At 40.8% G+C, this 143,077-nt stretch overlaps 6 protein-coding genes and 1 long non-coding RNA gene across 17 annotated transcripts; 3 read left to right on the forward strand and 4 right to left on the reverse strand.

Annotated features, from left to right (window-relative positions):
• Positions 1 to 2,131: 2,131 nt before the first annotated feature.
• Positions 2,132 to 13,741, reverse strand: pde9ac (phosphodiesterase 9ac). 2 transcript variants are annotated; one of them, XM_086164356.1, is made up of 20 exons: positions 13,607 to 13,741; positions 12,737 to 12,908; positions 11,391 to 11,461; positions 10,843 to 10,920; positions 10,403 to 10,446; positions 10,195 to 10,249; positions 9,908 to 9,978; positions 9,709 to 9,796; positions 9,537 to 9,618; positions 9,381 to 9,455; positions 9,160 to 9,246; positions 8,984 to 9,088; positions 8,731 to 8,813; positions 8,315 to 8,471; positions 8,108 to 8,221; positions 6,395 to 6,499; positions 6,139 to 6,267; positions 5,958 to 6,053; positions 3,596 to 3,678; positions 2,132 to 2,879 (listed from the first exon to the last, which is right to left on the reverse strand). In XM_086164356.1, exons 1-19 carry the CDS (start codon positions 13,681 to 13,683, stop codon positions 3,628 to 3,630), a joined length of 1,740 nt encoding a protein of 579 aa, XP_086020482.1. In that variant the 5' UTR covers positions 13,684 to 13,741; the 3' UTR covers positions 2,132 to 2,879; positions 3,596 to 3,627. The 2 variants fall into 2 exon arrangements, with proteins under 2 accessions (XP_086020482.1, XP_086020483.1); XM_086164357.1 differs by lacking the exon at positions 3,596 to 3,678.
• LOC147224394 (uncharacterized) lies at positions 11,177 to 18,972 on the forward strand. The gene is made up of 4 exons (XR_015107449.1): positions 11,177 to 11,305; positions 12,764 to 12,838; positions 17,474 to 17,539; positions 18,898 to 18,972. It is a non-coding gene; the product is annotated as an uncharacterized LOC147224394 (long non-coding RNA).
• On the reverse strand, positions 16,037 to 23,711 carry hepacama (hepatic and glial cell adhesion molecule a). Its single transcript, XM_086164359.1, has 7 exons — positions 23,465 to 23,711; positions 21,024 to 21,371; positions 20,578 to 20,859; positions 18,953 to 19,043; positions 17,442 to 17,509; positions 17,260 to 17,330; positions 16,037 to 16,874 (listed from the first exon to the last, which is right to left on the reverse strand). Exons 1-7 carry the CDS (start codon positions 23,559 to 23,561, stop codon positions 16,512 to 16,514), a joined length of 1,320 nt encoding a protein of 439 aa, XP_086020485.1. The 5' UTR covers positions 23,562 to 23,711; the 3' UTR covers positions 16,037 to 16,511.
• Positions 23,712 to 28,490: 4,779 nt separating this feature from the next.
• nrgnb (neurogranin (protein kinase C substrate, RC3) b) lies at positions 28,491 to 32,721 on the reverse strand. 4 transcript variants are annotated; one of them, XM_086164656.1, is made up of 3 exons: positions 32,145 to 32,721; positions 30,756 to 30,957; positions 28,491 to 29,497 (listed from the first exon to the last, which is right to left on the reverse strand). In XM_086164656.1, exons 1-3 carry the CDS (start codon positions 32,157 to 32,159, stop codon positions 29,442 to 29,444), a joined length of 273 nt encoding a protein of 90 aa, XP_086020782.1. In that variant the 5' UTR covers positions 32,160 to 32,721; the 3' UTR covers positions 28,491 to 29,441. The 4 variants fall into 4 exon arrangements, with proteins under 4 accessions (XP_086020782.1, XP_086020784.1, XP_086020780.1 ...); XM_086164658.1 differs by having other exon boundaries at positions 30,802 to 30,957; positions 32,145 to 32,698; XM_086164654.1 differs by having other exon boundaries at positions 30,756 to 30,960; positions 32,145 to 32,675.
• Positions 32,722 to 38,773: 6,052 nt separating this feature from the next.
• LOC147224397 (uncharacterized) lies at positions 38,774 to 42,072 on the reverse strand. 2 transcript variants are annotated; one of them, XM_086164694.1, is made up of 10 exons: positions 41,984 to 42,072; positions 41,571 to 41,873; positions 41,442 to 41,495; positions 41,218 to 41,253; positions 40,968 to 41,078; positions 40,835 to 40,856; positions 40,695 to 40,735; positions 40,570 to 40,620; positions 40,380 to 40,492; positions 38,774 to 39,045 (listed from the first exon to the last, which is right to left on the reverse strand). In XM_086164694.1, the coding sequence occupies exons 1-10, from the start codon at positions 42,030 to 42,032 to the stop codon at positions 38,917 to 38,919; spliced, it is 909 nt and encodes a 302-aa protein (XP_086020820.1). In that variant the 5' UTR covers positions 42,033 to 42,072; the 3' UTR covers positions 38,774 to 38,916. The 2 variants fall into 2 exon arrangements, with proteins under 2 accessions (XP_086020820.1, XP_086020819.1); XM_086164693.1 differs by having other exon boundaries at positions 40,968 to 41,081.
• Positions 42,073 to 44,734: 2,662 nt separating this feature from the next.
• LOC147224398 (uncharacterized) lies at positions 44,735 to 100,683 on the forward strand. The gene is made up of 98 exons (XM_086164993.1): positions 44,735 to 44,981; positions 45,075 to 45,176; positions 45,353 to 45,544; positions 45,771 to 45,881; positions 46,399 to 46,591; positions 46,723 to 46,859; positions 47,542 to 47,766; positions 48,703 to 48,844; positions 49,379 to 49,502; positions 49,890 to 50,081; positions 50,184 to 50,321; positions 50,451 to 50,633; positions 50,787 to 50,981; positions 51,142 to 51,290; positions 51,400 to 51,568; positions 51,916 to 52,050; positions 52,214 to 52,366; positions 52,982 to 53,183; positions 53,412 to 53,552; positions 54,230 to 54,415; positions 54,622 to 54,693; positions 54,794 to 54,920; positions 55,012 to 55,145; positions 55,500 to 55,697; positions 55,848 to 55,997; positions 56,376 to 56,555; positions 57,512 to 57,628; positions 58,213 to 58,362; positions 58,567 to 58,719; positions 58,968 to 59,183; positions 59,385 to 59,489; positions 60,977 to 61,121; positions 61,525 to 61,736; positions 62,076 to 62,288; positions 62,484 to 62,590; positions 63,047 to 63,200; positions 63,730 to 63,829; positions 63,994 to 64,157; positions 64,429 to 64,665; positions 64,806 to 64,993; positions 65,534 to 65,657; positions 65,969 to 66,119; positions 66,306 to 66,445; positions 66,607 to 66,753; positions 67,286 to 67,288; positions 69,629 to 69,748; positions 70,586 to 70,741; positions 71,808 to 71,924; positions 72,016 to 72,177; positions 72,305 to 72,523; positions 72,691 to 72,861; positions 73,152 to 73,286; positions 74,217 to 74,432; positions 75,232 to 75,410; positions 75,581 to 75,683; positions 75,771 to 75,929; positions 76,063 to 76,225; positions 76,811 to 76,914; positions 77,001 to 77,180; positions 77,265 to 77,480; positions 78,085 to 78,264; positions 78,398 to 78,589; positions 79,135 to 79,284; positions 79,381 to 79,484; positions 80,443 to 80,645; positions 80,828 to 81,048; positions 81,160 to 81,306; positions 81,483 to 81,647; positions 82,383 to 82,534; positions 82,717 to 82,885; positions 83,092 to 83,197; positions 83,706 to 83,842; positions 84,329 to 84,454; positions 86,354 to 86,533; positions 87,164 to 87,388; positions 87,484 to 87,610; positions 87,749 to 87,948; positions 88,064 to 88,276; positions 88,470 to 88,615; positions 89,057 to 89,184; positions 89,359 to 89,503; positions 90,175 to 90,307; positions 90,397 to 90,531; positions 90,613 to 90,739; positions 90,833 to 91,044; positions 91,127 to 91,289; positions 91,454 to 91,518; positions 93,323 to 93,483; positions 93,599 to 93,707; positions 95,017 to 95,201; positions 95,272 to 95,320; positions 95,427 to 95,573; positions 95,681 to 96,013; positions 96,131 to 96,317; positions 96,393 to 96,472; positions 97,818 to 97,864; positions 97,954 to 98,069; positions 98,915 to 100,683. The coding sequence occupies exons 1-98, from the start codon at positions 44,771 to 44,773 to the stop codon at positions 99,129 to 99,131; spliced, it is 15,249 nt and encodes a 5,082-aa protein (XP_086021119.1). The 5' UTR covers positions 44,735 to 44,770; the 3' UTR covers positions 99,132 to 100,683.
• Positions 100,684 to 107,963: 7,280 nt separating this feature from the next.
• scn3b (sodium channel, voltage-gated, type III, beta) lies at positions 107,964 to 118,365 on the forward strand. Of its 6 annotated transcripts, none has more exons than XM_086164409.1 (7): positions 107,964 to 107,983; positions 108,315 to 108,385; positions 112,108 to 112,283; positions 112,366 to 112,594; positions 115,577 to 115,715; positions 117,169 to 117,246; positions 117,833 to 118,365. In XM_086164409.1, exons 3-6 carry the CDS (start codon positions 112,173 to 112,175, stop codon positions 117,230 to 117,232), a joined length of 543 nt encoding a protein of 180 aa, XP_086020535.1. In that variant the 5' UTR covers positions 107,964 to 107,983; positions 108,315 to 108,385; positions 112,108 to 112,172; the 3' UTR covers positions 117,233 to 117,246; positions 117,833 to 118,365. The 6 variants fall into 6 exon arrangements, with proteins under 6 accessions (XP_086020535.1, XP_086020530.1, XP_086020532.1 ...); XM_086164408.1 differs by lacking the exons at positions 107,964 to 107,983; positions 108,315 to 108,385 and adding exons at positions 110,404 to 110,457; positions 110,598 to 110,651; XM_086164404.1 differs by lacking the exons at positions 107,964 to 107,983; positions 108,315 to 108,385 and adding an exon at positions 110,256 to 110,922.
• The last annotated feature ends 24,712 nt before the right edge of the window (positions 118,366 to 143,077 follow it).

Below are 143,077 nucleotides of genomic sequence, written 5' to 3' on the forward strand. Positions count from 1 at the left end.
AGGAATCATTGTCGGACCACCGCGGCTGCAATGCAAACTGGTATTATTCTTTATAACTTCAAGAAGGCATTGCGTTTCGGGTTCATCTTTCTTTTAAATCAATGACAAAACTGCTTTAAACAGAATCACGCCGTGTAGAATCTGACAAAAAGACTAAGATCGCTGTGTCTTTGCAACTTGATTATTATAATGCCCTTCTGTCCGGGTTGCCGGGTTGAGTCTCCAAGGCCTGCAAGCTTCTCACCTATAAAAGATTCAATGGCGTTGCATCTTTATTTATCTGATCTGGTGAAGTCATGAGTGCCCGGATGTGCGCCGGGCTCCCTGGATTCTATTTATTATTTTTTTTGTCCAGTTTAAAAAACATGCAATAGCATACTTGGGTGCTACCTGACAGAATAGGTAGAAGAAACAAATTGAATGCATGTCTTTGTTCATGTTTTCATTTTCTTTTGAGAACAATCCGCACCAAATCCCTAATTAAACACCCCTGCAAAAGATCCCACGCGTTCCTTTGCACGCAAAAGCGCAGTATCGTGCAACCTGGTGACAGAATAATGAAACACTTGCTTTAAGCCGGCATCAAGGCTTTTTTTTTTTTTTTTTTTGTAATAGATACAGTGTTCACTTTCATATCAACAAACAGGCGTATTGAACTCTCTCGGTGGTTTAACGAGAGAGTTCATTCAGCCTCAGGGCAAAGGGAATGACTTTTAGATATCAGTTCCTTTTTTTTTTTTTTTCCGGCTTTGCTTTCAGTTCAGACGGCCACAATTTAAAACTGAAAATTCAATATTTTTCAATGTAGAATGGAGGGCAAAAAAACATGTGAATCGATACATCGGATCTGAACGGCAAGATAACGTGCATCCAAGACGTTGTAAGCGGAAAAAATAATAAAAGCAGTACCTCGTCCTGCAATATATGCGGATGGCTCCCAAGCTGTGCAGAGTTAGTATCCCTTCGTGATAAAAGCGTGATGTTTAATCAGAATATTCCCAGTGGGGGCTAATATCATAATAAATGACACTCTCTCAAATGAAATATGCATTCTAACGGGAACCATCCCGTTCCGATCGCGGGACTTTTTCTCGTCTCCACCGCAATCAAAACATGTTGCCTGGTTTTCGTTTGTTTTTTGTTTTTATTGCTTTTGAGATCATCAACATACAAGTGGGATTGCAATAGCGTACACACAACAGACCAGATGTTTTTTTTTTTTTTTCTCTTAATCAAATAAACCGTCAGACCATTTAAATGCAAATATTAACTTGTGCTCTTAATCAAGGACTAGAGAAGTGAATTGTAAGTTTACTAACTATCCTATTTCGGAACGAGCAATCACAAATATGCAGTAATATCTTTGGTGATTCATACTGTGCGTATCTCTGTTTTCAAAATAATGTCATCCTTTATTAAAATGAGTGGTATTCTGTGTGTAGGTGTGACAGGTGAGACAAAGTTCACTTTGGAGAATTCAACATGTTGCCAAGTGTACAATAATAAAATACTGCAAATTGGCTCGAGGAAGCCCTCCTTGCGAGAACCCGTGGTGACAGGGTGGCGTCGCGTGCGCCAAGCTAAGCGGCGCCTTCCAAACGATGCAGAGCCGGATAAATGGTCATATTTCAACACACGCCGCCCTTTTCCCAACACTCGAGTCTCACAATTATACAAATCTCAAATCAGAATGACGACGGGCTGGGATTTCAATGCAAGACAACACAGTGCACTGTCGTGGAATTTCACAATGCAAGGGGGCGTTGAGTTTGCGTAGCTGATTTTCGATAGGGTTTTGTTTTATACGTGTTTATTTTAGAGACTAATTATTTGGGTGATGAACTAACATGTACAATGTATGGATGTATGAAAAAATGTCACTTGAGAGGGACCAAAATGGAACGGTAGACAGTCCAGCGCAATGGAGGGTGTGGAAAAGAACTGAAAAGACGTGTGCAAGAAGGTTAGAACGACAAGAATGGAAGGAAAGGTCTAGAAGACGGCGGCGAGGTCGGCCATGCTGTTTTGGTTCAGAGTAACTGAAGAAAAGACGGGAGACCGAGCTGGAGGTAGAAGAGGTGACGATGTTGAGGTTCTCTTGGTGTCAGGAGGACGGATTTGTATGTATGGAGGGAAAGAGGACATGAAGTTGAGAGAAGCGGATACAGAGGAGATAGTTAGTTAGATGGAGGCAAGTGATGTAAATAAAGCTTATTTGCAATTTTCCACCGTAACTTAAACGTCTATTTAAATAGCGCTTGTTCGAAGAAATTTGCGTCGTTTAGCATTTTCAATCGGCAGACGTGCAAAGCAAAGGTTTACATACATGCTGAGAGGTCAAAATGAATTGCAATGTATCGGTTTTTGATATTGCTCTTTGTCAGCAAACAAAATTCTGAAAAGAGGTGACCTTATTTCTTGGAGAACACCTGCTGTGCGTTATTGTAGAAAATATGTTGCTACAGTGAGGTGATTCATTTTCAACTACAAATACTTTGTTGGGGAAAAATGATGATAAATCAGCATCTATTTTGCAAGGTGTTCCACTACTGACCCGGTTTTGGAAAATCGTTGTCATCTTTGAAATGGAATGGAATGTGAATGGGCCGTCAAACTATTGCAAATAAAAAAGGCACAGGGGAGGGCAGAGAATAACATAAATATACATCGAGGTCACACCGAGTGCAAAACCCGGCGAGTCAAAGTTCAAGATTCGCCTCTGCCTCGACGACTGTGTCTAAGTTCAGCTTGGAGCCAGGTCGTCCCACACCCCTCCCCTTCCATCTGTCGTCCTTCTTAGCCAGGACAAAACGTCGTCACCCAGGTCCCAATCACGTTTTTTTAAAGTCTGGCTTGAATTTGATCATTAGCGAAGATCCCTGGTGAGGGGGGAAAAAAAGAAAAAAAAAGTCATTGAATTAGATGAATAGGAGAACACGAACTCAGTGAAAGACTACAAACTAAATTTTGACTCATTTTAACTCAATTTAACCCTAGAGAGATAACCTTAAATCAGCACAAATCAGGCCCGACCATTAAAAACCAAAACTGCCATCATCTACCCGGAAGGAAGATGACCAAAATCATGCCCAGAGCTGTGAGTATGGCTTTAAAAACGGAGTGGGAAAAGGGGTCATAATTTTAGATTTATGAGCAAAATTGGCTTTATCTCGACACTGTTAAAACAAACAAACAGGGGAAAAAAAACACACAACTTGAAGTTAGTAACAAAAGCACAATTTCATCACTTTGTTTTCAACCGTCACATTTATTTGCATTTTTGAGCGTTATTCTTATATCTGAAATATTTTTCCCTTCGTCGTTGCTTGCAGGATGTAAATGTCTAAACACACTTGCCGAGATTATTCTCATGCTGGGGTCAATACAGCCTGAGCTGGACAAGATGGGATTTTTTTTTTTTTTTTTTTAACTAAATGCATCTATATGAAAATTGCATCGTTTGAACTTGAATGCAAAATGATGAAAGTGCCGATGTGATTTGTGCAGATGGAAAATCGGTGAAGAGCGGAGCCAGAGGCAGAAAGAACTCATGACACTAAGACTAGAGCACAACCAATAAGTTGCTGTTACTTACACAGATACCACTGCACTCAACCACTGCAGAGCTTACTTCTTCTTCCCGCCTAATGACATATTTTCAGTTTTTTTCTTCTGTGCCTCATTGAACAAAAGACACACCTTTATGTTAGCAATTGGTTTAGTGGCCGTCTAAAAGCATGTGTGCACGTGTGACCCCACCCCCCCCCTCCCGCCCCTCCAACACAAACAGCATCCTATATGGTCTTGAAAGTATCGCCTTTGCAAGATCTCCCCCTGATTGCAAAGAACATGTTGTTGTTGTTGTTGTTATCATAGTTATTCCATTGTTTTATTAATTGTTTACCTCTCGTCGTGTTTATTTAGTGCCATTGAAGCTTGGTTTTGGTGCAATAAGAAATCAGATATTGCAACCATAAAGGAGTGTCCCTTTTTTCTATCTGATAGTGTCCCCTTTATATTGACGCGTTAAAACCCTTCACGATAATGTGGAGAGTACATATCTTAATATTGTCTGATATTGTAACATTATTGATTTTGAAGCATCTCCAACCCCTGCAACTCTGCCCTTTATCAGAAACTGGTGACACATTTGCTTTTGGAAGGTTAACTCCATCCGCCCTCGCCATTGGCTAGTGCCAACGCGAGATCTACTGTATTTCCCTCCCTAATATTTTCACAACCACTTAAAATCGGATAAAAAGTTTGAAGATGAAAGTGGGGATCAAAATGATTTCCTCCTAGTGTGTCGAAGTGTTGTTGAGCAAGACACTGAACCCCTAACTGCTCCCCTGGCACTGGCGTTAATGGTTCACCCATGCAGAAAACGAATTTCATCCCAATATATATATTTTTTAATAAAGGATAAATTATTATTATTATTATTAATTGTCACAGATATGAGAAATTAATGACTGTGGTGGAAAAAAATCTGATTATAAATAATGGACAATATGGTAAGCGTGTGAATCTAAAAGAAAAAAAAAGTTGTTTTGCAGGAAAATTATGATATTTAATGAAAGATTGTAACAGCATAAGCGGGAGTTCTGTTTATTTGAGAACGAGGATGTGAGACTTGCCTAACTCGGGGCGAACTTGGCCCCAAAGTCCTGTTTGTTTGATTAGTGCGTACACTGTGTACCGCAACGAGATCAACGGACCGTAAGGCATGGTGCAAGGGTCTCAAATGGCCCACTTTCCTCCACTGAACTAACAATGGTGTATAGCTTATCATGTATTCAAGATGGATGGTAAAAACACTATATGTGAACTTCCACCTCCTGTGCTGTCATGCGTATTATTTAGAGTGAACTTGGCTACAAAATGATAAAAAAAAAAAAAAAATCCTAGCTTGAAACATTCTTCTCATAAAACTACCAGTTCTTTGGTTTAGGATTTATATCTGAAAGCGGAAAACTTGAAATGGATAGTGTTTGGGATAAATCTTTCCCATAAATAATAAAAGTATTTACAAGACGGGATGATTTAATTTTTCAAATATCAGCCCTGAGCATGTGATTGCAGCCCGCTGGAAGGATGCATGGGATCAACTGAGGCTCCGGCACAATCGGTGGATGTTGACGGTAGTAAAAATAGAACGGCAGTAACGCGAGGTCTGCAGCGATAGGAGAAGCGACCCCTGCAACATCCAGCTGTATCGCGGCGAAAACCCCAAGAGAACCCGACACGGAAGTAGAGTTACCGCTAAGGGAATAACGTCGAGACAGGATTTATAGCTCTTTTAATGTAGCGTTCTCAAGGATCCTGAGGTTGTTCTCTTCAAGTGTGCGAGGAAGCTAAAGGGTGTGACCTACACCATTACTGGCTACCCTCTATAGATTTGTGACAGTCTCGCTGATGCGGTTAAAACCATAATTGACTTTAAAAACAAGGGATTCCATTGAAACTGTGAATTTATGTGTCTAATTTGCAGGGATGCAAAAATGCAGCTCCTCTCTAATCCCTCTCCCAATGCTACCAAACTTTGGAATGCACATTGCATGAGACTTCAGAGTGCTCAACTTAAATCTTATCTCCTGACAGTTTTGATAGATAGTCTGTGACGGTCCTGATTTGCTAACATGCTTGTTTTCCCCCTGTAAACTTCCAGAGTGCTATTGATTTTAAATGTTCTCCCTTCATATTTTTTCCACTATGTATTTCTGCAAAACCACTATATATCTTTGCATTGCAAAAAAAAAACTGCTCCGATGATAAGTGTTTTTATGACTTAACGCAGAAATCTGACCAAAGCTGCAGCTTTTCTGGCCCTGCCGTTACCGGTAAGCTATTTTTCTGATGCTCAGCTGGCGAGGCCTCTTTTGGAAAAAAAAAAAAATTAAAACAAAAATAAATGAGACATGCAATTCATTTCAAGTGATTAGATTCATAGATTCTACCTCTGTCATGGCGTCATCGATCTGCTTAAGCTCTTCGTAATGGTCTCGAGAGTCTCTCAGAGGCTGAACCATGATCTCCTCTATTTGAGGGAACAGCTGTCCAAAAACATGACGGGAAGGCATGGTGAATAAACCGGACGACCCCCTTCCGAGCGCGTCGGAGTCGAAAGATCGCCCCTACCTTCATGACGGTTTCAAACATCGGAATGAGGACAAACTTGATGAATCCTATCTGGGCGGTGGGTTTGGTTACTTTATCTCGGTCCATGAAGGGAGCCACGGGAAGTCCCTCAGACTTCTCCCTGTCGCTCTGTGAGTCGAAACATGGCAACGTGTCATTTGATGCGTTAATCGGTACTTATCTCTTATCGTGTCTGACTTCGCTAGCGCTATATCTGGGCTCCGAGGGCGCGGGTAAGGGCTTTGGGTACGGTCACCTGCATGAAGTACTCCTCTAACAGACAGTCCACCCACGGCTCGGCTACCTCGGTTGGCCTCACCTCGTTGGAAATATCGCAGCATTTGATCAGAACCATCTTCAGCTGAAAACACAAATGAAAATAATGAACACAAACATCGCATTACATGACACTACGGTCGCTTTTATGCAAAGCGACTTACAAAAAGTGCAATTCAGTCACCGAAGATCCGAAGTATCAGTAGTCCAAATAGCTATCTGAGAACCATCGACAAAGGAATATGAGGCCTTAGACCAGGGGTCGGCAACCCGCGGCTTTTTCATCTTTTCACTGTGGCTCCGAGTGGCTTGGGGAAAAAAAATTATAAATATTTAATTGAAGTGTATTTCATTTGTGTTAATTCCTTTTTTTAACTTTTTAACTTTTAAAATTATATTTATTATTTTTCGCCGCTCAAAAACACGTCACACTCGCGGAAGCCCAGCCGGTAAAGTCCCGATTTGCAGATGCTGTGCGCAGAAGTTCAGAAGCAGAAGTCCCATAAACCAGGTAAAATAAATATTTATGAAGATATTTTGCAAATATTTATTTTTTATTGTTTACTGACACAGTGATTTTTTTCGCAATTTATTTTTAAAATTCAGGTCAAGGCTCCGCTACACGCTCTGAAAGCCCAAAGCTCAAAATGAGTTCATTACATAAATAAAATCGAATTTTCTCCGTAATACTTTGTGAATTTCAGAAGCAACACACTACACACTTGTTTATACAAAGTGTAAAGGTGATAAAAAGCAATATATACATACAGTGGTACCTTTATTTTAGACGTCAAAAAGTAATTGCGGCTCCCAGTGTTTTCTTTTCCGAGGAAACCGGGTCCAAGTGGCTCTTTGGGTGTTAAGGGTTGCCGACCCCTGCCTCAGACGCAAGGACAGTGCCTTATAAATAAGTCTCCGCTGCTTTCAAATAATTTTGTTGCAGTTACTGAATTGACAGGCCGGTTTGTGTTTATAACGTTGATTTTCAGTTCATGAATCTAATGCTATTGTTGCATGATGTGTAAATGAGACATTTAGAGAAATCTGAGCTAAATGTTTGAAGTAGACAAACAGTACACTGAAACGTTAATAGAATTTGAACTGACAAGTCCTGATCTTGTACATTACACTGATTTTTTTTTTTTTTTTTTCATCATTTGCATTTGTTCTACAACAACAAAAAAAAACCTCATGACACAATAAGCCTGAAAAAATGCTCGTAGTCAGGACGGTTTACATTTTAAATCTGAAAGATGATGCGCAATCTAATCCCGATTTATGCATCCCTTTTTGAAGATTTGGTTTAATTTGTTTATGCCCGTTTACGTTCAGATTGATTCCTGATTTGCTTTATATTTGGGTTTGAAAGTGCCAGTCTATCGGCCCTTTGCTGATATTTGCTTTTCTTTCCTTTGGATTAACTCCACCCGTGGCTCCACCCTTTATGTCCTGGGTTGCCCAGCGTGCACACACACACACACACACACACACACACACATTGCAAGTATACTTTTTGTGACTCATGACTAAAGGGCAGATAATATCGACTCCCAGTTTCTAATTCCACTTATAATGATTGTGATTATATTTAATGGATAAAAGCCGCCTCTTGTTAAGGTTGAAATCTTGTTTTTATATTGAGAGAATAGCCGATCCCTTGTGAGTTTTCAACATGATCTTGTGATGGACCTACACACGTCACGTGCTCTTCGTTGGTGAAGTCAAAGTTGTCCACTTTTTGTTTAAAGGAGTCCAAGATCTCCCCGTGCCTGGCCATGTCGGTGGCCAAAATGAGGGTGATGATCGCCTGGAGGCACAGAACACACACTGATTCCTCGGGATTCGCTCCGAAACACAAGTTCACCGGAACGCGAGCGCCGTTATTTCACGGGCGTTTCACCTGTCGGATCTGTTTGAACGCCTCGGGATCCACATTGGCGAAGATATTGCACTCGGGAAGGGAGAGGATTTGGAAGGCCACCGCGCAGTGATGGTTCTCCAGGGGGGAGATGTCATTGTAGCGCACCGCTAGCTCTGTGCGGGCATTGATTTGGTACCTGATAGGTAAATGACAAGGATGATTAATTGAATCTGGCATGGATGGGTACCTTCTCACACGCCCAAACTCCCAGCCTTATCAGACGTTCAGCAAAATACGCTACGTTAGTCTGAATCAGCTTGTTTTCATACCTAAAATAGTTTCACACTCCAGTGACAACAGTGCTGTGCGGAGGATGTCAAAACAAACCGGGGTCAGCGGGCATTTTGTAATGCTCTGTCTGTTAACACTCCTACTGACGGAAGAGCGAGTCTTACGTGTTGTTGTAGCCGGGGTGGTCCAGGTCATGACACACTGCAGCTGTCATGAGAATGCCCATATCTGTGAGAGTCAGCTTCTCCTGGACAGCGGTGTTAAAAAAATGTGCTCGTCTTTCAAACAATTCAAAATGCCCACTTGAGATGTTGATGGTTACTTCAGGCGGCGGGCGATCGTATCGCGAAAAAAACATTCAACGGGAACACTATCCTCGTCGTGGGGCGTGCTCGGCACCCACCGGCAGCTCCTCACCTGCAGGTTGCAGAGGTGGATCATGCCGTACATCATCTGGCTAACGCAAAAGCAATGACGGAAGTTGTGAAAAGGATTGTTTCTGTAGTTCTCCTGAATGGCCAGCTGAAAGACAAAACAGTCTCGGTGATTTCATCTTTGAGTTCTGCCCGGGTCCCATATTTCCCCAACAATACCAGCCAGCGTTTCAGCGTGATGGGGTTCATGTTGAATTCCTTCACCAGTCCCAGGTCATGGTACATGTACTCCAGACAGCTAAGCATCTGCAAGCAGGAGGGATATCAGATTCAGTTATATAGCTTTATCCACATACTTTCACACCCGTTTGTGCATCTACACCTTGTAAACGTATTAAATGCAGAATGTTTTGGGTAAGAAAACGTCAAATTGGACAAACCTCATTGTGCTCCCAGTGCCAGACATCAAACGTTGGCTTCTTCAGCGCCTCAATAGTCTCCTGGGACAGCGTATACTGTGGATGCCAAAAAGCATTTAGTCATCGTACCTTGAAAGTAAAAGTGACAAAGTGCTTGTGCCGCTAAATCTTACACACCTTGGGGTAATTGGGCACATCTCGTCTCGGCGTGACCTTCTTCCCGTCGTCTGAGAAGTTGTATTTGCATGGACAATTTACCCTAAATGGAAATGGCGTTTAAAATGTCATTGCGGAGATCGGTTGGCATTCGGGCGATAATCTATCATCTCTAACTTGGTCGTCACTCCACCTGCCACCGCCCCTCGAGGTCATCTCGTCCCGTAGCTTCTTCAGGTCGTTTTTACACTTCTCGATCTCCACCACCTTCAGGCCCTCCACTGAAATAAAATGAAAGGACTGCGTGACCCGCTCCCGTCTTTATATCTTTTCCTCTTAGGCTGCGTCGATAGGCTACCCATTAGAAAGCGCACAGAAAATATACCACTTACGCTCCACTCTCTTCTCCAACATGGCCAGTCTATTGGTGACCTCAGTCTTCAGCTCATTGATGCGAAAGGCTCTGCAAGATCAGGACAGAAATACTGAAGTGGAAAAGGGCCCGGAAAACAGTTATCGATGTTGTCGTTGTTGGGAACTTCCCTCCGCAGGTTAAGGCAGGTAGTGCCACTGGTTGTTTTTGCAAGGCGGTGGTGTCAGGTATGTTTGTGTTGTATGTGCAAGGGAAGGTCATGGGCAGGTTTCAGCCATCACATACTATAAACAACTGAGTTTTTACCTGCTGAACTGCTCAGCCACCTGGGACAACACATTCTGGAACATGTCCTCCTTCTCTGCACGTACAGAAAAAATTTGCATCATGAATCACCTGAGACAGGAATCCCCCAGAGCCACGACGCATTTCACTTGATCGTTATCTTATAAGCAGATGTTTTGGTTGCAGTCTATTAATGTCTATTCATGAAAAAAGACAATGGCTACTTTACCTCCGATTTGACCAGTAGAAAGGGGGACGACCTTATACAAAGAGCTGTGAGGTAAAAAGATGAAGTTAGTACCTTCGATTTGTGTTTTTTGGGGGGGCGGGGTCAACAAAGGATTGACAAACTAGTAAGACTTCCAGTAACAGAAGTGTGGATGTGACTCAAAGGCCTTAATTTAATAACCGTTGACTACAAACACAAAGCATGCTGGGATAAACGCGTGGCCATGGCAATGTATCAAAAACAACAAAAACAAATTGCACCGCAATTCTGACTTGTGACATCAATTACTCTACCAAGGAATAACAACTTGGACGCCTCTGTCCTGTACAAGATCTACTGTTTCAGACTAGATGTATGATGTGCTGACATTGCGTGCATTATTCTGTTATAATGTAAATATCCCAAATATTATAGAGCAAATAATTAGGAGTCAAAATCACTTCGGAGAGTTGGTGGGCATCGTGGGATCTATGGAGACCAAGGCTCCCTCTGGGTCCACCATCATGATGGCAGTGTTCCTTAGGAGTGAGAAGGAGAGCACAAAAGTAATTTCAATATTTTTCACTGCATAGAAAACAGTTATTCTCGAAAAGTCTTTTCATTTGCATCACTACTTGCGTGTGCTTTTTATATTATCGCCTGCTTAGATGCTTTATTTAACACTCACTTTAAGAGTGTATATGAAGCAATGATACTTGTTCACTGGAGAAAGGATTTTGCATTTATTTACACGTTGATAAGGTATCAGTAAACATTGCATCATTTTGCTGGCGGTGAAGAGACTAATCAAAAACAGTATCGCTTTTAAAGCCAGAGCATCGTTCCTTATTCTTAATGCATTCCAGCTGATGGGACGAGTCAAAATCCACCCTCTTATCAGCAGCATCTCTCAAAGCAGCGGAGGTACTGTTTTTATTTCTTAAACTCACGGTCACAGACAAGCAGGTGAGCAGATGTGGGAGAAAGCTTAAAAACAAGAGAGACAAACCTTGGAATGTTAGACGAGGAACACAGAAGCTCTTTTATGTCGCAAGGACTGCAGTGCCGACTGAAAACCACCTGCGACGGACACACAGTGCCTTGATTGTTTTATGAATTCCGATACACATCAGAAACTTTAGTACGCGCGGCGGATTAAGGGGTTAAGTTACATCACACGCATCCGATGTTACAGCGGTCCTATTTACATAAACGAGTGTGACCTCCGATCGTAGACGGCGTCGGAGGCCCGTAGCGGCATACCTCCGGCGCCGACGTCTGCCGAAGCACGTTTTGGAAGGACAATCGAAGACGCAAACTTGAAAATAAAGTTTGTGAATGAAAGAAAGAAAAGCTGGCGTGCACAAAATGAGGTTTCAGAGTGTGAAAAAAAACAAAAACATCAGTCCAGGCTACAGCAGAAGGAGGGGCGTGAATACGACCTCACATCTCGAGGCGAGCAGGTGTAGCGGACAGACGTTCAGCCCCAGCCCGTGGGCTCGGGGGCTCTTGAACGGACATGTGTCATCGGCAGCGCTCTACTTGAAGCTCTTTACATCAGCAGATCCACAAGTGTTTCATTTATCTTTACCTCCCTTATGCAAGGAATGCTGTAACATGAGCTTCGGGCAGGAAGACATGTGCGGCGAGCGTTTGAATAATCACTCCGCTGTTGTCGGGCTGTTACGATGTATCGGTAAAAAAAGCCAAGATGCGTAAGTCTTTACGCGGCTTCTTTGTTATGTGTGTTTTGTAACTTATTAGAGCCTTTATTCACATTTATTATTTGCTTTTAGCCAGACAGAAGTGACTAAATTGCCCCCTCTCCGTGGGTAGCCCCGGCACCTAAAGTGAAAATAAGGAAGCTGTTAACGGCAGGTGTTTGGTCCTGTCAGAAACACCTGTATCAGAAGTGACTCTGCATCACAATCTATTTTTACCTCATCCTCAGGGGAGCTGAGGCCACTGGGAGTATATCTGCTGCCAAGTATCAATTATTGAAACGCCATTTTTCTACACCGTCAACGGGTCCCTCTTGCAATTTCTTGATTAGTACGATATGAAGAAGGACTCCAAATAAAAATGGGTTAGGTTTCTAACATGGAATATATAGATGGATATTTTTTTTACATTGCTGACGTGAAAACACATTTTATAAAATCTGCTTTGTAATAATGTCAATCAAATCTAAAATAAAAGTGGATGATCACACATCTGGGGGAAAAGAATAGATGACTAGAATGAATATTGCACGCGCAGCCTCGGATTCACGTGTCGAAAAAGATGAAAAAATTGGCGGAGGAAAAACGATGAAAATGCAAAGTGGAAATTTAACACTCGGCAATTTTGACTCACCTTTTGCACCTTTCCGTCCACGTCCAGGTAAATGCTTTTGGGAGCGTAGGAGGAGGAGCTGGAGCCCATGTTGACCTCCCTCTCCTCTCTGGCACAGCCGTTGTGAGTCTCACCCCGATTCCCAGTTAACAAACTTGAAAAGCTGACAATCAAGGTGTTTTCCAATGAAGCACTGTGTAAACAAACCGGATAAGGAATTAAATAGATATGTATATAGTATCAGCAAATATGTATTTTAGGAGTTAAATGTGGTTCTGAGATGGCTATTTGGTTGAGTGATCACTTCTGACTTCCGACTACTGATACGTCGGATCTTCGGCTTATGAATTGCACTTCTTGCAAGTCGCTTTGGATAAAAGCGTCTGGCAAATGACCGTATGTAATGTAATGTAATGTTAAATTCATATCTAAACATTGTAGTATACATAATTCCTTATAAAACTAATTGATGAGGGAAAAGAATGAGCTATTGCTATAATTACATTTTTTGGTGGGGAATTCTTACTTTCTTGACCTGTTTAAGTTATATTTTATTGCATTGGTATATATGTATTTATATGTTGTAAGGAGTTGTGCATAGTGCATTGGTTAAATTCATATATAAACAATGAGGTATACACAATTTTTAGTCAAACTAAATCATAAGAGAAAGAATTAGCTATTACTATAATTTAAAATGTTATAAATTGTACAGAGGAAAAAAATCATCTGGTAAAATGCAGAGCATCAGATTCATGAAAATGACCTTTTTACATTTCTAATCCCAAAATTTAGATCATCAATTTAAACAGACAAATAATCCAGCGCAGTATTGCTAAATAACTCACGGTTAGATTAATATGCAAACATTGAGGGCGCACAACACCGTACCAGTGATGAGGCTTCCCAGTGGAGACTGAAAGGAACGTCCCGGGCGCCGAGGATGCAGATGATTCACATCCAGACATGCACAGACATAAACGTAACACCCAGCGCCAGATCTATGCAGGAGGTAGGAGAGGATGCGAGCGATGGAGTAGCCAAGGAAGGATATGTGTGAGGGAGCCGGAGGAGTATGGAGTACCATGAATATAACTGGCACTCTTAGGGGTTGCCAGGGGACTGTTACTATGGTGAAAAATAAGACAACCCTAATGTCTTAAGTAGCACATGGCTTTTAGCTGCAGTGGGCTCTTGTGATCAGTGGCTCATTTATAGGTTAAAACACGGCCGGTGTGTGTCTTCAAAAGGTAAATATGGGTGTAGAAAAAATGAGAATTAAAATTATCCGTCTCCGAGCAAACACCCGTTAGATCGCCCGATGACACGTCACTTCGATATCTGGAGAATACCAGGATAGCACCACTTTTGCTTTTTACATTTATCCCATGTGTGAATATATGCCATTTACATTCCATGATTCTAATTTTGTTTTTATTCTATTCCATTCGTTCACTCTTCTACTTAGTCCCGAGAACGGCTCCAACAGATGGTTTGGTCAGATAAGTTTGGCCGACCACTTGAAGTTCACTTATTTTTTTCTACTTTATTTTTGTAACGCAGCTGATCCATCAACAGGAAAACGCGCCGTTTATCAGCCGTGTTCGGTGTCAAATGTGCTTTTGCAAAAGGGCTTTTCTACATGGGACACCAACACCCGCACTTTTTTTTTTCCAGAGAAAAAGAATATAAATTAGCGGTGATGATCGTTATGACCAAGTGAAATCATTTAAGTAGAAAGATAGAGAAAATATTATCCTTGTCTGTTCATCGGTCCTTCAAGTGGCAAATCCAGAATCATCGCTAAACCAGGGAATGACCCCTTTTACGGATATGATTTTGGCCCGGGCACGTTGAAAAGGCCAGATAAGGCCAGTTAAGAGCTTTCCAACAATAAAACCCTTCTCTCCCTCGGATTTAACATCAATCAGCTGGTGTGAACAAGGACGTTAATGAAAATGCTCAACCGGGCAGGAGGAGAGTATAATTACAGACGGAGAGCTTCGTACCTCGCATCCATTCAACTCATAGGACACCTAATCTCCACATGCTGGGGAGAGTACGTATATGCACACACAACGTTGTCACACGGATGTGATCCCGTTCCCCGGTGACCAATTACAGCCTCTGCATCCAACCACCTCCGTCGATTTAGATGAGTCAATGGAACAAAATGACTAAAACGTTAAATTCTGAAAAACGTCAATAAGACCAGCCGTTTCCTTATCCGAGGAATCATAATTTTGCAGCGGGTGATTATGGACGATTGTGCACCCGCTTGCCCCGCGCGTGCTCGTGACCAGGGCGGGCCTATGTGTATTCATGAAGGTACAAACAGTGATTCAAACAGAACAAAGAACGCAAAAGCCCAGATCAAAACAGGCTCATGTGTCCGCCGAAATCATCAAACCAATAGCAGGGGATGGTATATTTTATGGATGAAAGCCGTAAATTAAATCACGCGGATTTTCATGACAAAAGGTGTTCCGACAGAGATCTGAAGGGAACAAATTACCTGGATAATAACAACAGATCGGTCCAATTTGTATTTAATACTTTCTCTGTTACAACAAATGGAGTCCTGAACGTCCTGGGCTTTTTCTAGTTCCGCCCAACCGACGGTCATTTAGTGAGATGAATGGAAAAAGACGTCAAGCCGCACGAGGATAATTTCCACCTTCAAGAAGCCGTCTGCTACAAGAGATTAAATATCACTTTCCATTGACGACTGATTGGAGGCTGCATGATTGTGTAACCAATTTTAAGTTAAGATTTTAAATCCACCCATGCACGACGTAACATATACAGTCCCCACTTGAGGGTGATTAGCCTTTTTTTTTCTTTTTATCAGGAATGACTCACAGCACGATCCTCATTGACCTTCTAATGTCAAGTTACAGAATATAACATTCTGCATCGATGGTTATAAATCAACTGCTCAAGGGTGGCTTGTTGAAGTAAAACAAAACAGCGCCGGCTGGCTAATAGTTCTCTTATGGGCGCTCAGGTGACTCAACAAAGCTCTGCATATAGAAATGATTAACCGTGTAAAATTATATATGTGATTTTATCATTTCCTGTGCTTATTCTCATTTTCAGACTGGCTCAGTACCAGTTTGCACTGACACCAGTATGTAAGAAAATGAGTGTGTGACCTCTAGTGGAGCTCAGAGGAACTACAGTAGTTCCTCTCCCTGGTATTGTTTTGATATGACACCATAATAGCTCAAAAATGATGGGAAGAAATTAAAAAAAAAAGTTCTCAAAGAAGTACATATTGTCTGGTTCTTGTGGTGTTACAAAATTGCTGACAAACATCTAAATTTTGTATTTTTTTATTATCTTAGGTTATACAATGACCTAATGCCGGTGACCTTATGTGTTGAAAAGGAACCCTACCAAATAAAAAGACCTCACAAAACATCCAAACTTAACTTAAATCCTCACAACTATTAACATCTTTAAAAAGGCACTTATCAAAAGTTCCCAGTAAAATTTGCACGACATTACGAGTAAAATGTGTACCAGAGGTCGAATGTGCTCACTGTCTCAGCATCAAACATACTACCAACTATATGTTCATGGGCAAGATATATATTTTCATCGTATCACAGGATCCCATAAAAGGACTACAATACTGTGCATAGCCATGAAAAGATAGAAGGTGGATAATGAAATATGATTATAACGAGTTAGCTTAAAAGTTGATCTTTTACCCTAGTTCATAAAATCTTAATGCAAAAACTCATATGTATGTACATTATATTACAGAGTGAAGGCACATGTTAGATGCTGCTCACTGCTGGGGCGAGCAGAGAGTCTGATCGGCGGGCGCCAGGCGCTCGGCCTCCGCGGGCGAGTGGCTGGCCGGGATGCACGCCGGAGGCCGGGCTTTCCTGATCGGGCTGAAACTGCGCGGGGACGAACACGGGGACTCGGAGGGGGACCGGGGCGGGTGCAGAAAGGCGCCCGAGGGGGCCTGAGGGGGAGGTTGCGCCAACGGAGAGGGGCTCCGGGGGTACCTGCGAGGGGCAGACCAGATGGGCCGTTCAGTTCTATGGGAGGAGGGGGGGAAGACTGGGACGTAGGTGGCAGGGATACTCAGTTCTGACTGGCTGAGGGGATTGCCGGCACATTCTTCCAAACGCTCGAGAGTCTCCTGGAGAGAAAAAGAAGAGCGGAGATGTACTTGAGTGGCTTCGGTGCTCGAATTATTCTTCAAGCGTTGACCGCTCTGCAACAAAAGAGCGTTTTTGTTATTATGAAAACATGTGAAAGTTTGTTTTAGGGCAAATGTTTCCCATTACATGCTTTGATGGAGCACAAGATGTCAAGATTTCCACTTTCTTGTGGTTTCAGGTTGTGTGGAGCGCAGTGAGCCACTCTGCTCTTGTGGCCAAAATCAATGTGACATAAACAAAAAAATATCTGATATTTATCTAAAATATCTGACAGGTGACAGATATTTTGTCAGGTGCCTCACAGTGTGTGTGTGTGTGTGTCTGTGTGTGTGTGTGTGCGCATGAAAGCTTTTCCTCACTTACATCTTCATTGAGCACATATAGAGGCATGGGACTCCTTCGACCAAGAGTGGATGGTTTAGGTACAACATCAACTGTAAATTTGAAAAAAAAAAAAGTGAGATTTTGTGATATAAAATCAATATACCATTTTGCAATGTGATGAAAAAGCAAAAAAGAAACAAAATGAAAAAAACGTTTCTCACCGTCATGACCATTTTCAATCTGTTCCACATAGATCGGGGCTCTTTGGGGGACAGGCCTGTGCTTCTTTCTGCAGATGCAGAAAGAGAATCAACAAGAGGTAAATGTTTATTTCATTTATCCTCTGCGGTCAATGAAACATGCTGGTAGAGCTCCATTATGAATTTTTTTTTTTTTTTGATCGGGAGTACTAAAGGCCACATAACAAAATACCGGGAATATTGAATATATTAGTATTATCAATATTAATTTAATACTATATTATGAATATTTAGTATAAGTAAAGTATTTTCAATCAATATAGAATTTAGAAACTCCTTGTTTTTTCTTTTTGTTTAATTTTGTATGGATGATGGCATACAAAATAATACATTTTTACAGACAATACATTTTAATTAGAGTACATTTATATGACAATGATTTTAAGAGTGAAATAAAATGCCAAAAAATTTAAATATTTAAACTGCAATTTTCATTTTGTTAAATGCACCTGATACCTCGTTGGCCCGCATATAAAAATTAAATAAGAAATGTGGCCCGCCCGCCAAAATAATTGCCCAACCCAATACAGAGCATAGGCATCTAACTCTGGCCCGTGGGCCAAATTTTGCCTGCAGCGTAAAAAATGGCAAAAAGAAAGGCAGAAAAAAGGAGCTTTCTGGACACGTGGGAAGCGGAATATCTGTTTACATGTTAAAGACAGACCTGTTTGTATTGTATGTAGAGCCAATGTGGCTATAACCAAGGAGTACGACATTAGATGACACTATGAAACAAACACCAAGACAAGTACAAGTACTTTTCTTATTAGCCTGTGTAAAAAGTTTTTTTTTTGAAATTTAGCTCAGAAGGTTGCAAATGAAAGATTTTTATTTCATCTTTTTTTAAGAAATGAATGCCATTGATGTTTTTTCTTATTTGAATTTCGATTTTGCATGTTTGCAGTATTGAATTATATATCGTATAGTATAACGCTTTGCTCGTTCCATATTCAGTTTTTAAGCAAAACTTGTTTGGGCCCTTATAAAAAGATTTTTTTCAAAAGATATCAATGCTGGCCTACGACTTAATACGACTACAACTTTATATTTTTGGCCCACTGTGTATTTGAGTTTAACACCCCTGATACGGAGATTAGCAACCATTCACTCTCATTCACACATCTTGGCAATTTAGTGTCTTCAATGAACCTACTCCCATGTTTTTGGACGGTTTTGGACCAAAAAACAGAAGAAAAATTAAAACAAAAATGACATTCGGATTCACTCATATGCACTCATTCCATTGAAATGACCTACATCGTACAAATATGAAGATTATTCATTGCATTTCAACCATCAACCCAATGATCTGGAACAATCCGTCAACTCGATGCCGCCCAGAAAGGTCACATTTCGAATCTTTGTTACATCTGATTCGGATCGCATCCCCTAACGTGATATCTGATCTGTCTGAAAGGAAAAGTGGAAGATGCAGGAACAGGGAAGGAGGAAGAAGACGGACAGACTCTTACTTGGAAGGTTTCCAACAGGCACACACGGTTACCAAGGTGATCAGGAGGAATATCCCCCCTGTGGACAGGATGATGTACAGCGAACTTCGTCCTAAACCAAAGGGAGAGACAAGGTAGAAAGACAGAAAGGACTGAAATATATGTTAAGCTATGTTTCAACCGGCTTGCATAGGAAACTCAACAGGATTCATGTCTTTCTTTTCTGTGCACTTTGGCTTTCGCAACCATTTCTCATTAACTTGTAATGAAAGAAAAGTACCTGTGAGCGATATTATTTTTTGCTAGTAGCTGCATTTTAGAGACGTGCAGTCTGTTATTGCTGCACGGCTATGAATGAGGAGGGAATAGCGAGTGAGTCTGTTTGCCCATTCGGTCCCTTCACAGCACAGCAATAAGGAAGTCAGGATTACTGAGGAGCGCTGGCTCAAAGGGCCCCCCGTTTTGTTGTGCTTTCTCCTAATAAATAACCGTTCATTCAGTGGATTAGAAAGCCTCTGCCTCCCCTCTCCGCCTGGTGTGTGGCTCCTCGCTGTCTCCCACTCAAAACTGCTCTGGCCTAACCGCTACGCTCTCCATTTGGGGTTTGCTGTAAACAACATTGTCCCAGAGGCAGACTTATTTGCTTCAAATCGCTCCCTTAAAATGGCAGTTACTTTGATCATTGCCAATTTAATCATAGTGGAAAATTTACTTGATATAATACTCAAGTAGAAACCTGTGATTGTGCACATATGACATTTTCCTATAATGTAATACAGTTCATTCTAAATTCAGTTATCATATTAGTTACCAAGTATTAAATCAAGTACTCAATTGTGTTTAATTTTATTTTACTTTTTCACTTTCCAACCAGTGGGAGTTATGTTGACATCTTACTTATTTTTATCATTTTATCATATATTCATTTCTTAAACGCCTTGTGTTTAGCTTGGGTTTTAAGTTTTGGGTTTCTACTGATGTGATGGCTTTTAGTCAATGAATATATATATTATAAATACACAAGAAAAGAACCAGAGAATCATCTAAAATGCCTTTCCTTTCTTTTTTGAGCGGAAAATATCTTCCTCGGTTCACCCATGCAAGGGGTCGGCAACCTTTACCACTCAAAGAGCCTTTTGGACCCATTTCCCCACAGTAAAGAAAACACCAGGAGCCACACAACCCTTTAGAAATTTAAGATGAATTAATACGGCACGTAATTTTTTTTTTTTCTTTTTTGCCTATATGCTAGAGAATGGACAAACAACTATATTTTAAATTATATTTTTTCATGCAACAAAACATGTTGAAATCAGAAAAAAAGACATTGGGTTGAAGGTTATTTTTAAGCAAAATATTCAATATCTATTTGAGTCCTTTTTGTATTTATGAAAAAAAAAGAAAAAAAAAGTCAATCTTAAATTATTCACCGGCGCCAAACTGAAAATGACGATTTTAACACTATTTATTTAGATGCTGCGACATCGGCATAATCTTCAAATTTAAAATTACATATTAAAAATGAACAAATAACAATCAAACGGTCATTCATTACTTCCAAAAGCCACAGGGAGCCGCGGGTTGCCGACCCCCGACCCAAACATTTATCGTTATACCAGATCCTACCGATGTAACGTGCCACCTACTGTAGACAGTGAGCCTGACAGGCGTGCTCCTCATGCTGCTGATGGGGTTCTCCACTGTGCAGATGAAAATGTCATCATCTGACATCAGAACACGTGAGATAGTCAGCACCTTTTGGTCATGTGAAAGCAGTAGACGTGAGTCATTGGCCAGCACCTTGCCTCCCTTCATCCAACCGTAGATGGGCTTTGTGCCATTATCGTGGGAGCAGTGCAAGTTAAAGTACTCGGTGTACTCCAGCACAGACGATGCCATCATTTGGATGTAAGGTTTGGAGACGGCAACTAAAGATGGAAAAATTTGAGAAAGGTGTTTGACGGGATTGAAATCCACCAAAGTCCACTTAAAAACTCCTCAATGCTCTCTAGTGGGCGATTTACCTGTAAGCCAACAAAAAAGCTTTCGACTCTCCTTCGATTTGATCGGATGTGAATGCGAGTCTCCTTACCGTCAACCGTCAGCTCAATGTAGCGCTCCCCGGTGAAGGTGTCGTCGGTGATGGAGATCTCAACCTCGTACGCCCCTTCGTCCGACAGCCGCAGGTTATGAAGCAGCAGCGAGCCGTTCTCGAACACCAGGATACGGTTGCGGTACTCGGGCCTCAGGTTTCCTATGATATCGGTCCCTATGGACTGAACCACGGTGATCGGTTTTTCCTTCACCCTCTTTAGCTGCCACTTGATGACGGGCTTGTCGGAGCTGCTGCTGGAGTAGCTGACGGACAGCAGGGCCTCTCTCCCCGCCATGCCTCTCACCACCTGGGTTTGACTTGTCACGTTGACCCCTGACACCCCATCTGGAAAACAACAAAGAAGGGGATACGGGAGCGCCGCGCAATAGTGCGCTCACTTTGATGTGAGCTGCAAGTGAGCAGACGTCAGAGGGATAAACTGCTTGGAAAACACAGGACAAAAACCCTCACTAATTAGCTGCTGCTACTCTTTTGTTAGCAATTCTGCACAAATTACAATGTAGAAAAGAAAACAAGCGCGCTTCCCCGTGGCCCCGGAACACCGCGAAAAGCACGGGAGCTGTTTTAGTCATTAGACGGATTTGTTTTGTGAGTAATCTTTTCCGCCGCTAGCCCAGCTCTTATTTCCCCCTGATGTGATTGCTTTTGTGATTTCCTCTTGGACAGAATCTCGGAAAAAAAAAAAAAAAATCATTTAACAATTATCCTGTTAGTAGTTGACAAAAACACTGGAATAATAATGAAGATATTATCAACACTTAAAAAAAAAAAAAAAAAAAAAGAAAACAGGAAATTCCGAGAGCATGGGCCATTTTCAAAACAAACGACTGATGACTCCTCTCTATCCGAATATCTTCCCAAGCTGAAATAATGTGAACGCAAGCCAAGTTCTGCTGCAACCGTTTAACAGATTAACATTTGGCTGTAGCTGTATTTAGTTTATTTTATTATTATTTTTAGTTTATTTCATTTTATTTTGGCAAAAAAAACTGTGAAGCAGGCCTATGGAATAATATCCATCCAAGTCTATTTCCGGGACTTTTTTCCCCCAGTTCTTAAACTTAAAATAATCAAATCCTAACTTAACTTTCGATACTTGCTGCCATTTTTTTTATAAATCCCACTGCTTTTAAATGGTACGGGGACAAATAAAACGTCAATATCCTCATTTTCAGTCTCAGCGACATGAGATTGAATGCATTCAGCTCAATGCCATCGATATTTTCTCCATAATTCTTTCCCCGGGTCATTTAGGCCCCTGTTTTCCCTCCTTTGTGTGTCCCTCCTTAATGAGCTGAAATGCTCATTAGTAAGTTCAATTTATATCATGCACAGGAACAAATACATATGCACCCTATTGTGTTCACTTGGGTCCACCATGTTCTGTCACTTCTTGATCACTAATCTGCAGGACCCCCTCCTCCCCCCAGCTCGTGACCCCTTGGAGAGAACAATTAATTCTGATTTGTGTCCTCCAATTATTCTTTACCTCCCGCGGTAACACGGGGATAAGTTTGAAGTCTAAGCCGCATTTTCTGCTTTAGAGAGGAGCCATGTCTGGGAAACCAAAACATAAAAGCTATTATGTTCACCGCGGAGATCCCTATAAGTCAGCGCCACTGGACGCACAAACTTCAGAACACTGGCCGCCGGGCCGTCCAGGGCATCCTACTGTTAGGCCTCGGTAATAGAAAGAGCAACCTAGAGGACAAGAGAGGGAGTTTCTGTACTGCCACTATTCATCGCAGAGAGGCTGTGAGCAAGGCATCGCCTCATTTCCATGGTAACCATTTTGTCTGCCTGACAGGGGTTGCCAAGGCGGTGAGACAAAGGGCACGATTGTTGGGACAAGTTTCCTCCCTTGAAAAGAGTGAGGGAGGGTAAGAGAGAAACTCTTTGTCAGCGGTGAAGTTGGAGATAGGCACTGAATTTGGCGGCTCTAATAAAATTACCCTGATGGGGCCCCGTTTTTTTATTTTGTTTTTGAACAAAATGAGCAAGAAAACAAAAAAAAAAAAAAAAAAGTGGAGCACGGAACTTTTTCTCATGAACCGATTGTGACAGATGAAGCAGGACCAACACAAAATAAAGTCCCGTGGCTTGTTCATAAATGCGTCAGTGGCTACCCCTTCAGACTTTTGAACTCGGGCCGAGGGCCCGCTTAACAGCGCTACCCATCGGCTACCGTGCAGCACGAGCGCAAAAAGTGCAAATCTCAAACCGACAGGCGTAATCTTCTTTTGCCAAAAAAGTACACTATTTGACTTTTAAAGTGGATTCAGGAATTTCTGATAATGGAATCCAACAAACGGGGTTCGAGGAAGTTAAAAGCGAGCTTTGGTCGGTGTTGTCATCAGGAAGACAGCGCAGACTTTCTTTTCGTGATTTCCCTGAAGGCAAATGATGTACAGACCTACCTGTGAAAAGAAATAGGAGGAGGCCGAAGGCTGTGAGCAGCGCAGGCAGGTCGGTAAAAGCGTCTTGTATAGAGGATGTCTTCCTCTCCACCTTCATCTTGTGTCCTGGGCCGAGCCTTTCTCCCGCTTACTGAGCATGGTTTATCCACCCCGGGCACGTCTCTGTGAATCAACACTCTCTTCACTGCCTGCCTGCAACACTGGCCTCTGCATGGTCACACTGAGCCCCACTCTCCTCACAGCACCCTGGCCAGAGCCAACAACAGCCAACTGTGTGTGTTTGTGTGTGTGTATGTATGTGTGTGTGTGTGTGTGTGTGTGTGTATTCATGTGAGACAGAGACATAGTGTAGCTGGGGTTCTCTCTCCATGCCACATTGCCCTTACAGAAAGGATGCCCCCGCCCTCCCCCCTTTTATTTGTTCATATGGCAGGAAGATCAAGCAAAAACTACTGTAGTGAGTTTCACCATCGACAGAGGAAGTCCTCACATGGCCACGTCATCATCTTTTTAGGGATTCTGCTACTTTTTGATGGGATTTTTTTTCCCTGACCAACTCATGCCGTGGAGCCGGTTGGACTCCTAATAACTCTGAGGATAGTTTACTTCTTCTTCTGCTTCTCATGGCTTAAAACAAATCAAGAGTAATAGTGAATTAAGGTACCTGCTGGAATTTCTGTCAGGAAGAATAACTGCACTTCAGCCTGAATAGTAGCTCAAAGGGGAGCTCAATGGAGTCCTCAAACGGCAATGTTTGGGGAAAAAAAACCCATTAAACTCACTTCTTCCTTCTTGGGTCTGCCTTTGTGACGCTGTGTACACTCTGGTGTCGCTTGGCAACCAGCCCCACTCACTCAGGCCTCATTTTGCTGCAATATGTTACAAAGGGCATGAAACACTCGCCTGGGATCAACGTGATAACAAAAGCGAAGAGAAAATTACTGTGAAGGAAGGCTGTCGCACTAAATATGTCCACTAGATGGGAGTAAAGCAACATTTTGACAGTGCACTCATGGAGGAATTTGTCTCCTACCAACCATCAGCTGGGCTAACGGTGGATGATTCTGCAACCTCCTGACACCCTGTGTGCATGATAAGTGGTACATACTGGTGTCATGCGGTGAGGTTCATGGCTGGTGAGACACTGACTTCATCACAGATTTACAAAAAGATGAACCCTACATAGTGGCTTAATCCCTGGAATACCCTGGAATCACAAATGCCCCCTACCATGAGGCTGGAGAACTGCGTGCCTCACTTAGTGGCTCTTTGCAGCAAGAAACTAGTAACTCACATACAGCTGTTGACATATGTAGTTCATATAGCAAAAGTGTTTAAACATTTTAATAGCGACATTCAAAGAGACAGAAATACGGTCTCAGTGCACAGAATGCCAGCAGTCAGCCGTCATTGCCCAATCTATGTTCAGGGTCAACAGTCAACGGCCTCATTCTCTGTATGTGAAAATCTAGTGATTTTGAATGAAAAACAATCTAAAACTGGTACCTTTAAATGAAAAATACCTCAATAGTGCAAATCACTGATAGATAAAACCATTTAATTCTTTTTTCATTTGACATTTTTTTTTCTTCCTAAGATTAGCAAGTGAGGCACGGCCTCTCCTGCCTCCCCGGACTGCAGGTCACTGGTGCAAGCAATGAACGGATGAATGAGCGCTACATGAATGAATATCTCAAACTGTTTATATATTTCAGCCTTAATTTTTTTCTTAACCGCCAGCACGGTGGCTCAGGGTTCAGCGCTTCCGGCTCTCACCAAAAGGGCCAGTGGTTCATTTCGACCGTGTGAAATTTGCATAATTTCCCCTGCATGGCTTCCTCCAGGTTCTCCGATTTCCTTCCACAGTCCAAAAGCATGCTGTAGGTTCAGCTCAGACGCGAGACATGTGAAAGAGAGGTTAACGGTTTTATGTCTCTAAATGTGACAGGCTGCCATTGGCTGCCACCCTGGCTGCAGTGTAAGTATTATAGATAATGAATGAATGAGGGGGTTAAAGGTCGTACATGAGGCCCTTACACCGCAGCTGGGATAGCTTCCAGCCCACCTGCAACCCTGACTTCAGGAGAAGAATTATCGATGAATGAATGAATATCTATCTATTTATAACATGTGTGTGCAAACTAGAACTGTGTGTCAGTGCTAAGTGTGAGCATGTGTAAGGCCAACTCAACTTCATTTTGTTACACAGCACTTTACAATGACAGTAAAGCTTTTATTTCTATTCATAAAGGGAAAATCTGTCAGAGTGCTTTCTTGCAAGTGTTTAAACCGAGACTGAGACGCAAAAAAAAATGAAAATAAATAAAAGGTGAAATGAAATAATAATAATGACAATAAACTTGATACGTTTTTACAAATATTTCTTAGAGTTGCCTTTCAGTCTGTTGTGTCGTTTTATAATAGACATAAAAAATAAATAAAATAAATCCATCATTTTCAAAAGCTGCAGAATAAAGTAGCAACCCATGCATGGATTTAATTGCTCTACAAGTCATCTCTCTCACTCCGGCTAAGCGTTCTTTTGTCATGAGGTTTTTCGAAGTATTTTGTTTCACCACAAAGGGAGGCTGATGAAAGCTTCAGGAATGTGGGAACAGCTGCTGTTTGCCATAACTCTCCCAGGACGGAGAGTCCTGCCTTGTGAGCCATCAAAGCTGGACCTTTCCCCTCCACCTCTGCCCTCGGTAAAAGCAACTCTTCCCACTTCCTCTCATCTAAAAGCCGAGCGACGCTTTCTAGGCCTCGGTGTCTCAAGCGCTGGTGTGTGTACGTTGACAATACACAATGTCCCATTTAATTCCAAACGAGCCAAATATAACATTGTGTATCTCTCTCTCTTCCTGTGCAGGTTTTCATAGGAGTCCGGATAGATTCATAAGAGAACTTCAAAAATCTTTAGGAGAAGAAAAAACAGGCGAGACTGATCTCACCTCATTGGGGTGATGACAAGCCAGTTTTTCAGACAAACAAGTAAGACACGCATACTCGCACAGGCATGCATACAACAAAAATTTGAATTCTATATACATTTTATATCACACAGATACAAACATGTATGTATGTGTATAGGTATAAATACACACACATATAAACATGCATGCATAGTCACAGACATACGCACACACACATATATATGTTTACATTTTAAGTGATTGCTAAAAAATCATTTTGCATACCCCACCCTAATACTCACACACACACACACACACACACACACACACACACACACACACACACACACACACACACATATATGTGTATATATATATATATATTTACATTTAAGTGATTGTTAAAAGCAAACATTTTGCACACTCCAGTCTATACGCACACACACATACACATACATATATATGGTCACATTTTAAGTGATTGTTAAAAAAATCCTTTTGCATACCCCACCCTAATACGCACACACACCAAACACACACACATATATATATGTGTATGTGTGTGTGTGTGTGTATATATATATATATATATATATATATATATATATGTTTACATATCAAGTGATTGTGAAAAAAAAAACATTTCGCACACACACACATACACACACATATATATATATGTTTACATTTTAAGTGATTGTTAAAAAAATCACCCCACCCCATTAATTGCTTTTCAGCCTACCCAGGAAGTCCAAGCCCCCATGTTGGGCACCCCTGGTGTGACCTAAGAAAAAATAAAACAGGCCTCTGTTACCACCGATGGGAAGAAGATAATTGCACCCCTTGCTGTTTTCATGGTTGGTAATTTTTAATTACTACCGAGGACAGTAAGGAAGCTGTTTGTCACTGATAAGTTGTCCGAGAAGAACACCTGAACACCGGAGGATCTTCGAAAAAAACTGTCAACATTCAGTCTAAACCGATTATTCTTTTCGCTGAAGATTATTCCGTTCGCCAAGTTGAGTTTGAAAGATGCTTTATTGACCTGTTCATTTGACTGGTAGGGATTATTAAGATCGGAGCCAACATGATTTCAAGGCTCCCTCCTGGAGACCCATCTTTTCCCTTGTCTTCAGAATTCAATATGCCGCACCAAGTGGGTGTTGTGCTATGTTTGGAGGTGTGCAGAATATTGATTGTTCACCCACAGTCATTAAAGAGACAGGAGAACACGGCCATGGTGCCTCTGGGACTGAGTAGGAGAAAAGAAAGAAAAGGTCCATGTAAAAACAAAAAACAAAACAGAGGATTTTATGAGAATATGGCAGAGGTAGAGTGCCAGCCTGCAAAAAACCACAGAACACAAAACGTCTACTGTGCTCCATGTTATTTGATGTGTGTTTACGTGTGTGTGACGGCGACAATAAAGAACATGAGCCGGTTCTGCGTACTAGAATACGGGCTGAGCTCTTCCTGTGTGAAAATTCATGCGCAGTTTTGAGTTTGTGCAGCGTGCTGTGGCCCAGATGTGTGTGGGCGGGCTGAGTGGGAGCACTAGGAGACTGGAGATGCTGTAGCCTGTTCCTCATAAAAAAGGAACAAGACTAGCTCAGCCAATACAACGGATATTATGTTATTCATTTTGTGATTTAACAGCCATATTGCACTGACATAAGGCCAGGTGCTGAGAAATATCCATGGTGCTCACGTAATCTGGTGGAGTTGAAGCTGGTGGCATGAAAATATTTATAGCTTCATATATTACTGTCTCTTGACTGCCTGTCTGTTATAATAGTGTAACCACTCAGACCTGTTAAATGTAACAGGATACTGTAAATATTACAAATACTGAGCCTCGTGGTTATGAATTATTCATTGTCTCGTCTAATAGATGGTCCCAGAGGACAAGCTTCAGCTTTGAAAACCCACGTTGTTGCCCATTAGCATCGGGTCTCGTGGCTGGGAGAATCAAATAAAACTGGTTAAGTCGCTGTATTTTAGAAATAAATGAACTAATTAAAAAAAAAGAAAAAAAAAAAAGGAATGGAACAAAATAATGGATGAAATCAAATGTGCTGCTTGAAATAATGCAGTTTAAAACAGACATCTGACCATATAGTTGAGGTGGATTTATTGGTGTAATTCCATGAGTCTACAACAAAGTTCAGCAAGGTAGTTGTGAATTTCAAGCACGGAGACTTGGAAACTGACAGTGGAATTTACACACGTCATTTTCTACATGTCAAACAACTCAAACCCACGAACACAACAATGTACTATAATAAGCCTTTGCTTTATTATCAGAGAGCTGTGTCATAGGGAAACCGATGGGGGAAAAAAAAGAAACCCATAATAACGGCATGCTAACTTTTCTGGAAGATCGGATTTATAGAAAAATGCTTGAAAATGTGAAAAGAAAAAAAACGTAACCATGTGATCATAAGCAATAAAAGTATTTGCAAACCGGACTTGTTAATGTGGAATGAAAACAGTATACATAGCTACTTCTTGTTTGATATCTTGTGTTTTTTAATTCTTAAGCAAGTCAAAGGAGTTTATGATAGTCAAGTTACAAGCATATCAAAAACAAACAAAACAATGCAAAATAACAAACAGGACAAGCCGTTAATTGCACAAAATTCAATGCATATAAGGTTTATACACAAACGGAACGAACCGATCCATTCCAAAATAAGCCCTGTTTAGCGTTTAGAGGACATTCATTTTCACATTCACAGATTATCGTCTAAAAACTAGCACACTACCAGAAGTTTCACAAGTACATGCAGTGAGTTGCAAATTCTGGGTCAAAGACATCCGTACTGATGAGACTGCTGGAGAAGCAGCGAAGGGGTGTTAGTTCACAGAGAAAAAAAAAAAAAATCACATTACACGCCCTCGAACTGTGTATTCATTTTCTACTGCTAATTTGGGTTGAAAAGAAAATGACTCCTTGGGTAAAAAGGGTGTGCCTGAAAACCAACCCGGCCGGTAAATGACAGCCATCTCTTGCTACCTTGCTTTCCTCCTTTTTTTTTCCTTCCATCCAGGTCAAGAAAGGGGCGTCAGTGCTCTGGCACAGCTGTGTCGTCTCTCTCTACTGTCCCCGATCCTCCTGTCTCTAAAAACAGAAACGGGGTAAGGTGGAGTTGAGGATCACAGAGTTTACTTAAAACTCTGTCCGGAGATACAAAGTTAAAGGTATGAAGGTGACTCTTTGCGAGTGATTTTAATTTGGTGCTGATGCTAAGCTTACCATTCAAATATCCCTTTTCTCAAGTAAAACTTTCTCTCTCTCTCACATTTCCCGTTATTTTGCAACGATGAAATTCCTATGTCTCGGGGGGAATAATGACACACTTGTGTTTTGAAAAGGGGTCTCTTCCAAAGGGATGTGTTTTGGCATGAGCAGTATAGCTGCTGGTCGACAGGTTCATTAATTCTGCTCGGCCTTCTGACGCACATATCGTACCCAATGCACCTGCAGATATAAATACATCTCCTACATAAGGATGCAGGACAGCCAGCAAGTAGGTTAGAAGAGATCATTGACGAATCCCCCGTTTTGGCCCCTTCCCAAAAAGAATTGTATTGTCTTCGACAAAAGCAGGACTCAAAAATGTTCTCTTCATTACTTTATGCTATCTGTGAAGAAAACACATTTTAATAGTTCTCATTTGTCATTTTTGTCCTTTGTCCCTCATGGAAATATTAGATTGCAGTTTTTTACTGGCACTGGAACAGATGCAAGTCTTGCTTTTATCCAAGGTATAAATGTATTTACTTGTAAGTCCGTATCTTTGCCACTTGCATTTAAAATTTACTCTCATTGTAATACATAAATCTCTCTGGTGTTGTAGTGCATTAGCGGATAATCCCTTTAAGAGGAGATTCAATCATTAGTTGCCGGGGATGCTGTAGGGTAATTAAACCAGTCACTTGGTTATGCATTGCATTATGTAAAACATTAATTAAACATATTGTAACTCATAGGAGGCTATAAAAGGCGTAATTAATTCCATTTCAATGTTTTTGCCTGCAAATTGGCGAAACCATTTAATGTTGACTGTGCGCCATTGGTGGTATGGCTTACATCGCGCACGCATTAATATCTGTTAAAAAAGTAGCCTCTAAACAGCACGGACAACATTCAGTTATTTAATTAAATCATTGTATCACTTTGTTGCTGACGTGCTTTCACTCTAAATGCCACATGACCGGTTTTGCTTAAAGATGCATAGATGGTTACCAAAGAAATCACTTACCTTTATTACTAACCGTTTCTTTACCTTTCTACTATCCTTAACGTCACAAGCCATAATGCCCTCTTTAGTGGCATTATGTGACCTAGTCATTTCCCTCAGTTCTACACCACTGACCTGTATCCCCCGGGCTGCCGTTGAGGACATCCCCAGTGCTGCTCACCTCCTCCCCCTCCGCTTTGTCCTCCGGCTTCATCTTCTTACGGGTCATGTGACCACGGAAGCCAGCCTGGATCTTGGCAGCTGCCCTGTTGGCCTCGGGGTCGTCCAGGGGGATGTCCATGATGTCCTCCTCCTCCTGGGGCCGGCTGCATTCCTCCTGCTGAGTGCGACCAAGGAACATATGAGGGTATTATTTAATTTATTTTTTGCATATATGTTGCTTTTTTTTTTTACATTCCTTGACCACCAGGGCTAAAAGGTGGTCCATAAGACCCCCCTCCCATTTCTCCTCGCCGAATTTTGCTCAACACAAAATACATGCGTGAGACAACCTTCATTTATTTTTAATCTCTGAAAAGGCTGCGTATATTTATAAGGCACCATGAATCGAATGGTTTCACGTTGCAAATTATTACTGTAAAATATTTTTTTCTTGCGCAAAGCAATCAGGTATTACTATCATTTTAGCTAAATCTTGTTTGCAAAATGTTTCATGATATATTTGTAGGATAGAGAATCTTTGAAATACAAGTGGTATAGTTGGGGAAAAAAAAAAAGAAAAGAAAATCCGATGAGCCAGGAAAATACAGCATCCACTGTCCCACAGGAATAAGTGTCACTGGAAATAGCACAAAGACTGCCGACAAGTTATGTAAACAGCATTTGTATTCTGTGGCATTCACGTATGAGCGACACCCCGTGCCGTGGTTATGGAAACATATTGACATTTCACACAAAGGCAGCTCATAAAAATCGAGCCCACTACCATTCTACTTCCCCACTGAAGCTGCGCATCATGTCTCCAGTGAAACCCCTCCAGTGTGGGAGTGTGGCCACCCACCTGTTCAGCCAGCGTTCATTAGCCTCTCTGTCTGACTGCTCACTGAGCAGCCAGGATTTTGCAGCAGTTGGGATTCAGAGCAAATCCGACATGCCTTTTTCTGGCTTCGTGCCTCGGGGTATTTAAAACTGATTTGACAGATTGACTTCAAAACAATTAGATCCAATATTCTGCATATGATGATCGAAAAAGAGGCGAGCAAATTAATAACAAAGCCGCATCATCTGTGATGATGAGGAGAAATGACTTCTACATGTGAGTCATAAATTTTGAACTTTCCGACAATGTGAAAGTGGATTATAAAAAGGTAAAAACCACCATCACCACAACAACAGTCATGTAACCCGAACACCTGTCAATATCATTAGTGAGTGACAAACTTTGTTGCTAAATGTGATACACTATGAAACGATTCATCGAAATTACTCATCGCAACGATAACATGAGGAAAAACAAAAAAAAAAAAAATCTAATAAGAAAGTTGGTCTAAAGCATCTACTCACATTGCGGCAATCCATGTCTTTCCCTCAGAGGTAATTTCAGTCTTTAGGCGAGCTGACCGAGAGGGACTTCTGCGTCCGGTCGACCTAAAGCTCTCTTTAAATCAGTCTCCGGTATCACACTTAGATGCCTGGCTGGCTCTCGCTAACAATCACTGTATGTTCAGTAACATCCACTCACGCACGGAGTGAGAGAGAGACTTCTAGTCAGCGAGGGGAAGTGAGAAAAAGGAGGGAGGGAAAGTGAGACCTCCTACAAACATGACAGCATGTGTTCTGTCTTTTCGGTCTCATTAAGGTTGCTGACCCGGTGTGTTCAAATTGACCTCGGCTCCTCACACACACTGTCTGCAGTCTAAAGACTCAAATGAACCGATTTACAGATCCGGGATGTCTACACTGCCCGGCAAAGATTTAAAGTTTGAGAACGCTGATGGTGCAAATGTTGGGAATAGGGTTTACGCAAAATGGGATTTAACCATTTACTCGTTTCGAGGTTGCAATAATAAAAACAGATGACAGAAAATAGGAATACTATGTTAAGACCGGATGGCCATTAAAAAAAATGTTGACTTTCATATTCTGCTACTAATAGTGTGAAATAAAACAGCGTAAGCATCTTTGACTGTTTTACACTAGGAGGTGTTATAAATTTATTAGAGGCAGAGCGAGCTAACAGCCCTCTCCATCCCTCTGATCCCAGCTGGTATGGCCGCCCACACTCCTCTCCCAGCCTCAGAGACAAGACGGGGAGGTAGCGGAACAGAAAACATCCATTAATCTGAGTTCTTTCTCTGGCATTATCGCTCTGTTGCCAGTTACTAATCATTCAAGCTGTGTGTTACTTCATTCTCATGCCTCATTTCACTTACATGACTGACTAATCCTTTATTTTCCTCTGCTTGAAATGGGGGACTTTAGGTGTAAACTGTAATCAGTCAGTTCCTAGTTAAGTGTATTCATATCTGTGGAGCAATGTACACTGTACATACACCTAAGACAACTAGGATGTACGTACACCTACTTGGGCCTTTTAATCAAAAATGCCAGGACAACACAGATGAAAAATGGCAGGAAGGCGCTGTGAGTGAAGATGGCCTACATAGTGAGAAACTTTTGCGAGAGTTCACTTTTAGTTTGGATGAGTGCCACGTAAAACAAAGTAGCACGGTATGTAAGTAAACACCATGCTGTTACCATTTTTTCAGCCTATTGGAAGCTGGTGTAACCGATACAGATGGTGCCTAGCAACAATCAACATCCCCATCTCCTATTAATTCCATGACGACACGAAAAGAGAGCAGGATGGTGAAGAGTTACCATGGTAACATTCTCAGTAAACCTTTCTGCATTCCCTCCCTCCCTCCTTGTTTGAAGCCTCTAAGGTCCAGACAAATCAGACAGGTCTAACTGTGAAAGCAGTTAAATATTGAAGGCCTCAGACTGGTGGTGATAGAATTTTGAATAACGTTTCAATCCGCAGAAATGATGGAGGCTCCCGAGAGGACTGTGTTACAATTTTGTGGCTATGAAATAGCATACGGCATCAAACAGCCGTTTTAATTCTGAAGCAGAATATGCTATTTCAAGTATGAAGCCACTGTTCATATCAATGGCATTACTGATTATTTTGATTGTAGGCGCTTCAACGACTTTTTAAAACTTTATATTACACATATGGGCAATTGCATTGTTGTTAATTGCCATGCATATTACAAAATTAACATAAGATAACTTCCTATTGATGATATTCTTTTAATGATACTTAAAAAAACACATAATTAACATGTTAATTTGAAGCCTATAGTCCCATTGTGGCCGTCATTACAAGATAGACAGAATAAATGAGCTCCTTCTACTCTTATCTCTTCTCATTTGTACAGCGCGTGGATGGAAACTGCTGTGTAAATTTATTTATCACTATTATTATTATCATTATTATTATTGTTATAATTACTCCCGTGATCGACTGGTGACTGATTCGGGATGATCTCCGCCTATTGCACGCTGACTGCCGGGATTGGCTCCAGCACCCAGCAACTCTGAGTGCAAGATAAGCTATATATGATACCTAATGAACAAATATTATCTTTACTTAATGAATAGGATTTATTGTCGTTACTAGTGCTGTGGGTAAAAACATTCATGTCTCATTTTTCCTTGAAAAAACTCATTAGATCAAGTCAAATTTGACGGACACCTCTTCCAATTAATGTTTAATATTCCTCAAAGATGGGCTGAAATTCAGGAAATTTGAGATAGAGTTCAGGAATTGAAAGACAAACTGAGCTCATCTACAAGATGTAAACTTGAGGTTGGCTTTTCCTGTTTACCATGCTAACTCCCATGCCTATGACGTAAACTCTGCAAAAAACTAGTTGTCTCTTGGGCTGCTGATAATAGATGAGACTAATAGACATATTAATTAGCAACTACTTACATTTTTGCCACTAAAAGTTTGAAAAGAAGGGTGACTTTTTCCACATTAGTTGCAATATGAAGTATTTCATCCTTCAATCCTTCCCTGGTCCACTATTCATAAGACGCAACCCTGAAGTCTATTTTTATAGGCTTTGTGAGACGGCTACACAGACTTTAGCTTGCTAAAATTCACCTGAGCCCAAGAGCCGCGAACATCTGTCTTCCGCCTCCGGGCTGTCAAGATGGAGTGAGTTTTGAATGCTTTTCATCACATTAAAATCATATACGCCCTGGAAATGATTTACAACTCGAGCGATTTTCAGATATCACGTATGATCCCATGAAGAGACAAAGAACTCAAGACATCCTTTAAATTGTACCTTGTCACTTCCATTGCCTTCAGGTTTAGTTTCCTTGTCAGACCTGCATGTCCCCTGGCTCATCATCTCCTCCTCCTCCTCCTCCTCATTATCATCATCATCATTATCATCATTGTCATCATCATCATCCTTGTTATCAGGATCACGATGATCAGCATCTTCCTTGTGATTACGATAATCATCGTCATCATCATCATCATTATCGTCATCAGCATCGGTTGATGAAGGGCTGGAGTAATTTGAATCCACCTTTTTCCTCATTATGTCAGACATCTCCAGACATTCAGATTCCTCCGTTCTGGAATGAATTCCATCTATATCAGCTTCAGAATGCTCTGCAGCCATTTCTTTTGACTTGAGATTTTGCATTTCTGGTATCTCAGCATGTAGGACAATTTTAGAATCGTCTTTTTCTTGCTGTTTCTCCTCGACTGCAGCAATCTGGTCAGACTTAAGTGCCTCTTCAAAGTTAACCTCAACTAGAAACTTTTCCTCTGGTACGTCATCGCCATCTGAATTGCTCTCGACCTTTGATAAAATATCATGTGCATTCATTGACGTCTCTATTTCCAGCTCCTTGCTTATGCTTTCTGCTTCAACAACATCTTTTTGATTATCAGTGGTTCCAGGATGAGATATGGATGCCTGGATGGCAGATTCTTCAGTTTGGGGTTTTGACCTTTCCTTATAAACAGCATCATCCACCTCCATTGTTTCTTGTGTTTCTCCAAGTTCTGTAGCACACACATTCACATCAGTTAATCCACAATAAGGAAACCCATCCTCCGCTTCTTCGCTATCAGTATCCTCTTCTCCATGTGAATCTCCACTTTCTGTATCTACAACCATGTTTAGTTTTTGTTCAGGAAATGTGGCATCTCTCTCATTGTCTGTAGTTCCCAGCTCCCCTGCACAAATTTCCGTATTTGAAATCCTACTATATGATGCCAAGTCAGCAGGCTGTAAATCAGACTGAAGATGATCTTGTTCCAAAGCAAAGCTGTTATCTGGTTCATGAGCTTCGTCAAATTGGCCATCTGCAGTTGTTGTTGTTAGGGCCTTTCCTGGTTCTGTCCCACCTGGTTCACCTGGTTGCATGAGTAAAAGTTGGAGTCTGTTGACAGATTCATCTTGAGAAAGACCCTTTTCAACCGAGATGATGTTTCCCTGTTCCGCGCTTTCAGTGAAATCAGCCTCTCCAGGGACATTCAGGTTTGCGGAGGAGACATTTAGCGTCACTGCTGTACCATCTTGAGTCTGAGGCTCACATAATTTCTGCCTATAAAAGGTGCCAGTCAAAACAAAATACAGGTTAAGCACATGAAGATATTCAACGGGGTAAAAGATGATGCTTTTTTTAAAACAGTATCACTGCTATATGCTGTATTTCTTGGCTTCATCAGCTACCTGTGACTGTCTTGCTGCAGCTGCCATTCCCCTGCTCTTTCATCTTGTATATCTTCTTACAGTCTGAAAACCTGACATTCTGTGCCACATGCATTATTTTTCAAGTCTGTCTATTGGCCTGTTTGATATCCTGAATCAGGACATTGGACTCCCTTTTCCATAGTATTAAGCAAGTCTATGTAATATTATTTAGAAATAAAATATAAAATCTACATTTACACAAATCAGGGACAAATATTCCCATGTTTTTACAAAAAATAAACTTTTTAAAGAGGTCAGGATACCTTGTATATGTCCAATGCTAATTCCTTGTGAGTGAAAGAGATTACAAGGTTATACATCCCATTTGTTTTTGCCCAACTTCATATGCAAGACATATACCACGAATGTTGCACGTTCCAAAATAAAACTGAGCAAAACTTCAAGATAAAATACCAGTTTATTTAATGAAAAAGCTCTACTCTCAAAACCTATCACTTTCCTTCACGCTCTCCCTCAAGTCCATCCTGGCTCTGTTCAGAACTGCTGATCGGTCACAAAGTCAAACTCACTCGGCAGGGGGGACCTCTTGTGAAGGGAGATTTCCAGGACTAGTCTGTTGGTAAAAAAATGCATACATTACTTAATTTGTTAATAGTAGCTGATTAATGAAGAAGAGTGCTATGTGTTTTCCAAAAAACTAGCCTTGAAAGAATGGTTGTTGTAGAATCTGTCTTCCAGTTTGGCCGCCCACTCTGCCGGGTCTACACCACTTTCTAAATGATGATAATAATAAATAAACAAACAAATGCAAAATGATTTTTTTCTTTTAATTCATGACTCTAATTGTTTATTTTTGTAGCAAAACTCAGCTCAGCGTGAGGGAGCAATATTTACCTTCTCTTTGCTTGAGCAGAACGTTGAAGTATTGGGCGGCATATTTGGGAATGTCCTCGGGTTGATCCCGTAGAACCTCCCTCGTCAGGCCCTCCAGGACGGTACCGAAGCCCCGCGGGACCCGCAGGTGAGTGTTGGAAAAAGGCACCGACATTGTTGGGGAAAAAATTTAAAAAACCAAGCCAGGAACCGCCACTGCCGTCACACAGACACAATATCCAAGATAAACATGACTTGAGTTTGTCTTGGTAATGAAAACGTTAAGTGTCAAACAAGCTAACTAGCTAATATTGTTAGCTTCTTTTTTTTAATTGCTATTAAGCGGGAATTTCATGTCATATTTTTCAGCCACGCCCTTTATTCTGATTTTATAATGGCAATAAATAAAATAAAACCACACTCGTCAGAATATTTTATACCAACCTCAATTTCTTGAAAGCCTATAACTGACGGGCTGCTATGTTTTGTGTATTATTGTTTCCAGGCAACGGTGTTTCTACGGGAGCTGAAGGGGCTCAATATGGCAAAGAGTGCTCTCATAACGAAGATATCGATCACGTGGATCAGGGATCATCCCCACATCCACGCACGACAAGGAAAGCTGTGATGGAACAAAGTGGCGACACACACACACACACACGCACACACACACACACACGCACACACACAGACAGTACAGTGAAAGTGTACGCTTTAGAATAATATTTATTTGGGGGGGCGTATTATAAATAATGATGATAGGGAATGCAAGTCACAATGATGCACATACAAAATCTCTCTCTCTCTCTCACACACACAAACACACACACAGCAGAGTGAAAGTGTAGGCTTTAGAATAATATTTGTTTGGGGGGGAGTGTTTTATAAATACTGATGATGGTCAATGTAAGTCACAATGATGCACATACACAATCTGACACACACATGCACACACACACATACACACACACTAGAGTGAAAGTGTAAGCTTTAGAATATAATTTTTTTGGGGAATGTTTTATAAATAATGATGATAGTAAATGCAAGTCCCAATTATGCACACACGCAATCTCACACACACAAAAACACTAGAGTGAAAATGTTAAGCTTTAGAATGTTAATTTTTTTTTGGGGGGGGGGCGTTTTATAAATAATGATGACAGTAAATGCAAGTCACATTGATACACATATGCAATCACACACTAGAGTGAAAATGTAAGCTTTAGAATGATTATTTTTTCGGGGGGGCGTTTTTCTAAATAAAGATGATAGTAAATGCAAGACACATTGATGCACATTATGCAATCACACACACACACACACACACACACACACACACACATACAGACAGATAAGATGGACAGATACAGAGAAAGCGAGAGAGAGAGCAGTTCAAAAGGGACTTTGCAGAGATGGAGTTATCGAAGAAGTAGAACAAAACTATTTGACTTGAAAGGTGAAGACCATAAAAGGAGAATTTAAATCAAAAGTTACAATCTACCATAAAACACACAAGAGATACATTACATGCCGACTGAATTATTAGAAGGCACATCTTTAAGCCATAGATCTTTTAATGTTTGTTCAGTATCACACCAATATAGAGTTCTTGCGGTTTGGTAAGACACGATTGTAACACTAAATAAATACAGCCGTACTTTCAAAAACCAAGAAAGAACAATGATGGTCGATCTCTCTCCTCTTCAGACGGGTCAGGCATATGAGATAACTGCATACTCAGAGCTGGTGCTCATCTTGCGGCTAACCTCTCTGGTCTGAGGGATCTGAAGTCTGTCAGCCGAGTGTGAGGCCTGCAGTTGACACCTTTCATCTCCCCGCCACTAATACAACGGGAAGAAAAAGAACAAAAGATAGCATCGTTTTTGCAAGTTGAGAATACAGATTTAGCCGTTAATATCACAATGGCCGCACGGTTGAATGGTAGAGTGGAATAGCATCAATGCTACCTCCAAAGTAATGGGAAACGTGTGATCAGAGGTTAAAATTGGCATCTCGTACAATTGGGGCTAAATGAACTTGAAGATTTATTGAAATATGTATGTATATTATTTATTATTATGTATAGGTGGTTATGCGGTACTGTTTATACTGTTTATATATTGTTTTTATATTGTCCTATTGTTTAACTACCTATTTATAGTGTAGCATTTTAGTTAGGGAAACACCCAGGTGACAGTATAACATCCGTTGAATGAGCGATAGCTGTTGTTGGCCACAGCCGCGCCACATGGGCCTGCAATATAAGTTACTGTTCCCACTCAATTCCAGGTAAAAAAAAAACAGAATTCATTGCATCCTAAAGCACACCCACGTCAGTCCCAGCAACCACAAAATCACACAGAAAACAAGCATCAACATAAACCCCAGCATTCGTGACTCGCTACAATATATATTGTTAGCACTGTTGATTGCTTATTCCCCGTTCTTCTATTTTTGATAACTTCTCTTGCACTGCCCACTTCTGCTGTGCGGATATTACATATACGATAGATAACATAGTTATCTGTCATATTTACAGGACTGTCTCAGAAAATTAGAATATTATGATAAAGTTCTTTATTATCTGTAATGCAATTACAAAAACAAAAATGTCATACATTCTGGATTCGTTACAAATCAACTGAAATATTGCAAGCCTTTTATTATTTTAGTATTGCTGATTATGGCTTATATCTTCAGAAAACTCAAAAATCCTATCTCAAAATATTAGAATATCATGAAAAAGTAATTTTTGTTTTTTTAATTGAATTACAGAAGATAAAGAACTTAATCACAATATTCTAATTTTCTGAGACAGTCCTGTATATTATCTACATCAGTGGTTTGAGTGAAACAGGAGCTCTTGTAACAATGCTGTTCTCCTGTAGCATTGAGCTTTCCAAGAACTGTTTTGCAGTATAAGAAGAGGAAGCCACGAGGCCCATGAGATTTTTCTTACTTCATTTGACTTGAAGAAAAAATATACAGCGGTCCACCCACATTTAAGGCTTCATCACAAGGTTTTTAGATCACAGTAAAAAAATTATTATTAATTACACTTAATTCAGTTCTGGTTTGGTGCAAATTGAAAATCACTGCTCAGTAACTCTAGGTGTGAGATTGAATAACGGCAACAGTCATATATCAAATTAAATGTCCTCGTAAAAGGGCTTACCAATTTTTGGTAGCCAGGACTCAAGCTGCCAACCTCAGTGAGCTCCGGTGTGCTGACGCCACGTACAGAAATGATTATGTCGGCATATGGAACTTCAGTGTCGCTCTCGTCATCTGTGTTGAAGTGATAGTTTATATTACAAATACATTGGATTTATTACTGAAAAAAGAAAAAAAAAAGGTGATCTTACTCGATGCAGGAATCCCTGAAGTCACTCCTTCAGTTTGTGACAATGCCGACCCTAGAAGGCAGCAACAACAGGAATTAGGGAACAGACATGCTTTCATTTCATTTTTGATGTTGCGAAGTGTTTACCGTTCGTAGGGTTATAGCCAACTTGGGAATATAACAGTGAGCTGAAGTGATAATGAAGGAAGAAATAAACCAATAAAAACTTTTCATTAAACATTTACTGTGAGTTTAATTTTTTTGCTTAGTGTGTGAAGCTAACTTACCTTGAGTCAAGATTTTGTGATCCTGGAGGGAAAATTAATATGAAATAAAACTCCAATTTATTTGTTTTTATTGCAGAGAGTTCAATATATACAATACTTATATATTGAAGAAAATAATAATGAAAAATATTACCTTTACAACTGCAGCTCTGTCGGTTCTGGGTCAGACAAAAGAAAACAGCCAGCGCAGCAAGAACCGTGATCGCAGTGAAAGTAACCGATGCTGCGACCTGAATTCCGGTAACTTCTCCATTTTCCATGAAAGAAATGTGAAATATAATGTATTAATTAGGGCGATTGGGACATTTTTGCACAAAATTAAATATGTTTACATCAGGAGTTAATTTTGGATTATACACTGATTCACAATGTATTGTTCCTACCTCCACTTGAATCCTTTGGCATAGCAGCAACAGATACTGAAAATACAAGAGCAATTGTTCATATAAAATTAATATAACGTTTATCAAAATTATATACGAATTTGCTCACGAATCTGCTCACACACTTTATATAGCCACTTATTGATGCACCACTTATACATCATATAAATGTTTCTGATATATCAGTGTAATTTGTTATAGATGCAAATTTAAAAAAAAATTACCATTTGTAGTTTCAGTATTTGGAGTAGTAATCCATTTGGGTGTGCTTGTTTCACCTGGAAAATGTCTTCATTTGAATCAAATCCGACATGGCTTTGTCATTAAGCTGTCAAAATCTACTAATCCAGTACCTTGACTGCGTAGAATCACAATACGTTGCATTTTTCGTTGAAGCTGAGGGTGATCTGTAGCTTGTGTGTAGCAAACGTATCTTTCCGTGACATCTTTACTGGACACATTTGAAATGTGATGAGATACTGTACAATGATTATTGTTACTCACTGTCCCAAAACAACCGAACTTGTATTCTCTGGTCCAACAACCTCGAACAAATCCACTGGAGCAATTGTAGCTACAGTCTAGAGTAACGGACTGCCCTAATGACACAGCTAAAGATTCAGTGGGCAGTTCTGTATTTACGCAGCTCACAAGATCTGCAAAGAGATATAACTTAAAATGAAAAACTGTAAAGGTCACGCAAATTGATAAATATATTATTTATGCATATATCTGTATTTACAAAGTAAACGCATGGGTGCCTTACCTCTGGTCATCCAAGGAAAGAACCAGAAAGTTAAGTGAAATAAGATCATTTTTGTTTCTTCAAAAGTTAAAGTGAGACATTGTTGTCCTTGTCTGATTGCACTTGCACCTGTGCAGGCTATCATGCATTTCCATCTCCAACTTCGAGGAAGTGGTATTTTACACCCATCATGTTGAAAAAAAACAACTAACTTTCCATTTTGTTTATGACTGGCTGCAAGGCAAACATCAGATGAGGATAAGTTGCATAAACAAGCTGATGGTACGTTTTTTTGATGTGGAAAAGAAACAACCACACACACATATACATACAAAGAAACATGTTACTTAGTTTTATCAATATACTTCACATAGGGTATTGAAACAGAAGTGGGCAATTGGCAGTACACTTAGGACATGCAGCTCGGATTTCATTCCCATTTTTTATTTTTTTATTTATTTTTCTATTTATTTAGTTCAGCATCATTACCCTCATTATTATTAGTATTGGTGCTCTACTACATCCTGTATTATTAGAGTATATTTATTGTTGATAATAATGATAATAATAATAACAATAATCAAGTCTGAGCTTGTACATAATGCAATTTTTGACTTGGTATGATTAATGGCATTCATTTGAACATAAAAACACTAACATAGTGATAGAAAAAAATAGATTTTTTTTTTTTTATTACAATGAAACCCCTTTTGGAGAAGGATGCCAAAAGATCCACCATGTTTTTGATCCACTTCATAAAATCGATGTAATACATTTTATATTTTGATAAAGTTTTCATGTCCATGGATCCATCATTTTCTCTTTGTAACTCCTAAATCAATAGACAACACAGGAAATTGAAGTAAACCATTGACAGGCACAGTATTGAGGTTGGCTGCAGAGCAGTGTCATACATTATTAAAGTGGAGGGTTCAGTTACAGCACATCACTGAACAGTATTGTCGGCTAAAGCAATCAAATGGGAGTTGTGTTTCGTGTACCTGTTTCACTTCAAGGGACTGACGGGTTTTCACTTTCGTGCCTCTGCTAAGTTACAGGCTCAGCGCTAACGGTCCTGGATTATGAATGAAACGTTGCAAGGTATATTACAGATTTACTGATAATCCTCAGGAAGAGCAATGCATTTGTTTTATGTGTCAGCTTCATGGATTCTTCTGCTGTGGACACGTTTCGGAACTGCGTCAGGTATGGGCAATTAAGACTTAAGTCACATGTGGATATAAAAAATGAGTGATACATGGATTATAATAAATCTTCAATCATCTATTCTAAGAATCGTTTGAAGCGAGTGCAGAACTTCCCGACGGCAAAGTGACTGACCTCGATATGTGTCCACAGGGAACTTACTTCTCCAACTTGCGTTGTTTAGAATGCCCCTCGGGTCACTTGTAAGTCATCTGTAATGATATGGATGATGTAAACACCCACACACACACACACATGCATATGTATATATTTTTTGTTGTAAATGAAAACGTTTTCTTCAGTTACTCATTACAATGATTCCACAATCTGTTATTTGTTTTATAGCTGTCTTGGAAATGTATCTGCACCTAGAAGGTGCCCTTCAGCAACTTTCAACCTGTATACTGGGAGAAGTGACATGAGTGATTGCAAGGTAATGGAATGCGTTGTCATACTTAACATCCTGCAAGGGAACTTGAAAATTATGTTTTGTTTGCCTTATAAAATTGTTTTAATTTCCCTTTCTTTATCCCAAGTGAACAGTATTTTTCGATGTGTTTTGCAAAGGAAAGCTGGAATGTTAAGGACAGGACATACAATTAAACAAAATGATGACTTTGCTCCAGCTGTTAAATTTGTTTTGTTGCAGAGGTTAAATTGCCCAATATAAGCAAGGCCTCTGTAGATCTGTCTTTCCACCCCCTCATGTGTGTCTGCCTGTAACTGCACTCTGAACCGTTGGGTAGAGGATGAAGTTCTCCTGGATACATCCACAAGTGATAGTTTGGTACAAAAGAAAAAAAATGAATGAATGGATTTGTTGATACAAATTTCTGTAAATCATGCAATGTGGATTTAAAGCCATTAGATGTGTTAATTTACCCTTGGAAAATATCTGCTTTCATCTTTTTTTTTTTTACAAAAACAGTGACCCGCCCCTCAGTTTTAAAAATAAGAAAACAATGCAAAGGCATGCTTTCTTGTTACTTAATATTAAGATTTTTTTTTTTACAGTGGATTAAAATTTTCTACTATTGTCATCATTCCTTCCCTTGTGTTGCAGCCTTGTTTTCCCGGTCTGATCAGTTCAGAAGACAGAGTGAACTGCAGGCTGTGTCCTGCAGGTTTCACATGTGATAAATCCAGTGGAATTCTCTCTTTATGCTCACCTGGACAACACTCTCCTGAGGGGCTCCTGCAATGTCTTCCGTGCCCTATAGATTCTGTCTGTGCCTCTGGATTCCCTCTCAAGGTAACATAGTTGGATCAAAATTTCACAAGGCCTAATGGTTTTCTTAGCATCGTCGTTTGAGCGAGTCATTTCAGTGAGTGCGCCAGTTGCTGCTATGTTTTGATGTTGTGCATGTTTCATAGTGTGGGCCCGGGAAAGAGCCCAACTTAGATCACACTGAGTGCGATGAGTGCCCCCCAGGCTTCTTTTCCAATATGTGCACCGTCCAGTGCCTACAATGTCCTGCAGGTAGGAAATGAACACAAACACCTCTTAGGTACATGATAGGAAATGAAACGGTGCAATTGTGATGGTGCGAGTAAAAAATAATTCCTCCGGCTGCCACAGGAAATTATTGTCCATCTAGAGGAATGTCGCAGCCACTTACATGTCCTCCTGGGTGGTCTTCCACACTGGGACAGACTCACTGCTCCGTCTGTAACGCCACAACCTCCCCGTGCGTGGGGAGTTCGGCTCTTGGCTCGAGTCAGTCGGTCCATAGATTGAGTCAGCCCTTTTCCTGTCGATCTGGAACGTACGAAACCTCAAGTGGGGATTTAGCCTGTGCGGTTTGTCCGCGAGGTTAGTGTTTGTCACCGCTCTACATTATTTATATCACAGCCCTCACTTCTCCATGAGGAAGCGAATTATGAATTTGTATGTTTCTTTGCCGAGGGTATTACTGTGTGGGAGGCATAGCTGTACCCTGCCCGGCAGGGACTTATGGCTCCACAGAAGGTCTGCAGAGGCTGAGAGACTGTACAATCTGTCCTTCAGGTAGAATCTTAATCCCCGCCACCTTTTGCATCGCATTTCTCACAGAACCCTATCATATGCGCTGTAAATGCTATTATTATGTTAAATTATTTCATATCAGATAGATTCAAGGCCTAAAGACCCGATTTGCTGTTTTTAATGTTCCTCTGACCTTACCTAAAAATACTTTTCCCAAGGGTTCTACTGTCTGGAAGGCAGCTCGGGCAAACCGACCTCCGAGTTCTTGTGCCCACAGGGCTATTATTGTGATGAGGGCACCGCTGCCCTCCACGGGTCACCTTGCCCTGCCGGTACAGCAGGGGAACAATTGGGTCAGACAAGTAGAGCAGCGTGCAAGAGATGCAAGGAAGGACGGTTCTGTCCTCCAGGTAAGTCCTGGCACCGAAATAAACGTCATCGGCATAAGATAATACACCAGAATCCACAAATATGTGGCAAAATCATCTGTAGTAACAATGCCCTGCCTTGTATGCTCGGTCAATTGTTCAATTCTGTATTTTGAAAGTGCAACAGAATGCCTCAAGTCGATGTCGCTTACAAACTTATGGTAACATTTACGCTCTCACTCATATTCTCTGTTTTTGCCTGTGCAAGGCTCTTCAAGTCCTGGTTTGCCTTGTGCGCGTGGGAGATATTGCCCCGCTGGCACGTTGGAGGAAACATTATGTCCTAAAGGCACCTTCACCCCTCATCAAGGAGCAATAAGTGAGTTTTTATGACCTGTTGTTATGCTAGACATTATTCTCACCACTAATATAGAGAAGTTTCATCCTCACGGTCACCAGTTCCTTTTCTTTTTTCCTTTGGTATTGGGCTGCTGCTGGGCATTTCCATTTGTACGCCAAAATATTGATGGGAAACATCACTAAAATTCTTCAACCTGCTCTGCTTCTTCTTTTCCTTTCGGCTTTTCCCTTCAGGGGTCGCCACAGCGAATCATCCTTCTCCATCCGACCCTATTCTCTGCATCTATGCTAAAATAGTTCCAACCCGCCATCGCTCGTTGCAAATGTCAATCGTTCTAGAAAACATGATGAATTCTAAGATATCACGCTGAGAAGATGCAACGGATGAGCACTGTAGAGCGATGACTGTAGCAACAACATCTGATCTGAACAGCCACTAAAGTTCTGGGCTCCTGTGCATGTAAAACGAGAAATAACGTCATTATCAAAACCTGCTTGGCAGATCAACAACTCTGTGTTCTTGCTCTTTTGGCCAGGTGTGAAGGACTGTCTCAAATGTCCGTCTGGTTTCTATTGTCCTGAGGGAACGAGCGACCCCGTGCCTTGTCCGGCGGGCACTTTTAGCTCCCTGGAGGGTCAGGATGAGCTAACTGATTGCAGGGCGTGCCACGCTGGGAAGGCCTGCACGCAGGTTGCGCTGAGAGCCCCTGATGTGGACTGCATGCAAGGGTGTGTGACCTGCCTGTACAAGATATACAAAAATATGTTCTGAGCGTATATCACGAGTGAATATTTCACCTTCCCAAAAAAGTAATCCTGTAGTGTCTGTGAAAATCATTTGTTTGACTGAATTCCTACAGGTTCGTGTGTCCCCCGGGTTCTTCCAAACCCAATGTCCCAACAAACGCATGTCCGCCAGGGACGCTGAGCGACCGCACGGATCTCACCGATCGTTCACAATGTCAACTGTGTCCGGCTCGATATGCCTGTCTGAGAGGTGTGAATTTTTCTTTACATGTACGGTACATGTGTTTGCTAAGGAAAAGATTTAAAAGGCATTTAACATCGTTGGAAGAAAGCTGAGCTGTGTTATCACATTAGAAAATATCAAATAGGATATATAGAAGCAATGACTTCCGTAAATGTACAGCAAGGTGTTTTGGACGTCTGTGGTTAATATTCAGAAGACAGCAAAGTTTTGGTTTTTAATCAGGCCTGAGGGCTTTTATGATAGGTGAGTAATGATGATATATTTTAGCATCTGAAAATCGAGATGAAATGAAAATTCCATCATTTTGTCCTCTCTTACATATTAACTCTGGCAGAATTTATTCCACAAAACTATTTTTTACAGGAAACTGTAAGTGAAGTTTCCGCCAAAAACTAAAAGCTAACAGTGCCAAGCTAAAAAAAAAAAACATACTTGAAAATAAGAAAGAGAAATGCCTGTGTATTGCTCATCCAAAAGATAGAAAGATGCCAACTTAAAACGTCAGATGAACAGTATTTTTCCAAATAAAATGTATATATCTTTAATTTCCAATCATGACTGCCACTATATTTTCCATTGCTGTCGTGCCTCTCTTTATAGGCCTATATTCATTTCAGGTACAAGGATCTTGGTTATTTTCTTGCCGATCATTTTTTCACCAAGTACTTCATGTTGTGCTGGTTATCAGGAACCGGTGGCATCCAAAGACCACCACTCTCCTGCTTCTCAGGCCATTATTGCCCCCCTGGAACCAAGTTCCCGACCCAGTACAAGTGCCCTGCTGGGACTTGGAGCGCTCAGAGCGGACTGGAGTCTGACAGTGAGTGTCAGCCTTGTCCTGCGGGCTGGTACTGTTTGGTGGGATCTGGAGCTCCATCGGGCCGATGCAGCACAGGACACTTCTGTCCAGAAGGTACACAATCAACCCAGCCTGCATTCAAGTTTTTCAAGTTAGGTGAGGCTACAGGGAGCGGAGATCAAGAAGTTGGAGGATTTTAGGCACTTGGGGTCAACAGTCCAGAACAGCAGAGAGTGTGGAAAAGAGATGAAGAGACGGGTTTAAGCAGGTTGGAATGGGTGGAGAAAAGTGTCAGGGGTACGATGTGATAGAAGACTATCAGCCATAATGAAAAGGAAAGGTGTACAAGACAGTGGTGAGACCAGCGATGCTGTACGGTTTCGAAACAGTGACAATGACGAAAAGACAGGAGGCAGAGCTGCAGGTCGCGGAGATGAAGATGTTGAGGTTCTCTTTGGGAGTGACCAAGACTGATAGGATCAGGTATGAGTCCATTGTGGGACAGCACATGTTAGATGTTTTGGACAGAAGGTCCGAGAAGGCAGACTGAGATGGTTGGGTCATGTACAGATGAGGGAGAGTGAAAATATTGGTAGACGGATGCTGGAATTGGAGCTGCCAGGCAGGAGATATAGAGGAAGACCAAAGTGAAGATTTATGGATGTAGTGAGAGAGAATATGAAGTTTGTTGGTGGGAGAGAGGAGGATGCAGAGAATAGGGTTAGACGGAGAAAGATGATTCGCTGTGGCGACCCCTGAAGGAAAAAGCCAAAAGGAGAAGAAAAAGTTAGAATCGAAAAGAATACAATAGAATAAAATAGCCTTTTATTCTCCATGCATTTCAAAAACACAATAAAATTGTAAGTTCTACTTAGTAGGTAGTTTTTTGACATTCTAAGACGGAACATTATCTTATGAGTAATAAGATTTTTTTTTTTCCACATAAACTGCTGAGGACTGTGTAGAGATGTAGGTATAAAATCAATACATGCACTAAGATTTGTTCTCTTTGCAAGTGAATTCATGAGTCATCCGATGTTGCATCACCAGGGACAGCGTACGGCACCCAGTTTCCTTGCCCCGCAGGTACCTACAGCGTTCACATGGGCAACAAGAAAAAGGAAGACTGCCTGCTTTGTCCTGGAGGCTCATTCTGTCAAGAAGGCACCTCTAAGCCTGCGCCGTGCCCGCCGTAAGCAGATGATAATCATTGCACAGGACTGTCTCAGAAAATTAGATAAGATAAGATAAGAACAACTTTATTTATCCTGAAGGAAATTGTTGTGCCAGAGTTTCAAGTAAAACATAACAATAATTGATAATAGTAGGAAGGAGGGAGAATAAGAAATACAATAAAATATAAAGTGTCAAAGTTAAGGCTATCAAGTGTTTTAAGGTCTTAAAAAGGACAAAGAATATTGTGATCAAGTTCTTTATCTTCTGTAATGCAATTAAAAAAACAAAAATTACTTTTTCATGATATTCTAATATTTTGAGATAGGATTTTTAAGTTTTCTTAAGATGTAAGCCATAATCCGCAATATTAAAGTAATAAAAGACTTGCAACATTTCAGTTGATTTGTAACAAATCCAGAATGTATGACATTTTTTGTTTTTGTAATTGCATTACAGAAGATAAAGAACTTTATCACAATATTCTAATTTTCTGAGACAGTCTTGTAATGTGTGGTAAACTTTGACTTTATTTTTTTTTTTTCTGCTCCAGCTCAACATTTCGCCATCTAAAAGGAGGGCAGAGGCTGGAGGATTGCTCCGTTTGCCCTGCTGGCTATTTTTGCTCCCACTCGGCCACTGTCAACCCCAGAGCGTGCGGCGCTGGCAGTTACTCTGTAAGCCTCAATCAATACAACAATCCGTGTAATTGATCGCTGACAGAACCAGCGAGATATAAAGCTGGTGTTTTAAATCTCATCTCTTAATAAAACCCCTCCGAAATCGTACACTGAGATGAACTTTTTCCGTCCGCCATGATATCGTCTACTATTACTCAGCGCGCGCACGTCTTTTAACCTCAGCTCGGGTAGCGCTTGAACTCAAGTTTTAATATAGCTTATCTTCTGCTTTCAATATTGTATTTATATTAATGTTATTCCACCTTGAGATCCTCCTCTCCCTGGAGTTTTGAAGTTTTCTATTTTGCTCTGTCCCTCCCCCGTTCTGCTTGATACCTTTATAACCAGCGTGCTGAATATTCCTCCATGACCTCTTGTGTGTAGGACGAAGGCTCTGTGGACTGTTCTCCTTGCCTGCCAGGCCACTACTGCAGTAATGAGACCACGAGCGAGGAAGCTATGTTAAGTGTTATGGTGTGCCCTCCAGGCTTTCTCTGCTCCCAGGGTTTGGATCGAGACCCGCAACGCTTAGCCACCCTCTGCCCCCAAGGTTTCTACTGCCCTGGCGGAGGGATTGTGAGTTGCAGTGTGACGCATATGGCTGTTTTTTTTATTTTTTCATTCTATGAGTTTTAACTGTCTGAGCTGGGCTTCCTGTCTGGGTGTTTATATTTGTAGGATCCCAACCCCATCCCTTGTCCCAATGGCACTTACAGTGACTTTCCTAGTCTGCGAGACATCAGCGAGTGTGTTCGGTGCCCTGCGGGAGAATACTGTTACTCTCAGCGGCCGAACGAACAACCTATTACCAGACCTGTAAGACCTGAATGTGATTCTGTAATTATGACAATCGAGGACATGATCATATTCTACCAAACTGAACATTTTTTCCCGATTTCCACCAGCATTTTTATACTTAAATAACGCCATTCTTTGATGACTCAGACAGGTATTTGTCCTGATGGACACTACTGCCCCCCAGGGACTGGATACCCATACACCTACCCCTGTCAAGCAGGGCATTACAGGAACACAACAGCTGGACACAGTGGAGAGGAATGTGTTTTATGTCCACCGGGGCTCTTTTGCGACGGACCGGGAGTTCAACAGCCCTCTGTGTGCCCTCAGGTATGGATATTTAAAGATTCTGAAAGTTTAAAACAGTGTATATTTACACCTTTTATGAGAACTGGTTACTATGTATGAGTCGTCTATGTCAGATAACAATGACAAAGAAACTGTTAAACTATACCGCTCTCTGCCGCATCACTGGGTTTATAGGGCTTTTACTGTCCAGTTGGCTCTGCTTCTCCAACACCGTGTCCCGAGGGAACCTACAGCTCGCGCTCGTCTCTCAGTCAGAAGTCCCAGTGTTCCCCTTGTGATGGTGGCCGGTACTGCAACGGTGTAGGACTCACTCAGCCCTCCGGAAACTGCAAAGAGCGCTTCTACTGTAGGAAAGGAGCCAAGTCTCCGGTATAGAAAATCACATTCATTTAGGTTTAGAGGTATTTAGCAATTCATACTGAATTACTGACACGGGCAATTAGTGTACATTGGTAGTTCTTGACTTGATCAAGATTCAGTCTTTTCATTTGAAAATAAAGGAAAAGTAAGCTTATATGATTACATGCAGACTCCAGTTGATGGGCCAGCAGGAGGTTTGTGTCCAGCAGGAAGTTTCTGCCCCGAAGCTTCTGCCTCTCCTTTCCCCTGTCCCCCGGGCACCTTCAGCAACAGTACGGGTCTGAGCAGGACTCAGGATTGCGTCAGCTGTCCTCCAGGGTAACATGAATTACATCTGTACATTTTTGTAAGGCTACTGAGAACAGAAAATGACAAAAACAGTTTTGCTTGTTTCTCTTGAAATAATATATCTTTCTCCCGCTGTCAGTTTTTATTGTTTGGGTTCCAACAACACCTCACCATCAGGCCCTTGCTCTCCTGGTTATTACTGCACTGGTGGCTCAGCCTCACCCGTTCAATATATAGCCAAGGAAGGCCACTATTCCTTGGAGGGAGCAGTAAGAGAAGAACCGTGCCCTCTTGGAACTTTCCAGTCGGTATGCTCCAAAATATCAACTCTACAGCACGGGAAGTTGAATTTAGGAAAATAAAAAATAAAACAGATAATTTCTATCATAGTATTTGACAAATAAACACATATCTTATACCTACACTATGTATATATGAAATAGATAATTATGATAAGAATAACAATGGTAACTACATATTATTATATATTCTTATTAATGATTATGGATTGATTAATATTTCCATTTTTATCATTATTTTATATTATTATAATCAATTATTTATTATTTATAATTTTTTAGTTTTAATATTGGCTATGTATTATATTCTACATATAATAAACTGAAGGTTATTCTTGACTTTAAACCCTGAATAGCTTCAAGGTGCACAGTCATGCGCAGAGTGTCAAGGAGGAAGACTGTGTGACCAGACAGGCATGTCCCTGCCGCCACCATGTCTGAAAGGACACTACTGTCCCCCAGGAACCACTGCCGCTCAACCCTGTCCTCCAGTCAGTTCCTTCGTCTTACTTGGAGTGTTTATTTGTGTCTTCGTTTATCCTGGTGCTTCTTTTGAGTGTGAACATATTTAATTGTTTTTTTTTTTCAAAGTGTTTACATTTTCCACTTACAATATCCCTGGATTTTTTTTTTCAATTGTGTGTGTTTTTTCAGGGCTCTTACTCAGATCAGCCCGGCGGTGATAGTGTGCAGCATTGTCGGCCATGTGAGGCTGGCTGGTTTTGCGGCAGAGCTGGTCTTTCGCACCCTCAGGGACTCTGTGACCCCGGACACTACTGTACCTCTGGAGCCTCTTCTTCCTCTCCAGTATGATAAGATGATCTAAGATAGACTTTATTGATCCTACAGTGGGGAAATTCAATTGTCACAGCCTTTTAGACAGGAGAAAGTGCACACAAAGGATGTCAGTCCAAAAGACTATTTACAGGATATACAATATAATACGAGATATACAAAGAAGGTTTAAAAAGGAATGTCTTTTGCAGGAAAGTGGCTATAAAAAAGTTGCAGTCGGAGATGTGTCCTGGGGAATAGGCACAGTAATAATATAAATATGAATATAAGTATTGCATGGATGATGGTGGTAAACAGTAGGGATGAATGCAAAAAAGATCACTTTTGTGACGCCTGTGAGAGCATTGGCTGCGGGCTTTCTTGCTACGGGCAAGAAACTTATTCCTGTGCCTGTAGTGCTAAGATTCACAGAAGAATGATTACAGGTTTACTTAAGATCACTCTTAAAGATTAATTCAAGCCACCTGTCAACCATTTAGATGGTAGAACAGAACTCTGAATGCACTGGCATGTTGCCTGGGAGGTACACAAAGATTCAATGAAATCTGTCAAGATTTTATGTTTTTCTTTCTTCTCATTTAAGTAAAAGACAAAGTTATTCTTTTATTTACTTCAACGTTGCCACAGGTTGCGCTGTCGGCCGGTGGAGTATGTCCCGTTGGCTTTGTTTGTCCACAAGGGACCAAGTATCCAGAGCAATATCCGTGCCCAGTCGGAACCTGGAGTAACACTCTGGGGAACCAAAACCTCTCCCTGTGCAAGCTCTGCCCTCCGGGATTCTTCTGCAACACAACAGGACTCAGTCAGCCATCAGGCCTCTGTCAAGCAGGTATTAAAATGAGTAATGTTGCAGAATGAAGAAAAGTAGATGTCTCTTCTTTTTCATTTTCCATTTTTTTTCTATAAAGAAAAATGACTGTAATTACAGAATATTTAGGCTAACATCATTTTAATGATGGTAAATGGCCGGCTGCTGGCTATCCAGAAATAAATCAATACAGAATGCCAATTCAACACCATCATTTAGTCGGAATATCTCTTATTTACTTACTTTTAGGGTTTTATTGCTCAAAGGGATCAGTGTCTTCCAGGCCTTCAGGTAGATTGACAGGAGACATTTGTCCAGTTGGACACCACTGTCCCATTGGCTCATCCTCCCCTACCGTCTGCCCCGATGGAACTTACACAAATAGCACTGGTATAAAAAATTTACACGCCAGAGTTGAATGACGTAAAAGTGATTTCCAACGTGTACAGGACTGTCTCAGAAAATTTGAATATTGTGATAAAGTTCTTTATCTTCTGTTCTGCAATTACAAAAACAAAAATGTCATACATTCTGGATTCATCACAAATCAACTGAAATATTGCAAGCCTTTTATTATTTTAATATTGCTGATTATGGCTTACATTGTAAGAAAACTCAAAAATCCTATCTGAAAATGTTAGAATATGGAATATTCTATAGAATATAGAACATGAAAAATCATTTTGTTTCAAAAAAAAAAATAAATATATATATATATATATATGTATATATTACATTACATTACATTACAGTCATTTAGCAGATGCTTTTATCCAAAGCGACTTACAAAAATTGCAATTCAATAACCAAAGATCCAAAGGTTTATATATATATATATATATATATATATATATATATATATATATATATATATATAAACCTTGGAGAAACAAACGCGTATGATTATAGATATATGCAAAGATATGGATATCAGAATATCATGAAAAAGTAATTTTTGTTTTTTTAATTGCATAACAGAAGATAAAGAACTTGATCACAATATTCTAATTTTCTGAGACAGTCCTGTACGTTCTTCCTTATAAGTTTCATTTCTTTCTTCAATTTAGGAGCAGAATCATGTGATGCCTGCCCTTCAGGGACATACTGTCTATCAGGTGAAGGGATCCAGCCCTGCCCAGCAGGTCACTACTGTCTAGGCGGTGGTGTTGAGGGCATCTTGCCTTGTCCTCCTGGCACTTACAGCCATTTATTTGGCCTCAGTCAAGTGGAGCAGTGCCTCATATGTCCAGCAGGTGGGAGCATTGTCATAAATATTTTGAACCGGGCCCTCATGAAGTAATGTAATTTCTATGAATTTGTTCAGCCATTGATTTTTTTTTTTTTTTTGTGCCTTGCTATATATGAAATTAATATTATTCAATGATTTTACTACAATGCTAGCAGTTGGCTTTTATTAAATCATGATTATATTTGCAAAAAATCATGCCGGAAATGAAAGGATTCTACTGCGAGGACTGGGGTCTGTTTGAACCCACTGGACCCTGTCAGGCTGGTTACTACTGCTTAGCAGGTACACTGCACATGTGAAATTGCATGAATTATGATACAACATTTATACAATATTAGATCATGAACGAGGTAGATATATTTAAATTGTGCACTTTCTCAAGGTATAAACATTGGGAATCCGGATGGCAACTTTAGCACAGGAGTTGGAGGAGCATGTCCACAGGGGAACTACTGCCCTGAGGGGACCAGCGTCCCACTGCCTTGTCCTCCAGGAACCTTCTCCAAGAGGTCGGCAGAATATTATATTCTGCATAATCTGCAGCTACTCAAGCCTTTATCCACCAGCATTAATGACGTATCTGTGTTTATACGGCCGCAGCCTTTATTTGACAGATGTCGCTGACTGTAGCCCATGTCCAGCGGGTCAGTTTTGTGGTACTGCAGGTCTGATTCGACCATCTGGTTGGTGCCAGGCAGGATTTTACTGTCCAGGAGGAGATAAAGCGCCTACAGGTTGCATGCACTCAAATAAATTCTCTTTTAAAATGCAAATTTTATTCATGTTGAGTGAATCTTTTCTTCATCGTGTGAAAATATTCAAACATTATTCTTCCTATTAAATCCTCAAGCACTATAGGATTCAAAATGAATGTAGTTCATCCAGAAATAATGTGTGCAGAGGTCATTTATACTGTGTGGGGCAGCATCTGCCACAGACAGACGTTGGTAAAAAAACACCGAGTCTGAATGCATTTGTTGACAGCGATTTGTTAATTAATCAGGGTTCATCACAAGATTCAGCACATTAACAGACAAGGAGTCATAGGCTCAGTGATTTATCATATTTAATTACTTTTCCTTCACGAGGCTCAAGAGGAGGTATTTGCCCACCAGCTCATTACTGCCCAGAACGCAGCACTAACCCCGTGCCCTGTCCAGCTGGAACGTACACTAACCTCACCGGTCAGGTGCTGTGTGCCCGATGCCCCGCCGGCTACTACTGTCCAGAAAAGACGGACAACTTCACAAAGTTTCCCTGCCCCCCTGGATTCTATTGCCCTGATGGTAGACATTAAACTCCATGTTATAGTTTTTGCTCACGGCGAATCTTTCCTTTTTTTTTTTTTTTTCTTATTCCATAAAAGACAGGCAAAAAACAATACAATTTGGATAAATATGTTTATATTCTTAGTGGTATAACCGTTGGATTCACAGGTACAAGGCATGCCACCCAGTTTCCCTGTCCCCGTGGATACTACAACCCGGAGCCAATGACTCAGAGTCTGGACAGCTGCCTGCCTTGTCCTCCAGGACACTATTGTGAGAAGGAGATGCTAACAAAAGTGTCTGGAAAATGCAAGGCTGGTTGGTGACGTTCTATTTTTATCTTTGTTACAATCATAACCGCACGCACTCATTTCTCAGTGTGTGCATTTCACACTGGCCCATTTGTCTTTTCGAGAAGATTCTGTAGTAAGGCATAAAGAACGTAGTCATAAAACAACAACTAACCGCGGCTTTTTAAATTATGAATTAGCCCTTGTTTATTTACGATGCACCCCAGCCCAAGTTTCCGCTACACAGGAAACTGGCAGAAACTGAAGCAGCGGAAACCGAAATAGGCTCTGCTGCCTTTTGTTTGTTGTCTGTCGTTGTTGTTGCTCAGATATGGTTATATATTTTTTCTTTTCTAGTATCTTATCTTCTCTGCTAAGAGCCCACCATCCATTTTATTACTTGCAGGTTGGTTTTGTGTGTCAGCAGCGTGGAACTCTCAACCCTTTGACCTGGATAACTACACAAATGCCAACTGTCTGTGTCCAGCTACCTCCACCGGGGGGCGCTGCCAGGTGGGCTTTTACTGCCCTTCCGGCAGCTCAGAGCCCTTGCCGTGTCCACCAGGAGCCTTCTGCAACATCTCAGGTATTTGCAAAAACCAATACATACGGGCTTTTGCTTCAGTCAGCTGTATTAGCTTTTCATTCCATCGGGAAATGTGCCTAGTTTCGCTTGTAACTTTTCTATTTTGAGTGTTTAGATTGTCCTCCGCGGCCAAGTGCTTAAGATTCTGCGCAGGTGGCAGTCTTGTGAGTTCATTAACTCAACTAGGACGCAAACTCTTTCATTTTCTAAACAGATGAATTACTTTTATAATTAACTAGAAAGGCAATAAATTATACATTATACCAGGGGTGGGCAAACTTTTTGGCCCAGGGGCCTCATTAACTTAAAATTTGACAGACGGGCCGTGTCAGCACAAGATATGATACATATAAAAAAAAACAACACATCTGTCAACAGTACATATCAGACTCGTCTGACATTTGTCTGAACATTGTCTGACGTTTGCTTGCGTTTCACGCACAAACCGGTTTTTCTCTTGTAGCTTCACGTCCAGCTCATTAATGTATGTCAGTATGTCCACGGTAAAGGCTAAATCACGAAGCCAATCTGTGTCATTCAGCTCAGGAAAACTCTCAAGAACCTCCAAAAATGAAATAATCTCCTATTTGAGCTCACACATTCATTGATCCAATCATTCAATCATTCACATCAAGTATGAATTCTTTACTAATCTTCAGCGGGCCAGATTAAAAAGACCAACGGGCCGGATGTGGCCCGCGGGCCATAGTTTGCCCACCCCTGCATTATACAATCAATTTTTATATTTCTTTCAAGTTAATAGACACTCCACAACAACCTTTATAGAGGTAATCATTCTGAAGTGCTTGAAAAAGTTTTTTTTGGAAGAGTATCTCCTTTGAGTGTGAATAATGCAAATGTTTCTGGGGTACCCTGTAATGTTTGCATTGGCCTTAAGAGCCACCAGAATCTACATGTCATTCATCCCATTCACAATATGTTTATGTAAATAACAGGTCTGGCGCTTCCGATGGGCCCATGCTCCCCGGGGTATTTTTGTGTCGGGGGAGCCGCAGAAGCCAGGCCAGCAGATGGTAAAACAGGCAACATCTGTCCACGTGGAACATACTGTGGTAAATGTTTTCACTGCCTTCAAATAGTTGTAACACAAATTTTAAACATAGGTGTGATGCCTGATAGGAATATGAAGTAGATAACCCTAATTTAGGGAAGCTGAATAATTCAGACACACATGCACTTTTATGTGGGGAAAAAAAAAAATCATTGTTTTTGTTTCTTCTTTTGTTTTTTTTGTGGCAACTGCATGTGATGTTAATTACATCCTATATTTCTAAGTGCCTGTATGGTTATGTACAGTATATGTTGGGGCGGTTGCAAATTAGCAACCTCCAGTTGCTCCCGATGGTCTGGTTGGCGCCGTGCGTGGCAGCTCAGCCGCCATCGGAGCGCAAATGCGCGGGGGTGAAACCGAAAGGTGATGAAAGCTCTATATAAGTGTAGACCATTTAAGCGTCATTCACTTAACCTAGATTTTTCTTGGATATATGAGTGAGTCATTTTCTGACAGCTTTTATTTTGATGTATCTAAGGAGGGTCCATCAAGCCTTTCAGATACAATTCCATGACCCCGAAGTACGGCTACACGCAACCAATAAATGACTATATATGAATATTTGAAATATTTTTTATTCTCCAGCTGAGGGCTCAGGAGCACCAGAGTTATGTCCTGCTGGTACATTTTCTCCGGTGCTGGGTCTGACCAGTGAGGCCGACTGTCAACCATGTACGGCAGGGTTTTACTGCAGTGGTGTAGGTCTAAAGACTCCAAGCGGACCATGCAGTCAAGGTGTGTCCACTCACTGTGCCGGCTGTCTTTATTATCGTGAAACATAAATATTCCTCACTTGATCCATTTTATGGAGAGGTTTTCCTTGACGCAAGGCTAATGTCTGAGGTTACCTTACATTTGACATACGAATAGACATTTACGTAACTTGACCTGACAATCCAGTGCTGTTCTGATGTAATGTCTCTCCTGATTTCTTCACAGGCTATTGGTGCCCTGCTGGTCAGGCTGTAGCTACGGCTCTCCCGTGTCCTCCAAGCCACTTCTGCCCTGAGGGTAGTGCAGCTCCTGAGCCCTGCCCGTCAGGAACCTACCAAGACAGAGAGAAACAGGCAGCCTGCGATGTGTGTGAAGCAGGTGTGAGCACTTTCCACTCTCTCTGTTCTCTCAGACCAAACGTAATGTTTCTGTGTGGCTCTTCTACAGAGGAGACGTTAGCCGGCTTATTTGCATGAATCTCGTCTGAATGTAGCTTTCTGGCTTGTTGAAAGGCACAAAACAAAGTTGTCATGCAGAATACTGGAAATATCTAGGGTTTTGTGGGATTTCATTGTGATTTTATACCGGTGACAATTTAAAAATATTCTCGTCTTTTCCTTTTCAAGGTTACTATTGCGATCTGAGTTATGGGCTGACCAATAGGTCATTGCTGCAGCCCTGCCCCGCAGGATATTACTGCCCTGTTGGCACAAACGTGGCCGACCGGCATCCCTGCCCGATTGGCTCATTCAATCCCAGACAGCACAGTGTCAGCCAGGAGAGCTGCATGCCGTGCACTGTTGGGCAGTACTGTTCTGCTGCGGGACTCTCAGCGCCGACGGGTGATACTCTTTGTTTCTGTTTTGTTTAGTCTCCCTTTCCATTCCATGCCCAAAACAACTCACAGTTCAGCAAAGTGAAGAAATATGTTTTACTATTTTGGTGACGCCAATATTTCGATGATGGTCACGGTTTTCAGCAGTGCACTGAGGTTGATCGATGTATGTGTTATGCAATGTCAATAATGATAGTCTTACCTCCAGGACCATGCCATGCTGGTTATTGGTGCAGAACAGGAGCATCATCTCCCAGCCCAATGGATGACTTTTCTGGATCTCTGTGTCCACCTGGTCATTATTGTTCCTCAGGTGATCCGCTTCGTAACTCCTACCAAACAACCGCGTGCCATGAGCTGGTTTCATAAATCCTTGTTGTCATCAAATTTGGGGATTTGTCAAATTACAGTCAAATTACACCAACCAATGTTGAAGCAATGAGACCACAGAAGCTGGATCACAACAAAACTACTACTATCACTGCTACTACCACCGCTTTTAATGCTGGGAATATAACTACTTCTACCATTATTCATTATTCATTCATTTGTTATATAGACCGCTTATCCTGCATTCAGAGTTTATCCCAGCTGTCACTGAGCGAGAGGCAGGGTTCATCCTGGAACTGCCGCAAGTCATCCGCAAGGCTGCATCAAGAGACATACATCTAATTTCCTCAGTCATTCACACATCATGTAGAGACATACAACCTTTCACTCCCTCAGTCACATCTGGGCAATTTAGTGTCTTCAACAAACCTCCACCTTTTTTTGGACTGTGGGAGGAAACTGGACAATCCTGATGAAATCCGTGCAGACACAAGGAGAGCTGAGAGACTCCACACAGAAAGATCCTCTGTTGTGATTAAACCAAGGATGTCTTGCTGTGAGGTAGTAGCATTAACCACGACTCCATTACTACTACTACCATTAATTATGATTATCATTATCATTATCATTATTTATTATTATTATTATTATTGTTTTTGTGGTTGTTGTTGTGACATTAATAATAATAAGTTATTATTTTTGTTGCAGCTATTATTGTCTCATTTATATACTACTACTCCAATAACAACAACAAAAACATAAACAATATTATTATTATTATTATTATTATTATTATTATTATTATTATTACTGTTGTTGTTACTATTATAAGTATAATAATTATTATTATGATTGCCAGTGTTATTACTTATTATTATTATTATGTCAGTGTTATTAATTATTCTTCTGGGAAAAAAAATGCTAATTTTCAAAACCAATTCTTAGCATTTATGACTTCTATAACCTTCAATCATCACACTAATTGTTGGAAAGAGTTGAGGATTCATAACATATAAGTCCCTTAATTAAATCGCAATGGTTTACTACCTTTTAAATTTTCTTTTTACCCCCTTTTATACTAAAGGCTATCAGCTTCTAGGATTTAACCCCATTTGAGCTATCATGTTGAATTCATGCTGATTACCATCTCGGGCCCTACAGGATTGTTGACAACATTTCAACACCTATCTTGGTATTGCTCACAGCATTTTCTTCATATTAATTTGTAAACTTGTTCCCTTGTACTTGCGGTACTGACTCATGAATTTTACAATATTTCTTAAGGGTAGTTTCTACCTCGTCCTGGATTGCTCCACACGCGCACATCCATGGATGCAATAGAGGAATAATCTGCTTATTAGTTTCCTGTCTTAGCAACTCACCAATTTTATTGTTTTTAACAGAACTGCAAAAATACCTATCTCCATGAGCAATAGAATAAAAATTTGTTTCATGGTGTCCTCTTTACAGGCATCATCGCTCCTGTGGCCTGCCCCGAAGGAAGTTGGTCCAGGAGCTCAGGCCTGCGTAGCCGGGAAGACTGTAAATCCTGTCCTGGGGGATATTACTGTGACTCTGCTGGTCTCACTGCACCAACTGGACGCTGCGGCGAAGGGTAACACATGACGCCAGAGGCATGTCACGCTTTGTCATAAATCAGAAAAACGAGGGAAACCGGACATGGAGCGAAATTCAGTTGGGACAACTAGAAAAGTTATGATGATAAAATAAAGAAAGAGAGAAACAGAAAACGGGGGTAAATGACCGCACCTTGATGAAAAAGTACACGAAATAACAGTGTGCATCGGGAATAAGGCCAATTAAGGGTGGTGCACATCTTTAAAATTAGCTCGGGAAACAGGCACGGACTTCAGCACACAGAGGACATCAGGGTAGAACTGCATAAACGCAAAAAGGAAATATCATTAATTACCAACAGAGAAACATATTGGTCCAGACATGCCAGCAATATGTGTACGTTATATTACAGGTCTGTAATGGTTTAATTTTGTATGCAGCTATTTCTGTTTGGAAGGAGCTGTCACATCCACCCCTACTGATGGAGTCACAGGGGGACCTTGTCCCGAGGGCTATCACTGCCCGGAGGGAAGTGTCCGGCCCGTGCCCTGTGATCCAGGGACATATGTTGCTGTTACACATGCTGCTCAATGCGAACGCTGTATTCCAGGCTGGTACTGTGTGAACGGCTCGTTACATCTGTGCCCTTCAGGTTTGTACTCCACTGATAAATGCCTTTAAGACCGCCTTGACTTGAATGCTAACCGCTTTGTAGAACCTTCACATTGTTAGATTAATGTTTCAAGCGACATCATTTGGGATTTACAAAAAAAGTCACACATTGTCAAAAAGCGTGGTTGATTTTAATAAGAATCTAAACCGGACTAAATAATATCTGCATTCAAAAATGAAATATTTTTTGTAAAACACACACACACACACAAACATCTCTCACTTTTGAGGACATTCACCCCCTGAGAAAACCATAAAGGAATGTTTAACCAAGGCTTTTGTATCCATCACAAATGTATTTCCCTTTGTTTCTGGCCAGGATTCTACTGCCCTGAGGGAACTGGATATGACATGAGAAGCTGTCCAGTGGGAACTTATGGTCCTGACCCCGGCTACTGGTCTGTCTCTCAGTGCAGGCGGTGTGACGGCGGTCATTACTGCTCCTCCAGAAATGCCACAGCTGTCACCGGACAATGCCATGAGGGATATTACTGCTCAGGTGGAAGCACTTTTTCACAGCCTCTTTCTGCAGGTACAGGAAACAAACACATTTACCAGATGTTCCATGTGTTCCTACCACAACACACATGCAACGTAGGACAAACTGCATTTTCTCTCAGGTGTCAACATTGTCACCTTGCATCTGTAACGAGGCAGATTCTCCATGAGCGATCCTATTTTGAGATGGTTGACAAATAGCGACCATCTTCTTCCTGTCTCTAAACAGGAGATGGAGGACCGTGTCCTGCCGGTCATTTTTGCCCTCAGGCCACCATCCATCCTCTGCCCTGCCCTCCTGGAACATTCTCTAACCTCACCAAATTAGTCTCGCAGGTATTTTTGACTCACGTATTGTCTCAGCCGCGATTTAGTAAGCTGTCTTTTCATTCGTTTCATACGTGTTCATTTTGACTGCATGTGAAATATATTGTTTTTCGCATTAAAAGAGAAAGGGAAAATATGACATAAATATAAAGCGATCGCTCACAAACAACATATTCAGTAAATCTAATCATAGCCGAGCTCGTAAATGCTAGGAAATTTGATGTTAATCATTTTGTTGCACATAAGATTGAGATACACGGATGTCCCCTCATTGCTAATTTGATCATTATCTCGTGGTCCTGGATGAGGCTACACTCGATCCAGTATATATTGTAAATTACCGTGTTTCCTCCGCATTTCAATGTAACAACCAATCAATATAATCCTGAATCAATACGTTATGAGGCACTGCTTCCCGTCTCCCTCCTTCCTCCCCATTCTATTGTCTCTTATTCCTCCTTTCAGGAGGGTTGCCAACCATGTCTCCCTGGTTACTACTGTGACGCCGTTGGCCTCCCAGCGCCGACGGGAAAATGCAGGGACGGCTTCTTCTGTCTGTGGGGTGCGGATCGACCCGACCCTCCTTTCAGAGATAGCCGCGGAGGACCGTGCCCGAAAGGTGATTAGATACAATGAGGACCTCCGTGTCTAGTTTTTTTTCCAAGTTGAATGATGTGTTCATGTGTTCTAAGACAATTTATATTTCATTATATTTCTTATTCTTCCTCCTTTCCACTATTATCTATTACTGTTATGTTTTTACTTGAAACTCTGGCACAACAATTTCCTTCGGGATGAATAAAGTTGTTCTCATCTCATCTCATTTCAAATGAACACAAAAAGGGCATTCAATAAAATGCACACAGGCATAATCTAATAGAGGTGTCATCACTTAATTGTTGAAACACCAGATAAAACCTCTGCTACGGATGAGAGTAGAAATACAAAAGAAACATGTTTTTGTGACACAGATGATTAGACTTTACATAATCTGAGAGCAATTCAGTTGCAAACAAAGCACTTTTCAAGGCCTAAACACAGGCAGCTGCTCTATTAACGCTGGAAATCAAAACCAATCCACTGTGGGTTGTGAGAGACTGTTTATGTGCTCAAGAATGCGTGTCTTTGTCTTGTCTACACACAACTAGGTTATTACTGTTTGGAGGGCTCTGCGGCTCCTCTGCAGTGCCCCCTGGGAACCGTCAGCACCGAAGACGGTCGAGCCAGCTGCAATACTTGTCCTCAGGGGTAAACTTGCTTATCGGAGCCACACACATTCACCGAGCCCTATAAACCCATAGATATGTAGACCACGTGTTAGACACTTTCTTACATGCACATACTTTGCAGGCATAAGTTTATGCACGGCAGTTCAGAAGTTAATTATTCCGTCCCGTGTTCTTTCTGGATAGATTCTATTGTCCCGACAGCGATAATGGTTTGTTCTACGAGTGTCCGACGGGCCATTACTGCCCGTTTGGGACCTGGTCCAAACACCAACACCCATGTCCGGCTGGATCCATCAACCCCTACACCCAGATGGCGAGACCACAGGACTGCTTGCCCTGCCCATCAGGTCACTTCTGATCATTGATTTAATTATTTCCATTGCATTTTCAAGGCAAAATACAGTTTGGTGTCTGGAGATTTGAATACATAACCAACAGCAAATGATAATTTGGTAGAAATAAATGTACTCCAAGGTGAGCAGCCGCAATCAGAAGCTATTAAGTAAACTGTATCTCAGGATCCTGTCATATATTTTCCGCACGGCATTTTGTTTTTATTGAGGGATGAAGTCTTTTTATTTTTTTCGATTGATTTATTTTTTTTGTCTATCAAACCAGGTTCATTTTGTGTATCACCCGGGATGACCGCTCCATCAGGCCAGTGTCATGCTGGGTATTACTGTCTCTCTGGCGCTCGGTCACCCGCTCCCCTGGATGGAGGGATGACAGGTGACAGGTGTCCTGAAGGACATTACTGTCCGAAGGGCACCTCTTATCCGTTTCCCTGTCCCTCTGGATATTACAGCAACAAAACCGGCAACACCCATCTCTCTGACTGCCTGCCTTGTCCTCCAGGTTATAAATACTTTGTCACCCGGTCCATACACTAGTAACAGAAGAGTTGTGTTTTAATCTTTTTGAAAATGAACCTATTAGGGGATAATCCCTTCAGACGATATAAGCAACTGCAGGGGACTGTTCATTTTACTCTGCAGGATTCCTGTGTGTCAGAAGAGGGCTCTCTTCCCCTTCATATATTTGTCCAAATGGCTCTTACTGCCCTGGCAGAGAAAACGACCAGCCTCAGGTATCCATACCCTGCACACCTGGAAACATGTGCCCACCTGGATCTCATAAACAAATACCCTGCGTGCCTGGGACCTACCAGCCCTTCTCTGGGCAGGTAAGGAAGAAGCAGATGAGATTCGGTACTCATCGAGGCAGTATTGTATATCAATATGTGCAAATGTGCAGAAAACATGATTACATGCATATCCAAATGACACACAGAAAACAGGAGGAACACATATGCTTTGTTTTGTATGTATAATTAAAAAAAAAAAAAAAATAAAATAATTTTTGTCAAGTTGAAATCCTGTATACCTTATAGACCTCTAGTTTCTGACTTCTGCATATTCTTTATAGACAGTCTCATCAGCCAGCTTTATATATCACCAATACTCAAACTCAGAATCAATAATTTGTTATGAGCTTCCGACTGTGCTTTTGCATGTTCTAGGGGAAGCTATGCATCTCTGTAAAGCTTATTGTAGATTTTCTATCTTTTTCAACTGCTGAGTTTTTCAAATATAGCTGAGAGCTAAGCCGTTATCTCCAAAGCTGGCAATTAAATCAAATTAGTGTGTTATTGCAGAACACCTGTTGTCATAATTTTGTATTTCAACTGTGTAGAGATCTGTTTCTGCAAATTATCCCCCCGCAGGAAGAGTGTGTGAAATGTCCAGCAGGATTTTACTGTGCTGGTGGTTCACGCGATGGAGACAGTGACCATGTGTCTGGGACACACACTCCTGCGTTGTGTCCTCAAGGATTCTACTGCCCACCAGGTGGAATACACCGCACAATTGTGATTTTTACCACATTCCTATCAAACCTGCAACTCTTGACCAATACCGTATGTCTGACACAAGTGATATTGTAATTTTGATTGCACTTATTCATCAACCAATAATGTGTAGTGTTGCTAAGGAAAGGATTTAAATTATACACGATCAAACAAGTGGCTATGATAGTTATGCTCTAATCATGCAAACGGTTATCATTCGGCATAATGATGGTGGAAAAGATCTTAATAGTTTAGTGTGTGATGTTTTGTCCTGAACCATCTGTACATATAGTATATGGCGTTTATCAACAGGAACACAGTCTGGTTTAGCATTCCCATGCCCAGCTGGCACACTCAGCAGGCAGATGGGGTTGTCCAATAAGTCAGGCTGTGAGCCCTGCCCTCCAGGAACATATTGCGGCTCCTCTGGACAGACCGCTCCCACCGGGCTCTGCTCTCCTGGGTAAACACAGACAAACCCAACAAGTAGTTCATCATGTTCACAGACAGACGTTGAACAGCGGGGGGATTTGTTTCTGATCGAATCAGTCTCTCGTGTCAATAATTAAACTTTTCTATGCTCAATCTTTGCTTTCGTTTTCCGTATTCCCCTCTGATCCTTTCTTTCCTGGTAATCTCTCTGCTTTAGCTACTTCTGTGTCCTTGGTTCTGTTTCTGCTCAGCCAGAGAATGGCCCGACAGGGGGGCGCTGCTCTTCAGGGTTCTTCTGTCCCCGGGGAACCGGCTACATGGTTCCATGCCCCGCAGGCACCTTCGGCTCCAGAGACGGTAACAAACAGATGAATGACGAGAAAGCGGTTTGCTCTCATTGACTCGTTGGCCACTGATCATACTATTCCATCATACTGATCATCGATTAGACTATCTGAACTGGCTGAATTAGACAAAAAGTGAATAATATAATATATACATTTTTATTTTGACTCAAGGGGCAATGGCAGTCACAGATTGTCAGCTTTGTTTGCCTGGCTATTACTGTGCTGAGATTGGGCTTTCATTACCAACCGGCCCCTGCAGTGCTGGGTTCTACTGTGCAGAAGGATCTACCACTGCCACACCTTCGGGGAATTTCACAGGTAAAACGTTTCTTTTTCCCTCAACATACTGTTTTCATGAATAACAACAAGCACTTTGAGCTTGCTAGAAATTGTATTTATTTGATGTACAAAGTAATAAAATCATACCATCAAATCCAGATCTGGTGCAATGGATGATACCAGTTCAAGAAATCATTATATTCTCAAAATATTGAACAAAGATATATTTAAATGTTAAGGACACTATCCAAGTTTTATCTATTAGTCTTTATGCTTCTAACAGTTCAAATACCCTTAAACTTCACTCTTTCCACATTCTGCCAGAAAATGCATTGCTCCCATTCTTAGCATAAATACCCCCTTTCAATCACGCGACACTGCAATGCATTTTAAAGACTAACAATGCATATTGTCATATTTTCGAGTTGTAACGGTGAAAGCAACAACCGTAAAACATAACAGGGTCTTTACAATTTGACCCCTTATTGTTCGTGGTCGATCCTCTTAAGCCGCCAACAAAACTTTGTTCGTTTCGATAAAACAAACTGAACATATCCTCTGTCAAGACCAGGGAGTTCACACCTGTTCCTCCTCCACAATTTGGTCTTGATCGTGTCCACCTGTTCCCATTTAGTCTGCATGTATAGGTGGTCCGTGTTTCCCTTTGTCCTGTGCTAGTTTGTCACCTTTGTTTAAATTTGGGAATCGTGATTCCTTTGTATTTTGTATTTAGAGATTGTTTAGTTGTTACTTTAGAGGAATGAAGGTCAGTTGCAGCAAGTCAGAATATATGTATGTGAATGAGAGGAGCAAGAAGTTGGAAAATTTCAAGTACCTTGGGTCAACAGTCAAGAGCAATGGAGAGGGCGGAAAAGAGGTAAAGAAAAAAGGTTCAAGCGGGTTGGAATGGGTGGAGAAAAGTGTCAGGTTTACTATGCGAGAGACCATTAACTAAAATGAAAGGAAAAAAGGTGTACAAGACAGTGGTGAGACCAGCGATGCTGTATGGTCTAGAACAGGGGTGGGCAAACTACGGCCCGCGGGCCACATCCGGCCCATTATCTTTTTAATCCAGCCCGCTAAAAATTGGCACAGAATTCATACTTGACGTGAATGATTGGATCAATGAATGTGTGAGCTCAAACAGGAGATTATTTAATTTTCGGAGCTACTTGAGAATTTTCCTGAGCAGAATGACACAGATTAGCTCTGTGATTTAGTCTTTACTGTGAACAGACTGACACACGTGAATGAGCTGGCCGTGAAGCGACAAGGGAAAAACCAGTGTGTGCATGAAATGCAAACAAACGTCAGAGCCTTCAAAATCAAGCTGGTTTTATTTTCAAAGCAAATGTCAGACAAATGTCAGATGAGTCTGATACTATTAACAAATGGGTTTTTATTTATTTTTTTTATATGTATTGTGTCTTTTGACCAAGCCCGTCTGTCAAATTTTAAAAGTCAATGTGGCCCCTGAGCCAAAAAGTTTGCCCACCCCTGGTCTAGAAACATTGACAATAATGAAAGGACTGGAGGCAGAGCTGGAGGTCGCATAGATGAAGACGTTGAGGTTCTCTTTGGGAATGATCAGGATTAGGAATGAGTCCATCAGAGAGACAGCACATGTTAGATGTTTTGGAAAGAAGGTCAGAGAAGCCAGACTGAGATGGTTGGGTCATATACAGATGAGGGAGAGTGAATATATTGGTAGACGGATGCTGGGATTGGAGCTGCCAGGCAGGAGGTCTAGAGGAAGACCAAAGAGAAGATTTATGGATGTAGTGAGAGAGGATAAGAAGTGGGTTGTTGTGAGCGGAGGATACAGAGAATAGCGTTAGATGGAGAAGGTTGAGTCGCTGTGGCGACCCCTGAAGGAAAAAGCCGAAAGGAAAAGAAGTTTACTTGTAACTTTGCCTAAGGTTCAGTTTCTTGTGGATTCTGATAACAACCATTCCCTCATTGAGAGTCTCCTTTTCACTCTATTAAAGGTTGTTTTGCCGTTACTTTACAGCGTGTTTAGGTTCTGTTACTCTAGTCCTTCTGTCCCGCCCTGACTTCCTCAAAGACATAATAGTGACGATAAAAATAGTGACCAAGTGTCAGCTTTGACCCAAATGTAATCAAATATCTGAAATATCAAACTCGGAAAAGCTATACCAAATAAACTCTTTTATAACAAGAAAGCTTTAGGCCACCTCTGACCTCAGCCTCACACACCACCGAGTTGTTTCCTACGCCTCAAATGTCAGGATATTAATCTCACAAATTAATATCCTGGACACTTGGACACATACACCTAACTTATGGGTGCAGTTGACCAAAGTGAAGCGTTTTTTTTTTTTTTTTTTTTGGTATGAAATTAAACTGACTTTCACCCGTTCTCTTGGGGAAGTATTATGTATATTATGTTTGTTTCCATCAGAAGACTCATAACAATTACTTGTGTTTCTAACCACAGCAAAATGCTATTTATTTTTTGGAATAATTGTGTGATAAGGTATCTTCTCATGTTTGCATACTACCGTATACAAAAAAACAATTTGCACAGAACTTAAGTCTGGTTTGAGCAAGATAGAATGTCCCAATTTATATGAATACATTCTGATTAGGATTGAAAGTAATTCATCAAAGTTGCACCAGTTTTATTTGATTTATACACATACTTTGTTTTTTACTTCTTTGCTATTAATAAATCTTGTTAGCGTCCAAAACACTTTATCGACATAAAAAAAAAGTTAAATGTTTTCATGGCTTTTGCCTCCACTTTAAAGAAGACTCCTCTATAGATCATTTGCTTGCACTAATTTCTCTGAGTAGAATTTCTGTCGTTAAAATCAGAGAAATAGCTCTGGCCTTTAAGTTAACCTGATGAATAATGGCATCTATTAAATGTCTATTGTCTTGGATGCTCTAGACACCACGTCTCCATCTCTGCTCACTGGTGATTTAATCCTGGATAAGTTCCGCGGGGATGTGTGTCCTGCAGGCCATTATTGTCCAACAGGGAGTAAAACACCGATACCCTGTCCTCCAGGTATCAAAACAAAATGTCCACATTTTAAAAAAGGGATTTGTCTATGTTTACTTCTCATCCCTGTTACACTTTACCTTGTTGCTTTTCTACTCACCATCTTTAGGTTACATTTAAACTAATGCAATGTAATATTAAAACCATGCTGCTAAATTGCACTTGGTTATATTGTTTTTAAAAAACGAACTGTGTAATTGTTTCTGCACAATGAATAGCCAAATATGATTTCTTTCACAACTTCACAAAATACACTATTTACAATGATTATCACATTATATCAGCTGTTTCATGCTGTTTAATTCTTATTTCTGTTACCTTGTTGCTTGTTTACTTGCCATCTATAGGTTACGCTTAAACTACTGCAATCTGATATTAAAACCATGCTGCTAAATCGCAACAGGCTATATTGTACGTAAAAATTGAGCTATACAATTGTTTCCGCACAATGAATAGCAAAATATGATTTCACAGCTCCACAAAATAAAATGATTATCACATTATGTCAGCTATTTCATCCTCATAACCCACTTAAAGGAGTTTTTTTTTTTTTTTTAATCTAGGTATAGTTAATAAATTCACTTTATGAGGCCCTTGTCTTCTACATATGCTCTGCTCATTAACTGATTTAATGGGTCACACAGTGTAATATAAGCCACAGAGGTACAGTATAACAGCCTGGTATATCCAGAACCTTAGAGGTTTTAAAACATAATGGTATTCTCATAAAAAAGCCACAAGGGTCGGCCAACTACGTAACCGATGTGTCTACGATTCTAACAAAGAGAATGTGCAAGGGTTTTTTTTTTTTACTCCCATCATTTGTTCGTCCTCTCCACGCAGGTACTTTCCTGCAGAGGTCAGGGACCGGGTCCGAGACCGAATGCGAAGTTTGTCGCCCCGGCTTTTACTGCCCCTTGTGGGCTCAGACTTCTGTGGACCACCCCTGTCCGCTGGGATGGTTCTGCCCGGCCGGGTCTGTGTCCGGACATCAGCCGGGTAAAACTACAAGAGTCATAACATATTCTCATGCAATCTGGTAGACTGACCTTTACATATGCTGAAGCCATAGTAAGTATCACTCTTAAAACATAAGTGAAGCATCTCTCTTTATGTATATTCTAACTGAAGAGGTCAAGATTTTGGCAAGAATTCTCTTTGTATTCTTAAAAATGTTTTTCATATGATGTCAAATAAAATTCAAAGGAGTGTCCTTGCTACAGGTAATTTTTTTGGTTCGCAATTGATATATACTGATCAAAAAAATAAAGGGAAAACTTGAACAACACAATGTAACTCCAAGTCAATCACACTTCTGGGAAATCATAGTGTCCACTCAGGAAGCAACACAGATTCATTTTGACTTGTTTTAAGGACATTACATCAAAGTTGGATTAGCCTGGAGTGTGTTTTTACACTTTAATTTTGAGTGTGATTCCTAATCCAGACCTCCATGGGTTAATACATTCAATTTCCATTGATCATTTTTGTGTGATTTTGTTGTCAGCACATTCAACTGTGTAAAGAGCAAGGTATTTCATAAGAATATTTCATTCAGTTAGATCTAGGATGTGTTTTTTAAGTGTTCCCTTTATTTTTTTGAGCAGTGTATTAACCAGGGATAGTTTACTCAAATGTGAGATATCGCAGTAACACCCAGATATTTCTTGAAAGGCATCCGGGTGCCCTTTTGGGTTTTTTCAGAAAGTAGATGCTTGGCTAATTAGAGAGTGAAATAACCCAGAACCTATAAATAGTGACTGGCTCATTGTTGTCCGAGTCAGGGCATGTGCTGCGGAGCGAGCCTTTACTTCACTTTGGCCGAGAGGGATATTAAGACACACACACACACACACATATACATGCACACAAGCTCAAGTGAAGTCTCCTTTGTTGTCGTTGGTTTGTTGCTATGGCACCCTTTGAATCCAAGTTACTTAAATGTATAATCAGCGGCCCCTGTACATTTAAAATGTTATTTTATATGCACATAACTTTTGATTTCATTTGAAGCAAGGTGCGACTAGAAAATAGAAACTTGATTGCTTATTTGATTTTGCCGCAGGACGCCAGTGCCCGCCCGGCCACGCATGCCCATATGGTAGCGCTGAGCCCACCATCTGCAGCCCTGGAACTTTTCAATCGTCATCTGGTCAGTCCACTTGTAACACCTGCTCACCAGGTAATTAAAGTTAACGTCTGCACACACATATTTGTTTGACCGAACAGAACGCAGCAGGTAAAGCGAAATGACATCCGATCGCGCCATTCAGGCTTCTACTGCTCCGAGGGTTCGGCGCTGCCGTCGCCGTGTCCGATGGGTTTTGTCAGTCCATTGCCTGGAAGGGCATCGCTCAGTGACTGCTTGCCCTGCCCGCTTGGCCACTTCTGTAATAGCAGTGCACTGGCAGAGCCATCTGGACCCTGCAGCCCAGGTCTGACAGGGCATTTATTTGTAGTATATTGACACATTAGCACCTTCATAACACATAAAAAAAACCCAGCCCAAAATCTACATATTACGGTCTTCTCTGAGATGTAAAATAGAATTCTTTGTCGCAGGATATTTTTGTTTTCTGGGTTCCACCGAGCCTTCGCCTGTCTCCAAACCTCACGGAGATATTTGTCCAGCTGGACACTTCTGCCCCGTAGGCAGTGGCTCACCAAATCCCTGTCCTGTTGGAAGCTTTCTCCCAAAGCCTGGCGCCTCCTCCTCTTCCCACTGCCGACTCTGTCCACCGGGAAAATACTGCAGCAGTCCTGGAGCCTCACAGCCCATGGGTAGGCCAGTATGCCAGGTTTACTGTTGTTCAAGTATCACAAGACATATCAGTCAAGCTCTCTACAGTTCAAAATGAGAATTTTGGAACACTGGCCTGGTTGGAATCTAAAAAAAATGATGCTCTCCTGCATGATGATTATCTCAAATATGATTTTCCCTGTTTTAGGTCCGTGTTCTGCAGGATTTTTCTGCACCGGAGGAGCAGACGGCCCTGCACCCCGAGCAGGACCCTCTTTGTTCAGATGTCTTTACGATCTACTGGAAGTTGACGCCGCAAAAACAGACGCGATGTCACGGATGCATAATCTTTCCTATTTCGATAACTGCAGTCATTTCGGTAAAATTCAGAAATAACACAAAAAATGCTTAATTTGAAAGCCCACTAACTGGATGCTTTTAAGTTATTCAACTGCACTCAGAATCCCCGCGTATCTTGATGAATATCTCAAACGTCAGTGCCTTTCCAGTTTGACCTTTACAAAAGTTTTCCGTGGTTAATCATTGCCTTTCAGAGTAAAACCGCACAGTTTCACCAAAAATGTTGAATAATCGGCATGAGAACAAAAAGTCTCTCAAACATAATAATTTAGACATCTTTCATCCTTTATGTGACATGTTTTATTGTAGGGGGAGGCGCTGACTGGATCAAGGTAGTCATGGTGCCAGAGGCACATTCAGAAGATATGGTGACTCATTCTCCTCAACAGCCCACAAAACACAATTATACTTGTACCAGCTATAGAGGCGACATTTGCCCAAAAGGTAGGTAAATACTGACAGACCCTCGAAATCTTCCCCCGCCCGTAACATGCATTGTTCTGTCTACGCTTGAACTGTCTATTCAAGACTTAACAGCACTTTTTCATTTTTTGAAATATTTGCAATATCTTTTAATCAAGATGAGACAGGCTGAAGAATAGACGTCTCCCACTGTTAGTTTAAGGCAGAGAGTAGAGAACGCAGGGATGCTCATACTGGTGGGATGGGTAATGGATTGCAGAATTACCTTAAACAAGATGGAAAAATTGAGAAAGGCACACAGCGTTCTCCTCCCCCGATAAAAGGTTTAATTGCAAGAGGTTTCAAGAGAAAGAACTGACCCGGACCGCTCGCGATAAGTGCACTTTTTTTTTTTTCCAGCGGTTGCATAATGATGCGCGGCTTTCTCAGTTTTTCACCGCGTTTCACGACGACGTCAATCTTGATACCAGGCCCTCGGCACGTCACCGTGCGTTCTCCTGAGAAAAAAAATCGTCATCCCAGGAATCTCACATTTTCAACGGTACACGTGCAACATATGAACCCCGACATGAGATTTTGTCTGCACGGAGCACCCGGAAAAAGTCCGAAACAATATAAACAGAGTGCTTCTTTTGCGACTAATTGACGAGGGTTATATTAAGCGCATAGGCTTCAGTGTCACATTGCACATGTATTTAAAGTGTAAAAGAGACACAGAATAGTGGCGCTGAAACAGTTTCTGTGTGACCGGCGAGGAAGAGTTTAAATTGTTCCAGTAAAGTAATTGCCTCCCACTGGGATACATTTAAGCTGAATATGAGAGCACAGGGATGACAGGTCTCATGCACACACGGTACTCCGTTCCGGGGATCCTCCGTCATCCTCCTGATTGGGTGTTCGCCCTCACGGAAGCTCATCAAGGTCAATAATATTTTTCGTGCTACTTTTCAGGTTTCTATTGCCTTACCGGTTCCGCCTACCCTCATCCCTGCGAGGCCGGATTTTACTGTAACCAGACTGGTTTAGATGCTCCATCAGGACCCTGTGCTGCAGGATACTACTGTCCTAGAGGTTCTGTAAACCGCTACGCAACCCCTTGCGCCACAGGGCACTACTGCCCCATCGGAACGCCCCTCCCCTTGCCATGTCCGCTTGGAACAATGAAAAGTAATGTGTTTCCGTTAAGAACTTTAAAGTATTCAAACAAAACTGATAGAGTATTTATTATACATAATACTTGTAAATGACCCAATCGTGGAAAAACGATTGTGTCATCAGTTCTCCTCCACTGAGAAAAAAATTTATTGAGAGCGTCTGCAGTAACAAATGAGGCATTTAACACTTTATTGAAACTAATTCCTTGTTTAGTTTACCAGCTCTTGCTTTTCTCTATTTTTTTTTGATGTGATCTTGCATTTCTCTTAGTAGTGTAGTGATGCAGTGAAACATGGAAACTTCCCTTGAAGCTTTTTCTCCCCTCCTTTGGCCAACTGAGATTCATAACATAAAATAGTTTATCTAATTGCACATTTTGCTGTTTATTTGGCAAGCCTCCTAAATCCAAATAACGTTGTGCTGTTGTCGTCTTCATCATCATCTTCTCCTTTCGGCTGTTCCCTTCAGGGGTCGCCACGGCGAATCCTCTCGTGCTACATCCATAAATCTTCTCTTTGGTCTTCCTCTAGACCTCCAATTCCAGCATCCGTCCACCAATATGTTCACTCTGACCTTCTCTCCAAAACATCTAACGTGCTGTCTCTCTGAGACTCATTCCTTACTTTTGGTCACTCCCAAAGAGAACCTTAGCATCTTCATCTTTGTGACCTCTAGTTCTGCCTCCTGTCTTTTTTGTTGTTTCTGTGTACAATCGAGAATTGGAAAGCGGAAAGGGATGCTTTGATGTACTTCTAACATACAAATAAGTTTGAAAACTGCAGAAGAACATGTGGTTAACATTTTCCTCCAGGTTCTCCTGGTGGGTCTACAGTTGAAGCGTGCCAGCTCTGCCCTCCTGGTCACTACTGTCACCAGAAAGGCATAACTAAGCCAAGTGGCCGGTGCGAAGATGGCTACTACTGTCCTGAGGGGCAGAGCTTTGAGAGGCCGCCCCAGTATGTTTGCATGGCGGGGCATTACTGTGAGAAGGTATTCTTTGAATATATTTTTCATGTAACTGATCTCCATGGTGGCGTATTGTCATTACAAGTGCATATCTGTATACCGTTCCACATCTCCAGTTTGATTGAACCTCCATGTCAATCTCCATGCAGTTGATGATGAAAACTATTCATTTTAACAATATCCCTCAACATCAGGGCAGCGTCACACAGACGGCCTGTCCTCCAGGTAGCCACCAGCTCAGACAAGGCCAGGGCAGTTGTGAGCAATGTCCCCCTGGCTACTATTGTCCAAATCAAGGTAAAGTTGGATGGATAGACCAAAAAAATAACAGAAAATGGATTAGCAATTGGTGATATGAGGATGCCTTTTTACCATGTACATCAGGGATGGCCCTTCCGCTACCGTGTGAGAGGGGGTTTTATTGTCCGGGTGCATCTGCACGTCAGAGCCCCTGTCCGGCGGGCACCTATGGAAATGCGACAAACTTGGCTGAGGAAAGTCAGTGCACCCGTTGTGACCCTGGAATGTACTGTAAAGGAACAGGTGCGTTACGCTTTCCCTTTCTGATCCCGCGTTTCATTTCTGGCAGATCTTGCTCACAGCATACTGGTGTATTCCAGTAGCCGATAGGGGCAGACCCCGGGATTTGAGTAATAACATTTTCCTTTCCTTAAAGGGAGGACTTCTCCCAGTGGTCCATGTGCTGCAGGGGCTGTTTGTGTAGAAGGAGCCTCTGAACCCTCACCAGCAGGCAGTTTAAGTGGATTCCCCTGCCCTCCTGGCTTCTTCTGCCCTGTGGGCACTTTTGCACCAAAGCCGTGCCCCAAAGGAACGTTCAGGTTAATGTTGTGCATAATGTCTTTGTATTTATTTTCAGCCGGATTCTGCAATCTTTCAGTAGTGAGAATTCATTTTTTATTTTTTATTCTTCATATGAAATCAATTTAAGGGTTCATTTTTGACATTTCTGTCCAACTGGTAACCAATGGTATAGCCAGAGGTGTATGTATGAATTTTAAATATGTACTTGAAATCATACGTGACATAGGGCAACAACAATCCATCCGATTATCCATCTTTAATAAGATTATTGGTTATTAATGGAAATCAGAATCAGAAATGCCTCATTGATCTCCGAGGTAATTGTGATGCGCCGTACAGAAATGATTAAAAATAAATAAAGGTAATAAAGTATAAGTGGCGTCTGGATAATAATAAGATAAACAAGTTAGCAAAATACAACCGGATGACTCGTGAGATGAGATGACAGTGCGGTGTTTTTAGCCTGATCACATCACGCAATAATGACCTCCTGTGACGTTTGGTAGTCCACCTCGCTGGAACAAATTGATGGACCGGGAGATTTGATTTGAAATGCTGCCGTTCCAGTTGTCTTTTGGTTTTACGCCTACGTTTCATGACAGTGAACGTGGCGGCCTTGTGGTGGAGTCTCAGTGTCACATGTGCCGTCCTGGTTTCTACTGCTCAGCGACTGGCCTGTCTGCAGTTTCAGGACCCTGTCTGCCAGGTTAGACGTGACACCGAATGTTCATTTATTATTTTCTGAGATATACTATGCATCAAAGTAAGTCATTAAATATATCGTCGCCACAGGATTCTTCTGTCTTGAAGGATCGACGACTGCTACCCCATTATCAAATGTATCTGGAGGTCTTTGTCCAGCGGGCCACTTCTGCACAGAAGGCAGCAGCGTACCCACACCCTGCCCCGCTGGATCTTTCCAAAACCAGACCGGCGGAGAGAAAGAAGACGACTGTAAACCTTGCCCTCTCGGTAAACGAAATTTCCCCGGTCTGTTATTGCCTCTCACGAAAAAAAAAATAAAAAAAAATCCCTCATTCTTTTCATTTCTCCAAGGCTTCTTCCAGGATCTAGCAGGTCAGGCGGACTGCAGCCCCTGTCCCCCCGGATTCCACTGCCGGTCGCAGAGGCCCGATCCAACCGGCTCAGTCGGACACTCCGGCCCGTTGCCGTGCCCGGCTGGTTACTTCTGTCCGGGCAAGAGTTCAGAGAATCGGCCTCTCCCCTGCCCCAAAGGCACATACAGCCCCGGTTCGGGTCTGCAAACCCCTGGTAAAAATGCAGAAAGTTAATCAGATGAATAAAAATAGGGGGAAAATGACAAAATCATTAGTTCCCTTTTGACCATCTAAAGGATAATATATTATTGGGGATAACGACAGTAATAGAAGAAGAATATATCTTAAATCGTCCCACAGTGGAGACAAGTTATCAAAATAGAAGAACTAAGAATAAACAATAAACAGTGTTAACAATATATATAAACAGGTAGGGGTTGCGTGAACAAGTTCACCTCAACAATATGACAATATATAAACTGTATAAGCTTGCAAAAGTTGCAACTAGCAGCGAACAATACTTTTACTGGTAGAGGCACAGAAGTGACACTATTTCATCCGAGTGAATGAATGGACACTTGAGTAGATGGACGAAAGAGTGACTGAATTAAATTAAAGAGAAGTCTATTGAGAGCTGGGTGTTAAATGTTAAATAATTGAAGAGCAATGTTGTCTGAAGGAGGCCTTTATTACATTATCAAACTTAAAGACACTTGCAATCTTGGCATGTAAGGCTGCCTCACTGAAATGATCGATCTGACCTGGCAGGTGGCTTATTCAGCGTTTAATCTTTCAAAGCTTTCTCCTTCTGTTTTCAGGCCAGTGCCTCTTGTGCCCAGCGGGCCGCTTCTGCGGGTCGGAAGGTTTGCTCGGGCCCTCTGGATTATGTCACGCCGGATTTCTTTGCCTGATCGGTGCCACGGTACCAAACCCAACTGACAACAAAACCGGATCCCTCTGTCTGCCCGGGAGTTTCTGCCGACAAGGGGTTAAAGCAGGTAAACTTAGTAGAGGCTTGTTAGAAAGATCTTTTAATCCTAATTCAATTCCCCCTACATGTGTCATCCAGTTAATTTTAATTTAATCATCCACGAACGTAATTGTCCCTTGCGTTCTCCAATGTTGCATTAGGGGACTGCTTAGCAGGGTTTTATTGCGACTGGGGCTCCAGCAGAGCAGATCAGGCTCCGTGCCCAGCAGGTTTCTTCTGCCCTGGCGGAACACCGGTCCCAATTCCCTGTCCTGCAGGAAAATTTAGCGCTGAAACTGGAAATACACACCGGGACAACTGCACCAGCTGTACCCCTGGATTTTACTGTCCAGGTGGGAAAACTATGGTGTAAAATATGTAAAAATATTACAAATAATGCAAACATTTCTATCATTAAAATGAGAGAAAGGAGGAGCATATTTTTTCCTTCATTAAACAGTAATACAGACGAAATACAATATATTTTCTCGCAATAGTTGCATTAGATTATTTTGAGGAACAACTCTCTTGAATAAAACCAACCATCTATTGTTCAATATTTATTCTGGGCTCAAGGAGTGTACATACCAGATACATTCACAAATCAAATATGGATTAAAATAGCTATGTGATTCTTTTAATTGCTATAAAAATGCCATTCTTAATTATTATTTTTTTTTTTTTTATATAAAAAAAAAATATATATATATATATACAAGGAAAAGTCTTTTTTTCATTTTTGCTCACCTGGTCTGACAGATTGGTTCATTATCTTCAAGGTGTTGGAATCCGCTTAACCATGCGGGTGGATCTTTTTCCAGTGGGCATTTGACTGACAATTAATTTCAGCGGTATCATCACATATTAGTTTTGATTAAATCTCCCTGATGTTATTCAGGCGAAGGTACTGCGCAGCCCACATCGTGCCCTGCCGGTTACTACTGCCCTCCAGGAATGGCACAAGGGCTTGGGTTCCCCTGCCCGCCCGGCACGGTGCAAAACCAGCTTGGAGCATTCGGTCCTGATGCCTGTCACCCCTGTCCGGCGGGTTTGCAGCGACTCTTTTCATTATTCGTCAACATAACACAGCCTCCTTAACAACCAGCTATGAATCAGACTTTACTCTCTTTGGTTTTCGCCGCAGGAATGTTCTGTTCTGAACCTGGCCTGTCACAGCCTACGGGAAACTGTGAGGCAGGATACTATTGCCCTGCTGGGTCGACCGCCCCCAACTCCCAAGAAGATCAGGTGTTGTTGCTGTTGTTACATTGGAGAAGACAGCGTGCTCGTCGTTGCGTGTCCCAAATAAATCTGCACGCTGATACCGGTGGCTCTAACCCAGGGGTGGGCAAACTACGGCCCGCGGGCCACATCCGGCCCGTTGGTCTTTTATACCGGCCCACCAAAGATTGGAACAGAAATCATGCTTGATGTGAATGACTGAATGATTGGATTGATGAATGTAAGAGCTCAAACAGGAAATTATTTCATTTTTGGAGATACTTGAGAACAGTTGAGAATTTTTCTGAGCTGAATGACATGGATTGGCTTTGTGATTTAGCCTTTACTGCGGACATACTGAGACATGAATGATCTGGATGTGAAGCTACAAGGGTAAAACCTGTTTGTGCATGAAATGCAAGCAAACATTAGAGCCTTAAAAACAAAGCTGCTTTTATTTTCAAAGCAAATATCAGACCAATCTCAGACAAGTCTGATATGTACTGTTAACAAATGCGTTTTTTTTTTGTTTGTTTGTGCTGGCCCGCCTGTCAAATTTTAAAAGTCAATGCGGCCCCCGAGCCAAAAAGTTTGCCCACCCCTACTTTAACCTCTCATCAAACCCCACATTGTAGTCCAGAATCTGTAAACAGATGAACACCACATAGCAATAAATCCCTTCTGAGTATTTCAACATTGCGCTGCATATTGCTAGCTGTCTTCTTTTCACTCGTAAAATGCCCAATTTATTTTGTAATGAGGTTCAACGATGGCTTTATTTTATGGAAAATTTGCTTTCATGATGAATTTTCGATTCATCATGCTCAGCCAGGCACCAGAATCAGAATTTCTCTGACATATTTTGGCTTTCCCTTTCGGCCACAATTGGAAACCATGATGAGAAAATCAGTGTGGATACTTAAGTTCAGCATAAATTGGCATGATTAAATTTTTCGTTTCATTTTTTTTTTTTTTTTTTTTTTAGAAGAATACAACAAACAGCCATCCTTGCCCTCCAGGCTATTATTGCCCCTCTGGATCTGGCCACCCAATCCCTTGCCCTGCAGGCTCTCTTGCTATCGCACAAGGACTGAAGGGAGTTGAGGAATGCCCACCTTGCCCCGCTGGATATTTTTGTGCACAACCTGCAACATCAAAGATCTCTGATGCCCACCTGTGTCATGCCGGGTAACCTTTTTTCAAGCTGTATTTGAAATAATACAAAATGAATTGTACCCCCACTTTATACTTACTGAGAAACATAGTTTTTCCAAATAGAATACATTTTTCTCATTGAGACTGCTCGACTGCAATCAAGGAAGGCTTTTTCTTGTACAGTATGTTTTCCATTTTGGTTTTCTCATATTCAGGTATGTTTGCCTGGGTGGAAGTCCCAGCCCCACTCCATCCAACGGTTCCCATGGCTACGTCTGCCCCGCTGGCTACAGCTGTCCTGTTGGCTCAGCAAGTGAGGTGCCCTGTGAGCCTGGCACTTACAGTCCGGCCCCTGGAGCAGCCGATTGCATAATATGCCCCGAAGGGACAACGTGCTTCTCCTCGGCTACTCGAGAACCCACCATCTGCCCAGCCGGTCAGGGAAATTACTTTCAAGTCTGAATCAAACAATTAGTCCTTTCCTCAGATCGGTTGTTTCTTACTGCAATTATGGAATTGATATATGGGCCGTTTTGGGCTCTCTTAGGTCATTTTTGTCCTGTGGGAACATCTCTGCCTCAACCGTGCCCTTTAGGGACCTTCAGCAATTACACAGGGGCGCAATCTTTATTGTTCTGCATGCCCTGTCCCTCTGGGGAGTATTGCAGCAAACATGGAGCATCAACACCACAAGGTGCCCTTTAGTGCAACCGGTATCTTTAAGTCAACATTCATTGTTATTTAGTCTTATTTCAGCTAATGTGTGCTCATTTTTTATTAGTTGTGTGTGTGAAATTAAACTACTGTAGCATCTTATATCATAATATTCTGTATCTTATTCTTTCAATTATGACCTTTTGTCTTCTTAAGGTTCCTGTTTGCAAGGTTATTTCTGCCAAGGTGGAGCAACTGGATCGACCCCGGAGAGTTCTGGCAACTTTCCCCGTAATGGGCCTTGCCCAGCAGGACATTACTGTCCAGCCGGCTGCCTTTCTCCCATCCCCTGTCCTATTGGCAGCCTGCGCAACACGACCGGTAATTATCCATTTCAGAGACATAATGATACAATAATCTGTGAGATCTGTCCCTCTTCAGAGGAAGATTTTTATTTTTTTTTTCTGAAATGCCTTGTGAATTGTATGAATTAATATTTGAAAAAGCCCCTTATTTATGAAAACATGCTATTTTCTGGCTAACATAAGTTGATCCCAAAAAACACATGTAGATGCACATGATAAGCAAGTCGCGCTATCTTGAAACTCCTAATAGCTCAAAAAGAGTTGTCGGCACATTTAACAAGAGAATTGTTTTTTCCGTTTCCAGTCTATTTCGCAGACTGCTTTTATGCATGTACATGCAAGTTTGCATGAATAATGTATCTACGTATACATTTTACAGAACTATGAAATGAATGGTTTTAGTTACAACTTCTGAACATTTTAATTGACTGAAATAAATCCTGTCACCTGAATTCGCTTGCTTATATTGTGACCCTTAGAAATATGATAAATGATAGTGTTTTACAGTATTTGACACGTGTTTCAGGAGTGTCACAGAAGACGGCTTTCTTGTTTTCGCAACAGTCGTCGACTTGTCCGTTGTTATCGACTGACGATGATTGCACACTGAGCTCCGATTCAGTCTTATTGAGCCTGCCACAACAAAATCATGGGAATACAGAATACCCTCATCTTTGCTACATGCCCAGTGCCCGCCATCTTGTTTGGACCAAATAACCAACACACTCAAGCTGTTTTGCTTTTGCAACAGGCGGTTTTTCAGTAGAGAGTTGCTCTGCCTGCCCTGCGGGCCACTTCTGCTCCACGGAGGGTCTGGCCAACCCCAGTGGACGATGCGCTGCAGGTTTCTACTGTCCTTTCGATTTCTCCTCAACTACCCCGTACGCCGTTCTTTGCCCCAAGGTAAGGCTTTTCTTTTTCCACATAGATATCTTTTCGCTTGAGTCCCTCTTATCTGCCGAATTGCTCTCCTTATTGTCTTCCCTACAATATGTTGTTCTGGCGCCACATTTTTTTAATATTGATGTTCTGCCGCTATGAAACCCACCGCTTCAATGTCCATTACTCTTTCTATTCCACCCTAGGGCCACTACTGTCCAGAGGGGTCTGTAACAGCCCTGCCTTGTCCGACAGGCGCGTACCAACCAAATCCAGGCTCAGCTAGCTGTATTCCCTGTCGACCTGGATTTTACTGTGAGGAAGCCATAGATGGAGAGCCGAGGCTGTGCCCACCGCACTTTTTCTGTCCTGCAGGTACTCAAACAGAATACTTTTCGATACAGGGAATAGCATGGGTGAATCATTTTTACCATTTAAAGCGGTCCTGAATGCAAAGTTGTGTTTTCATTTGGAATAAATCACAAATCCTATCATATGGGGGTATTTACTTAGCCCCATGGTGCTAATCATGCTGTGGATTTAATATTTTCTAATTGTGCCTAACAATTATTTAATGTTAGGCACAATGGTGCCTCAGCCGTGTCCTGACGGGTCATATACGCAAAGCAAAGAAGGGCTGCGGGACCGGAGCGAGTGTTTACCATGCCCACCAGGAAAATTCTGCAGGTGAAAAAAGCTACCATACATGCATTCTGCCATGCATAATCAATCACATTCGGTACATTCAGATCCAACTCTGCTGAAAACAAACACGGTTGCTTTCACAGAATGGTATAGATAACAATTCTTGTCGTAACAATTCAAAAAAAAATCAAAAGACAATAATCAGAATACTTTCAAATGTTTTCAAGCAACAAAAAAGGCATTAAAACACAAGTAACCATAGAACATTAGACCAAATTTAAAGTCAAGTGTTCAACTATCACACTGGACACACAGCGCATGTATACATACAGACACATGACACATCCTGTTCTCCTGCATAGACATGCAGGCATTTGCTTACCATGCAGCGAGGCCAAATGATCACCTTAATTGGAACGCATGTACTGAATGTGTATATGAGAACAGTATAAGAAAATAGAGCAAAAAGATCAAAAAGATTTTTGCATTTGCACTCGCCTTGATTTTTACGGTATCGTGGAAAAACAGTGGTCATGTTTATTTCCCACAGAGCTGGGAGGATACAGGGTGTGTGTGCCGCAGGGTATCTTTGTGCCTCTGGGAGTGCAGATTTCACCCCTGAAGGACCGCTTGCCAATGTGACCAGGTGTCAGTGGGGCACAAAATGTGCTGGACCGTGTCCTCCAGGTACACCGAATACATCCAGTCAAGCATTTGTTTCCAAGTATTCACACGCTCACTTCTTCGGACATTCTCTTAGTGATCTGAGGCATAACGTCCAAATCCAAAGTGCTGTGCGCTGTGGGTTTTCAAAGGCAATCAGCCCAGGCCTGGCCAGATCCTGTCTGCTGCTTTGAAAGCATAACACATTACCACTGCGCCAGGTATATGAATCAAGGGGTTAGCTGGTGCTCGCCAAGCACCAAGCTTTGCTGAAAAGTGTTTTAACAATGTGCCGCTTACCAGGAGGAAGACACCGGCTGTTTTGTAGGAGTTTCTATCTCGGAAATACAGTGTATAACAGATACAAACCACCGCTGTGCCGCCAGCGCGGCCATTTTTTCCAGACCAAAAATAGAGGCCTTTGAACACTGAGACTGGTTCTTTGAAACATTTTTGGGGGCTGTCCTTTAACTATATGAAATAAAAATTTGAATGCATTATTTATCTTAGGGTTCTACTGTCCCAAAGGCACAGAGGAGCCTGTGTCTTGTCCTGAGAATTCTATCAGAAGCTCCCCTGGAGGTGCAAGCGTACAGGACTGCTTACCATGCCCATCCCAGCATTGGTGTAAACGGGGTATGATGATGAAAGTCGCCTGTTTTTTCTTTATTTTTTTCAGCTGCTTTATCCACATTCTCTTGGTTTTTCAAGCAGGATACAATTTTCTAGAAATTAACATTTCTAGAAAATTTTGATTGTCTCGTAACATGTACTCCCATTTTCCTGATTTGATGCAGCTATTCCCAAACCTTGTTTAGTTGTATGCTTAAATGCCTCAGTTGCATTCTTTAACTTTGTCTTTACATATTAATACTTCTAATACTACCAACGGTGACAATACTTAGGTTTATGCCTCGCAGTAAGAAGATCCCTGGTTTGATCCCAACTCGGGGCGGCTTTCTGTGTGGCGTTTGCATGTTCTCCATGTGTCTGTGTGGGCTTCCCCCGGGTTCTCCAGTTTCCTCCAAAAACATGCATTAGGTTCAGTGGAGACCCTAAATCATTCAGTCGAGTGGATGGTTTTATGCTTCTATATGTGGCCCTGCAATCAAGGGATCCAAGGTGAATCTCGCTCGGCTGGAATTGGGTGCAGCACCCTCGCGGCCCTGAGTGCAGGCTAAGCAGTGCAGATAATGAACATATGAATCACTCTTCTTGTCTTTCAAGTATTTCCACCTTTCTCTTCTTGTTTTCGTTTCTCTGCTGAAGTCCCACGTGCGGGCGCAGAAAATCACAAAAGCTAAATTAAAACCCAGTTTCCTAATGATAACATTTTCCTACCCTATAGCCACCTCGGGAGATAGCCAGATAGTGAACAACACTCTGCACAATGAGAGCTAATCAGCAGTGCCCTGCACATTTGGAGCTTTGGAGGCACAGAGGGAGGGAAGATGGATTTTTCCTCTTTGCCTTTTTCAAAAATGTTTTCTCTCTTAATGTTTGTTCCAACGATATTTACCCAACCTATGACACGGCAATCTGTCTTGGATTAGGGACGGAATGAGCTGGACCAAGAAAATTATGGTTTTGGCTTGATACCGATCATCTACCATAGCACCACTGCAGTGAAAATCCTATGAATCCAGCTAAGCAACTAAAAGTGAAAATAACTAAAATAAAATGAATACAAATAGAATAACATTAAAAATAGAACAAAAATCACAATATGAGAGGACACAAAAATACATTGTGAACTGTATATATATATGTGTGTGCGTATTTCTCGGTGGAGCTAGATAATTGTATATAAAGGTATTTGGTTTTCTGACCATAAAACTACAATTAAGAAGTTGCAACCATATTTTCCCCGAGGTCAAGTAAAGTAATGAGCTGGTTCTGACTTGAGAGAAGATTTATTTTATTTTAATCGTCTGACTGCATGTGGATTTACACGACCAATTGCAGTGCAGGGGCAGTTGGATTAATATCAGCCTCTCTTGTATATAACACTGGTCCTATATTGAATATTTAAATGCAAACGCAAACCATTGAACTATATAACTTCTGATAATTTTCACGGCAAAAACATCAGTTAAAACTGTTATTAATAGAAGGAGGCGTGACGGGAGTATGGAGTTTTCCCCCAGGAAGCATGTTCATTTTGTGATTACTCTTAATGGGCAGTTTTCAACTGTAATTCTTAAGATGCACTGTAATCATGCTGACTAATCTACCAGGATAGTAATTACATACAGTGTGCATCATTTGTCAACCGGCCCAACGTGGATTCTGACAAAATCCGTAATCTCAAAACACTTGCTAAGCGCCATGAATAATTGTCAAGCTTGGAATTCTTGGTAGTTAAATTAACAGCCAGCCTTCACAAGTGATCAATGAATTATATCATTCTTTAGATTAAATATTTAGCTGGAGAGGAATGAACGCAGTGAGAGCATCGTACCTCGTGTCCTTAAAGGGATCTGATACATCGTGATTAAATTTTTAAATTGAATTTTTTTTTTTTTTTTTTCGCAGGAGACCCAGTCCTTCATCTGTGCCCTCCTGGTCATTACTGCGATGGTTTGCCTGGTTCTGACGTTAACGGCAGCGCAGGGCCGAGGCCGTGTCCCCTGCACACCTACAGAGCATCCTCCGGAGCCGGCAGCAAGGGAGACTGCCAGCCCTGCCCTCCTGGTTCCCACTGTAACAGCACAGGTCTGCGTTCTGAACAACAGAGCATGCATTTGAAATAATAATGAAAAAAAAAAAAAAATCCCATATGCAAATGTTAACTTTCTTAAACTATACATAATTATTTCTGCTTCCATTTCCGCCGCAGCCTGTAATGAAGTGTAAAGTAGGGCACCTCATTATATGGCTGCAAAGTGTATTTGACAGAAGAAAAGTTCAAATAAAATCCCCCTTTTCAGGTTGTATTTATTTCCGCATATGTATGCCATAATTCGTGTGCCTGAGCGTAAGAGATAAGTTTGAAGGAGGTGAAAATGCTGAAAACCAGAAGTAACTGCCTTGGGCTACAGTGGCTTCATTAAAAAAAAAAAAGTATTTTACTTCCATCCCATTACAAATGACACCGAATCTTAACATTATTTCCAAGATAATACCCAGAAGATGGAGACCATCTTTGTTTTCCCACAGATTTTTCTCTTTGTATTCATCAACAAAGTCTGCTTGAATAATTGATTTACGAAGACCTTGTCATTTTAGATTAGTTAACAGTTTAACAGTTTTTCAACCTCTCATCATGGCAATTTATTATCATGACGTTGTTTGATCTGAGTTGGGATTTCACCGCGTAGCTTATGTGCATCTTGTTTTTTTTAGGACTGACTCAATACTCCAATAGTCTTTGCCCACCTGGTTATTGGTGCAGTGGGTCTGGAACCCCCATCTTTTGCCCAGCAGGGACAAAGAGGTCTCCTCCCGGAGCAGCTGCACTCAGTGACTGTGAGCCTTGTGCAGCGGGAACATTTTGTCCGGATCCTCGGGATACGGGGATTCCAAATGTCGCAGGGATTCCCTGCAGGGCCTCTTATTACTGCCCGTTGGGTATATTTATCAATTCATATCCATAAATTCAATATCGCGCCGTCATAAATATTTCGCAGAAATCCTGCAGTGCTGTGTGTTTGCTAACTATCCAGGTTCAGTCTCCGAGAGGTTGTGCACGGCCGGCTCGTATTGTGGACCATCAACCGATGAGCCTCAGAGCTGCCCTGAAGGTTACATTTGCCCGGAGGGATCAGATTCTTACAGTAACCCCCGCCAACTGTGAGTGCAACGAGGCTCCGGTATCACAATGCAAACAGCTTTTTGTAAACAGATACGGAAAGGATGCTTTTGATTCTTAAAGCTCGACGGATTTGGAAAGAGTTAAAGTTGTATAAATGATGATACCGTGCTCCACAGCTGCCCGTTTCCATACTACTGCCCGGCCAACAGCTCCACTATGAAGGCCTGCAAGGGTGGCTCGATGCCTGTCAACACTACTGGCCTCAGAGGGTCCAAAAGCAGCTGCTGTAGCGTTTGCGAGGGTGGAACCTATCGTCACTATGGGTCTCCTATCTTACGGTGTCTTCCGTGCCTACCGGGATATTTTTGCCCCCCTGGTAAACAACATCTAAATAAAGGAATTAGGCAATCTCGGTACATGTACACCCCTTTTTGAGGAGCGTTTACAATTTTATGCCTCCATTCTTGAATTTTGATTCCTAATGAAAACAGGTACGGGGAACTACAAGATCAACCCCTGCCCCCCCGGGTATTTTTGCCCCTCCGGATCTGCCCGACCGACGCCTTGCCCGCCCGGTTTCTTTGGCAACCTCACCAGTGCTGAGAGATTTGAGAGCTGTCATCTGTGTCCAGCTGGTACCTTCAACCCCCTCCCTGCCCAGACGGCTTGTTTCCCCTGCGGCAGCTCCTCCACTTCGCTCGCAGGTTTTGTCAAAGTTGAAAGATTTGTTCGGAAAATCTCACGCAATGGAATTGTCTTGTCCATTTTACCGCTTTAGACGAGTCTGTGAGAATATAGTGTTTATTAGCGTGATTTATATACTCAAAAGAGCTCCTCCATTGGACCGGGATATGGCTGTTGATTGTATTGCTTTGTCTTTGTCTCTTGTTTCGCCAGGTTCTTCATCTTGTACCTGTATTGGTAAAAATCGTGCGTTCCAGCCTTCGGATGGCTCGTGTTTGTGCAGAACCGGTTTTATCTTTTACAATGAGCTGGATTTTAAAAGCTCTTCATCTGACAGCGAGTTGGACTGCCAGCCCGAGGTCAGTAATAGGCCTGAATTCTGTTATTTATTTATTTTATTTTTTTAGCTTGACTTTGTTGTCTTAGCTTTGGTTGAATGCTCCAATATTTCCAGCAGACCCACAGAGATTCACAGCAGCGCAAATATATTTCGCTTCAACGTTTCCAAAGGTGTGTGAAGATGACGGGCTGGAGTGAAACCATTCGTGCAACATTACAGTTTTTTTTAGCTTTTTTTTTTTTTTTTCCCCTGCAACGCTCAAACTTAATTCACCCGTGAAGCAGGTTTTTCCAGCGTTACCTATTTGCATTGTTTTTATGTCGGCGTTAGTCGAGTGCGCTAAAAGGAGGATGATGTAAATACTCACACACATAGTCCACAAATAATTAAATAGCCAGTGAAGTCTTAATTATTGATTGGTTTATTTATTTACTGAATTATATATCTGTATGTGTTTCAGATGAACACACGATGCGCCAGTGGACAAGTAAGGCTGGCAGCATCCAGGGAATGTGTGTCCCCTTCCCTCCACCCATGTAATATAACTTGCGGATCACACGGAGGAACACTGCATGTGAAGATGGGAATGTGAGTCTTTCCATACTTCAGTCAGTTGAATGCTTTCGAAATGGCCTCGGAAAGTGGTGACATTTCAAAAAAATGTTGCTGCGCACCAGCTTTAGAACTTTGAAGTGACAATCTGGAATTATGTCCGCTTTTTTTTTCCCCCCCCTCTCATCTGCCCTTTACTGATGGCCTCAGCTGCCAGTGTGAGAGATACGTGTCCGCGGAGGAGCTCTGCGATTCTTCCTGCCTTTCCAAAATACCTCAGCTCTCTGCCCAGCTCCACCCACGCGGCCACCTGTTGCTCAGTGTCAAAGAGAAAGACGGTCCGGTCTGGGTAAAGGTGGGAAAGGCTGCAGGGCCATCAAATACACTGATATTCTGTTCCGCTCGACACGGACATCGGATCTCTATTTGCTTTACAGCATTTAGAGAACGGTTTATTCATGGAGGCGGACACCATAGATGAATTCAACATATTTATTATGCTGACGCAAACTCCAATCTTCTCCCATCTGCTGGATCCAGTCAGATGACATAAACTGCTCGGATTGTGATTTATCTTGTTATCAGTCAGTCTGAATTTCAGCGCTACGCCTCTAAGAAATGTTGCAACTGCAGTTTTAGCTACGACACAAAAAGTGATAAATGAACCATTGACGTCTTTCAAGAGGTGGTTCATCAAAAAATATGGAGGTTGCATGCGTGTTAGTGTGTGTGTGCAGGGTACCGCTGTGTGTGGAAAACAAATCGCATCTTTGTTGGTTTATTTACGTTGTCACAGGGGAGGTGTGTGCCTGCCAAAGCATGAGAGGACTGTTTGTTGACCTTGTTGAAGCCACACAGTAGAGCTGAAGCGGTCCTGAGCAGCTCCATCATACGAAACTATTTGGGGATAAAATGCATGTCAAGTAAAATGATGCACTGCCAATCTGTGAATACGATATTACAACTGTATCCCGTCATTTGTCAAGGTATTGTCATTTGCTTTTATGTTCTTTCAACCCGTTCCAGACTATAGAGGATGTTCTAGGTCCAGATTACTATGCAGACAATATCAGAAAATCCCATTTGGTCCAGTTTGACCCGGAGGGGGTTTTTGGTTGGATTCCAACACATACAGAGCTCATTGCCCGTTTTATCTCAGGTGATTTATTGGTATCCCATCAAAGCAAAATAGAAAAAGGGAGGAAACTGGCTATACACTCATTTATCTTTTTTTTTTTTTTTTTTTAGATGCAGCACCCAGGAAGAGGAGAAACGCGCAAGATGCCCCGGATGACTTGGCTGTTCTTCCTCGTATCCCCAATCCGGTTGCTTGTCTGTCCTCCGGTGACATGCTGCTTTTCCATCTCACCATCAACCATTCGGGTACTCCGTCTGCATTTATTTTGTTATTTACCCGCAGGAGTTTGTGTTTTTTAACACTTCGTCCCAACTTCATTCCCCAAGATCGCCGTTTCAGCCACTTCCCAGTCTATCAGAAAGACCACCTGTTCAACAGCAACCCCAGCTATGACTTTGGTGCCTTTAGACGTCTGCAAGTTCTCATGAGGCAGACAAACCTCAATTCCACCATGTAACGTAGCGTGGACACACATCTCCCAAGTTCTCTGGCTTTTGAAGCTCATTTCACAAGGATATCTCTCTCCTCTCCCTCTCTCCTCCTCAGGTTTGCTCATGTGTTTACAGAACCCGGGAAGTATGTGTTTGTGGACAGCGCGGTCCCAGAGAGGAGTATGGTGGTGGTGGTGAGTGAGGAGGGGACGATCTGCGGCCCTCGCGGTTCTACCTTCCAGCCCATGACCCCGGCGCAGCTCGTCAGATACGGCGTTGTCGTGCAGCATCGGCTCAATCTTCTACCCGATTGGGGATTAATCACAGGCGGGTGTTTTTATTTTTCGCAAATCTGACGACGACGGACGACGCGAGCTCGTGATAAATCAAAACGACATGCTCTGCGTAGGGATCCTGAGCCTGCTGCTGGTGGCGGTTCTTGTGTCGACCGCTACCCTGCTTGTTCTGCGACCCGGCAAAGCAAAAGTTGGCTCCCAGTGGAGGACAAAGCCTAAGTGGCGCAGCCTCGGGGAGCCACTTCGTCCGGTGGAATGCGCTTGCAGTCGAGAAAGGTATCGAAACGCTTTGCGCCTGTCACCGTGGTGATCGCGGTTGTCATACTTATTTGTGGAAATACATTTCAAACAGTCAAAGCTCCGAGCGTTATTTAACCAATGGCACCAGATGGATATCATCTATGGACAGTAAATGGTACATCTATATAACTACTTTTCAGTGTGCTTGGCTGCAGGGGCGTAGGAGAGGGAGCGGAGGCCGAGGAGAGGGCCGTCTCAAGGGGAGGTGAGATGGCACTTGAGAAAACAATGACGGAATCCAGAAATCAGTCGTTTTATGGAGAAATAAGGATCAGGCCGATGGACGCGTCAAGAGCATGGAGTTTGTACATTATCACATTTTTATTGGTACACATATTACCAGCTTTTACCGGTAGAAAAAAAAAAAAGAATAGTCAGCGCTGCATAAAAAGGCCATCGCATGATGAGAATATCTAGGAGTTAAATTTGTAAAAATTCATATGTGCTACAAGTAGTCACGAAAAAGAGTCACGGTTGCCTTTTTTTGTTCAAGGTGAAACTGAGTTCGATACAGAATTTCTACGCGTTATTTTAATTTCAGTTATAGGATTGTGCTGAAAATACACTCAAGACAAAAAAAGGCTTGCTAAAGGGAAATAGAAAACAATAACTGCTATCTTTATGAAACTTGCAATTAGTATGAAATCGCATTTGATTAAATAATGACAACCTAAACTCTTGACAAAAAGCCTGCTTAAGGAAAGTCTAAAACAATAATTACCTCTCCCATAATGAGTTATGTCCCGCTGAATTTAAACAACGGAAATCAATAAATCAACCGCTTCATTGTGTAAATCCTCTCAATACCAAACTCTCCCAGGCCTCAGAACCCGTGCAAAGCGAGGGCTGGATTTTCAAAATTGGAGATCTAGCAGAAGACGCAGCAAAAACACGAAGCATCGACTAAACCGCTTACTTTGAAATGGATCGTAAATGTGAAAAGTATGATACGGAAATACGCTGTTTATCAAAGTTGGAAAACGATAGCGGGGGACTGACCGAATCACTAAGCCAGTGCTGAGAAAAGGCCGTTACGGTGTGTTGAGGTCACGAAAAGAATAATGAAAAAAAAAACATTTTGCTGCCAGAGTGAGGGATAGCCACCATCCACCGCCCTTGAAAATAAAGTCCTGCTATTCGCAGATAAACTCCAGCGGTCTCCGTGCAGAGTCGCCCGATTCCTCAACCACTTCTGCATTCTGTACTTTTGATAAATCGAGTCTTTTCCTTCAGTCATCAAAACCAAATTATTAAATTGTTTTATTACATTTTGCAACCTTAATCAAGAGCACATAGTTTCCTTTGAAAAATGAAGAAGCGAAAGTGGCATGAGTTCCTCACATAATGGCTTTTTAATCTACTCCCTGCTCTTTCAAGGTAGTCGATGTTGAAATAATCATGTAACTTATCTGAACATTTCTCGTGGCTATTCGTATTATTCACGTGGCCCGATAAGGCATTAAAGAGCCGTCGGGATTTTGCGCTTCTGAATCCATCATGCATGTTGCTGATTTTAATGGAAAGATAAAGAAAATCATGAGTAATATCACACTCCGTTGAACTTTGCTGATACCACCACCCCCCTTTTAACCACTTATTATTTTCAAAGTACTGGATGGTTTAATAAGCTAAAGACACTTATTTTCATCGTCTTTATTGTCATTATTTTATATGCCAGCAAAGGGCTCTAACTCAAATGCTTCTCCTACGTTCAGCACTCGGTTCCTGGTGCTACCTCGTACCCGCATTGAAGTGAAGAGGTGTGTTGAGGGAATAAAATCCATTTTATGGATAAGAAGTCAGGGTTTTGACGGGGGGGGGGGTTCCAAAGTGGGCTCCATGAGGCATCTGTGTGTGAATGATAAGTGTCTGCCAAAAATAATCTGCGAGTGAACAAAGCCATGCAGATAACCGGTCCATATATGAAATCAATCTCATCCTCCCGCTCTTTCCTTAAATGAGAGCCTATTCCCCCCCCCCCTATTTTTTTTTCTCCCCCCCCCGTGCAGGACTCGTGCACGAGCTCCGCGTTTTGGAGGAGTTCAATGTGAAGACTCTGTATGACAAACTGGAGGATCAGAACCTCCACATCGCCTCACAGCTGGCCCGACACCGCAAAGACACACAAGAGTTTTACAGAAACATTTTCCATCAGGCTGAAGCTCTCCAGGTAAAATTCACTGCGGAGAAATATATGATTAAGTATTGATTTTTTTTTTTTTTTTCTTTGTACCCGAATAAAAGAAAAAAAAAAAAAGATTGGATCGTGACATTTTCCCCCACAGAATGCCTTTGATAGCCTGGATGATAAGAAACTCAGTCTTCTTAAAGATCTGTTGGTACACAGGAGCGATAAACCATCTAACGGCAACACAGGGGAGAGAGATGGACAAGGTAAAACCTAGAGAAAATCATGAATCTGTTTGAGAGTTAGGCTTTGTCGAAAACAATAATCAGGACAAACACCCCGTCTTGTATTTATAATGTACACTGCTCAAAAAAATAAAGGGAACACTTAAAAAACACATCCTAGATCTAAATGAATGAAATATTCTTATGAAATACTTTGCCCTTTACACAGTTGAATGTGCTGACAACAAAATCACACAAAAATGATCAATGGAAATCAAATGTATTAACCCATGGAGGTCTGGATTAGGAATCACACTCAAAATTAAAGTGTAAAAACACACTCCAGGCTGATCCAACTTTGATGTAATGTCCTTAAAACAAGTCAAAATGAATCTGTGTTGCTTCCTGAGTGGACACTATGATTTCACAGAAGTGTGATTGACTTGGAGTTACATTGTGTTGTTCAAGTGTTCCCTTTATTTTTTTGAGCAGTATATTTAATCAGTGCTTTTTTTTGTGTTTCTTGGTTGTCATCCACGCGCCGGTCGCCTCGGCTTAACAGCTAGCCAGGCTCTGAAATGCAAAATGGACACTTTAAATCAGCGGTTCCCAAACTACAGCCTGCTGCCACATTTTACCCGGCCCCTGAACAAAACCAGAGATGCATTATGATTTTTTTTTTCCATTCTGGCCACGTAATAGTGACTTGTACATGCATGGAACATAACATTCTATGCTGCCCTTCTGCAGTCTGTGCCTCATCTGAAACCCCTCACTCAAAAAAAAAAAAAAATCCTGGACACAACCCCTGTCAAATAACACGGAATAATGGCGAAAAGGTTAGGTAAGAGAAAAATAGATACAGAATGCAGGGTATTTAACCTGGTAGGTGTTGGTATGAGTTCGGTTTCATAGCCTGCTTGCTTTCTGGTTTTCACACTGAATTTTATATGAGAGAGCTGCAAACAGTTGTATCTACAAGAAAGTTAATGTTCCTTGGTCTTTTTATTTATTTCATAAATGTCGTTTATTTCATTAATACTAATGTTAATTTTTTGTCTAATTTTTTTTTTTTTCCTGTCAAGATCCCAGAAAGGGTTAATTTTTGGTTATGTGTGGCTTTCAGAAAAACAATTAATATTTCTGTTTAGACACCTCTGCGACCGTCACACTTTTTGTTACAAACTGGCCCGTACCCCCCGTCAGAAAAGGGAAAAGTTATTTGGCCCTCGCGGGACAAAGTTTGGGGACCCCTTCTTTAAATCTTTGAACAAGATGTATGTGTTTAGCGGCTGGAATAGTTAATTGTGTTATTCTGATTTCCGCTGCAATAAACATTCTCAACGCCCAGACAAGAGAACCAGGGAGATGCTCAGCGCCGTCCTCGGGTCTGCGGAAGTGCTCTTATGCAGGCTGACCGGAGAGGCTTGGCAGGGCGGCCCGCCACGTTGTCATGACGCTCCCTCTGATGCCAGGAAATGCGATCTGCAAGTTACATCCACCCAGTCTGGTGACCCTGAGATGAGCTGCACGCAGGTTGTAGAATCGCTTTACTTTGGTTGTTACATATTTTGGCAGAATTACCACAACTGTTTTTAATCTTTAGATTTCATCACCAAACATAAGCAGAGCGGGAGGTCCTCGCCATGAAACGAGTAAGGGGGTCAAACGTCCACATTGGTTTCCGTTGTGTTTTCAATAAACAGCGTGTCGGACGCAGTGTTTTTTTTTTGTTTTGTTTTTTTTTTCTCTCTCTCCTAGCCCAACTACCGAGCACTTATCCTTATCTCAGCGACGAGGACTTTTCCAAGCTGGTCAGCGTATCTCCCCTTTGCAACACCCTGCAAGGGATCCATACGTTTTTGGAGCAGCTCAACCGATCCGATCCCATATTACATGCCTGCGGTGGTAAAAACACCAGATAAAAAGCTCTAATATTCAGTGCCTTAAAGTCATTTATTTGAGATATTAACTCTGAATGCATAATTGACCATTTTGTCCGTGTCCTCCCGCAGTACCAGGACATTCGGCACAAGACGGTCGTGACGCTCAGCTTATCCCGATCCCGCTCGACAGCCTCTCGCCTCAACACTTGACAGTTTTTCTGTTTGGTTGTCAGGTGATAGAGGTGCTGGCAAAGCGCCCCATGTTCCGTCCTGTTCTTCTCTCGCCGGCCAAGTCGGTCCCGGTTTCATCATCTTCACTCCTCGAGGGCCTGCTAGCACATTGCTCAGGAGACTTTTATTTTGACGCGACCAGTCAAATCCTTTATTTATCAGAGGTCACGCTGCAGCATGTTGGATGTTTTATTGCCACCATTCTTCATTCCATGGCCTTTATAGCATCGGGTAATCAGAAAAACAGAGGGAATCCAATTTATTTGTGCTTTATTCTTTCGAAAAAAAAAAACTTTGTAATAGATCACGCCATCGTCTGTCTTTCTTTCTGTCCGCCTATAAATCCAGGATTGAATCCCCATAGGTTCATGCAGGCGCTCCATGAGGCTATATCAGCTCTAGGCCTGCAACTATTCAACTGTTTTTTCCAATTTGATGACTCAAAAGGCCAACCGGGAGCGTTGGTTGAGAGATTGCTAAACAGCAGGGTTCTCCCAGGCGACGAGCAGTTCGCAGAGCATGTATTAGCTACCAGGTTGGTGAATTAATGTAAATAAAAATCCCACTGAAAGCTAATCCAGTGAGCCACACTCCCTATTGCTACATTCAGGTTGGAGAAATACAAATATTTCAAGTTGGAGCAGCTTATCTTTAGCCTCACATCAAATCCAGCTGAGGGTGCAGAGACGGGTAAGACATTTTCATCCCTTGAAAAATGAACTCGGGATATTTTATTTCAGTCAGTCAATAGCAATTGTTTTTCTTTCTTGGTGATGAAATGTTTAAGTCCATCTTCAAACTGTCACAGATCTGAGTATTATCTAAGCCTGCAGCTCGTGACCTTGTCACGGACAAATTTGCAACTTTGGCTGCAGTTTCATTAAAATATACCCTCACAATTATAATATGATCACACAACCCATTATCAGATTTCATATTCATAGTTTTTTTTTTTTTGTTTAATTAATAATTTTTTCATTTGCCTTTAAACACAAATATGTGGCCCTCTGATTGTTTTTGACAGTCAGTTGGTATCATTCATTCGAAATAATATAAACAATTTGCAATTTGTCGTTCTGGTTTTCAAGTCAAAGTTGTCAGTTTAAGAATTTTTGAATGGATTGTAAAACTTTGTGGACTTTCATGTGGTAGTAGTTTTTATCTCCTATATCGACTTCTCACAAGTACATAGTTGATCACTGATGCAAAAAATTGCAATCAATCTGCTTGTGTTTTCAGAATTTTTAAAGAGCTAGCAGTATTTAACATGACTTGTCCTCAATTTAAAACCTAACGCGTACATTTTCCTGTGCATTCCTGAATTATTGTCACCCATCGTACCCAAGACGTAAAACAACAATGGACCTCCTTAGTCATCGTTCTACAAATACAAATCTCGACTCCCGCGCTGCATTTTTCAAAACCTTTCAAAACAGATTGCCTGCTGAGATCATGATTGCTCTTTGACAGGTTTTTGCAGACGTAATGCCCATGTCACCAAACAGAGTCAAGGTGAAAACGTCAAACACAAAAGCGCGCCGACTTTCTGTGTCACCTGCAGCAACGGTACTTAATTGTATACAAACATGGCAAGAAAAACGAGCATTAGAAATGGAGCGATGGAGCCTGAAGTAAATCCATCAACTCTTGAGATCTACAAACGCATTGACCGGAAGATGTATCGCGGTTTCTGTGATTGTTTCACCCCAATGCACTCAGTCAGATGAAGTAGTATTTCTGTTTTTCCCCCCCAGTAACAAAACCTGAACATCACTTAACAGCAGTAAAGAATAAAAGAGATATATAGGATGGGGTCGATTTTCACCTCTGGAATATTTGTTCTAGAAGAATAGACCCTGGTAGTTAAAGTTCATGACCCCGGTAACAGCACGCCATGAGCAATGAAGCAATTCCGCACCTAATAGTGTGTGTGCTCTCCAGTTAGATGGGCAATTTTATATTATTTGGTGTGTTGTTTGCTGAGCCAAGTCAGAGAATCTCTTAAATTATTCACCAAAACATCATTTTTTTCTAGAGTCTAATGTGTCTGCTGGTCCACCACCAACAGGAACTCCAATGCAAGTGAGTCCCTGACACCGATCAGGCGTCTTGATTTCCTGTCCTCTGCGTCGACCGCCACACAGGCTGCCTCATTCTTTTATCTTTTCCAGATGTCTTGCATCGAAGATGAAATAGACCGACTGAACGAGTCTTTCGTGCAGCTGAGTGTTCAGCTACTGCAGAACGATCACATGCGTGCGCCGGAGACGGAGAAAGGGAGCGGCGCTGGCAACCCGTCTCTGGTAATTACCCCGAACATTGCGCATTGCTTCATATGAAATATATTTAATTCAGATAATGGATCTGTGCAGTGTTGGGTTGATTTTTATGCAAGAACTCTGTAGGTTATTTACATTTTTTTTCCTGCTCATGACGATTGTAATCAGTACAGTATGTACAAATGGCAATGATAACAATGTATTTTCTTGAGGTTGAGATATATATACATATACGTATATATATATATATATATATATATATATATATATATATATATATATATATATATATGTATATATATCTCAACCTCAAGAAAATATATGAAAAACATATAAAATATATACATAAAATATATAAAATATATCTAAAAAAAAAATATATATATAGACACAGGACTGTCAGAAAATTAGAATAATGTGATAAAGTTCTTTATCGTCTGAAAATGTAAGAAATGTCTTTATCGACACAAAAATGTTATACATTCTGGATTCATTACAAATCAACTGAAATATTGCAAGCCTTTTATTATTTTAATATTGCTGATTATGGCTTACATCTTAAGAAAACACAAAAATCCTGTCTGAAAATATAACAATATCATGAAAAAGTAATTTTTGTTTAAAAAAAAAAAAAAATTATTACATATGTATATATATATATATATAAAAGCCTTAGTGAGACAAACACGTATAATTATAGATATATGCAAAGATATGGTTATGTATGCCAATTAACACTGGCTACAGTCTGCATGAGACTATATGCATGAATTCATTTGGACCTTTTTCTCTATTCATAATCGACAATACAAACACCCTGATCCGTCTTATTACAGGGGGCGACATCCTTAAACCCGCCAAGTCCGACTCGCAACGGAACAATGCTGTTGGAATTGAAGAGGCGCTACATATCACAGCGCCTCAATGAGCTCCAAAACACATTAGGGCAGATCAGACGGTGCCAGCAGCACGACGGTGAGGCTAAAGATGAGACAGGGGCCCACACGCAAGCAGACAGCAACACCACTCTGCAGGGGCAAAGGGAAAATTATCCTGGCATCGACGCCTGACGTTCCTCCAATGGTCACTGGCAGGACAATATTCAAACCAGCCGCAGCCAACAAACAGCAGCGAGTCCAATTTCTGCCAAGCGGATGAGTGATGCTATCCAGAGCGACAACCTTAGCACATTACAGGGGGCATTGTTGTAAAGCAGCCCGGGTATTTTTTGACCCTAATTCGCCACGGGTAATAACGGCTCTACAATCAGATTTCGCTCAAAAGTAGAAAAACCCTGATGACTTTTGTGTCTCTATTGGTCAGAATCTAGATCTAGATTTTGGAAAATGCAGAGAAAAGGTGCCCGCATTACACGTTTTACATTTTATTGTCATGAATATCCTAAAACAGCCCACTTTTTGATAGAGCGGTCTTTGTTTACGCCTATCGAGAAATCATCAGACCGAATTATAAGCCGTGACAGCATTAAAATAATTCACCCGTGCCCTTTTGGCGATTCCCGCACCGTTCTGGCCGAGTGGATTCTCAAAGACAGGCTATTGATTAACAAACAAAAACTATGGATATGAAGTTTGTCTTAAAGATACAGGGGCTGTGAGATGTGAAAAGTGATGGCAGACGCGTTTCAGTGATTTAATAATTATGCACTGCTGAAGTCGCTCCTTTTTCGCCACCATTTTCCCTGTTTGTCGGCGGCAGCATGAACTGATGTGTTTCCAGGCCCGTGTTATTGTTGCATCTTTGATGACTTTCAATCAAACAGCTAGTTTTTGTGATCAGCTATTTGAATAATGTCTGCATGTGTATCGGCATATAAAGGTATTATTTCGAGTTTTGTACGTGCTGTGAATTACATTTCACAAAACAACCTTTCATTTCCTTTGGCGGTCAAAAGATGATGATATTTTTTATAAGAAATTTCACGAGTTGTCATACCCTTAAGAAAAAAGAGGTTCAACAGCAATCCACAGACGAGTGAGAAAATGTCAAATATTATCTTTATGAAATAATGAGTTATTGGTTGTGTGAATTTCCCGATTTGGTTGAATCTTCCAACTTTGACAGAATTATAATAAAGATACTGAATGTACTTATTTAACCGTCATTCAAACATTTACGTCCTTGCATCTTTGTGTATGACTCAGTGTCTGCAAACGTCTTCAATTAATTATATCTCATTACGTAGAGTGAGAATTTCAGTAATCCTCCAGGCAAAACAAGTGTGTTGAATTATTACTTTTTACTTCCTGGTCTTGTCTTTCCTATAAAAAAAAAAAAATCCAAGTAAATAAATAAACAGATTGAGCAGTTCGCTTTCATCAGAATTCTTTATTCTTGCTCCTCCAAAGAAGAGCAGACACTAAGTGCCAATGAAAGATTCCAATGCACGGACATGATGAAATGAGGCCTAGTCTTGTAGCAAGCTTGTTTTCACTGTTCTTTAAATATTTGAACTTTTCTTCTCCTTCCACACGACTAGAGTCATAAGTCCCTTCATGATATGAATCGGGTGTTTTCCAGCCTGTTTACTGATATCATCTGGCAGCAAATAATTATTTACATCCAGTCATTTCAAATAAACAAATATTTAACTGCCACAATTAAGACTAATAAAATGATAATAGTAATATTAATGATAATCTTCTTTTCCTCCAATCCTCCAACTTCTTGATCTCCACTCCCTGTAGCCTCACCCTTCCACCCGGGTTCCTCATAATGACAAATATTTAATTGAGAGAGAAAAATTTTCTATATATTAACCATTTAAAGGGAAAAAAAATACTTATAAATCAGTTTAGAAAATCCTATACTTTGGGAAACAAACAATTACTTAAATAAATAAATGAAACAATATTTAAACAAATGTTTGAAAATATATTGCGCTGGTGGGTGGCAGCTGACTGCTTATGGTTCATCCATGATGAGTTAATTGCAGAGGATGAATTTGCCAAGATGGATTGGTAGATTATTATTAATAAAATATTAAAGATGTGGTTGATTTGTTTTTGAGGGTCTGAGATCAGTTGGTATCATTAATTCAAAATAATAGAAATAATTTTCATTTTGTGGATTTCCATAATACATAGGTGATCACTGATGCAATAATTTGCAATTAATCTCCTTGTGTTTTCAGAACGTATAAAGAACTATCAATATCTAATGTGAAGATTTACTCGATCTTTCCTTACATAGTTTTAAAAACCAACTCCTACATTTTCTTGTGCATATCATCCGTTTTCATTGCCGAAGCCTCATAGCACTTAGATCTTCTTAGATGGTGATAAATTAACATGTGTTAACACGAACTATTCATCCACGGTATAAGTGTTTTCCGACATGAATGAAAATAGTGTATAACTTAAGTCATCTCTTCAGTTCCTTTTCTAAATTACTTCTTTTTGAAAATTCCTCCATGATTTTCACGTCACTGTAAAAAGAAAAAAAATGCTAATTTGCTTTAGGTGCTGTAATTGCTGCAAAAGTGGGTTCCTGTTTGACTCCTGAATATTAAAACTTTTATGAAATTAAATTTAAAACTTCTGAAAGGTGCATTGTTAAACTCCCAACAGCAAAGGCTTTTTGTATCAGTGATACTCAATCACAAACGTTTGGCTGCAATCAGATGGAGAAGCAACAACCTACATCATCTTTTGTAGGAACATAATATATAGTGGAAAAGCTATGTGGTTAATTGGTATTAAATAAAACAGCAAGAAAAAAAAAAACAGCAGCAATGGATAATAAGGGATAATATGATAAGAGAAGTTTCTTCCAGTTTAAGGGATTGATGATGGAAGACTTTGCTCTCAAACAGCATGTGTTCTCTGAATAAATTGTATTTTTTTGCATAGAAAGAAGCGTATACCTTCCCGGTTGCACTTCACAGGGGCTTATCCTGTATCACTTTTGACGGCCTCATCGATAGTTGGAGGTGTGTGGCGATGGAATCAAGAGCCAGGCCTTCTGTACAAAAATGCGAGTCATCAAAACGTGTAACATTATACCGGTAACTGGATGTTGTCAACGCTGCATTGCACGGTTGGATATGCTGTCATGGTACCCCTTTCATAAATAGTGTAAAATGTCCAAATCAGGAGTGTCAAACTCATTTTGGTCCGGGGGCCACATACGGCATAATTTGATGTCAAGGCGGCCAGACAAGTATAGTCATTACCTAGAAGTAACACTACGACAAATTTTTCTTTTTTTTTTGTGTAAAGGAGGTAAACAGGTAAATTATAGAAATATTTATATGTAATGAACTGTTCCTCTAAAAAATTACATGATGAATTAATATTAAAAATGAATATAAAAAAAGAATTGATGAAATTACACCCTCAAAATATTGTTGAGTTAAAAGAGAAAATATTGTCACTGTGGGAAAATTTGCCACGAGAATTTATTAGAAAATTGATTGGTTGCATGTGTAAGAGGAGGTATAATGTTTACAAAGCTAATGGTGGCTATTCTGGTAATTAAATCAATCTTTTTAATTTTGCCTGTTTTTGTGGCTTTTATAGAAATATGAAAAGAAAACATCATTTTAACAATGTCACTAGACTTTTTTTCATCAAAAAATCAATTCTTTTTCAAATTTTGAAGCAAAAAAATAAATTGCAAAGTTACTTTTTCATTTTTTCGTTGCCCGTTTTTTTTTTTTTTTTTTTTTTTTTTTTTTTTTTCCGAATGCATGTGCGAAAAAAAGGTGCGGGTTGCACGAACACAAAGATTTGATTTCACACCACAAAATATTGTTCCGAGGGCCACAATTGGCCCGCGGGCCGCGAGTCTGTGACCCCTGGTCCAAATAGTATGCATTTTGTATGATATCGGTTGATCATTTTGCAATTTAAACATAGTATACAACACACTCTTAGCATATCAGTGGCATGTTAGTGAGATGCTGAAGTGCCTATATTTTCACGGACACCTCATTTTCCATCATGATGCTCATGTTGTGATGGATCACGCTTGTGCGCAAAGTGACACAATTTGGCTCAGCCCTCTGCATCATCATTATTGGCGAAATTAATGTTATAGGCCGAATCCATAGTTCATCACAGCAACAAGTGAGGCGCGATCCAAAAACATCAATAGCGCGTGTGAATCAGGCCTGTTTAATAACTGTGTCTACAGGCTTCAAACAGGGGTGGGAGTTTCTCTGTGACCTTTGCTCTTTTCAGGAGATAAAGGATTATTAACATTAATCTATGTCCATATATATATCCCCCAGATCTGCACTAATGACTCATTTATAATGCAGTTGCAATGGGAAAAGGACAAAGAACCCTGTGTAGAGGAAATTCCCATTTACATTCAAAGCTGCACTCCAATCGTCCTCTGGGAGGAATTAATACAAGGCGCTGTCAAACTTTTTTTTTTCCTGAGGTTGCCGTTCTAACAGTCGGCATGCATTTGTGACACGCTTGATAACTTCTCTAATCCAAATAGATATATTTATATCCTGGGCGACTCAGATATTGATTTTCTTTCTTCAAGCTTTCACGGGCAAAAGGAATGTCTCTTTAAGCGACGCTTGTGATTTTATCAGTGTCACAAACCCAGTGGGTTGTTCACAAACGGTGCGAGAATCATATGCACACACGTCAATAAAGTTCAAAAACAGAAGCGTTATCTCCTCTTGATATACCAGTCTGACGTCGCCCAGACGTGTTGTTTATCACTTCATCCACTCACGAGCAAAATATAGTTTTATAAAAAAGCGGAAGTTTTGAAGCATTCCTTTCAAAGGGGAGACCGTTTGTCAAAAAAGTCAAATAAAATTAATTATCCATATAAATCACATATGCATATATAAGATTAATCTTTTTTGCCTATACGGCCTTCCTGCTAATATCGTTCTTGGATTTGCAATGGATAAGGGTACTAAATAATGGAAGGATACTAAAAATTCCATTTCATAAATAAAAAATTTTATCTTATATTTCTATCCCCTATTCTCTATGTGTAATGCTATTTATACTCTATTTCTACTTCCGGTCTCTTCTGGAATGCTGCAGTAAATAGCAGAAACAATTCTGGATTCTTTGTGGATAAATATCATTCCATTTAAGCCACTAGTTTCAAGTGAACGTCGCTTATTATGGCTGGAGTTAACCATAATACTAATTGATGGCTACTTGCCCACAAAACTTAGGAACGCATAGTATTCATAGATGTTTTTTTTTCCTCAATATTTGAATATTTGAGGCCCAGGCATTATTAGTTGCGTGAACATCAATATTATTCTCAGTGAGTAAGATGTTGTACAACGGATATTGGGTGAGTGTGTGTCTGGTTTGAACCGACTGCTGATTCATCAACATCCTTCCTCGCCTTTCGGGCAGAAGTCGAGCCAGACAGAGAGACACGATTGAATAATGAGTCAGTTATGAATATGTGATGTGATGGATTCAGAAAGAACAAAAACAGAAAATAATTCAGCATCGCAGTCGCCTCTGGTGAGACAATAATGAGATACGTCGGTCGGGCTGACACTTTGTGAGACCCCGAAGACGTGGAGGTAAATAAGAATTACATAGAAAAACGTAGCGAACGTCACGGTCAGGAATCAAATTATTACCTGTCCGGTAACATTACCTGTAATATATGTTTAAAGCGCTTCTTTTCATTTTCTCTAATGATCTCCGCCTTTGTGTCCATGTCTTCCTTGATGAAGCAGTAAAAGGTATCGAGGCTTCGACATTGTTGCGACCGCACCATTGCTAAGTGAGATTGTCAGATAATAAAAGGAATAAAAAATACCAAAGCAGATATAACTGCTACTTTTAATGACCTTTAAACAAAAATATAGGAAAATATAATTCAAACGTTTCATGCTGGTGCAGACGTTAATGTAAAGAAAATATCGCATTTTATGACCCATCTGTAACCAAAGTAGAAATACCTGTTATTATGAAAAGCTGTCATTCGTATGTGATAATGGATTTTCTATTCCCGCTTTTTCTCTTCTCTCTTTTAACATTTCCCGTGTTTCTAAATGCCTTGTCAATTAGCCCTCTTTATAGTCTGAGGGGATCTAAAAATGGGCGGATCCTTATGAAACAAAATAAAAAAGTCTGCGTGGGAGGACTGCAGCTTTCCATTGGTTACATGATTTATTGGACGCACAGTGTTCGGGTCTTATTATAGAAAGTGAGTATTCATACGGGGGGCTCGGAGCCAAATCAGAAGGTCAGATGGAACAAGTCTTCACTTGCTATCAGTGTTAGTTTAGAGCTCTTTGCCAAGTCTCCCTGCTTGAATTTGGCATTGCCCCGTAGCCGTGTGTGTGTGTGTGTGTGAGTGAGGGTGTGGTTTGCTGGCTCCTTGAGATTACACGCCTTATCAATTAGATTAGCCGCTATGTGCCACTGATCTAGCCTGAGCGGCTGCGTCGCTGTAGGACACTGCATCGTGCACCTCCATCCTGAGCGGCTCTGGATCTGCGTTTTTTAAATCTTTGTGTGATATTTTGCAGCAGTTTTATCATTATGCCTGCTCTAGTTGGTCAAATACACACTTTCGTAAAGTGTTTGTTCAATTCGGGACTTGTTTCCTGGACTAAATATAAACTGTCAGAAGGAGGTGTGTGTGTGTGATTTGACATTTAGTACTGGACTTTTTATGTGCTTTTTCCCTTTTTTCATTGTACAATCAAAATCCAGAAATTTGTCAAACTGAATAAAATAACAATTAAAAAAACACCCAAATACAGTAATAATAGCAGTAATAAATAGATAAATAATTTTATCTGTGATGGAAAAGTACACATCGTAACTTACTATGTGTACCATAAATACTTACTATTAGTAAGTATTTATGGTACAGATATTTATGGACAAATCTGATGTACAGACAAACTGTAAATGTGGTTATGGAAATTTCTATTTGGGTTTTTGTTATGTTAAAAAATAAATATATCCGGCGATGTTATTTATTGATATTTGCATGCAGTTTATTCTCTTGTGAAATGTGATCTGATGATATACAACTTTACTATCATATCACTTTATATGGTTTTAACATTTTCAATTTACATTGTGGCATCTGTGTAATTTCATATAAAATACTGAGGAAATGACTTCTGGTTTTTGGTAAATAATGCTTTTAAACATCACTTTGCAAAATGGTCCATCATCCAGGATAATGTAGGATACTGAGGCTTTGCAAAACACACAAAGCAAGTAACACTCTATCTTTGCTTTCTGCCAGACCTTTTCCACACAGAGAACGACCCGTCCTCTCAGATGTGTCTATCTATCGAGGGTTTCAACAGCCCTGCAATCTCTTCAATACTCTAAATAATCTCCCTGGAGAAAAGTAGAATCTCTTGAGTCATTTAAGAGGTTCTTAGAGCCTTTCACTCATTTGGCTACTGTTGTAATGATGCTTCACGTGTTTGCATATTATGGATAAAGGCATTCGTGCACTCACTCGATCCTTTATTTTACATGCCCTGACCCGCCCAAATTCCACTCTGTGATAAATCAATTTGTTGTGAAGAATGTTGACCTGTATGCATAATACACCGCCCTTTGAAAGAAATGTCAATTGGATCTTTATTCGTCATAGGAAAAAATAAGTGAGGTAAATCTAAAGCGGCGGTTTGTATCTCCACGTGGATTGAGAATGAATGGCGCCTGTGGTTATCGGTTATCACTTACTCCAAGCAGGCGAATTGATAAACGCCCTGCGTGCACTTTGGATTATTCCTGCTTTGTTCCGAGTCCCAAGTCACAGTACTTCCGCCGCGCTCAACACGAAATTTACATCTCATTTTTCAACATGTGTCAACCGTGCCTGGGTGCTGTAATCATGCCATAATCTTGAAATCCCTCCAAATCCCTCGAAATCTGTTCCGTGCAATTCAACCTCAAGGGGTGTTGCACATGTATGTGCATCCATACAAATCCACACCCTGTCCACATCACTTATATGCAAAAAGTCACTTTTCCATCTGGCAGTAGTGGAATATATCTATCTGTCTATCTATATATATAGAGAGAGATATATATAGATATAGATGTGACTGTGTATATAATAAATACACCCACGAACATATTTATACATGTATAAATGTACTATATATGTGTATATAAATTTGATATGTACATATGTGTGTGTGTGTGTGTGTGTGTGTATTATATGTATATGTACTGTATATGTATATACATATAGATATAATATACACATAATATTATATATATGTATACATTTATGTACAGATTTAACATAACTGTTTTTATTGTCTGCATCAAACCTGTACTTTGTGAGTTTGCACACTCAAGCTGTTCTAAACTTTTTATGCACTTTATGCACAATATGCACAATATGCACCTCAACATTTCATTTCTGCACTTTGTCTTTCAACTTGCACATCCTGTTCATTCTGTTTACATTTCTCTGCACTGTTTACATTTATTTGCACATTTTTCATTTTGTTGCAATACTTACTCATTTTATTTTTGCTCCCTATCTGGTTTCATGTACAGGGAATCACACTAACTGTATATATGACAATAGACACTTTGAATCTTGAATATATATATATATATATATATATATATATATATATATATATATATATATATATATATATATATATATATAAATATATTAAAAATTGTTTCTTTACGCCTGAATCATCTTCAAGGTGTGAATATGGTCCGGACTGGGTGCCTCTGATGGACGGCAATGTGCCTAAAGCTGCCAGTTGCCTTTCCGAGTTTGCATGCTGTCATTAAGCAAACCTCCTGTAGTCGCCATGGCATTGCATCACTGTTGCTATGGTTTCCTTATCAGGGGGGATCTGTCTCTACTCGGTCTGCCATATTTAGTCTGTTCCTCAGAGTCCTAGCCTCTCTTGCCGACGCTGTCAGTACGACAAATGCACTTCATGGTGTGTGCAGCTCTTTTATGTTTAATTGGGATCAACAATGTTAAAACGGAAACCTACGAATACCTTCTGGTTGCATATCTTTGTGTTTTAAAGCTCTAACACACTCCTCTTTGAACCTCACATACTGACAATTAAAGAAAAAAAAAAGATTAAGTAACTGATGAAATTCTTAAACCCTTAAATCCTATTATCCTCTGCTGTAATCCTCGCATCACTTTGGATGTATTGTCCATCAGATTTAATATTGTGCCACCAGAGTGAGATTACTGCGGCTACAACATTGGTTTATCACTGCTTTATCTCATCCTGCTTTTTGTATTTTCCAACACAGATGTCGGAGGTAATGACGGCACAGCAGAAGCCAGATCTTACGGGTTTCTCAAGGAACTAAAATCTAAACAGGTACAAATTAGATTTTTTTTTTTTTTTTTTTGACAAATGGGCCCAAACTGAGGCTTTATCCATCACAACATAATTGCTACAAAACAATGTACAACTTAATTCACTTCTGTTTTTTAAGACGATTCATAAAAGTTTACTTTTCATAACTTTCAATAAATAATTTTAATTGCATAATCAGACGCATTCACTATGGTATATATGCTCAATGCAAATTTTAACGTATTGAAAGATAAATAAATGGATATTCTCATATAATTCAATAAGCACTCCAGCAACCAATCACCACTAATCATTGATCTTATATTAAATACAGCGTTCACTTAATTCTATTTTTGTATAGGATTTCTTTAAAATTCTAGAAATGTTGAGTGCACTCAGGTTGAATTGGGAGGTTCACACCCAAATTGACTCCAGCGGATGGGATCATTGAATTACTGGAATGTGTCTGGAGGAGTAACGTGACATTTTATGCTTCCGTGCAGGAATGCATGGCTATGGATGCATTCTGCGCACAGTAAACCCTGTATGACAGTGGAAACTAGAACCTTTACTGGTGAGTTAAATTTTAACGTATTCTGCTGGTAGCTGGTATGATTCAAATAACTGTATAGATGGACATTTTCCAGACTCATACAGCTCTTTATAAATTGGGCATTTACTTAAAGTAGATAGCAAGGGGTCTAATCAGATGTTATTTATATGGTGCTAAATCACAAGGAATTCTCAAGGCACTTTCCGTTTTGCAGGTCTGAACCACACTCTTTGAAATAATTTACAAAAACCCAACATGCACCCCTGAGCAAGCACTTGGGGAGATCACAACTGCCTTTTACCAGCCTGATGCGGGCGGCCTTCTGTCTCCACCAGTTGGCTTGCAAAAAAAGAGAAATACAAAAGAGCCTTCATATAAGAGACACATTTTTCATGATTTGGCAACAGATAAATAAAAATGTAATAAGTACATACATGCATAAAACAGGAATGAATCATCTATGTTGAGCACAACAGATCCCAGTCAACCTGAAACCTCCCTTTTGTTTTTTTTAATGCAAATTATAAAAAAAACTTCTCCCCTTGCACAGTTAGGCAGGAGAACTGCGTACCTCAATCAGTGGCTCATTGCAGCTGTTCTATGATCCCTCAACACAAGAAACTAGTAACGCACATAGAGTTGTTGACAAAAAAAAAACACTGTATGTTGGAATCGTAGTTCATATAGCAAAAGTATCATTAATATTTTAATAGCGACATACAGTGAGACAGCGATAGGTCTTTGTGCAGAGCACGCCAGCTGTCAGCCGTCAGGCTCAACAATCTGTGAAAATCCAGCGATTTTAAATAAAAAATCATCTAAAACTGCTAAATATAACCACTTAATTCTTTTTTTTTCATTTGACATTTTTTTCCTTCCAAGATTGGCAAGGGAGGCACGGCCTCTCCCGCGTCTCCTGACTACGCGCCGCTGCATTGTAGCGAGCTAGACCTTAGGAAAATAACGGTCAAGAATAACTTGATATTGGGATGATGCACTTCAAAAGACTGTTTTAATTCAACAGTCAAAGAACAGGTGCACAACTAACAGTGCAGGTTAGCCTCACACATCAACCACGACATTTTACATGAGTTAAACGATGGAGTTCTCTAACACAGAACCACGAGAAGCTCCCAACAGTTATCACTTTGCAAAAGGACGCCGCACGCTACAGTATTACAGCATGCTGATAATTTTAGATAAGCATAAGCAACGGGCTTTGCTTTGCAGACAGGTTGGACGTACATGGGGTTGTTAACGGGAAGCTTATGTGGTCATGGCTAAAAGAAGCAAACATGCAAACAGGCACAGATGGCCTGCAGTGATGAATGGGGCCTAACTAGGAGACAATAATGTGCTCATGCACATGATTGTGTAGGAGGGGAGTCTCTGGCGCATGCGCACAAACGCGCCGGCTGCTTCCTGCGTTAAGTGACGGCTGGAAAACAAAAGGCAGTGAGCCGCGACTGGGAAATGTCATCAAACATCCCCCAACGAAGGAAACGGGCTTCAAACGATCAATAGGATTATTCTAAGAGGGGTAAAATATGTGAACCGTTATCGTTGTTCCTTTTGGACTACAAACCGCCGCAAAGAGACTCGGCTTTTTTTTTTGTTGTTGTTTTTTTTTTTTTTTTTGGAGAATCCACAGGTTTTTCTCATCTTCTTCGGTGTTTTCAGGGTGGACTGCAGCCGCCGCCGAGATATCACACAACCACCACTCAAGACGGACTTGTATGTAAACATATAAACGTGATTTCTCCTGTCTGGAGGTGCTAGATGAAGTTACTTCTAACTAGATAGGCTGCGAATTGCATAACGGAGAATTTCCCCCGCGTTCTTGTCTGAAGGAGGAGGCGCTGTCCTCGGTCCTGAACCCCTCCGCCCCTTAAAAAAAACAAACAAAAAAAAACTTCCCATCTAAGAACTGGTTTCTCCAGTTAGCCTAATATGCTAACTCAAACCGGAGTTCACCTGCAAACCTGGTTCCTTTTGATCTGTGCCGGTGAGTATAACTTTGATGAGTGTAACGTTTAACCTGAATTCAAAAAGTAGGGAGAAATAACCCATGTTGTTGACATTGTCACTGGCCGTGAACGCGCAACCTACTTTCCTGAGAGTCCCATCCCGGCTGCAGGGACCAGAGGGCCAAACCTACTTCCTTTTCTTCCTTTCTATCTTCTTTGTTGTGCCTTTGCATGAGCTTTAAGGGAAAAACAAAACAAAATAGAGAGATGAGATCCATGTTGTCAGGCTGCTTCCCCTCCAACCACTCCTCCTGGAGGGGGGGGAGTTGCAAGTAGTTACATAAGAGTACAGGACCCTCTAGTGCAACAGTCATCCATGTGGTAAAGCTCTGTGAGATTTTCAGTGTGTGGAAACAGATTTCCTGTTATTCCTTTTTTTTTAAATTTATTCGTCAGGTGTTTCTATCTTATCACTTTTTTTCTTTTTTTACACAATTCTTTGCTACGTTCCTCTGAAACATCTGCATCCCGGACTCCTTTCATTAATTCCGCCCACTGACAGCTAATGCTAATGGATGAAGAGCATTATTAGTGCTTACTGGCCCGGATGATCTTGGATTTGCGAGCGGAGTCGTGACTCAAGCGTCTCACTGTGTTCACATAGCTGTATAATTGAATTTGTGTACCATCTTTTTTTTTCAAGCTTTATCAGTTCTGCGTTTTTAGTTCAACATGGAGGCAAGAGATCCTCCCAGTAAAAATCAAGATTGGGCCACATATTTTTAAATGATTATGAAAATGCAGAGAATCATGCTTAGTTTCACTGAAGGGTCATCGTTGATTTTAAAGAGAAAAACAAAAATTCCACATCGTAAATATGTGATCCTTGTGTGCATGCAAATGCATTTTGTTAAAGGATACTTCCAAGGCAAATAACCTCATTAGAGAAAATAGACCGGGGTTTAATCTCTCACAATTCAGCAGCCACGGTCATTGAGTTAATAAGTAATATCCTTTAACAGAACATGTTGGCTTGTGTGAAGAAAGCAAACCAAGATCACACGATCTCTGCTACTTAAAACACCTATTACAGTTTTAAAACTCTATAAAGAGTTTTAAAACTTGAAAATGCCTAACATTATCATACACCATATATTTTTGTTACCGTCGCGTAAACCCAATGCTATTTTTTTTATCGCAACCACCCTCTTTTACCCTCCCAGTCTGTCCGAGCAAGCCAGTATGCGTCGACGTCCCATCGGGGACAGAAGCGGTGCTGGGAAGAACCATGAAGTTGACGTGCATTTCCTGTATGAAGAGGGAGGAGGTCAAAGCAAAGACGCACGTGGACTGGTACTACTTGCCAAAGATTGACGATGGAAAAGACGAAAAAACTCTCGTAAGTCGAGGTCACGATGTTAGGTTACGTGAACGAATGCCCGTACGTTCGCTGAGAGCAGCTTTTCCTGATTTTCTCCTAGATATACATGTATGAAAATGACAGTCCGATGGAGTTGGACGGACCCTTCAAGGGGCGTCTGCTCTGGAACGGGAGCCAGGACTTACAAGAAGTCTCCATTTGTATCCTCAATGTCACCTTGAATGACAGCGGTGTCTATGAATGCCACGTGTATCGCGAGTTTGAATTTGACTTCTACAAACCCTCCGTCTCCATCATCAAGAACATCACGCTGCGGGTGAAAGAGGAAGGTATGCCTTAAAGATTTACCGTTTAATTCTGTGCTGAGAAGCCGCCGCTTCGACCGATACGCGTCCACGCGGTTTCTAAAGGATTGAAAGAGATCCATAATTCGAATTTCGAGCTTTTATGTTTTCATAAGCACAAAGTATCCCTCTGCATCGCAACGTGGTTCGGACAAAACACGGTTGAAAGTCTAAGCGCAATTAACACGTAAGCAGAGCCAAAGCAAACATGTAATTGCTATTTGGACTTGAACGTAAACAGAACCTCCTACAGTCGGCAGTGGCCCTGCAGCGTATCAACAGGAGCCATCACAATTCAGCTAACTCCGATATCTGGCCCGGTAGAAACACATCGGCGGTGCTCTATGACTTCTCTTTGCTGAACGTTTCCTTCTTTTTCAATTCCCTTTTTTTTTTTTTCAATACCCTTTACCGTCGCGATTGTACCAAGCGATGCATCGGCCTTAAGGGCAGCCTCTCACTAACATCGCCGCCCACCTTCCCCTACCTTTGTCGTGTCTGTATTGACTGAAGAGGAATAATTATGTATGTTTTGTCTGCTTTTATTGTCCATCCAAGCTTTCTTCTGTTGTCTTTGAAGGGGTTAATACACACCATCTACTTTGCTATCTTTTTCAAGGGGTAATGTATTCTGCTTCCCGAATGCTTGGCTTGTTGAATGTCTCATTATCCACCTTTAGCGAATATACAATATGCAGCGATGTGTATATTTGGAATAACTCGAATTCCCTGTATTTTCCTCAACTTTTACGCTATTTATAAACGTTTGCATGGTTTCAAAATCTCGAAAGAATCGCAGAAATGGCAAATTGAATTGGATTATCTGAGCGCAACATTTCAAAGTAAAGTGAAATTTGATCTTTTATACATTTGCAGAATCTCCTTCACGTCTCATACAAAAGTGGTATCAATTTCACAAAGCCTTCAGCCAGTGTGTCATACATTATGGGGAGATATCATGTTACAGTAATGATGTTCATGGCAGTAGAATGGATTATCGCATGGCAACGGATTCTGCGCTTTGTCATGTAAGGAATTAAATGACACTAATAGCCTCTGTTTGTCGAGACTGCAGATTTGAACATGCAAAGCTGTATACTGCTTGGTTGGTGGGCTCTTTGGAATGTGGTACCCTACATTCAACAACACAGTGGTTCACAGTGGCTAATAAAGTTAGCAATGAATACATTTGGGAGATAAATCAGATAAAATGTTCATTATTGGAGTATTAAGTGCTCTAGCCATTAACCAATGCTATGCCCTGGAAACCACTGTGAGGACGCATTATGTCTTATTCCATGTTTCAAGGTCTTTTGTGGAGTTTTCGACCACTAGACGCATCTTGGATTCATGTTTTTTTACGTTAACGTTCGGGACTCTATTCTACTTCTGTCCTGCGCACACAAAGAAACGCTGAATGCAAGCTGGCCGTGTGATTCCTACTGCACAATTATAGCTAATGAACAATTCTAAACTTTGAAATGTATGAGGAGGGCTTTCAAAACGAACAAAAATAAATGTAAATATTGCATGATTAAATTAAAAGTGAATGTATTAAACAAGGCTGACTTCGCAGATCTTTAAATAAAAAGAAAGGCTTCGACAAAAAACAAAAGAGTTCATGCGCAGATTTAACTTCATTTCATGCGTATCAAATATTTATTAACATCTTTGACAGTCATCAATATTTCTGTGCAATATGTATATTGTTGAGGTTAGATGGGTATTTGAAAACCTTACGAAAAACAACTTTAATTTCACACCATAAAAAATTGATGCGATGATGATGATTAAAATGTGATTACAGGATTCTTTGATCATATAAAATGCCAAAGACAGAAAGTACTGAAGTATTGATGAATGCCAAAAAGTTGTTAATAAATCTGTTGCCTGCAGTGCAGAACTGATTCATGCTGCCCAGAAGTTATGAAGTTGTTGCTGAGGGATCTGAAGCAAGGCTCTATGAAATGAACTTCATACGTCTTTTAATGTCAGTAATGGGCCACAACGGCTTCTAACTCCTCTGACTGAACCCTTGGGCGCAGCAGTAGCTGACCTCATATTAGAAAATAATGTAAGCTGTCTCAGTGTTATGCGCACCATTGCCTGCAAAATATTGCATTGCAACTTGCCACAGACATTGTAGTGAAACCTCACCAGAATGTTTTTACATGTTTGTTATATTTATATTTTTTAATGGCATGACTTAAAACATAGCTCATCATTTTTGCTTATTCTCTTCTTTTATCAAATGCACATGTGACGTCAAGAGAATTGTTTTGTTTGTGTTCTGAATATGCCATGTCTTTGTGAAGCTCAGAATAAGAATAAGAGCAACTTTATTTATCCCGAAAGAAATTGTTGTGCCAGCGTTTCAAGTTAAACATTACAATAATAAATAATAGTGGGAAATTGTATTAACAGTATAAAAAGAGGGGAGAGAATAAGAGATACAAATAAAACTATAAAGTGTCTAAGTAACAAGTCAAGGCTATAAAGTGTCTTCATTTGGGTGTTTTTGCCAGACAAACATCTGAAATTTCAATTAAATGTTTTCTATATATGGAAAAACATCTTTTACATTTGGTTTCTTGAAGGAAATAAAAAAGAAAATACTAATCCTGGGAACAAAACAATATCTTTACAACAAATATCCATCATAGGGAAAATTGATGAGCTAGTTTACAGGAACTATCTTCCCAAAAACCTGCGTTAGCTTTGTTTGTTATACAGGCTTACAAAGACAAACTTTGAATTATTAGCGCAAACTTAAACTAAATGCGCATAATGTCTTATTTATTACAAGCGATAGTCAAATGCAAGTCAGCGGGGTTGCTCATACATGTACATGCTTGGCATACTTTCCAAAGGCCGTGAATAAATAATATCGCTAGTCTATTCAGCACAAAACATTCAAAGGTTGTACTCTGAATTATGCATCTTCTTCCTGCCGTTTGTGCTCGACAGCCATTGAAGACGCCACCGCCTTCTACTCGGAGATCATGATGTATGTGCTGCTGGTTTTCCTGACTTTCTGGCTGCTCATAGAAATGGTCTACTGTTACCGGAAGATCTCCAGGTCCGATGAGCAGCCACAGGATGCAGCGTGAGTCTCACACACTTCGATATAGAGATGCATCACAGGCCACATAGACGAGTGTGAGTCGCGCAGGTTAAAAGAACATATTCAAAATATTTTCCAAAATGAGCCCGTTGCCGAAAGCAATAGATTGTTTCTATTCCGTGCCCATATTATTTAGCTGTAACGACCTCACCGTGTGCCCCATAATATCATTATTGAAGCAATCATGAGGCAGACGGAATAGAACAGAAAGTGCAGAACAGAAAGGTAAGTGAGTTCACAATGGATCAGATTGTAAAAGTAATCTGTTTTTTTTTTCAATTTGATTGTCTTGACAGGTCTTAATAGTAAGCACTGCTGACTTTTAATTTTTTTTTTTCTCCCTTGAACATCCTTCTTATAAGCATAGCTCTGCCAGTCTGACTATTGCATCACCTTGTCAGCACTGACAAAACCCCCGAAAGCACCTGTATAGTCAGCTCCCGACGGATTGGAATTGTGTTGACGAGTCAGTCCAGATTGACAACATTTTAACAGGCAATTTATGTCCTGAATGGAATCGTAATGTGCGGGTCCGCCTTCGCTGGCTTTGCAGACAAATACGACTGACTCCATTCCTGAGTCTATTTACCGCGAAGTGTGTTTCATTCAGGGCGGAAATCGTAAAAGACCTTGCTTACAGAGCTCTAATACGCTCAAGTACAAGTTACTCATTTCACTGAGCAACTCGTACCTATTCACGTGAGTTTTATTTTTAGTAATAGGAAAATATGATATTATTCAGACATTTTATTCTATGAAAAATACATTCAAACTTTTGGATCGACTCGACGATTTAAATCTTCGTGGCCAAGGTAAAGAAAGAACCATCTGACTAATGTTCTGTGATATAAGAATTGCGTTCACCTTGCGTTTTACTCCTAACTAGCATGAGGAACAGAGAAACATTAACTCAAGAGCAACTGTTCAATTTATGTATTGGATGTACGTGACCCATCGATTCCTATGCCAAAAGAGTTAATGGCCCGTGGCCACCTCATGGACATTATTGACAAGTTGGCCCACACATTTTGCAGTAAGAAGCTACACGCTGAGCCTCTTAGCTTGCTGGGCTTTATGGATACGTGCTGCTTCATGCCAATTTTTTAGTTAATGATCGATGTTAGCTCACGTCTTATTACCGAGGTACGGTATGGAACAATGCGGTAAAATCCATTACTAAGACAATATGGTTTTGTTGATTTAAACACCTTCAAATTAGTCAACCTTTCACAGCATCGATCACTTTGAATCCACCACAAAGTAGTCTATTGTTGTATTTCACAATTCTGAGTATCTTTTGGGAAATGTCTATTTAGAAATATCCCTCTTGATTCAGAATGATGGAGAATCTGAAATGTTTTATTGCATGTAATGCGCAGAATGGCCAACCGCCGGGTCTTAGACGCTCTCTTTTTCTTACGACTCTTACCTGCAGGACAAACTACCTAGCCATTCCTTCTGAGCAGAAAGACAATCCAGACGTTCCTGTTTCCGAATAAAAGTCATTGAGACGGTATTTTCAGTGTAATTCATCCAACCCCGATCTGCTCAGTCAGCTCATGCCCCACACTTTCAACCCATTGTTTGTATCTGTTTTACCCATAGCTATGTACTTCTGATGTAGAACTCTGTTGTTCCAACTCTATCCATTTCTCCTTTTGCTTGCTGATTTCAAAGGGTCTCCATTCCAGCCGTGTTTGAAAACACCGTCTTCCATTTGTGCCCAGTTTCCATTTAGTGCACAATTTACCTCACTGTCAAATGCATGCCTTGGGATATTATAGAGTGCATTAGGTTTAATCCTAATTATATAATGTTTTGCATTCAAAAGTGTAGAATAATGGGCAAGAATGATGGAATATATTGACTCCTAAAATAATTCCAAAAGTTTTTGTTTTTTGTCCTTATGTTTTCTAAAAATCTTGTTTTTTTTTTGTTTTTTTTAAGAAGGCAACAATACGCAATTCCACTGTTGCAGTATTTGAGATAAATAATGTCAAACATGAAAAACGATTCAATTTTTAAATTCAGCAGTTTTCATTTCGCATATAAATATCACGTGTTGAAATAATGGGGTAAATGTAATCTGCTCTTATTAGGTATTGACCGATCATGATGGGACATTGGCAAAGACGTAGATGTCACATCTCCGCCCATGGGAATCAGCCCAACAGACTGTCGTCTTTGTGTATCAAGTGTCAAGTTGCTATAATCTTGTACTCTTTCTCCTGAATTTTTTTTTTTTTTACCTTCTTGTCTGCCATTTGTAATCAAGCTATCTGACAAATAAAAGACAATACACAATATCATCAGGTAAATAATAGCTATGCTTCGTTGGGAGCTTACGGTGCCTGCTAGTAACAATATGAAAAAAAAAAACATAAGATCAATGGAGTGAAGAAGCTGCCTGACTGCTGCCGAGCCTGTTCAACTTTTATTCACTCTGCCAATTGGATTATTTATTTCTATTAATATTTTATAAGCAACTCTGAGCTTTTGAGTCCATTTTATCAGCATCAACTGACATCTTTTTTCACATCTTTCTAAGAAAAATGGATTGCATCATTTTTATACTACCCAGTTGTGCATTATTTTGTTTATCTGCTTAACAAACTGAATCCATTTCCTTCATGCATATTTATAACCCTCCGTAGGAATCTTTAAGCCATTTTAGGCAAATGCAATGAGGTTCAATCAAATGTATGACCTCCGCACTCATTCAAATATTACTAATATGTTTATGCAGTAGTGTCGGTATTAATAATAAATGTGCCTATCTCAACAATTAAAAAAACGATGAAAAAAAAACAAACAAACCTGTAAAAATGTTTTTTTTTTTTTTTTTTGTGATTCAATCATACCAAACTGTTCTTTGTCTTCGGATACTGTGGATCCTGTGAATAAGCTGCTTTTGAACTATTAAATTGAATGCATTCCAAAAAAAAAAAAAAAAAAAAAAAGAGTTTCGAATAGTCGTCTGTTCACTGAGAGCCCTTTTGTTATAGTAAAAGTAAAGTCCACTTGAGCCTTTTTTTTTTTCTGAGGAAACTGAAGCTTCTGCTTCTAATTATCTCACATTGTGGGATCACAATAGAGCTGAGATTTTGGAGCTCAACAAAAATAGGGACAACTCTTCTTAATTTTGCCTCATTAATACCGCCAACTACCTCAAACTATACTTCTAAAGTTGACTGTGTCGGTGCTTCGACGACATAACATGGCTGGGATGTGAGTAAGAGCAGCGTTGGTCCAGATAAGAAAGGCCAGCAGGGTTGTGGAAGACAAATGAATAAAAGGTTGAAGGTACCAAAAGAGAGAAAGGGGGAAAAGACTGGCAGGTCGAGAGAGGGAGGGAGAGCGAGAGAGACGTTACAGTCAGTGCTCTTTTAGTTAACCCTGACCCACAGCAGTGACAGATATAGCAGCAGCTGTTGTTATAGCAACCCAGCAGAGGAGATTGGTTGAAATATTATTATAGAGTCGTAGAGACAAAAGCATTTATGCACAGCCATAAAACGTAGCTTTATTTAGTGCAAAAAAAAAAAAAAACCTCCCAAGGGCTGATAGCCCTCCTCTGCAAGAGGGATAGCAGATCCTTGATGGACTTTTCTCCAATTTGAGAAAGTCCCACACTTCCACGATACCAAGGTCAGGCATATTGCCATAGTGGCAAGCGGTAATGTAACAAGTGCACCCCTTTTTCCATCCATCAAGTTCAGATAAATTGGTTATTGATTCCGTGACACGTCCCGCGCAGTCAACAACAGTGTGGCGTTGTAGCTTTCAGATGCATTGTTAAAGTCCAATTCCAAGCCCCCGCCCTCCCTGGGATCTCTGTTTTCCTTCCTCTTCCTTCTCTTGTTACAATTAATTCCCGCAGGATACAACCCAGTAATATGGCCCACATTCTGCAAGAACGTGTTTCAGCTGAAACCAACGGTTTCAACCGCCGCGTGTTCGGGCAAGCCTTTTAGGGCTGTATCACTTCAACCCCACTGGCGGGACGTGATGTGTTAAAAAGTTAATATCCTCTGCTTGTTAATGGAAGTGGCTAGCTGCATGTGTCACTAATGGCAAAAAAAAAGACATTTTGCTGTCTAATATCCCATTAAAAACAATAGGCTCTTTGGCACAGTCCATTTATTATGGATTGCAATTTTTGCTTTTCAAGATCAAAAGTGTTATCGCCTTGAAAAAATAGTCACAAAATATGATTTAAATCACATTTCCAGTGCACAAAGCTTGTCCATCTATGAAGGGTCTTTGTCTCCCTCTAGTGTAAAGCCCATTGTGTCATCCAATGGGGATGGAATCAAAAACAATTGACAAATGTCGTTTTCTCTGGCGACCAAGACTGACACGCTGAAAACCGCATGGTGCCGTTAGATTGGGTTAATTCTTTAAAATCAGCTGTACGGTTAACTGGCGGTGCGCAATAAATTCAAGCATTGGTGCCTTCGATTAACGGATGCTCGCTGTTTTGAAGGCGTGGTGATCAGTAACAGTGTTGAAAAAACCAGACGGCGTAATCACCGGAAAAACACAGGCTATCGATCGCGGATCAATAGTCACTTGGCCGGAGCTTCGTCCTATCTGAGCATTAAAATGTTTTGATAGAAGAGGCCAAATTGATAAAATGCAGAGTGAGAAATGATTACCCTTTGTTTTTCCTCTTTCCCACCAAGAGAGAGCATAACCTATTGAATGTGAAATCTCCTCTCCACCTTCCACTAGTACAACAAATTGCAACAACATCACGAGCGCACAAACAACACAATTAGGGCTAACCGGCCGCCCTAGGTCGAGACCACCGTGTTTGTCGCTTACCGACGTTCTAAGTTTTCATCTCGAAAAAGACCTAAGAGAACACGCGGAGGCTGACCTTTGTCTAACATTAGCAAGAAATTATTTCCCAACTGGGTCAGGGTCATTTCCGGTCGCTGCCGAGCCCACGTTTGGTTTCCAGTTTGCGCAGCTGAATTCACTCTTTTCCCAATATTTCCGATAAACTTGCTGCATGTTTTTGGACTGCGGGAGGAAACCGGAGAACCAGGAGGAAAACCCGCACCGAAGCGCTAAACACCGCCACCCGACCCTACCCAAAAGGCCTACATGTATGCAAATACTGTAAGGTAGTACGATAGAAACGGTGTTTTTCTTAGCGACAAAAAAGTTTGACGACGGATCGCCAGCGGGTAATAGAATTAAGCCTGTATTCGAATCAAAGCGGTGGCCTGAATGTGACAAAAAGACCAGTCCTCTGCCCAATATTGCACTTCCTGATGTGTTTCCTTTCAAAAGCAGAAATATAATCCCTCCAGCGTGCACTGGGTTGAGCAGGAAGTGTACCTGACTCATGTGCCTGGAAAACCTCTGAAAAACGGCTGACTAATCAGACGCTCAAAACATCTCAATCGGTTTCTCTCCATGTGGCCCTCCTTTGGTCTCCATCAGGAAGCCAGACTTCTTCTCCCCCCCACCCCGATCTATCGGCTAAGCCCGTCTATCTGGGGGGATGAAAATAATTCAACCGAGCGAATCTCTCAGTCGCCGCGCAGAGTCTGTGACCGAGGTTGATTTCGGGATCACGCCGAACGGTAAATTGAGAGCTCTCCTTTCCACACTGCCACGTGAGGCGGTGGCTTGTTTCGAAACGAGGGGAAAGAGACCACAGCATCCCAAAATGCTTTGGCGCTTTTCTTCCCCCCGAGGCCGGGTCTTGTTATTCTTTTCATGAGTAGCTGCCATTTGCATGGATTTTTCCCAATTTTTCTTCCAAAACACCTCTGGTAAATTCAGCGCTATTCAGTGAAAATGACTTCTACAACCGAAAAGAATGCGATTCTGATGTATTTGACATGAAGCGCTACAAAGGATTTCAATTGGCTCAATGTTGAAAATAAAAAATTAGGTACGCTTTAAGTCTCACGCCACCTCGTCTCCTTGCATTCTGAAATTCAGCTCACCCAGCTAGCGGGAGACGCAACTTAATAGCAGCAAAACATCGACATCAGCCGTCCTTGTGTCTGCGAGGTGCTCATTAGACAATCTTGTCGTATCAACTGAACTTGTTCGGTGTTTTAAAGTGTAATTCTTTCCCCGTAGGTGTCTGGGATAACCGTGTGAGCACCAGGCGCTTATGCATTGGCGCCGTAGCTCCCTTGCTCGGTGCTCATCCGCTGCTCTGCCTCCTCTCGCTCACTCGGCAAAACCTGCTCTGACTAACGTGAAGCTGATTGTCAGTATCAAAACACCAGCCTCGCGCCCACCTGGTTGCCAGATTGTCCATTCTTTTTTGGGGTGCAAGACTTTCCAGCGTCTTTTCTCAGAGTTGAGGTCCCCATCTGCTCCCCAACGGTAAACGACAACTCGGAGTTTCGACCGACGGGCTTTACGACAAACTTAAATACGCAGAATGCATCGGCAGCCGAGTTGTACGTATTGCATACGCTTACCCATGCTTATACTTGGCCTATATTCATGCCAATAGCAACGTTAAGGAAAAAGAAAAGATAAAATAGTACAGTACAAATGGCCTATCCATCCATCCGCCTACATGTATGCAAATACTGTAAGGTTGTATGATAGAAACTGTGTTTTTCTTAGCGACAAAAACGCTTAACGACGGATCGCTTGGAACGTAACCCTGTCTTTAAGTGAGAACCTAGTATTTCCTAGCTTAAGGGTGGGCAATTCATTTTGCTACTGGGCCACATTTCTTTTTTAATTTTTATGCACGGGCTAAGTAGGTAACATAAGGTAGGTAAATTGAACAAAATTAAAAAAAATAAATAAATTAAATATTAACATTTTTGGGCTTTTTATTTCAACATTAAAATCATTAATGATCATATAAAATGTACCAACATTATTTGGTATGTAATCATCCATACAAAAATTTAATAAAAGGAAAGAATAAGGAGTTTCTAAATTCAATATTGATTGAAGATACTTATTTAAATATTCAAAGACGGGACGGATAAAAAAAGCAAAGGCCGTAAAATGCCTAGGTCTTTCCTAGCCTGTTAAAAATACTCCTTCCCCGTTTACAGCGGTGGCCGGATGAAGCCTTGAAGGTTTCCATCTAGTTGCTTCAAGAATGGGTCATTTCTCAAGGCTTCCTATCCATACCCCATTTTTGTCACTTTGACTATTCGTGAAGTAAGAAAACAAATTAAACATTGATTTTGTGATTATTGTTTCCGCCTTACGGAAAGAAAGTCCCCGGTTCCTTTTCCGACAGTGGATCTTTCCATGTGGAGTCTCCATGTTCTACCTGTGGGTTCCTCAAAGTTTTCTATCTCCGGTCCAAAAATAGTTATTCAGAAACCCTCAATCGCCCAAATATGATTCTGTGTCTCTGTGATTGTCAGGTGAGCGTTCCAGGGCGAACCTTGACAGCCAGCGACAGCGGGGATCAGCCCCGGGGCCCCCCTTGCGATCGCAGCGCAGGATAAGGGGTATAGAAAATGAATAAATTCATTCAATTTTGTATGGTTTGTTCATCTTATCTGTGATAAAGGGGTGAAATAGGGGACTATTAATATAAAAAAATATATATTTCAGTCAACGTTGGAACAGAGGACTTGGGAGGATTATGCTAACTGTTGCATTTGCCTAAAAAAGATGGAGCAGTGAATACTGTGGGGATGCTGACTTTCTTACTTGTTCTGAAAGAGATTTTTTTTTCCACTGGGCTTGAACTTAGACGGTCTCTTTCTTTTTTTTTTCTAAATAATCTCCCTGGCTTGGAAGAGAAGCCTAAGGAGGCATGAGTGCACATGTATCCAACGGCAAGCCTGTATGGAGTTGCATATATATATATATATATATATATATGTATATGTATATATATATATACATATATGTGTGCGTATATGCACCTCTGCTTCTCCGAGTGCTGAAGGGGATCCTCTGTTCTGCTAATGCTTGGTTCTCCTTTCTGGTCACTGCTTTGTAAAGATTTGAGAAGTGCATTTCTCTCCAATGACATTCACTTCAGAGACTAATGCTTCCTATAAATATGTATATATCCTATATTCACTTGCATAAAGTTAACGGTGCAAAATTAAAATGAGGTAAAGGTTTAATTACAGTATTTGCATGTCTGTGGTTAGTTTAAAAAAATGTGCAATGGCAATGATTGCTTTTATTTTGTGATGTGCACATGATGAATATAGCATTAGTATAATTAATGTCATTATCATAAGATTTGAAGAGCAAATATGAAAAATTTGAGAAATGTACCAGCCTTGGCAACTCCAATGGTACTTCCATTACAAACAAGTCAGTGCCTCAGGATTGGCAAACACTCCAGCTTGGAATGGAAAAAAAACAGAAACTTGTAAATATTATAGTTATAACACACCATTATTCAAGTCTTTGTTTATGTGTAAGATCAGCTCCAAGGGTCAACAGTCCAGAAACAGCATCAAGCTACAATGAGATAGAAGACAATCAGGCAAAATAAAAGGAAAGGTGTACAAGACAGTGGTGAGACCGGCGATGCTGTAGGGTTTAGAAACAATGACCATGATGAGAAGACTTAAGAGAAGATGAGAAGATTTTAAAATAAGAAAAAGTAGGGAAAGAGCGAAATTTCCCTTATTTAATAAAGTATAATAAAAAAAAAAATGAGATAAGAATTAAAAACAGACTGGAGGCAGAGCTGGAGGTTGCAGAGATGAAGATGTCGAGGTTCTCTTTGGGAGTGACAAGGATGGATAGGATCAGGATGCTGGAACTGGAGCTGCCAGGCAGGAGGTCTAGAGGAAGACCAAAGAAAAGATTTATGGACGTAGTGAGAGAGGATACAAAGGTAGTTGGTGTGAGAAAGGAGGATACAGAGAATAGGGTTAGATGGAGAAGGTTGATTGTGGAAAAGCCGAAGGGAAAAGTAAAAGATCGGCTCATAGTGTTCCCATACGGGTGGCTCCTCCTTTTTTGCTGGTTCCATGAAAACAAGCTCCTCTACGTCAAAGGCCAGTGGCAGAACTCCAGCGTTACCGAGGAAATTTAGCGGGGATTCATCTGACCTAACTTCTGTTTGTAAATCACGCCAACCCCGGAGCCATCAGACGTCATCGGAGATGTCACAGTTGACACGCGCTTCATGGAAGACTTCCTGGATTTCCTGGAGAAATAACTTCTCGACACACGCCGAGCACAGTACATCCCATCGCAACCAACAAAACATCAGCTAACGCGGAAAAGATGTGTTAAACCTGGATTTTATCATGATCAAACATACATTTTTGATTGTAATCTCCTTAAAGTTTACACACATGCATGCACATATCCCATAGTGTCCGAGTATTTTGCATACACAGGGCTCTCCGAAAACATGAAATACCGTGTATTCATGCAGTAAATGTTTGGTTTCTTGGACTTGTTAAGAAAAATTCTGCCTTTTCAGGAATGGAGAATTACCAGCTTTACATGGATAAATGGCCACGATGTTGTCGCTTCAGCAGCGTACATCGGAGAAATATTGGATTAGGGGCTTAACTTACATCAACGACTTACATATTCTTCAATGTCAGTCCTTCTTATTAAAGCTGCTGTCACAACACATCACTCGAGTATTTACGGCTATGCATTGGTAGTCAAGGTGCGCCTTGCTATGACTTTCCATTTAAATGTAGCATAATGTGACACTGAACAATGTAATTTGTGTATTCTCATCGTTTACCGCCCGCTTTCAAATTTTATTATGCATATATCTCGCTATCAGCCTTCCAAACAGGTGTTCAGTAAACCCGCGGAGTTGAAAAAAAGCCGTGAATCATTCAAGTAGTGACACTGATCTAGTTTTTCATTTGTTTTGAATAGACACAAATAAGTTGTTTGATTTTATTTGATCGCCCTTCAAAACCAGATGAAACTCAAACAAAAGAACAAATGCGGAATCCCAGACAAATGATGTCGTAAACCTCTGCTGGTAGCAGAGTCACCATCATCATTTCATACATCAGGACTGAAATCTACCACGCTCGCCTGCTGCGCACATCGGAAAATGGCGCGACATGTTTATTTATATGAGAAGCTGCTCTCGGGATGTACACAAATAATTTAGCATATTTATTGTTTTTTGAGGATGTCGAGTGGTAAAGTTTGCCGCTGAGCGACGTAAATTAGACGCTAGCATATCCAAAACCTCATAATCAAAGCAGAAATCATGAATTAATCAAGAACCTTTAACCGTATACTTTAACCTTTCCTCTCTCCCATCCATCGTGCCATCCTCTGTTTCAAACAAGAGGCATCTTTGATTAGCAAGACAAAGACGATGCCTTAAATAAAAAGACCATTTACAAGTCAGACTCGGGGGCGAGGCACTGACCGGGCTTGTGATGAGAGGACGGAGCTGCGCCGTAGCACAATGACGTCGCCGCTTCATTGTTAGTGAAATGAACACCTGGCGAGCGGAGAAGTGCTAAATCACTGTTGTTAGTTTTGCCACACCTGAGATGCTCCACCGAAAATGACACAAAGCGGAACATTACATCGCATTCACCGGAACCGCTGCCTGCCGGCTGGGTTTGAATATAAAAATAAACACACGACGGTAAGTCAGCACTGCATTAACAAATGCCACGATAGTCACATTATAATTCACTGAGAAAAACAGTTTATCTATCTATCTGGTTTTCATATCACCCTCAGTGTGACATATATGGCTTTTCTCTATAGACAGAATGAACATATTGCTCCTTTAATTTCCAGTTTCCAGTGAACATGGTGCCGGACTCATTGTTTTCAGCCCTTCTAGCTCATCCGGTCGAGTCGATGGCGAGTCTGATGGACGGTTTCGAGCAGGAGCCGATAAACCCGAAGGCTCGTGGACGTCACAGCCTGCAGACTCGGCGCTTTTCTCCGCCTCCCCTTGCTCGTTGCGCACACCTGCTCTCCGTTTCAATCAGCTGACCCGATCACCAGCAATCAGGACAAGCGTAAAGAAACCACTTGGAACCACACTTGGAAACCGACCACGTGCCTGTTTTGACATTCTGCACCTGCTCGCCCCGTCGATCAATAACACCCCCGTAAGAAAGATCCTGTGGTTCATCATGCTGCATTTTGGTCCCATGAAAATCCCGCTCCTCTACAACGGACATCTGGAGTTTCTACATAAAGGTCACTGCCGTTGACCTCCATCAGGGAAGAGATGACCTTGTCTACATTGGCGCAGATCAATGGCTCGGAATCAAAAGAACCGTGAGAAACTAAAGTAACGTCAGCCGGAAGAAGTGAGTGTTCAGATTCTGGTGAAATACCACCCACTAAAGATAAATTCGGGATAAAATGTGACTTTTCTGCAAGCCTTTACAGTGATTTAACTGTCATCTCATTTACACAGTTGAATGTAAGATTTCTGAGAGCGTATTATCCAATAACTGGATGATCAGCGGAGCACATTGCCTTCTTACTTTCCTCTGTATTGCATTTTTTTCCTCAAACACATAATTTCTGTCTACACGTGTCTAGTTAAATCCTTTGCCAGAAAAAAACCCGGTCTCAAAAACAACTGAAGCCTGCAGATGTGAATAAATCGTAATGAGTACATTCATCATTAAATTAGCATAAAATGTACCAAAGTTGTTTGGTAAGCACTTCAGTTCACATAAAAGTAAGTTATCCGCTTCTTGCAAGTGCTCATATTTAGGTTTCACTGCTAAGCTAACCTAGCATGCAGGGCAATCCCATTGACAACGGAGCCGCCGTCAAACAGAATCCTTGTATAGCACTGATAATTTTCCAATCACATTGATTGACCTTTAATATTACATGCATGTAGAATTGTTAAATGCCATTCAAGTTACAGAAACTCAAAGAGAAGTTATCAAGAATACTTGAATAGGAAACAATCAAGGTTTTGAGGACATGAAATCTGGTGAATCTCAAAGAGTGTGTGTGTGTGTGTGTGTGTGTGTGTGTGTGTGTGTGTGTGTGTGTGTGTGTGTGTGTGTGTGTGTGTGTGTGTGTGTGTGTGTGTGTGTTGGTCATTGGTAGGCTGACCCAAGGCTTTTTGAATAGATTCAGTGTTTGGTGTGATGGAGGAACTACCTCCTTTTTCTCTCCAACTTTTATGCTTTGTGTTTCAAAGTGAAAGTCTGAGCTATGATGCTGTTAATTCACAACATTTTCCCTGTGATGGGATGAAGGGTACTTTCAATTTTGTACTTTTTTTTTTTTTTTTTTTTTTTTGCAGCTGTAATTTCCACTGGAAAAGGCTTAAAGTGTGTCAGTGCTACCATTTGGACGTGTCCAAACGGTCAAAAGGGGAATAAGTGTGTTTTTCAGTTTAAAAATAAGTTTCAAGGGGTTGATGTATTTTCAGTTTTTAGAAAGTTAAAATAGATTTTGAGTGTCAACTGGGTGGTTGTTGGGCTTCTCCCTCAAGGCTCTATGTAATGCAGGGCTGCCTTGGCTCCTCAATATTGCATGGGTGTTTGGTTCGGAGTTCTTAAAAGGGGGACAATCACGGGTTCACTCTGCCAAACCTCCACTAAAAGGTCCATGAGAGAATACTCCTTTCTCCGTCTGAGAAAAGCGAAATGGTTCTTTACCGTTGCAGCCCTCCTGGAGATAATCTGTTGGAATAACGTCTACCGATTTAATTTTGTCAGTTAGGGCCGGCCTGTCGATTATTCATTCATGATTGAATTAAATAAAGGTTATTGATACTGCGAGCTAATTGTTCCCAGAAAAAAAAAAAATCTTTTTACCTTTTGGATTTGAACGAAAAGTGTTTGCAGTAGAGGAACTATTATTTGTTCGCTGTCAACTTTGATTGATCAATATGGAAGTCCTGGGGTTTCATTTTCTAGTCGGACGCCCTTGGAAAAGTTGATGGACTGACGTCTCCATCCAAATATATTTTTAACAACCAAAGAATTTATCCTGACTTTATGACCGATAAGCCCAAATATGTATCAAAATATATGCAATTGAAATCACTGGCCGTATCCTTCAAGTAAAAGTGTAGTTTTGCCCTCATTGCACCCTGAATTAGTTCTAAGAATTGTTGGTGACATTTAATTTGAGTTTTTCCTCGATAGCGCACACTTTATAGATCGATACGGCTAAAAAGGTAACTTTTTGTAGGTAAACCAGGGTTCACATAGTGAGATTCGTAAGAAAAAAAAAAGAAATACTTTTTTTTTTTTTTAATTCATGAGGAAAAACTATCTTTTAGATTAAACTAAGTGTTTCTTTTTCCTGCAGATGATCTCATGGCATTAAGAATGACTCTGCTCGGGGACTGCAGCTGCTTTTTGAGAAAGAATAAAAGTAGTTTTTGAGAAGAACACATTTAGGATAAGTGAGTTCTTTAAAAATGGAAATTGCATTTTAATCAAACTAACCTTCCTCATGATGCTTTTCCAATTGCTAAATGTGTTTGCATGCACACTTCTCCTGAATAAGTTGATTTCTGCACAAAATAGATGAGGGAAGTAGTTTTTATGACAGGCAAAATGTATCAAATACCCATTCTCAATCACAAATACTTTTAGATTCAAGAGAAAACTCTTGCCTTAAAAGGTGTCCAGGGAAAACATGTTTACAAACAAAGCTTTTAGCAAAGTGTGTGTGTGTGTCTGCTTAAACTGCATGTGCGCATTTTTATAATCAGGGCAGTTTTAATTTCCTGAGGCCAAAGCACGGAAATACCATCGCTGAAGCTTTTTAAGTCGATGCAAGTATTAAGTCATGGGATTTTACTTGAACTTAAATCTATTTGAATACATTTGCCGGCACAAAAAGATTAAATGATATGGATGGAATTGTACTGCTGATTTAAACAAAAGATTAATTTGGTTTCACTTGTACTATGCAATTGTAGGCAGTCGCACTAGTTAAAATATCACATTAAGGTTTTGCAAACAAATAATGCAGGTCTTAATTTACATATGGGTGAGTAAAGACGCTGCTTTGGACACTGTCTAATGCCATGCTTAAATGCACGTGCTTCGAGCGGTCCATTTAACCAAATCATTCATGTCTTGTGTGACTATACCAGTTCTAAACAGGGAAAAAGTCACGTTTTACTGTTTATAGGCTCATAAGATTCTATCCATGCTCCACGTTGGGTACTAATGTTCTCTTTCATTTTTATCCGTTAGGAAACTCACTCGGTGAATGCATTAACCAACTTGACAACTTTTTTTTTTTCCCCCCATGTCTATGATCTGAAAGGATTTTTTTTTTTTCTTGACAAAAACAAGTAGAACAAATATTCAAATATTAAGCATTTCAAAAAATAAATCCAGTCAATCCTTGTAAAAGCACACAGAAGAATGCAATCATGAATTAGGTCTTCTGGCCAGATTTCCACCGATATTATAGAAAAGTGTTGGAAATAAAGGTGATAATAATAATAAAGGTGAGCGTCAGTGAGAAAGCACAAGGCTTGGTAGACAGGGTTTCTTAGAGGTCGGTCTGATTGCGAACATCCCTTCAGAATCCGCAGTGGGGGTCGATGGAAGACTTAGTGTCTGGAAACAGGAGCGAGCAGCTGGGGTGAAGTGAGTTTCTAGAGAAACGCTTGATCGGTGTCAGTGAGGTCGTCAGAGGTCAAGGTTTTCATTCCTGTTGTGATCAGAGAAAATAAATGGTCAGTACATTAATACAGTAGCGAATCACGAATGTTGGGGTTTATGATGATGCTTGTTGCTGTGTGATTTTTTTTTTTTTTTTTTTTTTTTGGCATTGCTGGGGAATTTTGGGGTGCAGGGATTTCTGTTTTTTTGTTTTTTTTTTAACCAGGAATTGAGCGGGAACAATTATTTGTGTGGCGTGGTCGAGGCCAACTACAGCCATTGCTTATTAATCGGACGTTTTACCGTCAACCAGGTGTTTTCCCTGACTAAAAAGCTACAATATAAAAAAAAATGCTTCATGGAATTGACTGATTTCTGTTCATACTCTCGTCGATCTAATTTCATCTATATTTAATGCCATGATCTGACTATGCAGTTTTCGATCCTCTCCGTTGGGTTGGTTGCTTGAAGAGCTGAAGTGCATGGATGTATGGGAAGAAATATTTTTAAAGAATACAAAATTATCGTCGTCCTGGTGACATAGAAGGTGCCAGCCGCACATGAAATTTAATACTGGAGGGCAATCATCAAACTCAAACTGAGGAAGAGCAGACTTCCTCATAATCAGAAACACTGCGCACCGCAAACAACCCATCAGGATGTGATAATGAAATAAAAACATTTTATTCTGACAAATGTGACATCTAATTTTTTTTAATTTTCACAGCGGAGCCCATTCCCCCATGCTTTAGGACAAATTATTTCTAAGGCAGAAAGGTACTGGTCCTGTTATTGAATTGAAAATATAGTTGGGTCTTGGGGGAAATATATCACAATCCTGATTCATGGAAAATATAAGATTATCTTCTGTTCCATGCTCTTGCTGAGTAGTTTTGCCTCCCCGGCTGCAGCACTGACCTGCGTTCACTCAAAATTCTCTCAGCAGACAAGCAACACACATTTGTAACCTCATTAAATCAATATCCAAACTGCTAAAATTAATATCCACACCTCCTGATTTAGAAACCCAGTCACAGGACACCCTTGTATCTCCACCTGTTTGGAACCCTGTATTGCTCCACCTTTAACTTTTATAGATGTTGTAAGACCAGCTAGATAAATTATTGATGGTCTTGTGAATTATTTGATGAGCTATGATGCACAGGAGATATTTCTGCACGTCACACATCGTTCTTCTCCAAGTTGATGGGGGGGAATCGATTTAGATGAGATTCAACTTTACATCTACACATGTAACGAAATGCTGTTAGCATCTAATTGGATGTGCAAAAAGCAGAAGTGCATTTGTGCAGAATGTGCAGTATTTACTGATAAATGCAGTATTTGCCAAATAAATGTAATTTTTATTTTTTTTACAGCCAGTTTAGAGGTGGATAAGATATGAGCAGAATGTGTACAGCTAGTACAAGTATGGTGGATAATTATGTGCAGATTGTGTACAAATAGGTTGTGATTAGCATGGTTTACAGATAGCAATTTTTACAGATGGAGCTATAAATGTACAGATGTGTTACTGAACTCTACAGAATGGATAATATAGAGATGTTATATGAACACTTATACAGAATCTTATAGAAAATACAAGTAGTGTAAACAGATAAGCAGCTGCCAGATGCTATTGAAGAGAATACGTTATTATCAGTTATACAGCTATGAGAAATGCAGATCTGAGAGGAGTGCAGTGAACAGGTGCTGGTTTAAAGAATCTCTGGGTGTTGTATGGCTGATGGCCAGCTTGCATTTCTTGGATTTTGTCACAATGGTAATTTCTAGTGCTGTATCCTGCATTCTTAATACACCTGTGTTATTCGACTATCTCGACGATGGCAGTGAAATTTGATTTTATGGTGATGTGCTGGTTAGCTCTAACACAAGAAGGTATGAGGTTCGGGCGCCACTTGGAGCCATCCGTACGAAATTTGAATGTTGTCCACAGTTAGGTTAACTCAAGACCAGTGTTTCCCAACCACTGTGCCGTGGCACATTAGTGTGCCGGGAGAGAAAAATGTCCACTTTCACCTGTTTGGTCCGAAAATTATTTATCCAGCGCAAATAATGTGTCTTCCTATGTTTATGTGGGCAGCGCGCCCATTCGATGGCAACGGGTAGTGAATTAACCTGTGCATCTGTGTATCAGAGTGATTAGTGACGCTTTGCCTGATACATTTTTAAAATAAAAAGTACTAGTATCTGCATAAACAAACGGGCAGCATTGTTGAAAACGACTAAGACGAGTGAGAAAGCAGTGAAAGCTTGCTACAAAGTCGCTGAACTCATCTCTAAATCCAAAAAGCCACTCATAGTAGCAAAACATTAATTCTACCTGCCGGCAAAATCATTGTAGAAGAAATGCTCGGCTCTGGCGTTGAGAAAAAAATTAGCCAGAGTTATCTCGAATAATACCATTTCCAAACATATTGATGACATGTCTTCAGACATTGCAAAAAACATTGTGTTCTGGAAAAGTTGCATATCAGTGGGAAATTTGCATTGCAACTTGATGAATCTACAGATATTAGATTTTACACCAACTCAATTGAGACTAAATTTCATTCTAATTGTTAAATGTTTTTGACGTATTTATTTGGTTGTGTGCCGTATGATTTTCCTAATGTAAAATATGTGCCGTGGCTCAAAAAAGTCTGGGGAAACACTACTCTAGACTGTCTGTGTGAGCATGGATGGATGTCTACTGGTGGCTCTGTGGTCAACTGGAAAGTGGTGCAGGCAGTTGGTGGCCCACCTTTAAGCTCAGAATAAGCTGTGATTAACCACAGCCCTCGTGTGCTGAATATAGGGTATAAATGATTAAATTCCATGCACCGCTGATGCGGAAAACTTCAAATTATTTGCGGCCTTGTAAAAATTGAGCCACGGTTGGCAAGGAGCGGAGCAACCGGAGAACCGCCACAAGAACCTGGAGTGCATTCAGCCCTGACTCCTTCGGAATTCGCCTGCGAGCACTTGTTCTTCATTTGCTTGGGTTTCACTATTGGGCAAAAATGTTGAAGCGGCATGATATAATAACCCAATGTTTTCATTTTTAGTTTTATTTGAAGTCCCTCTTGTGGGCTTCAATCCTCCACCTTGTCAAATAAAGATGTTCATATTGACACTTTGCGATGCACAAATCCGCTCCTAAGAGTGCCTAAGTGAGCATCACCTCCATGATAATCCTGCGAGATTCCAAAAGAGCCTTTCAAAAACTTGAGGCTGCTTTCCACTGAATGACTGCTTGGTAGTCGTCTTAGAATGCATGACTACCAAGGCATACATAGAACTCTTTTGTGCCTTTACGAAAGCTCCAGGGGCTACAAGCAAGCAGTTCCTCGCCCTGAAAGGTGAGGTCATTTCCCACAATACAGCAGGAGTCCGAAGTGGCACATTTTAAGAAGAAATTAAAGCTTCATCGCCCAGCGCAGCAGGAACAATAGGCGTGCAGCCGCAGGGACCCATCTGTACCAACGCCGCAAATCAAAATGGTACATCATCTTCATTGCACTCCACTTTATCCCCATTTATAAATAGGGATAAATCCAAGGAGACGTTTGCTATTCATTTTCAAACGTTATTGAACTGTTTTGGGGTTTTGTTCAATTTCAGATTTATTCCCTTTATCCGTGACAAGCCTGGAGATGCATACAAATGTGGGGACAGTATAGGACAGTATAGCCCTTTTGGTCTCTGTTGCACTTCTAAATGTACAAGTTCAATTCTTATTTAATTCACTCCTCCTGTCGGTACGTCGTGAAGCAAGGGCCCCATATCATACTTCTATTACTTAGTAAAAAAAAAAACAGTTGCAGAAAACTGTATAACTGTATAAAAATGCAAAGCTAATCTTTTTTGTTCTGAACAAGCCTAAATGAGATACAAAATTTGGGGTGAAGCAATAGCTGCAAATCTGCAGACATATTCAGAGCTTTAACAGAACATTTTCATTTGAAAATGAAGACTTGTGGCATTTTAATAATATCGTAATGATTCTTTCTCGCTTTAATGAATTTGCATCCAAAGTTATAACTTTTAAAATTCCTTTCACCTTCATTTGTTTGGAAACTGTGGAAATACTTTGAGCAATAGCAATATATTAGACACAACGGTAGCTGTACGTCTAAGGGGTACTTGTGCACTTTGGTCTTACAATGCTGACATTGCTGTCCGGAGAAAATTGCTCATTTGGTTGGCAGTGATTTCATCCAAATCAAATTTTTAATTACCTTATCTAGATCTTGACTTGCATCCGGGCAGCAGCAGAACTCCCCATGGTGACATTTCCCATTCAACACAGAAAATCCTGGGTTTACCTCTCCTATTACCTATTTATCAACTTCAAATATATCGCACAGGTTGTGAAATACTATAATCTTAGGATAAGGGAAATATAAACCGATAAATGTCAGCCCCTCCCAACCAACAGTCCTATTTTGTGGGTCTGATTTAAGGGGCACTGAAATTAATTCCTACACTAAAATAATTCCTGCAGCTCTTTAATCACATAGCAGACCAGATAAGACAAGGTAATCATCACCTTGTGGATAATGGTATGTCACTTGTTACTCTTGATATTCAATTATCTATTTTATACAACCATAGAGAGGAAGAAATTGTTAGATCTTTATCCATTTTTGTATGAAAACTACACTTTTATGAAACTGTACTGATAACGCCAATGTAGCGCAAGTTACAGTTCCGACCCCTGCAGATTGACCTCATTATAACAGCCTATGGGAATGGATCGCTTAACACAAAAACAGATCAAGAGTTTTAGTAATGTATTATTGAAATGCAAAGTCCAAACTCAACATTCTACTTTATTCATCTAAATTATCGTTGGTTGTGATTCCTTTTTGGTTGATATTAAAAATAGCCTTATTACATTTTGACGCCTCAAATTGGATAACTGAAAATCAAACAATGATGCTTTATACCCTCCAGAATATGAATAAAACAACTTTTTCAAGACAATGACAATTTTTTTAGCCTTAAATCTGTGCTTTTGACAAAATTACACAATTTCTGCATAAAAGGTCAAATCATTTGACTTACCCATTCGTCAAAAACCTTAAATTTCATTCAAAATTCATTTGTCGTACTCTTATCCCTTCTCTCTTGTACAACACTTTGATGGACAGTACTTCATAAAAATATTAATGATGACGATGGTGCTCAAATGCAAAGGGTAAACATCTCCAAAAATAAAAATGGAGTGGTCCCAATCAGCCCTCTTGATGCACTCCACTGCAAACTATTTCATGCCAGAATGATTACAATCTCCACGCACTGTGGGTTTACTTTGGGTGAACAAACTTTTGCTTCATGCAACACGGTTAGAGACTGTAAGCTTTGAAACGATTCATTAACCCGTCGTGTTCAAGTATATAAATCAATCCATTGCAGACTAGTTTTATTTTAAAATTACATTGGCAAGCAAATCATTCATTGTACAGACACCGTCATCAGACATCTGCGATATGTTGCCATCAATCGCCCACCTTTGTCTGCATGCTCGGATATTGTTTTGTAGTTTCTGAGAACTTTTTTTCTGCATTTGCTAACATTGTCTCTGCCATTTCATGCTCAATAGGCACTGGTGGTAAATTTGCTAACTGACATTATTTTTGACTGAATACCGATTACTTTTTTTTTTTTATGTGAAAAAAAATCTTAATTTCCAACTGAGAGGACCAACGCAGTTTTCAAGACTTAAAAGAATGATGCAAGAATAAGTTGCGTTGTAGCTTTGCACCAGTGTAATTAAATCAAACAGCCTTTTCGTACATGACCAAGATATCTTTCTTCTCTAATTTTCTGTTTCAACTTTTCCACACTAACCCTTCACTACATAATATTCATATATATATGCATATATGTCCAGTTATGTTTTTCAGTCACCAACAAGAAACCTTCAATCTGATGCTAACGCAAAAATAACATAAACTACTGAGAAACATTAGTGATGCTTGATTGCGCAGAAGTTAATGCTGGAATCAGAACATATTGTTTCAAACTTTAATCCCCATAGCTTGAACACAGCAGGGCACTTCAGATCTTTCCTCTGTGGCGTCCCTTCACATTATTCATGGCTCCCTTCCAGCATCCACATGCGTCTCCTCCCTTACCCCCTCGCATTGCTCTTTTTTTTTTTTTTTTTTTTTCTCCCCCCTCTTCTCTGATCTTTTTGAATCCAATTTCTGCACCTTATCCTCTCCCTCCTTCCAGCATTTATGCAGAAGCTGCAGAGCTGTGAACTGTCAATGCACTTGAATCAAAACAAATGCAAAAACTCCCCGGCACATACCATGCAGGCTGAAGCAAAGGGAACTAAGCTGTCACAAGAAAGTGACAAGAACACCACCTCTTGAGAGAATCCCTCTCCGTATTCCCGAGTATATGCTGAGCTAAGCACATTTAACTTCCAACAAAGATGCATGAGAGTGAATAGAAGTGCACTGTATACACAGCCGATGCACTGTTGTAGTAGCGGCACAAAGGAGGATGTAAGGAGGAGGGAGAGTAAGTAGATGGAGACATAAAAAAGGTGACTCTCTCCCTGGAGAGGACTGTGACAGTGGAGGCGCCACATGGCGAAGTGAGAGAGGCGATGAGAGAGGCCAAAAGATAGAAAGAGTCAGAGTGGCTGCATGACAGTTTTGAAGTTGACAGGCTCCATGGATGAATACAAGCAGTACATAGGTTGCCTGAGGATGAGTGTCTGAGGAGACAGCACTCAGGAACACCAAGCTACCCTGGGCAAGGAGACCTCTTGCCTGGTCCAGTCTCCTTATGTAAATACAAATCACAGCTTCCTTGTGTTTTGGCATGATAATTCCGGAAAAAGTACAGTGGATGGAGAATATGCCCTTTTTTTTTTTTTTTTTCCTGATTACACAGGAAAGTCCCTCGCCAACGTGACAGGGGCAAGGCGCAAAAGAGCAATGTTGTAATGTAAGCAGGTAAGTCTAAACCAGTGTAGTCGATACGTTGCCGCGAAAATCAATGCTCGGCCTTTGACTCAGTCGGAGCGTACTTCTGTTACACTCCCCGCCATGCATGTGGGTGAAATGTGTCGTACGAACTGTCGGATGGGAACATGTTTTAGATACGGGTCATTTCTCAAGCTTATACGGGTTTTGTTGCTGTTTGCTGACAGATTCAGAGGTCTGTGCTCCCAAGCTCCCGCTAATATAGAATCATGCCCATTCTGGTCACACTGCATGCCTTTGGTAATTGCAGGCATAAATTAAAAGAATTTCTCAAATAACATTTTTTTTTTTTGTACAGAGTACTGCTGTGACCTTCTCAACCAAATGAAATATTTAGCTGGAACTGTTGTATCTAATTAGAGAAGGGTACTGCGGTCAGGTGGCATGATGTGGTTGCGGTTCTGCCCAGTAGTAAAGGGCAGGATATTCATGTGGGAGAAAGGTTGCAGTGAACCAGACCAGGTTCTCATGATCTCAGTCACATGATTTAGGGCATTCTTTGTTTTATCTTTATATACTAACCATAACAAAAAGAAATTCCAAGCGGACCAACTAAGTAGCGTTTGACGGTGTGGACGCTAATACGGGGGACAGTAATGGCTTGTAGCATTAGCACACGGGGAAACTGTTGAGCAATATATCGCTCCTTTTCAAATGTCAGCCATTATTTATCATGGTGCATGTTGATTTGTGTTTAGGGAATGGGGACATTATACGAGAAGTGATAATGAGGCGTTTTATGGAAATGGCCGAGGTCTCCATGTCGTTGTAGTGTTGGACCCGATAGCGCTCGACCAACAAATGAAGTTGGCTCACTTCAGGAAAACAAGCCATTGATATGCACTGAGGCATCCAATCACTGCTATCACAAGTAATAATGCACCGATGGCTCCATTTTCTAAAGGGGAGACCTGGTGTGTCCAAGCGGTCATATTATTCGAGGCTGCGCGCCGTAATGCTCCTGTTTGAGGCGCTAACATTTGTCTGTAATTTCACACCATTTCATGCAAGAGTCTTTGGTCCAAAATGGATTTCACCGTGAGCTCATGTTCAGATCGCGCTCCTTTTGTACACCATTTCTAACAAATGCCATTCAATCCGGCACCAGCAGGACCAGATGCTCCCCAATGCTCTTTTTTTTTTTTTTTTTTTTGTCTGACAAAGATGAATTGCAACCCTCCACCATTACTCCTCACAGCTGTGCTAGTTGAGTGTCAGTTGCTGGCCTGGATGGATCGGACTATTCTCGGCGCACGCTCGTCAAATCCAACGGGTATCCTCCATTTTTCTCCCCCTCCAGTTCCGATCTTTTGCATCAGCGTCTTCCTTTTTGGACTTAAAAATATCTTCTCACTTATTTCTTTCATTCCCCCTCTGCTGCGTTGCTCTGGAGGAAGCCTCAACCCTCGATCTAATGATCACATCACAGAGTCCCTCCTTGGCTCTCACTAGCTTCCAATTATAAGATCCATAGCCCCCCACTACTTTCGGCCCTTTCAGGTCTGCTGCTTTCATCGCTGGACATTCTGCGCGTCTGCTTGTCTTTTACACCGCAGGCCTCTCGACATGACGCTGTTTGTTTCCAATCTAAAGCTAATTGCATTTATACTTTTTTTTTTTCCAAACCGTCTCTTTTTTTGAACGCGTTCATTCTAACATTTAAAAGTTGCCCTTTATCAATTTGTGAGAAATGAGTGATGAAAATCATCATCGGGAAAAAGAAAATTAAAATACCGTCCTTGTCATCAGCCTATGCCGAGGACCTTTCTGGGTCATGATTAGTTGAAGAAGTCGGCGACTACATGAATTACTCCGCTGGTTGAGCTGGAGAGAAATTACGCCCTTTGAATTTAGATGTGAATGGGCGAGATGGTTTAACAAATAGAACAGGATTTACACGTGGAGCTCAACTGTTCTTATTGAAATGCAGAGAGCATCATCAATTCTAAGCAGCCCAAATGAACCAGATTTTTACATTTTCTTAGCTGTATCATTACAACCTGCCAGCATCACATATTTGGAATAAATGCTGCCCCCTTTTCCAAAGTGAAAAAGCTGATAATCAAAGGAAAAACAGTCATATTCTATCTTCTTGATGGTGCTGAAGTTCTTCTTTCCCGTGCCCATTATCCTTAAAGTGACCTCCGGGATGCTATGAATTCCAAATTTTTAACAATGGCGTAGCTCTTTCGTGACTGCTAATCCTGCTTTCATTTGACATTTGGTAAAGTGCAAAAACTGAATACATGTAGTCATAAACATGGTGAGCCAAAGAACTTCCTGAGAGACTGAATCCGCACACATATTTGGACATACAACTCCTGAGCTAATGTTCTTCCTGTGCATGAAGTATTTCATTTTCTTATACGTTTTTTTTTGTCAAACCGCACCTTCCCACTGAAACGTACCGTACACGTTAGTCCAGGAATTGGCCGGTGAAAAGATTCGATCACTTTGTGGGAGTATACTGTACTCCCACATTGCTATTTTTTTGAAGGAAGTTACAATAATTTTAAGGTGAAAATGCATAAACATATCATGACCGTTATGTTTTTTCAATCGGAAACCCTCGTTTGATGACTTCATATCATGCCTCTGTTAATCAGTTTATTTTTAAATTCAGTTAGTCAGCTTGCCGAAATACCAGAGACCGAACCGATCGCAGTTGTTGACTCCACGGATCACAAACATATGCCGGTCTTCATGGACATCTGCTTTGTGTTGCCTCAGAATGACTACAGGAATGTAATTACTATTGAATCTTAGGGTTCATTCTAAATTGTATTATTTATTCTATGCCCTGAACTATGGCATTTTTACCTTTTTACACCGTGCTCAGTCGCTCCTTTGTGCCCACGGCCATCAGACTGTATAACAGCAGTCTGGACAGCACACAACTCTGACTGGCCGGAGGTGCATCTGTGCTACCGCAACTTCAGCCATGTCCTCAGTATCTTATCTATTTTTATCCTTGTTATTGTCTTCGTCCTTTTAATTGTCTCTTCTATTCATATTTATTGTTGCTCTGCTGTGACAAACTAATTTCACCTCAGACTGAAAAAAAATTCTACGCTAGAGAAGTCAACTGTCGTGTGCATCACGGTTATATTCCATCTCTGTTGTATTAGCAAGAGTTACTTTTAAATTTCTTAAATAATATTTTATACTATACGAGATTTTCGTTGTATTCAGTGTCCTTCAGATCCTGTGCTGTTTGAAGGTGAATTTACACTAATTACAGTCATTTCGCTGATTAAATTAACCTGTTATACAAATAATATTGCATTAAAAATTAATCAAACTCAATTTCCACTGTCTGTCTGTCTGGTATGGATGACATGTAGCTAATGTAGTTGAAATGTGGTATTCTGTTGATATGTGACTTCGCAAATGCCCACTTTTATCTCTTTGAGTTATACCAAATACACTCAGCCAGCTCTGTGCATTTCAAAGTAATTATTATAAAAAACATTGTCGAAGAACAGCGAAGGCTTGTTATCAAGTGATAAAGACTTGTATTTTTTTATTTTAAGCTTTCATTTTGTTGAGGTTGGCAGAAAGGAAAATAATCTCAAGTGTATAGCATTTTAACTTCAGTGAACACCAGCATTCAAGTATAAAGTGGTTCATGAGAGGAACGGCTTCTGCGGTGAAAGAGGTGACTTGCTGAGTCAAGTAAACAAAAGGGCAACCAGCTAAATGTACATTAATCGCATAACGTTATTTATTTTTAAAGTTTTGTTCATCTCAAATAGAATGTGCTGGTCAGTGACATGCAGTGAGGTTCATGGCTGGTAAGACACTGACTTCCATGAGGCAGGAGAACTGCGTGCCTCACTCAGTGGCTCTTTGCAGCCGTTTAATGATCCCTCAGTACAAGAAACTAGTCACACACATCCAGTTGCTGACAAAAAAAACACTGTAAATTGTAAATGTGTTTAAACATTTTAATAGGGACATACAGAGAGAAAGCAATACGGTCTTAGTGCAGAGTATACCAGCAGTCGTTGCGCAATCTACATTGAGGCTCAAAACTCCGCGGCCTCACAGCGTCTCTCTTCTCGGTATTTGAACCGGAAATGCGAAAATCCAGTGATTTTGAAAAGAACCATTACATTGCAAATCACTTATAAATATACCGATTAACCATGAGGGCAATATGGGGCAGGAAGTAGAGCAGTTGTTTTTGGAACCGACCATTCCTGTTTCGATTCCCGGCTCCTTCGGTGTCTTGTTGAGCAAGACACTGAACCCCTAACTGCTCCCCTGCCGCTTCCGGACGGCATTCCTGCTGCTCACGCTTCATCCATGATGAGTTCATTGCTGAGAACGCATATCCCCATAGGGATTAATAAAGGATAAATGATAATTAAATGTATTCTTTAATCCTTTTTCTCATTTGACTTTTTTTTCTTTCCAAGATTTGCAAGTGAGGCACGGCCTTTCTTGCCTCCCCTGGAAGTCACATCACTGGCGTTGATTCAAGTCAAGATTGAAAGGCGAAAGATTGAGAGATTCTCATCGTGAGCCGTAGATTTTGCCACCATTAACAGCAGCAACGTACATAGAATTGGACTTTTTTATTCATTAACTTATTTTTTAATGTTTTGCTGCCATTGTATTCTGCTGTTTTATGGTTTTTTTTTTAGTTGTCCAAGCCACACCACAGTTTATTTAATTTGGGATGTATCATTAATTTTCTGGCATCAGGAATGTACAGAATCACTTCACACAGAGACAAAGGAATGGCTTTTTAAAATTTGAAATAAGCCTGCAATCTGGTTCTAGTACAAGAAAATGAAAGTTTGTGTGTGTGGGAGGGAGGCGGGGGGGGGTCAATAGCATGCCAATATTCTTTTTGTAGTCAGTCATGGGCAACCGTTGGGCTTGTTTGTAACTGCAAAAGAGATAAAACCCACCATAATGTCCACATGGTTCTTTGACAGATTTTGCACCGAGTGACCTCGTGCACTACAATCACGGACCATTTTCTGTTTGCTCTGTTTAACACCCCGTTATCTGCCAGTTCTGAAAATGCCTCATGTCCGATCCCACAAAGAGTTCAAAAATGTCAACAATCAAAGAATGTAGCTCTTTTTTTTTTTAACACAGCTGTGTCCATCAGGATAGGTTTGGTTTTGTCATATTTCGTTGAGATATAAAATATGCAAAAAGGCGGGAAACTGTTCTATGGGAGAAATAAAAACAATTGCAAATGAATTAAACACATCTTGGCAGCAAAAAGAAAGGAGCAAATTTTCTTGTTTAACAGCCTTGAAAATTATATTAAACCAGCATGGGAATAAACACAGAGGTATACCGAGCGATGCCGATTTTCTCAGGCAGAAGAATTTTTCCGTAAATTATTTAATAATTTATATCATTTTACTTGTGAAGTGGATTATTTTATGCTCTTGCCTTCAAAAATTCATGTCAAGCAGCTTAACTTGCAATTCCTTTACTTTCCTCCCTCATGTCTCCTTTTCCTGAAACTTTATAATGCAATTGCAGTTAACAGCACATTCACTCTTATATCCTTTCACTCTCATATGTCTGTCATTTAGAAGCAAAATGTCTGGTTTTAGTTTCTACGCTTCCACGACCGGGTAGCAATTAGGGTTGGGTCCATATCACGGCAACCACCTCTCCTGAGGTAATGCCTATGAATTAGGACAGAAGGTAACTGACAAAAACCCATTTGAAAACCCTGTCTCTCCAAACATTTTGGCAGAAGCACGAAACCATGTGGATTCTTTCATGCATAACATTGTATTCTTTAACGCCATTTCACCTT

This window comes from Fistularia commersonii, chromosome 18 (assembly GCF_037954325.1).
Source record: "Fistularia commersonii isolate RoL2024-O1a breed Wild chromosome 18, RoL_Fcom_v1.0, whole genome shotgun sequence".
Lineage (NCBI taxonomy): Eukaryota > Metazoa > Chordata > Actinopteri > Syngnathiformes > Fistulariidae > Fistularia > Fistularia commersonii.

Excerpts from the sequence above, each read along its gene's own strand:
- pde9ac (XM_086164356.1), bottom strand. The coding sequence starts at position 13,683 with ATGTCTGGATGTGAATCATCTGCATCCTCGGCGCCCGGGACGTTCCTT. Across the intron at positions 9,089-9,159 it reads TCACGCTGAAACGCTGGCTG|CTGGCCATTCAGGAGAACTA; the intron begins GTATTGTTGGGG and ends TTTGTCTTTCAG. Across the intron at positions 3,679-5,957 it reads TCGATGACGCCATGACAGAG|GCACAGAAGAAAAAAACTGA; the intron begins GTAGAATCTATG and ends TTGTTCAATGAG.
- hepacama (XM_086164359.1), bottom strand. The coding sequence starts at position 23,561 with ATGAAGGTGGAGAGGAAGACATCCTCTATACAAGACGCTTTTACCGAC. Across the intron at positions 17,510-18,952 it reads GCCTGTTGGAAACCTTCCAA|AAAGAAGCACAGGCCTGTCC; the intron begins GTAAGAGTCTGT and ends CTGCATCTGCAG. Across the intron at positions 16,875-17,259 it reads TATATGTGCTCAATGAAGAT|GAGACTCTCGAGCGTTTGGA; the intron begins GTAAGTGAGGAA and ends TTTTCTCTCCAG.
- nrgnb (XM_086164654.1), bottom strand. Across the intron at positions 29,498-30,755 it reads CGGCAGCCCGGGGGATACAG|AGACAGGAGGATCGGGGACA; the intron begins GTCAGTGGTGTA and ends TTCTGTTTTTAG.
- LOC147224397 (XM_086164693.1), bottom strand. The coding sequence starts at position 42,032 with ATGATCTTATTTCACTTAACTTTCTGGTTCTTTCCTTGGATGACCAGA. Across the intron at positions 41,254-41,441 it reads AAATACTGAAACTACAAATG|TATCTGTTGCTGCTATGCCA; the intron begins GTAATTTTTTTT and ends TTGTATTTTCAG. Across the intron at positions 41,082-41,217 it reads GCCAAAGGATTCAAGTGGAG|AAGTTACCGGAATTCAGGTC; the intron begins GTAGGAACAATA and ends TGGAAAATGGAG.
- LOC147224398 (XM_086164993.1), top strand. The coding sequence starts at position 44,771 with ATGTCGCAGCCACTTACATGTCCTCCTGGGTGGTCTTCCACACTGGGA. Across the intron at positions 76,915-77,000 it reads TTCAGGACCCTGTCTGCCAG|GATTCTTCTGTCTTGAAGGA; the intron begins GTTAGACGTGAC and ends TCGTCGCCACAG. Across the intron at positions 82,535-82,716 it reads ACGCCGTTCTTTGCCCCAAG|GGCCACTACTGTCCAGAGGG; the intron begins GTAAGGCTTTTC and ends ATTCCACCCTAG.
- scn3b (XM_086164404.1), top strand. The coding sequence starts at position 110,868 with ATGCTAACTCAAACCGGAGTTCACCTGCAAACCTGGTTCCTTTTGATC. Across the intron at positions 112,284-112,365 it reads GAAAAGACGAAAAAACTCTC|ATATACATGTATGAAAATGA; the intron begins GTAAGTCGAGGT and ends ATTTTCTCCTAG. Across the intron at positions 112,595-115,576 it reads GCTGCGGGTGAAAGAGGAAG|CCATTGAAGACGCCACCGCC; the intron begins GTATGCCTTAAA and ends TGTGCTCGACAG.